Below are 124,869 nucleotides of genomic sequence, written 5' to 3'. Positions count from 1 at the left end.
TTCTGACCCTCCCCCGTTCATGCTCTGTCTCTCTCTGTCTCAAAAATAAATAAACGTTAAAAAACAAAACAAAAAAATAAAAATGGCTAGTGTTATGCCATGTGAATTTCACTTCAGTTACCAAAACTTGTACAGGAATGTTCAAAGCAGTTACTCATCATAGCCCAAAAAGCAGAAACTCCTGGAGCCCATCAACTGATGAATAGATAAATAGAATATGGTGTATCCATGCAACGAAATATTACACGGCAATAAAAAAGGATGGAGTACCGGGTAAATGCTACAACATGGATTAACCTTGAAACGTGTTAAACGAAAATCGGTCACAAAAGACCACATAGTATAGAGTTCCACTTACATGACATGTCCACAATAGGTAAATCCATGGAGACAGAAAATAGATCAGTAGACACCTAGTGTTGAGAAGTTAGAGGGAAATGGGGACCCAGAGAGGGACTGCTAAAGAGTACAGGGAGGGGCAGAGTATGGCTTTTGTGCTGAAGAAAATGTTCTAACACTGATTGGAGCTATGGTCCCATTCTTCAGATATTAAAAAACACTGAATTGTACACTTTAAATAATTGAATTGGATGATATGTGAATTATATCTCGATCAAGTTATTCCTTAAAAAAAGTGCTGTTGTCTTTGTGTGACTGTACCTCCCGTGTGTCATGTGCCAGTCTTAATTGATTCATTTCGCTGAGACATTGATGAAGTGTCCTCACTGACCTAAAGCACAGACTCCATGATATGACAAGGGCACTGAGTGATAACAACCCTCGCCAACTTCCATCCAAAACTCAAAAAAGGCACAGATAATCTTAAATTTGTTTTTTGGGGGCGCCTGGGTGGCTCAGTCAGTTAAGTGTCTGACTTTGGTTGTCATGATCTCACAGTTTGTGAGTTCGAGCCCCGCGTCCAGCTCTGTGCTGACAGCTCGGAGCCCGGAGCCTGCTTCGGATTCTGTGTCTCCCTCTCTCTCTGCCCCTCCCCTGCTCGTGCTCTGTCTCTGTCTCTGTCTCTCAGAAATAAATGTAAAAAAAAAATGAATAAAACAAATTTTGTTTTTTAAGTTTATCTATTTTGAGAGAGACAAGACACTGTGCAGGTGGGGGGTGGGGGTGCACAGAGAGAGAGAGAGAGAGAGAGAGAGAGAGAATCCCAAGCAGGCTCTGTGCTGCCAGGGCAGAGCCTGATGCAGGGCTCGAACTTCTCAAACCATGAGATCATGACCGGAGCAGGAACCAAGAGGTAGACGCTTAACAGACCGAGCCATCTGGGCACCCCAAAAGGCACAGATAACCTTGACAAAAGACAGAGTTCTACATACTCAGAGGAAGAAAGGGGCAAAATACTGTTCAGTATTGCAGGGTGATGAGGTACCTGGTACCCGGCCGAAGCACCACTGCATTGCTTGCGTGCAGTCCCCACAGTCCAGGGCAGAGTCCTCAGCTTTGGGAGCCCTCCCAGTTTACGTGGCCGGTCAAATCACTTCTCGAGGGACACCTTTCCTGAGCTACAAGACTAAGTGGGCTTCTCATGTTATGTGCCCTCACAGCAGACATAGAGCCTGTCACATACTGGTGACATCCATTTATTTGTGTAATTGTTCTACTCATGTCTGGCTTTCTCCACTGGAATATAACCTGTGTAGGGTTGGGAACCTGTCTGGTTCGTTATTGTGTTCCCAGCAACTAGGATCGTGCCTGGCAAATACACGGTACGCTATCGATCCTAATTGACCGTGGACGAAAGGTAGACCGGGCTCTGGCTAATCAGACTCACGATAGATTGACCAAAAAGTGGGAATCTCAGCTTCTCTGTAAATGAACTGAAATGGGGAAGGGCAACAGAACGTCTATTTTGGCTGGTCCAACTCTCCGTTCTTTTCTATAAGGAAATGTAAGTGGAAAGACAAAATCTAGTCAAGGAACCTTGACATCGGACAAGGGAATTAGCTACGTGTCCTCCAACGTTTGGTACCACACAGCTCTAAGAACGGAAGAACACAGTGCATCTGTCCTCATTGCGAAAAGGCCAGTCTGTCTCCCCTTCAAAAAGAATCCTGGAAAGGGAGCCCGGGTGGCTCAGTTAGGCATCCAACTTTGGCTCAGGTCATGATCTCACAGATCGTGGGTTCGAGCCCTGCGTTGGGCTCTGTGCTGACAGCTCAGGGTCTAGAACCTGCTTTGCATCTGTCGGTCTGTCTCTGTCCCTCCTCAGCTCACTGTCTCTCTCAAAATAAATAAATATTTTTAAAAATCCTTTAAAAAAAAAAAGAATCCTGGAATAGTGATGATCTTGGATCAGAACTCCCCTGAAAATCATTGGAGAACCTCTCTGTCTTTTTTTTTTTTTTTTTTTATGATTTACATACCAAGCAACCCCCTTTAGGTCACATAGAAATTTCTTTCTTGAGAACTGATTTGAATGCACTTGATCAGATTCTATCTTAAGATGGCATTTCTTTCCCACCTTCTGTGGTTACACCCACTCACCAAGATTAAAATTCAGATATTCGGGGAGAACTCTCCAGCTACCCATCTATAGATTTTCAATGCCTTTGGATACTGTCCTGGCAATCCATCTGATTCATTATTTTCTCATTTCTTTCTCAGAGGGTAAGAGTTTAGCGTTCTGCTGAGAAAGAAGTTTGCCAAGTAAGTTTGTATCTCTTCTGGTAGACTTTCCAAACCTTCTATTTTGGAATAGTTTTTGCTATGCAGAAGACTCGCAACAGTGCTATGAAAAATACTTTAAGGAATACCAGTGAGGTTTTGTGTGTGTGTGTGTGTGTGTGTGTGTGTGTGTGTGTTTGAAGTTTTTAAATGCTCATTTATTTATTTTTAATGTTTATTATTGAGAGACAGAGGCAGAGGGCGAGTGGGTCTGAGGCAGACAGAGAGAGGGAGACACAGAATCTGAAGCAGGCTCCAGGCTCCGGGCTGTTAGCACAGAGCCCGACACGGGCTCTCAAACTCACAAACTGTGAGATCGTGACCTGAGCCGAAGTCGGACGCTTAACCCACTGAGCCCCCCGGGCACCGCAGCAGCAGTGAGGCTTTGGATGGGAACCAACAGTGCGGTGGAGGCTGCATGTGTAGGTTTGTAAGAAGCAATTGTGCACACCTCCTCCTAACAGCACATTCAATAATGTCTTCCTGAAAGCTTGAAATTGACCACAGTGGAAGTGTTTACATCAAGGAAATTGGCAGATGTTGTTTTCCATCTCCCAGAGCTGGTTGGTAACATTTAGCAGCAGGCACTGATTGGGAAGGAGGTTCTGACATATAGAAAGTAGTGTTAGGTCAAGCTAGTCTAACACTAGGGGCTCCTGGGTGGCTCAGTCGGTTAAGCGTCTGACTTGGGCTCAGGTCGTGATCTCACGGTTTGAGTTCGAGCCCGGTGTCGGGCCTGCTTCGGATTCGGTGCACCCCCCCCCCCCGCCCCTCCCCTGCTGGTGCTCTGTCTCTCAAAGAAAATAAATAAATGTTTAAAAAATAAAGGATTCCAGGATTCTGAGAGTCTTGGGAAGCCATCAGAGCGATGGGGTGTGCAAGCCAGTCGCGAGCAGAGCTGGACTTGGGAAGGTGGGTAGGACTGGGGTTGAGGACAAGGCCGCTGTTTTTAGTAGAACTGACCCTCACAGACAGGAAAGGGGCTCCAGGCATATCAAGAGGAATGGTTTTACGTGATAACAAAGACTCTGTCAAGTTTTCTTTATCATGAAAATACAAGTCTTTGTGGAAACATTTGGGAAAATCAGAAAAGAAAGAAAAACAAAAACATAACCCCCAGGACCCAGAGGCAGCTACTATTAATGTTTTTACCATATTTGCCTACAAACTTTTTTCTATGCCTTTTAAAAGATACATCTGAAACAAAATACTGGGGGAAAAAAAGATACATCTGGGGGGGGGGCCCTCACGACAGGATTTTGTGGTCTGTGAGTTCGAGCCCTGCCATCAGGCTCTGGGCTGACCGCTCGGAGCCTGGAGCCTGCTTTGGATTCTGTTTCCCTCTCTCTCTCGAACCCTCCCCGCCTTGCGCTCTGTCTCCCTCTCTCTCTCTCTCAAAAATAAATAAACATAAAAAAATTTTTTTTTAAATATCTGTGTCTGTTAGGTGCCAGATACTGGAGACACAGGGATGGTGACCTTAGCAGTATGGCCCCTTCCCCACAGCTGGGAGGGAGGAAAACAATCGAGAATCAACAAAATATATAACATGTAACGAGTGTTCAGGCCACCTGTCTACCACCAGTGAGCGATGGGCTTATGAATGGCAGTTAGGAGAGTCAGAGGAGCTCCTGAGAAGAAGATACCACAGGGATCTTTGTGACTTTGACCTCGCCTCTTTGGAAGCTGAGAAGAAGAGAGTGGAGGTGCGGAAGACGCCTGGTTCTGGGCCGGGAGGAGAAGCCCTACTCAAAAGCCCTCCTCATCCCCCGTTCTCAGAGGCCTTGCTGAACCTGGGTGCTAGAGAGAGAAGTTGGAAAATGCCGTAGACGGGGGACCAAATGCGGGGAACGTGAGCGTCAGGACCGGGCCGAACCCAGCCCAGAAGCCGGTCTTTTGGCAACAGAGAAGCCAGAGCTGAGGAACGTGAGGGAAGCCGGCCCTCAGCAGGATGAGGGAGGGTCCACGAGTTCTGGGGACAGCGGATAAAGAAAGCTTAGCTGGGTACCAGTGCTTCTTGGCGTCGATAGACCAGCTTCTTGGCTGGTCTAGACCCAAGAAAAGAATATCTCAAGATGTGAGAGAGGAGGTGAGGGGGCGATGACATCCGTGTTAAGAGAAGGAAGGTCCAAGGGCAGACAGGGGCCTCACCTCCGACAGGGACTTGCGCGCTGATCTCGCGTCCCAGGCCTGTTCACCTGCCCCCAACCCCGATTGTAAGGGTTAAATTGTAGTGTAGAGCTAATGCTTAGCTTGAAAAATAACAGCTTTGTGTTGACACTGAAGGTTAAGAGATAACAGCCTTGCTTTGCTCTGGTAAACTACGCCTCATACCCTTGTAAATTAGGCTTCACCAATTAAGGCAACAAAAGTTCAAAGAAAAGAGCATCAGAGGCAGGGTCAAGGAGATCCACTGGTTGCAACTTAGAGGCAGAAAGTCTAAAGTAAACACCTCATTAGGCAACTGTTTCTAACTCATCTGGAACCTGTTTCTTTGTTCTGTTCCCAGGTGATGATAAAACGATGTGATCGGTTATAAAAACTCTGTCCCCCGGCTGTTCGAGGCCGCACGCTTATCAAGAGTGTTGGTCCCGATCGGTCGGCCTTGCCTCTCATTGTAATAAACTTTGTTGTGACTGTCACTGGTGCCCGTAGCATTCTGTTTCAGGAGTCGTGTGGATGCAACACGATGCCAATCCCATTCCTGGCTACCCTCTCGCCTCCTGGCCAGAGCTGGGATCTGGCTCCGCCTCCTGCCCCCGCCGGGCTGACTTCGACGGCATCTCGCCTGCTTCACCACCCCTGTGCTCACCTCTACCCAGCACCTGTCCCACAGAGCGCGTGGCCGTCTAGCCTGCCGGACTGCGACAGCCGGATCTGGCATGTGGCGGGTTCTGAATCCCTTCTCCTTCCCGGGCTGCCTCCTCTCCTGTTCAGGATGTGCGACCCAGCCTAGAATACCAGATTCTTGGGGCGCCTGGGGGGGCTCAGTCGCTTGACCATCCGACTCTTGATTTCGGCTCAGGGTTCGTGGGTTCGAGCTCCGCATCGGGCCCTACCCAGCCCACCGCTTCCCTACAGGGCTCCCCTGGCCTCCCAGCCCGAGGTGTAATGTCAGAGTTTGCTCTACCTCGGTGCCTTCCGGAGCCTGGAGCCTGGCGGCGAGGCCTACATCCCCATCAGTGGTGTCAGTCCTCTGGGACCGTTCGATTCAACCAAGAGCCCAGTGAAGGGCTTTAGATCACCATTCAGGGGCCGGCTCGGTCGGTGGAGGACAAGTTCCCGCCTGGATTCGGGCCCTACCCAGCCCACCGCTTCCCTACAGGGCGCGTGCAGGCCCCCTGCACCTCCCACAGCCCGCGTCACGCCTTCCCTGCTCCTGGGTCACTCACTGAGGGCGGCTTCCTCAGCTATGACAATAGAGAGGAACCCTCTACCTCCTAAAGAGCTCACGTGACCCTGCCCGTGTGTGTGTGTGTGTGTGTGTGTGTGTGTGTGTGTGGGCAGATTCCCAGGTGGATGCCTCTGGCCGGAATTGTCCCCAGCCTGACTCGACTCTCCTCCAACCACCCAACCCCTGCTCTCCTGGCCGGGGTCTCCAACAAGCCCCAAACCAAGCCCCTGCCTGTCTGCGCCTCCCCGGGACTGCTCAGTGAAATCAGCATCGTCACCCACGGTGGGAGTGGGGGGAAGCGAAAAACCCAGATTTCTTGATTCCTTTCCCCTCACCCCCACATCCAGCCCTTCACCAAGTCCTGCAGACACTGTTGCCAAAACGTATCTCATACCGGCCCCCGTTCCTCCCCGCTCGCTGCCGCCGCTCGAATCCGCACCCCCATCACCTCTGCCTCTGGCCGCTCTATGTCCCACAGGGGAGCCAGACGATGTTTTTGTTTTTTTTTTTTTTTTTTAATTTTTTTTTTCAACGTTTTTTATTTATTTTTTTTGGGACAGAGAGAGACAGAGCATGAACGGGGGAGGGGCAGAGAGAGAGGGAGACACAGAATCGGAAACAGGCTCCAGGCTCCGAGCCATCAGCCCAGAGCCCGACGCGGGGCTCGAACTCACGTACCGCGAGATCGTGACCTGGCTGAAGTCGGACGCTTAACCGACTGCGCCACCCAGGCGCCCCCAGACGATGTTTTAAAAACAGATGGAGCAGGGGCTCCCCCTGGGGGCTCAGTCGGCTAAGTGTCGGACTTCAGCTCAGGTCATGATCTCATGGTTGGTGACTTTGAGCCCCTCATCGGGCTCTGTGCTGACAGCTCACAGCCTGGACCCTGCTTTGGATTCTGTCTCCCTCTCTTTGCCCCTCCCCCGCTCACCTTCTGTGTCTTTCTCTCTCAAAAATAAATAAAAAACAAGCAAACAACAAATAAAATCTTTAGAAAATAAAATTTTTTTATTAAAAAAATTTAACGTTTGTTCATTTTTGAGAGAGAGAGAGATCATAAGCAGGGGAGAGGCACGAAGAGAGGGAGACAGAGACTCCCAAGCAGGCTCCACGCTGTAAGCGCAGAGCCTGACGTGGGGCTCGAACTCACGAACGGGGAGATCATGCCTTAGCCGAAATCAAGAGTCAGATGCTTAACCGACTAAGCCACCCAGGTGCCCCTATTTAAAAAACACATAAATAATTAAAAAAAAAAGTTGAAAAAAAAAAAAAAAAAAAGGGGCGCCTGGGTGGCGCAGTCGGTTAAGCGTCCGACTTCAGCCAGGTCACGATCTCGCGGTCCGTGAGTTCGAGCCCCGCGTCGGGCTCTGGGCTGACGGCTCGGAGCCTGGAGCCTGTTTCCGATTCTGTGTCTCCCTCTCTCTGCCCCTCCCCCGTTCATGCTCTGTCTCTCTCTGTACCAAAAATAAATTAAAAAAAAAAAGTTGAAAAAAGAAAAAAAAAATAAAATAAAAAACACATAAATAAATCAGGCCATATGACTCACTCCCCCTTTTAAAACCCTCAAACGCTTCCTATAACTTCTGGAATAAAATCCAGTTTCCAAAGCTTTGGTTGCTCAGGCCTTGCCTTTCTCACCCTCCTCTTTGTCCACTAAACTTTTTCGTCCAATGGGCTCAAGCTTTTCTGCCTCAGGGCCTTTGCACTAGCGGCTTCAAGCGCCCGGAACCCTCTTTCCCTCATCCTTTCCTTCGGCTCTCTTCTTCCCATCCTTCAGGTCAGCGCATAGACTGTGACACCTCCCCTGGCGGTGGGGGCCTGGTGGCCCGATTCCAGATTCGCCCCCCCACATCTTACTCTCTATCACACCAGTCTGTGCCTTTCCTTCATGGCTTGTTATCATATCTGTAATTATCGTGTGCATCCATTTCCTTATTTCATCGTGGGGCCTTCTAGAACGTGAGCTGTCTGGGGGCAGGGAACGCGCGTGTCTTATCCACTACTGTATCCGCAGCACCTTTTATTTATTTATTTTTATAGCGCCTGGCACACAGTAGGTGCGCCACAAACGTTTGTTTGGAAGACGTAAATGAAGAGGCACGTTTGACCGTAAACCACCTGACGTCTTTAGGAGATTTGCAGAGTGGTCCGCGAGCACTGCAGGGGCCGTTACAGCTGCTAGTGCCCCTGCCTCCCTGGCTATGCGGCCGGAGGAAGGTAGTCCGTAAGTGTCCGTGAAATTAAGGCAGGGATCCCTGGGCTTTGGGGACAGATTTAGCGTCACGGAAGCTGCGATGTACAGAGAAGCACGTGCAGCCGCGTTGCCTGCTGGAACTCTCCGTGACGACAGAAGTGTTCCGCAGCCGTGTTCCGTCCCTGTCCCCGAGCCGAATGTGGATTTCGTATTTCATTTCATTTTAACTGGACTCAAATGGCCACAGGTCGCTAGTGGCTGCTGTATCGGCCCATTCAGACAATGGGAGGACCCGTCAGGAGGGGGTGAGGGGCCGGGGTGAGTCGAGACTCATTGGCAACAGGAAGACAGAGGGCTGGTTGGTGGGTCTTTAGAGCTAAGTTCACCTTGGGTCTTTGAATGTCACCCGTGAGCCTTTAAGGAGAAGTCACGGCAGAATAGAGTATTTCATTCATTCGTTCGTAAGTTTGCTTGGTTATTTTGTTAACCTCTCATCCCCTTCTACCCTGCCTTTCTGTAGGGAATCGTGCCGTTGTATATCTCTTTAAAGTTTATTATAAGAGAGAGAGGGCGCAAGCAGGGGAGAAGCAGAGAGAGAGAGAGAGAGAGAGAGAGAGAGAGAGAGAGAGAGAATCCCAGGCAGGCTCCACGCTGTCAGTGCAGAGCCTGATGTGGGGCTCGGTCCCGCGAACCGGGAGATCATGACCTGAGCCGAAATCGAGAGGCGGACGCTCAACCGACTGAGCCACCGAGGCGCCCCTCCCTTCTGGTTTTTACGTATTCTGACCAGATGTGACTTGTTGTTTGTGGGGCTGTGTTTTTCTTAAGTAAGTGAGACTGCGGTCTTTCTCGTTTGGTTTCCTATTCTTTTTTCTCTAAGGGCCGTGCTGTGAGGGTCCGTCCGTGTTGTCACAGAGCACGGAGCCTGTCCCGGGGTCACTTCTCAGTGCTGCATGACACTCCGGGTGGACACCTACCACGTTTTACCCAGCACGCGCCCGGCGACGGACGCCCGGGGGGCCTCCCCGTTTCCAGGAAAGGAATCTCTTTGTGTCGTGTGCCCCGCGGATGAGGTGCTGGCCATTGACAATGTGCACGTGGAAGGTGCCTGAGCATCGCGAAAACCAAAATGCATTTCAGAAAGATGTTTCGGAGGGCGCTGGGGTGGCTCAGTCAGTTAAGCGTCCGCCTCTCGGCTTCCGCTCAGGTCACGCACGATCTTCCGGTTGGTGGGTTCGAGCCCCGCATCGGGCTCTGTGCCGACAGAGCAGAGCCAGCTTGGGGTTCTCTCTCTCCTCCTCTCTCTGCCCCTTCCCTGCTCGTGCTCTCTCTCTCAAAATAAAATAAACTTAAGGGACGCCTGGGTGGCTCAGTCGGTTAAGCGTCCGACTTCAGCTCAGGTCCCGCTCTTGCGGTCCCTGAGTTCGAGCCCCGCGTCGGGCTCTGGGCTGATGGCTTGGAGCCTGGAGCCTGCTTCCGATTCTGCGTCTCCCTCTCTCTCTGCCCCTCCCCCGTTCATGCTCTGTCTCTCTCTGTCTCAAAAATAAATAAATGTTAAAAAAATTAAAAAAAAAAACTTAAAATAATAATAATAAAAGATGTTTCTGGCTGCCTTCATTTACCCAGTCAAGTAGTTACTGGTCACCTACTACGTGTTGGGTACAGTTTGAGGCACTGAGAATACAGCAGTGGACAAGACAGACAAGATCCCAAGCTTACAAATTACAAACAAGCAAATGTCAGGTACGAATAAATACTACGGTGGAAATCAAGCAGGGCAGCGGGACGGCGGTGGGACAGGCTAAGCTGCTGTGAGGTCCACTGTGCAAAATGGACTGGAGAGGGCAGTTCTGAGGGCGAGGAAACCACGTAGGGGGGAGGCCACTGAGCTGATGTGGGTGAGAGATGCCGACGGTGTGAACCAGGTGGGGGCGGTGGGGTTCACATCTCTGCGCCCCGATATGGTGGAGCCTTTTCCCCAGACAGGGGTCCTGGAGATTTCCCGCTGGCAGCTGGCGATCGTGGGTCTGGGGCTCAGGTGGTCCGGGCCGGAGGCACGGGCTGGGGGGTCACTGGGTTCGGGTTGTCTTTGCCTCCCTAGGGGTGGCATTAACGAAATGCCACAAGCTCGATGCTTAAGATGCTTAGACTCCTAACAGGTCATATTTGAAGCAGGGGGGTGGAGGGGCCTCCACGGGAGGGGTCACAGAGTCAGAAGAAGAGAAGAACTGGGGGGCTCTGACCTTGAGGAAGGGGCGAGGGAGAGGCTGAGGAGTCCCTGGAGAAATCTGAGAGCCAAACGGTCTCCGTGGGCATCTGCCCCGTGGACGGAGGCGGAGGAACGGGGGCAAGCAAGGGTCCGTCGAACGAGGTAGTGCGACCGACGTCAACGCCGGTCCCGAACGCCGGGCCTGGGGAAGAGCAGAGCCTGCGTGATGCAGGCGGCCTCTCGAGACATTTGGTTGGGAAGGAAGAGCCTGACATGTGGAAAGTACTAGAGGGGAGGAGGAAGGTGGAAAAGTGTAGTCCCAGCGCGGTGGCAGGAGGCTGGTGACTCAGAAGAAAGGTCCTGGAGTCAGGCTGCTCTGCGTCTGAACCCCCCGCTTGGCCGGTTCCCGAGCTGTGTGGTCTTGGGCTGCTGGCTTACCTCCACTCTGCCTCAGTCTCCTTATCTGAAGAGCGGGTACAATGATAATAGTACCCACTCCCCAGGGTTGCCGTGAGGAATTAATGACCGAAGTCACCTAGGCTGCTTAGCACAGTGTGTCGCACATAGTTAGGTGCTAAAAAAAAAAAAAAAAATCTCAACTCTTACTGCTCTCGGGTAAAAAAAAAAAAAACAAAACCCAAAACCAAAAAAAACCAACAAGACAAGGAGGAAGTTTCAAGAAGGACGTGTAAATAATATCCGATGCGGCAGATGGGACAAGGAGACAGGCAGAGGGCGGAGAAAAGGTCAAGGATCTGGCAGTCCTAGCAGAGCTTGGAAGGAGGGGAAGAGGGAGGCAAAGGCCGCGGAAGAGTCGACGGGCGAAGAGAAGGCCGCGGGGTCTGGGGCACTTTCGGGAGCGGCCGAGGAGAGAGAGAGAGAGAGAGCGCGAGCGAGCAGGTGTTAGAGGGGAGAGGGCGGAAGCTCTGGTTTGGGCTGCGAGGAGACGTGTGTCGCCATGGGGATTTGGCACCGGCTCTTAAATCTTTCAAACGGCGTCTCCATTCCACACCGCACATCTTCTTCTCTGCAGGAGCCGCAAAGGGCCACAGTGAAGGAGGCGTTGGTTTTCGCGTTTTGTTTGGTCTTACACCCGAGAACGAGACGGGCGAGGCAGTGAACTTCAAGTGGACGGGGGCAAACGGAGAGAGAGCGACAAAGGAGGACCCTTTTTGCCGGGGTGCCCAGAGCCCTGGCTACCTCAAGCCCCTAAACGTCTGTAAATCCCCAGAAAATCACCCGTGCAGACCCTTCAACTCAACAGGGAAATTAACTGCTTCTCTCGGTGGCAGCTAATTCCTGCCCGCGGGGATAGGGAGGATGTTACTGTCGTAGAAGTAAGCGTCGTTTCTTGTCGCCAGGCGCCTGCCCCTCAGCGCCCTCACCCAGGGGTCTCCTGACATCTTTTCTTAAAAACTCTTACCGCAAACAGGGCTCATCTTTCCTGAGCTTCCCCTCCTGTCACCGTTTAACCAGCCCACACCTGCACTCTCTCTGTACCTTCTGCGTGCTTCCTCTGCTGCACTGGGAGGTCTCCTGCTCGCCTTGCTCCAGCCCTGCCCTCTTCTGCGTGCCTCGATCTCGGGGCTGGACACAGGTACACGGGTCCTTAACAGTCCGAGGGAGAGTGGTCATTTCTGCATCCTTCGCGGCCTTGCCTCTTGATTTAATTGTTCTCCCGCTTTTTTCTCTTCTTCTATCCGCGGTGCCGGCTGCGCGGGGACACAGAACTGTCGCCCCGGACAGGGCCGGAGGGGTGGGGCGGGCGGAGTAAGCCGCAGGTGGCAGGACGGCGAGGAAGGCGGCGCCGGCGCCTCCGGGAGCGGCCGGCAGAGGGCGCGCCGGGACCGGGATTGGAGGACGGCCGCCGGAGAGCCGCCGCCGAGCCTGGCGCGGACCCCGGGGCTGGAGAGGCGCGCTTGGGGCCCGCGGCGCGTAGGGGCACGAAGGCTGGTCCACGCGCACCGTCCCGGCTAAAAATACGCGCTGCCCGGGTCCGGCAGCGGGGGCGGGGCCCTCGGGAGGAGCGACTCTGGAGCCGCACTACTCTGGGAGGGAGATCGCAGCTCCGGGCCGAGCACCCGGGCTCCGGGGAAACCCGGGGCAAGCTTCGCGCCGGGGCCTCAGTCTTCCCATCTGTGCAACGGGGACCATCCGATTACTCAAGGAACAAGTGAGCGTCCACGTTGTGCCAGGCAGTGCTGCAGGCGTCAGGCACGCCCACCAGCTCCGTCCAGCGCAGCGGGGGCACAGGGCGAGGTACGCTCATATTTTCAAAAACGCCCCGAGGAAAGGAAAGGATGACGTGATGGTGAGGAGGGATAGGTCAGCCGGTACTTGAAAAGGTTGCCCTGCAAATCACGGAGGTGCGTTCTAGGTGGCGGCAAGCACAGGTGCAGGCAGAGAAGGAAGGCGGGGGAGGCTGCGGGGAGCCGGACATCGCGGCGGCGACGGTCCTTGGGGAGGCTGGGGATGCCTGGAAAGGGCTCGGGGGGAGCTCTCTCCTTTAGGGCGCTGACTGCGCGGACAACGGAGTCGTGCATTCCGCTCTCCGTGCGTCCCACCTCAAAAATAAAAGTGGGAGCGATTGCGAGCTGGGAGAGTCGTTCTTCCGCGGCGCCTGGAGGCTCGCTCGGCGGGCGGGGACCCCGGCCCGGGGCGTGCGGGGCATCCCCCGGGCCGGGAGGAGGCGGTGTGCGGGCACGTGCCGTCTCGAGGGCGGAGATGAGCGGTGCGGCGCGCGGCCAGAGCGGAGGCTGCCGGCCGCGCACCCGGGTCGTCAGGGGCAACCCCGAAGCTGCGCCCCCCCGCCCCGCCCTGCGCGCACAGGCCAGGTGGCGGTTGGGGCGCGACCAGCCCGTTTGATTTCCCGCGGCCGGTGGAAAGGGGCGGAGGGGGGAGGGGAAAGGGGCCGTCGGCCAATGGGCTGGGGCGGGGAGGTCACGTGACGGCCTCGGGGCGGGGCCCAGGTGTACTTACGAGGTGGCGAGCCCGGGTCTCGGCCTCCTTGCGAAGCCCGGGAGGCGTGGCCGGCGTGCGGGCCGGGGCGGGGGGGCTGCTCCGCTGGGATTGGCCCGGGGGCGGCAGGCGGGGCCGGCGCGCGCCGCGGCTGCGGGCTGCGATTGGCCTCGTCCCGGGGCCCGCTGCCGGCGCGCGGGCGAGGCTCGGGGCGCGAGGACTGAGCGGGGCGACGGGTTTGCGAGCCGGGGGGAGGGGCCGGGGCGGTGGCGGCGGCGGGGGCCGGTACTGGACCCGGCGGGATGAGCGAGGCGGAGGCGGCAGCAGTGGCGACCGCGGCGACGGTGCCCGCGACGGCGGCAGGGGTGGTGGCGGTGGTGGTACCGGTGCCCGCGGGGGAGCCACAGAAGGCAGGCGGCGGGGCAGGCGGCGGGGTCGGGGCCGCCTCGGGCCCCGCTGCCGGGACCCCCTCGGCGCAGGGTCCCCGCACCCCGGGCAACCCGGCGACGGCAGCCTCGGGGACCCCCGCGCCCCCGGCCCGGAGTCAGGCGGACAAGCCGGTGCTGGGTGAGGGGGGGCGCGTGCCAGAGCGGCTCTGCGGGTGTCGACGGGCTGGGGGAGGGGTGTCGTGGAGCCCACGGAACCCAGAAAGCCGAAGGCGGGCCTGGCCCCGGAGGCTCAAAGGACTAGCTGGGCTGGGGGCAGCTGACCCAAGCGTGTTCCCCTGGTGGGAAGTCCTGCCGCGCCTCCCTGGCAGCAAGGGCGCGGTGGGTAGGTCCAGCTAGGGTCCGGGGCACGTCCCCGCGGCGGGAGACTTGGCCTGGTTGACTCAGCCCGGGCAGCAGGTGCGCTAGGAACCCCTAGGGCAGGACTCGGTGGGCCTGGTGCGTACCTAGTTCTAGGTGAAGGACCCGGATTTGTAGCTCACGAGGGTTAGGGTTAGGGTTAGAAGGGTCATGAAAGCCTGAGCCCTGCTGTACGGGCGCTTCAACGTGGGGGAACCGGGTCAGGATTGCCTCGAAACCACCGGGCGAAACTGGTGGCTTCAAGTGGAGCTTCATAGGTCATGGCGAGGTGGGTTGGATCTGGAGTGCCTCCAAACTGAGTCCAACTCTCTCTCTTCCCCCCCATCTTCTTGTCCCCACTGCGCTTCTGCCTGGCAGCCATCCAGGTCCTGGGCACCGTCAAATGGTTCAACGTCCGGAACGGTTACGGATTCATCAACAGGTATCTGAGAACCCCAGGTGTGTGTGTGGGGGGGGTGGGGGGACTGGTGTTTTCCAGACTGGCCTGTGGGGCTGGACACCTTCCCAGCCCCATCTCTCCCCCTGCCGAGGCACGTGGTTGCAGTGTCCAGCTGACGCTGCTTGAAAGTCTTTAACCACAGCACAAACGTGGGCGCAATGGAGCCGCCTCGGAATCTTCAAGGGCGGCAGAGAGTTAATGATCTAGGAACTTGGCCAACCTGGCTCCGGGCCTCCCGCTGCTCGTCTGTCTCACCTTGTGCTTTGGTTTGCTTCACCTCTGGGGCCGAATGTACCTGCTGTCTGCGCCTCGGGGCTCGGGGCTGGGGTCCTCACTCGTTTCCCGTGCAGGGCGGCTCCCAGAACGGTCCCCTGACTCACGGCCCTTAGAAAGGGCTGCTGGCTCGTTTGAATCCCCCACCTGACGGGCCGGGCCGGAGGCCGGTGCCGGCTGGGGGCTGGGGCCGAGGCAGGAAGCCAGCCCCCGCAGACAGAGGCGGGTGCTGCTGCTTCTCTTCGGTTGGGCTGCTGGGAGCGACTGTGGTGGCTGATTGTGAGCAGAGCCAGGTCTCCCCCAGCGGGCCCTTCCCCAGCCCGGGCACCCTGCCCAGCCCAGCCCTCCTGGGAGGCCCCAGTTCCCTCTTAGCAGGCTGACCTTTGTACAGATCCCAGTGCTTTAAAGCTAGAACATTTGATCTAGGGAAGGATCCCTCCCTAATTCTGGAAACTGAGGACTCCCGGGAGGTTCTGAAGGAAAACCTTTGCGTTCTCCCCTCCCCGCCGTGGGATGCTAGGCTAAACTGGGGTAACTGGCGAGCAGGCAGAGAGAAGGATCGAGTATGATCTTGTTTCTCACCCTTGGTCCCTGGGTGTGTTGAGTGGGGGCCTGACCCTGGGGTTCCCCTCTGGGCTGAGGGCGAGAATCAAGTCTTGGGGATGTTCAGAGCAGGCTCTTGACAAGTTGTCCCCTTCTCAGACATATTCTCCTCCGCCCGCACCCCACCTTCCTCCTTGACTGTAGGAGGGAAGACACGGGGATTTTCCAGCCGGGATGGGGGTTGGAACAGAGGGGGTGCTGGCCAGGGACAGTTACACCCAGTCCTGCCAGGTCCTACGGTGCCCCTGGGGTGGAGAGTTGCGTCCTCGGCAGGTAAGAGCTGGCCCAGCTGCTTCAAGGTGACTTTGCAACCCCCCCCCCCCCGCCCTTACAAAGCCCATGCTTTTCAGGGAGGTTTTTGGAGCTTCCAGCTCCTGTCCCCCCATGGGTCCTGTGTACCCCCAAGAAGCCAGGGGATGCTGGCCTGCTGCTTTGAGGACTAGGCAGCTCGGGAGACCTCACCAAGGTCACCCCCCCCCTAACAACCCCTCCTGTTCTGTAGGAATGACACCAAGGAGGATGTCTTTGTTCACCAGGTAAGTGCTGGGTCGTCTTTGGGTGGGGGGAGAACCCACCCTCTCCCGGAAGGCCCGTGCCATAATCCTTAGCCGCACACAGCGTTTCTCCTGCCTTCCCCTCGCACAGCGTGCCCCGCAGGAAATGGTCCCCCTCCACCCGCCTCAGGTGCCTGTGTTAACCACCATGGGCCCCACTTGTGTCAGGGTGTCTTTGTGAGAAGCAACTTGTTGCCCTCCGGTCACGGCATGCTCACTACCTACATCGGGACGCGTTGACACAAGAAGGAATCCTAGGCAGTGTTCAGAGGGAAAGGACACAGGCTAGCGATACTGGGGTGCGCTGGTTCTCGAAGCGTGGGCCCCGCGGCAGCAGCATCACCTGGCGGCCAGGTTCTCGGGCCCCACCCCAGACGTGCCGAATCAGTCCGGCTCGGGGAGGAGCCCGCCCACCTGTTGTAACGAGCTCTCCAGGTGATGCTGATGCGGCCCCAGTTTGAGAACCGCTGCCGCGGCGGCCGGAGCTCCCAGGTGAGAGGCGCGGCGCGTTTTACCCACTTTGCAACTTCGGGCGCCTCCGCTGTGTGTTCTGCCTTGAGTTCTAGTCTCTGGCCTCCCTTTCGGAAACCCCTGCGGGGCGAAGGGAGGAGGGAGTGCGCCCTGGGGCGGTGCTGAGGGCACGGGCTGCCGGGAGGCCCTAGTTCGCGGCTTCTCCCCCACTAAGCTGGGCCTGCCTCGGCGCTCACCCTGCGGCCCGGCCACGAGGAAGGAAGGTGCTGAAGACCGAGAAATGGGGTGGCGGACCCGGCGGGGGTGGGGGGAGGGGGGAGGGAGGCCGCGGGCCCGCTGCCCTCACCTTCCCGTGGCCTTTCCCCTCCCAGACGGCCATTAAAAGAAACAACCCCAGGAAGTTCCTGCGCAGCGTGGGCGACGGGGAGACGGTGGAGTTCGATGTCGTGGAGGGAGAGAAGGTTCGGGCGGCGGCGGGGGGCGGGGCCCGTTAGCCCGGGGCCTCCAGACCGCATCCCTGCCCCGCACCCGGTGACCTCCGGGCTTCTCCGTCGTGCACCCAGCACTTGCTGGCGTCTGTCCGGCCCCCACCCCCGAGGGTCCGGGAGCCGCTCTTTCCTTCCGCGGGGGAGGCAGGAGCCGGAGGGAAGCGGGACGCGGGGAAGGAGGTTCGGGACCGCGTGTGGCTGGGTCGGGGTCTCACGGCGCGCTCCCCGCCCCCTCCCCAGGGCGCCGAAGCTGCGAACGTAACTGGGCCGGGGGGCGTGCCAGTCAAGGGCAGCCGCTACGCCCCCAACCGACGCCGGTTCCGCCGCTTCATCCCCCGGCCGCGCCCGGCCGCCCCGCCGCCCATGGTGGCCGAGGCCCCGTCGGGCGGGACGGAGCCAGGCAGCGAAGGGGAGCGCGCCGAGGACTCCGGGCAGAGGCCCAGGCGGCGGCGCCCGCCCCCTTTCTTCTACCGACGGCGCTTTGTGAGAGGCCCTCGGCCCCCCAACCAGCAGCAGCCTATAGAGGTGAGGGGGCCTGGGGACGTGGAACCCGCTACCACCCCGGGAAGGGCGCCCGCGAGAACAGAGACCCCCGGAGGGCTGGGAAGGGCCGCCGACGCCCGGCGCCGGGCGGCCTCGTTCCCCAGGCTCCCCCAGGCCTTCGTGTGTTCCTAGGGCACCGATGGGGTGGAGCCCAAAGAGACAGCCCCATTGGAGGGGGACCAACAGCAGGGAGACGAGCGGGTCCCCCCACCCAGATTCCGGCCTAGGTACCGAAGGTGAGAGTCCCTCTCTGGGGCTGTCTTCCCTCTGGTGTCCGGCCTTGGGAAGGGCCAAGTTCTAGGAGAATCTGGAGCTTGCGGTGAGGGGCTGGCAGCTCCGTGATGGCTGATAAGGGTCCCGGTGGGGGAGAGCGTTGGAAGCCTGGCTCCTGGGGCGGGGGCGCCGGATGGGGAGGCACCACGGTCCCCCTCTGCTGGGGGAGCCCTGGGAGGGAGGGAGGGAGGGAGGTGGGGCACATTGGGTCCCTGCTCCCCCCACGGCCCCCCTGCTCCTCTCCCCAGGCCTTTCCGCCCCAGGCCGCCCCAGCAGCCTACCACAGAAGGTGGGGATGGTGAGACCAAGCCCAGCCAGGGCCCCGCGGACGGGTCCCGGCCCGAGCCCCAGCGCCCACGAAACCGCCCCTACTTCCAGCGACGGCGGCAGCAGCCGCCCGGACCTAGGCAGCCCACAGCCCCGGAGGTGAGCACCTGGGCCGCTTGGGGGGTGGGGGGCAGGTTAGAGAAGAGGCTGGGGCCCACTCGCCCCCTTCCCCTTCCCGCTCACCCAGCCCCGCCCCCCACCTGAACCAGAGAGCCCAGACTGCAAGGCCCCCCATCCTCCAGGCCACGCAGCCCAGGTGCCCCCCCCCCCCCAAGCCCCTGCAGACCCCTCTCTTGCGCTGCTTGAGCCACTGCGGCCGCTCGTGGGTGCGAGCTGGGGAGGAGCGGAAAGAAAAAGGGTGCGAGAAGGCTGGGTTCGGGGGCTGACCGCCCCTGTTCTCTCTAGACCTCAGCCCCCATCAACAGTGGGGAGCCCCCCACCACCATACTGGAGTGACCCCCACTCGAAGGACACGTAGAGCTAACATCTGGTGAGCGGCGGCCCCGGGCGCCGGGCGGTGGGGCGCTGTGCCTGAGGAGTCCCCACTCACCCTTTATCCGTTTCTCTCTCTCAGGTTATCTGCCAGTTTTTCCAACTGCCCTGCCCCCCCCCCCAGCACCCCCTCCCCCCTCCCCCCAATTCCTGACATCAAAACGGCGGCTTTCCCCTTTTCCTTGAGACTCAGGAGGGCAAAACGACCGCCTTTTGCTTTCTCTCCCTCCCACCGTGGGTGGAGGGAAGGGACCCAGCCTTCTTGTTCAGAGGTCCCACCGCCCTCCCCCGAATCCGGCTGAGAAGGAACCAGCCGGCCCTTCCCTCCTCCTGGTTGTTTTCTTTCCCACCCAGTTTATTTTTCGTCTCCCTTCCAGCCCGTCCCTCTGAAGCCATTTTATGAACCGTCGTGTACCACCTGAGCCTCCAGTAAAAACGAAAACAGGCTTTTCTGTGGTCTCGTCTCTGCCTCTTTTCTGTGGAGAATCCCTGCTAAGGCCCCGTGGAAGGGGAGGCAGGGCCAGGCCTTGAGCCCTCCTCCTGGCGTCTCTGGCCCGTGAGAGTCCCTTTCCCATCCGTAACCTGGGGCTGGCGTGTCTCCTGCGGGATGAACGGTCTGGAGGGTCCCGAGAGCAGCTCTGGCGCTTTCGGCTCCAGCTTACTGCTCATTTACCGCCGATGAGAGCGATGACTGGGGGCGCCCCGCAGGCTCGGTGTAGAGCCTGTGACTCTTGATCTCAGGGCCACGGGTTCAGTCCCCGTGTCGCCACGTCGGGTGTGTGTTTTGGGTTTTTTAAAACAATGACTGGAAACAGAAGTGGGGGCGGATGGCTGCCTATGGAGGATTCTTTGGCCTCGAGCTAAGGCAGGGTGAGAGAGACGGGGGGGGGGGGGGGGGGGGGGGGAGCTGTGCTCGCTGCCAGCCGGTCCTCGGGCACCCCCACGACAGGACGCGCATCTTGGATGGCGACTTTATGTCTGCGTCTCCTACATACACGTCGTACAACAGACCTTTGGTTCCTTCTCCCTGCCCCTTTTCCAAACATATACAAAAATATCGAAAGGCTCCTCCCACCCCCTGTTTACAGGCCGCCTTTCAAATTCCTCTTTCCCTTAGTTGGTCAAAAGCTTGTGGGTGCAACACCCTTCGGGACGGGAGAAGAGACCAGAGCGGGGCCCCCTCTCCCCGCGCGTTGGCCCGTGCTCCCCTCTTGCCCCAGAAGGTTGGGCCCAGAGGGCTGAGCCTGCCAGGAGAGGGGAGCGTAGGCCCTGGGAGGGGGCGTCCTCTGGGAGGGGTCGAAACCGGACCCGCCTGGCCCAGAGTCTATGAGGCAAGAGCTCAGAGCCAAGTGCCAGAGGAGGAGGGCGAGTCCGAGGTGGCAGGGGCCACGGCTCCGGTCCTCTCTGCTTCAGTCTGCCCACTGAACGGTCCCCGGGCCTCCCCTCCCTGCAGCCCCCCTTCTCTAGCAAGGGAGCCACGTCTTCTGGAACTGAGGGTGGAGGGTGGGGGGTGGGTGGGGTGGGCCACGGAGGAAGGAGGGGGCGAGACGGGAGAACGGCCCACCCTGACGGCCACAGCCTAATCACACCACATCAATAATCCACGAGTCACACGAGGGGACTGAGGCGTTGCCAAGACCGCCCTTCCCTCCAGCTTCCCGACCCCCCCCCAGGCTGCAGGGGCTCCTCCGCCCTGGAAGTAACAGGGAAGAGAGGGTTAAAGTGCACAGGTGAGGAGGGGCTCTGGGTGGGGGTGGGGGTGGGGGTGGGCGAGAGCACGGCCCTCCCGCCCCTGCCAGGCCCCTCAGTCATTCTCATCGTCCGGCCCCAAGTACTCTAGTTCCGTGCTGGGCTTCACCTCCTGCTCTAAGAGAGAGGGCGTCCGGCGGAAGTCGGCAGAGATCTGGTCAAATGTCCGGCCTCGGGTCTCAGGCACTCTTAGGAAGGTGAAGGTGAAAAAGCAGAGCAGAAGGACGGCGAACAGAAGGAAGACGTATGGACCCATCGCCTCCTGGACAGGCGGAGGAAGAGGTGTTGGCGGAGGGGAGGGGGGGGGCTGGAGGAAGCAAGGGGGCTGGCGGGGACCTGCCCCACCCTGGCCTACCGGGTAGGAGGCGGGACGGGGGCAGGGCACCTACCGCTATGTACTGGAAACCCATGCCGATGATGAAGTTGCACGTCCAGTTGGAGAAACCAGCCACGGCCATGGCCGCCGGGCGGGGGCCCTGGCTGAACAGCTCAGCCACGATGAACCAGGGGATGGGCCCAGGGCCAATCTCAAAGAATGCCACAAAGCCGAAGATGGCCACGATGGAGACGTAGCTCATGGCTGGAACCCGCTCCTGGGGGACGGGCGAGGAGAGGAGGGAATTCAGGTCCCGTCTTTCTGGATCTTCCTTTGCTCTCAGTGCAGAGAGCTGACATCTACCCCTCCCAGCAGCTCACGGAAGAGCCTGCCACCCTAAGCTAGAACAGGTCTTGGAGCATTTCTGACCACTGACATCCAGCCGGCTGCCCAACTGCTACTCCGTTCAGGGCAGAGAGAATGTTCTACGTTCCCAGCTATCAAGGTGGTCGCTTCTCCGGGCGCCTGGGTGGCTCAGTCCGTCAAGCGTCTGACTCTTGATTTCGACCCAGGTCGTGATCTCATGGTTCTGTGGGTTCGAGCCCCGCATTGGGCTCTGCACGGACTGCGTGAAACCTGCCGGGGATTCTCTCTCTCCCTCTCGCTCTGCCCTTCCCCTGCTTGCGCTCTCTCCCCCTCTCTCTCTCAAAAAAAAAAAAGAAAAAAGAAAAAAGAAAAGCTAGTTGGTTCTCTCTTGGTTCTCAAACTGCATCCTTAGGAATTGTTGTTCCTAAAACTAGACAGTGGCTCTCCTCCCTGGCTGCCAGGGTTCTGCCCGAGCTTCCTCCCAGAGCAGGAAGAGGTGCAGGAACATAGGGGAACGCGGACCATGGTCCTGGCCCGAGGCTGGCCCCAGTGCTCCTCGGGGCGGTGCCCTCGGGCTGGGCCGCTGGCTCCCTCCCCCTCCCCAGGCCTCACCAGCAGCAGCAAAGCTACGGTCATCAAGATGGCACATCCACACATCCCCGCCAGGCCCAGGAGGTGGAGGGTCCGACGCCCCGCGCGCTCTACCAAGAACACCTGCGAGGAAGAGTCACGGCTTGGCAGGGGGCCTCCGGGCGCAGGAGCGGGAGGGACTGGGCGGGTGGGGGCTCGTGGGGGACACGAAGGCGATGGTGGGCGCCCACAGTTACCGAGACCAAGGTGAAGACCGTGTTGACCACGCCGGCCCCTATGGTGGCGTAGGCTGGCCGTCCTACCCCTGCTGTCTCGAAGATGCTGGTCGAATAGTAGAACACCTAGGAGCGGGGGAGAAGAGAAGGGGATGGCAGGGGTGTCCCTCCCTCCCCTGGTGGCCACACCAAGCCCGACCGACCCGAGTTTGAACACAGGGAGCCTGCGCCCTTCTTCTCCCCTCCTCTTGGGCCGGGCCCCGACCCCTGCCCTTCCCGGAGGCTGCGACTCGCGTACAGCGTTGATGCCCGAGAGCTGCTGACTCAGCTGCAGCACGACAGCGATGGCCAGGGGCTGCCGGTGGGTGCGGCTGCCCAGGAGCTGGAGCAGGGACAGCGGCCGCTCCCGCTCCAGCTTCCGCTTCTCCTCCTTCAGCTCAGCCAGCGCTCCAGACACGTCAGCCCAGCCCGTGAGGCGCTTCAGGCCTGGGGGCGAGGAGGGTGGGGCCTGAGAGGGAGGGCGGGCGGGGAGGGGGTCTGGGAGGGCAGGGAGGGGACCAGGGAGGGCAGGGAGGGGACCTGGGGGGGGGGGCTGGGAGGGCGGCCGAGCAAGGTGGGGCACAGGCTCACTCTTTCTGGCCGGCCCCTCCAGGTTCCGGCTGATGTAGAGGTAGCGGGGGCTTTCCGGGCACAGGGGCAGTAGGACCAGCTGCAGGAGGGCAGGCAGCACCGTGATGCCCAGCAGTAGTGGCCACAGGGTGGCCGTGCCCAGCACGGACTCCAAGCCCAGCACCTGAGGAACGAGGGTGGGCAACGGGACAGGCCATTCAGCCCGGAGCCCCCCCCAGCCCCCCGCCCCCCCCAGCCACTCATAAGGCCTGGCCCAGTCACCTGGGCGATCAGAATGCCAATGACGATGGCCAGTTGGTTGAGCGTCCCCAAGGCGCCCCGCAAGTGAGTGGGGGCGATCTCCCCCACGTACATGGGCACCAGCCCCGACGTGAGCCCTGGGCAGAGGGAAGAAGAGAGGGCTGAGGGCAGCTGGCCACTCCCCCCTGCAGGTTCAGTGATGGTGAACGGACAAGATAGCCGGGCACTGGGCAGGGCCGTGGCGCCCGTCGGTACCTGAGTAGGCGCCAATGAGGAACCGTCCGAGAATGAGCATCTCGTAGGACGCAGCAGCATTGGCCAGGCCCATGAGGGTGCCCCCCAGCACCGCCAGGATGTTGTTGACCAGCATGGCCCTCTTCCTGACGGGCAAAGAGTGGGGCTGAAAGTTAGGGTGCCATGCTGTGACCCCTGGTCCTGTCCCTCACCCCTGCCCTCCAGGCCCATACCTTCCCAGCCACTGAGAGACGACACCAATGAGGAAAGAGGAGATCATGCCGCCCACAGAAAAGATGGCCACGGACAGAGCCCAGAGGGTGGTGAGGGTGCCTGGCGGGATGGAGCTGGGTCCCTCCGGCCCCTGCCTCCCCAGCCACGTCTCATTGTAGCTCTGTTCAATCACCTGGGGGGACAGTGTAAGAGTGACTGCCTGCAGAGACGTCTCCCTCTGCTGTCCCTTGCTGTCCCCTGCCCTCCTTGTTTAGACAGTCCACACTCTGCCAGCCACAGACCCCTCACCTTCTGCGGGGCATTGATGACCCCAATGTTATAGCCAAACTGGAGGGAGCCAAGCACAGCAGAGAACACGGCGAGGACCAGGGTCCCAGTTACTCGCTGCCGCGGGGGCTCCCCGTCCTGGGTAGGCAGAAGAAGAGACGAGGCATGTCACACAGAATCATGCTTCCTTTCTATCCTCCAGGGGCCCGGGCCCAGCCGGAGCTTTAAGATGCTGGGTTCTATCCAACATGTTGGGTGAGGGAAACTGGGCCATATTAGGAATAGAGCAAAGATCTCAGTGTAAACAGGAGTAGGAAGAACCCAACAGTGATCAGCCATGAAAAAGAAAAAAAAAAAAAACACCACCACCAAAACTGGATCTTTGGGTCCAGCAAGCTGAGAAATGTTTGAGGACCTCGGGCCTCACCATTCCTCTGTGACCTTGGGACAGGCTTGGCCTTAAGACTTGAGTTGGAATTTGGGTGACCTTGGGTGAGTCCCTTCCCCACCCTGAGCCTAGGTTTCCACTGGGTTGGGGGGCGGGGGCGGGTAGGGGTGATGTTGCCTGCTTTGCCTACCTGTCAGTAAAAGTCAGAAAGTCAAAGTCAAATGTTAACAGTATTCCGGACACTGCTGGATTGATAAAGCCAAGTGGGCCTTATCATCCGCCTCTGCCCTCTTTCCTCTCCCCCTCTGGGGGCTCCCTCAGCGGGCTCCCGGAGGCGCCCAACAGGCTCAACAAAAGACAATTCCAAAAAGGACATCGCGGTCATTCCTCCCCGCACATGGCCCTTGGGGTGGCCTTCTCTGTCCCCGCCCCGGCCTCCCTTCCCCCTCCAGGCTCCGACGAAGGGCGGGGGGCCGTGCCCGGCTTCTGTCTGGGGGAGCCAGGCCCAGGGGATGGGGGCGGGAAGGTGGTGTGAGAGGCGGTGGCGGTGGTGGCCGCTCGCTGGCGGTACAGACTGTCTCTCGGCGGAAACCTGAGCTGGGGGAGGGGGGGGCTGACACTCCCCTCAGCCCCTCCACCAACCGTGGGGCTGAGGGAAAGTTCAGCGTCCTGGAGGACGGCCAGGGGTGGGGGTGGGGGCCCACGGAGAGCCTCCGGTCCTCGAAAAACTTCCCGAGAGAGCCGGGACAGACGGACAGCTCCAGGAGGGCACGGCTCGCCTGGATCTGTTTTCTCAAGCTGGATCGAGGGCAGGGTGTCCCCGATCCCGGCGCAGCGCGCCTCGTACTGGAGAAGGGAGCGAACCCTGGACTCGGGAAATCCAGTGGTGGCCCGTGTCCCCGAACTGTCCCCGAGACCCACTCAGCCTCTTGGAAGGACTGGAATCCCACAGTCACGGGTTGCCCCGCAGGGGTATAAATAGCCAGGCCCCCACCCCCACCCCCCCTCCCCCCTGCGCCTGCGCAGGGACCGCCCCCTAGCTGACCCCAAAGGCGACCCCAGCCCGAGTAAAGAGGGCCCTGTGCCCCCGTCCCGCCCCCGCATGCTGAACCCTACTTCGGAGCCGATCTGTTGGAAACCCGACGGCATCTTGTCTCAAGAACCGGAGGCGCGGGAGCAGCAGTTAACGGGGAGGCGACTGGGGGTCGGCGGTCCCGGCCTGGCGGGCCGAGGGCGCGGGGCGACGGGCGTCCCGGAGCGACCGCGCGGAGGGCGAGCCTGGCGGGACCCACTGCCGCGAGCCAAGGATGCAGAGAGCGGCAGGGCTCCCCGGGATCTGGCGCAGCGGGGCTGGGGGGAGAGACCCGAAGAGCCCCCGCAGCCCCCACGGGCCACGCCCTTCGCAGCACCCATTGGCCAGGAGCCCGCACACCCCAGAAGGCCACGCCCCTCCCTAAGCCTCGTGTTTAGAATTTGGCACCGGGGAGCGGGTGGGGCCGGCGAGACCACGCCTCCCCGACGTGCCCGACGGGACACGCCCCGCGGGTTCCCGCCCGCCTCCCGCGGGCAAGTTTGGAGACCCGGTCCCGGGACACAGCGGCCCCGCCCCGCCGCGTGCGGAGACTCCGCCCCGCAGCCGGGGTTGGGGCCGTAGAGGCGACTTGGGTGCCCTTCGCCGAGGGTTGGGACCGCGGGGTCCGGGAGGAGGGGATGCGGCAGGTAGGCTGGCCCGGGAGAGAAGTCTGGCGGCCCGACGCAGCGCGCGCGAGGTGGCGCGCGGGGTGGCTGGGGAGCAATGGCCTGGGGTAACCCCCCCGCGGCTATTTTTAGCTCCCACGTTGGGAGATGCCAAATGTCAGGTCCCGGGTGTCCCGGCCTGTCCCGGGCGGGGGAGGGCAGGGAGATGGAGCCTTAAAGGGTCCGAGACGCGCTAACCACGCGGGGACGGCCCGGGTGGGGGGCGGGGGGAGACAGGAAATTCCGCTCCTAGAGGGTGGCGTGTGTGTGGGCCTGGAGGTCCTCCTTCCGTGCACCCCTGCACCTATCTGGCCCTCCCCCTACACCCGTTCGGCACACTGGCTCCTGGAGGCGGCCTGAGGGACAGCTGGTCACACCAGTCACGCCACCAGCCTGAGGTTCCCGAGCCGCCACCAGTGTGCCGGCCGCGTGGACGACTTGGACACGCTCTCCAGAGGCCGCTCCGGGTCTGAACCCCCCAGCCAGGAGGGCGCGACCTAGTGTTGGCGCGCCGCGCGTTCCGCGGAACGCGCGGCGCAACCCTCGGGTCCCCGAAGCGCGTGGCTGTAGCGCCACCTGCGGGGCGAGCGGGGATCCGCAGCGGATCCGGGCACAGTCGTCTCTGGCCCCCTGTCCCTCCCCGGTCCGCCCCCGAAAGGCTTCGTTACATCCAGCCCAGGCCTCCTTCGGGAGCTCCGGACCCCAGCATTCAGCTACCGCCTGCGCCAGACGGCTCGCATCATCAGCATGCCCACACCCGCTCTTCCTTCTGACCTCTTCATCCCCGTGGATGGTCCCGTTGGCCACCCTGTCACTCCTGGGGGGATCCCGGAGGTCCTGCTTGCTTCCTCCTCCCTTGCCCCTTCCCCTCCTCCCCTTCCCGCCTCCCGCCTTTATCCAGTGCGTTACCAGCTTTGGTGCGCTGACCTCCTAAATTCACATTCATCAGATTTTCTCCACCTGCCTTGCTGCCGCCTTGGTCCAGACCACCATTAACCTCCCGCTCCTTCCTTTCCCTGCCGCGGAGGACGGCGTTCAAGGCAAAAAAGCTCAACCTCATCACTCCTGCCCCCAAACTCTCTGGTTCCTTGTTGCCCCCACGTCAAATTCAAACCCCCTTTCAGAGTGAAAACTCCTGCTTTTCTTATCTCTGCCTCACCTTCCCTTCTTTTCCCTCGTGTTCTAGGCAATACCTAACCCCTTGGTGGTGGTGGTTGTTTTTAAGCTTATTGATTTATTTTGAGAGAGTGAGCACAAGTGGGGCAGGGGCAGAGAAAGAGAGGCAGGAAGAGAATCCCAAGCAGGCTCTGAATTGTCAGTGCAGAGCCCATAGGGGGGCTGGAACTCACAGACCGGGAGATCATGACCTGAGCCGAAATTGGACGCTTAACCCACTGAGCCACCCAGGGGCCCGATACCTGACTCCTTGTACCCAGAACACATGGTGTCATTTCTTTCCTGAGTGCCTTTGCTGTACGAATCTCTCAATCTGGAAAACCAGAAGACTTCTGTTCACCCTTCAAAAAATGCCCACCTCCTCTCTGAAACCTTTCTTGGCCTTCCTCTGGGGGGCGGGGGTAGAGAAAGAAAGCCTCGTGTCCCCAGCGTAGTAGATTGTCATTTGTTTTCTTCCCTCTGTACTTAAGCCTTGAGCATAGAAGTTCACCTTGTTTCCCTCTGTGCTCCCAGCACCCAGCCTTAGTGACGGGCACTCAGTACATGTTGAATGAATGAATGAATGAATGAATGAATGAATGAAGGTCTGACCCTATGGCCAAGAGCACAGGCTGGAGAGCCGGCACAAAAGAGGGAACTATCAGGGGACTGGCTCCACCTATCTGGCCAAGGGGGCGTAGATGAAGAACTAAAGTGTCAACATTGAGGAGTACCAGTCCTTTAGGAGCCGAAAGGAGCGGAAGTCATTGATGGAAGCAGGGAAGGGCCAATGAGGAACCAGGGACTCGGGGATGCTACAAGGGGAGGAGGGGAAAAGCCAAGCAAGGTGCCTAGAACAGAGGGGTTAAAGGGGGGCGCAGACTGGGGGCAGATGGAAAGTCAGTGTAGCAGGTGAGGTTCTGGGCTCTGTTCTACGAGGGCACATTCCTGCTCTCATTCAGATGCTGTGTTTCCGATGCTTCTCAGCGACCCTTCTAGACAAGAGAGAAGTCAGGAGAGCTGGGGAGGGGGGGGAGAAAGAAAGGTGGCCTGGAAGGTGAGCAAGGGGTTGTTGATAGAAGATGGAAGGAGAGGAGAGACACATGACATTGGGGGGGGGTTGGCTTTACATCGGAGCGCACACGCGCGCGTGTGTGCGTGCATGTGTGTGTGTGTGTGTGTGTGTGTGTGTTGCTTCTTGACAGACAGCTGTAGCCCTTCCCAAACTCTGCCACGGGGAGTTCATCCCTGCAGGCTTTTGTTTCCAAAGCTCCTGTGACCACTGCCTTCTGACTGGGTTCAGCCCGTGATGGGTAAGCGATGGAGGTGGGAGGGGGCAGGAGAAAGCCAGGACGCCCCCGCCCCCGCCACACACACACACACACACACACACACACACACACACACACACTCTACCTTCTGTTCCTACTTTACAGGACCATTTGGCTTCCAGTTTCCGGAAGGCAACCTGGATTCCCGAGCTTCAGCAATGCCGTCTCCCCTGTTCGCTCCTTCGCTGCATTTTGTCTATAGATCAGGGTCTGAGGTGCAGAGGTTTGAATTAATGACACAGTTCTTGGTGCATTATCTGTGTTGATTGATGTCTTGTTTTTATTTTATTTTGAAATGTTTATCTTTACTTTTGAGAGAGAGAGAGCGTTCGAGCAGGGGAGGGGCAGAGAGAGAGGGGAACAGAGGATCTGAAGCAGGCTCCAGGCTCCGAGCTGTCAGCACAGAGCCTGACACGGGGCTCGAACTCACGAACTGTGAGATCATGACCTGAGCCCAAGTTGGATGCTCAACCCACTGAGCCACTCAGACGCCCCATACGTCTTGTTTTCATTTTAAAAGCTATTCTCTTTTGGGGCGTCTGGCTGGCTCAGTTGGTACAATATGTGACTCTTGATCTCAGGGTTGTGAGTTCAAGCCCCCCGTTGGGCATAGAGCTTACTTAAAAAAAAAAAAAGGAAAACAAAACTTTTTTTGGATTCACAACCCATTTCCCTTTGTCCTCCCTCAAAAGGCAGCCATTCCAATGCATTTCATGCTCACTTGTGTTTGTGCTCTTGCAAAACATCAGTTGTTTTCTGTGCAAACATTTCTTTATTTTTATTTTTTGACAAATCCTATTTTATTATTTATTTTATTTTATTTTTTATTTTCTTAAACTTACATCCAAAGTAGTTAGCATGTGGTGCGGCAATGATTTCAGGAGTAGATTCCCTCATGCCTCTCCCCCACTTAGCCCATTCCCTCCCCCCACACCCCCTCCAGCAACCCTCAGTTTGTTCTCCATATTTCTGAGTCTCTTCTGTTTTGCCCCTCTCCCTGTTTTTATATTATTTTTGCTTCCCTTCCCTGTGTTCATCTGTCCTGTGTCTTAAAGTCCTCATATGAGTGAAGTCAGATGATTTTTGTCTTTCTCTGACTAATTTCGCTTAGCCTAAGACCCTCCAGTTCCATGCACGTAGTTGCAAATGGCAAGATTTCCTTCTTTTTGATTGCCGAGTAATACTCCATTGCATCTATGTACCGCGTCTTCTTTATCCATTCATCCATCTATGGACATTTGGGCTCTTTCCAGACTTTGGCTATTGTCGATAGTGCTGCTATAAACACGGGGTGCATGTGTCCCTCCGAAACAGCACACCTGTATCCCGTGGATAAATGCCTAGTAGTGCAATTGCTGGGTCGTAGGGTAGTTCTATTTTTAGCTTTTTGAGGAACCTCCATGCTGTTTTCCAGGGTGGCTGCACCAGCTGGCATTCCCGCAAACATTTCTCATTTATGTAAATAGCATCTTGTTATATATTTCATTCTGATCCTACTTACTGACCAGGAGCACTATGTTTTTTTTCTTAGTTTATTTATTGTGAGAGTGTGTGTGTATGTGTGTGTGTGTGTGTGTGTGTGTGTGAGAGAGAGAGAGAGAGAGAGAGAACACGAGTGGGGGAGGGATAGAGAGAGAGAGAGAGAGAGAGAGAGAGAGAGAGAGAATCCCAAGCAGGCTCCCTGCGGTCAGTGCAGAGCCCCACTCGGGACTCGACGACCTGAGCCAAAATGACGAGTCACATGCTTAACCGACTGAGCCCCCCAGGTGCCCTTGTAAGCACCATGGTTTCAATCCTCCTTCGTGCTCTGTGACTACCAAGTCTGTTGCGTGGGGGCTCCACGGTGTCACTCACGCCACGTGTAGTTAGTTGCTCGAGGTCCCGCTGGTGAACACCCATGTCACCTACGGTTCCCAAACGCAACAAAAGAGTGTGTCAATGCACATTGCCTACCCGGCTTGTTACCGCTTCCTGTGAGAACTTCTTTGGGAGAGACATCGCTGCCTATCCGTATGTCTATTATTAATTATATCTGTCTACACAAGTGGAATTTCTGAGTCATAGGGCATACTTATACCTACTTTGACTAAGTACTACCAGCTTGCTCTGAAGACTGACTGTCCCGGGCTCCGCGTCCACCAGCAGTGCGAGAGGCTTCTGTTACCGCTCCAGCCTCTCAGCAAACGGGCTAGATGCAGCGCAGTTAGGAGTATGGACCCTGGGGAGCGCCTGGGGGGCTCAGTTGGTTGAGCGCCTGACCTCGGCTCAGGTCTTGATCTCACGGGTCCGTGAGTTCGAGCCCCGCGTCGGGCTCTGTGCCGACAGCTCAGAGCCTGGAGCCTGCTTCGGATTCTGTGTCCCCCTGTCTCTCTGCCCCTCCCGGGCTCATGCTCTGTCTCTCTCTCAAAAACAAATACACATGGAAAAAAAAAAAAAAAAAAGTATGGACTCTGGGCTCACACTGCCTGAGTTTGAGTGCCCTTACTAACTTGCTGGCTTTGCCCTTGGGAAAGTTACCTAAGCTCTTTGTGTCGTATATACCTCATCTGTAAAACGAGAAGGGAGATAATAATAGCGTCTACCTCTTAGGGTTTTAATGAAGGGGAATAATGTAACACTCATATGGTGCTTAGAGTGGATCGAACCCAGTTATGTTTTTTTTTTTTTTAACGGCTTTATTGAGGTGTAATTCACACACAATAAATTGCACATATTTCAAAGGTACAATTTGCTAAGTTTTGACCGATGTCCACACCCATGAAAGCATCCCCGTCATCAAGATAGCGGACATATCCATCATCCCCCCCGGGGTTTCCTTTACCTCTTTGTAATCCCTCCCTACAGCCCTTTCCACCCACCCCTGTAGGCAGCCAGTGCCAGTCTTTCTAGAACACTTTGCATTTTCTGGAATTTTATGCAAATGGAGACATACAGGATGTATGGGGGGGGGGGTCTGGCTTCTTTCACTGCGTAATTATTTTGAGATTCATCCATGCTGTTGTGTATCTCAAGAGTTCATTCCCTTTTGGGGCGCCTGGGTGGCTCAGTCGGTTAAGTGTCCGACTCTTGGTTTCGGCTCAGGTCATGATTTCCCCGTTTGAGAGTTCGAGCTCTGAATCGGACTCTGTGCTGACAGTGAGGAGCCTGCTTGGGATTCTTGCTATCTTCCTCTCTGTCTGCCCCTCCTCTGTTCACACTCGCGCGCTCTCTAAATAAATATTTTTTTAATTGGATTTTACTGGTAATATATACAATTATTTATTCTGGAGACAACTGATGTCTTTATAATGTGAAGTCACCGCATTTACAAGCCCAGGGGCTGTTTCTCTATTCTTCCAAGTTATCTATGTCCTTTATTTGAATTAAACTTTTTTTTCTCCCACTGAGGTCTTGTCAATACTTGGTTAATTCCTAGGCGCTTTATAATTTTGATACAAATTGAATGTTATTTTACATTGTATTTTCCAGTTGGTTGTTACTGGTGTAGCAAAATGCTAGCAATTTGTTTTGTTTCATTTTGGTTTTTTGTAGCTGGATCTCGCATACAGCAACCTTGCTGAAACTAATTACTAATGTGTCGCTCGATTCTATTCCCTTTTTTTTTTTTTTTTTTTTTTTTAAGGGAGAGAGATAAGGAGCAGGGAGGAGGGGAGGAGAGAGAGGGAGACAGAATCCCAAGCAGACGTGCTGTCAGCGCAGAACCTGATGTGGGGCTCGAACCCACAAACCGTGAGGTCACGACCTGAGCCGAAATCAAGAGTTGCGTGCTCAACCAGCCGAGCCCCCCGGGCGCCCCTCCATTCGCTTTTCTAAGGATACAGTTATAACATCTGCAAATCAGTTTTATTTTGTCCCTTTCAATCATTACACCACTTCCTTCTTTTATTTCTTTGTAGTAGCAATCAAGACCTCCAGAACTCGGTCCAAACAAAAGCGGTAACAGTGAGTTTCTTTATCCTTTTCCCGAAAATAAAAGAGGTGAGCCTGATACTTTTTCACGAGGCATAAGAATGTCCTTTCTAATCTTTGTTTGCTAGAAGTTCTTGTCATCAGTAGGTGTTGAACCTCATTTTTCTCTTCCGGCGGTCCCAGGCCCCTCCCAGCCGACCAGCTCATTTTCCCAGGTATCTCGCTCCCTTCTCTTCGTGGAGAGAGACCTCCACACCATCCACCCCCAGTTTTCCACTAAACGCCACAGTGATGCTGCCTGGCCACGCTTTAAATCGGTGGCTCTTAGCCGGGACCCATTTTGCCCCTCTCGTCACCCCGACATCCGGCAACGTCTGGAGCCATTTTGGATTGTCACCTTGGGGCTCAGCGGAGGGCTCTCCTGGCGTCTAATCAATAGAAGTCAAAGATGTTATGCTAAATATCCTACAATGAACAGGACAGTCACCTGCGACAAAGAGTTATCTGGCCCCAAATGTCAATGGTGCTGAGGTTGAGAGATCCTGCTTTAAAATTAGTACTTATAGGAGCACCTGGGTGGCTCAGTTGGTTAAGTGCCTGATTTGGGCTCAGGTCATGATCTCACGGTTCGTGGGGTCGAGCCCCACGTCGGGCTCTGGGCCGACAGCTCAGAGCCTGCATCCTGTTTCGGATTCTCTGTCTCCCTCTCTCTCTGCCCATCTCCTGCTCACATTCCGTCTCTCCGAAAAATAATTAAACATTAAGGACAATTAAAAAAAAGAAACGAATACTACAAAATCGCAAAGGGGCAATCCACACAGGGTCTCGGCCCTTTCCACTTTCTTCACCCAACGTGGTTTTCCCTTGGCTGGTTCCTTGCTAGTCACTTCCTGGAAAGGTCTCCCTCCAGTGGACCCAACCTCATCACATTGCCCCGTTTTATTGCCTTTAAAACGTGCACCATCTTGTTTATGCCTTTATTGTCTGCTTCCTCCCTCTGGCATCCGAGTGACGGGAGGGCAGTGTCCTCATCTGGGTCGTTACAGCTGTACGTCCAGAGCAACGTCCGGAGCCATTTATACGGGCCCTCGGGAAACATTTGTTGAACAAGTGGATGAAAATATCGTTAATTTGTAGTTTATTTTTTCATCCATTCATCAAATATTTATTGGCGATAAACCCGGAGGCATCGACAGGGGAAGACTGACACTGAGTAAATAGGCACACGAGGAAATAGTTTCTGTGATAAGAAGCCGTGCAGTTAAAGCCCCAAGTAGCGGTGAGTGAGCACATCCACCGAGGGATATGACTCAGTCTGGGGCGGGGTGGTCAGGTCAGGCTTCCCGGGAGAAGCGAGACTCCAGCTGATTGCTGAAGGATGAGTCGGATGCGGCGGTCAGCAGGGTAGAGGAAGGAGGGGAGGGGACAGGGACAAGAGCATCCAGGCGTAGAGAACAGAGTGTGTGAAGGAAAATAGCAAAAGAGATACACGTCGGGAGCAGAGAGAGGGCTCGTATGGCAGAGGCACAGTCCGGCGAGCCACACGGCATTTATTTTGCCAAGCCCAGTGTAGCAACACTGGAGCGAGCAGAGACATTGGAGGCTTTTAAGGATTTTGTTTTATTTTTATTTTTTTAAGTTTATTTATTGAGAGAGAGAGAGAGGGAGAGAGAGCGCGTGCATGCACGTGCACCCGGGACCGAGTAGGGGAGGGGCAGAGAGAGAGAGGATCCCAAGCAGGCTCAGCGCCGTCAGCTCAGAGCCCGACACGGGGCTCGAGCTCGCGAACGGTGAGATCAGGCCCTGAGCCAAAATCAGACAATTAACTGAGCCACCTGGGTGCCCCCTACGTTAAGGATTTTAAACAGAAAGTAACGGGATCCAAGTCTGAAACAAACAAACCAGTTCACTTCCGGAGAATAGATTTCAAAAGGACAAGCGGGGAAACGGGGCGGGGCTGTCGGTTTGGGGGCAGCTGGGGTGGGCAGGCAAGAGGCGGACGTGGCGGGTCGGCCTGAGGTGTAGCAGTGAGCTTGCTCACAAGCTGGATATACTTCCGTAATGAGAAACATAACATTTTGGAGCTGGAAAGTACCTTAAAAAAAAAAAACACAACAACTCGGGGCACCTGGGTGGCTCAGTTGGTTGGGCTTCTGACTCCTGATTTTGGCTTAAGTCACGATCTCACGTTTGTGGGTTCGAGCCACATCGGGCTCTGGGCTGACAGTGTGGAGCCTGCTTGGGATTCTCTCTCTCTCTCTCTCTCTCTCTCTCTCTCAAAATAAATTATAAGAAAAAAAAGATAGGTTAAAAAAAAAAAAAAACACCACCTCACCATGAATCAAAAAAGGAGAGCCTTACAGAGAAATGTCTGAGAGGACAAAGAAAAATGGGAAATGTGGGAGAGTGGAGGGAAAAAATAGACACGGTGAGGGGGCTGGAAACGTGTGGGTCTGGGAGCGAAGAGGTGGGTGGGGAGGACTCCGGGCAAGGAGGCAGCGGAGCGGCGCTGCGGGGCGCGGGGGCAGGGAAGGGGCTGGGAGGTAGACTCCCCAGGGAGGAGGAAGCCCTGCATGACGCCGAGAGGGTGCACAGAGTCAGGTCCAGGCTCAGAAGGAAGGAAAGGGAAACGTGTGTAAGACGGGAGGGAAGGAGAAAGTGGAGCACAGGTTTGGAAAGTCTCCAAGGGAAGGGAGCGACAGGTGTGGCCAAGAATGTCACCTAGGCCTGACCCCGCTCCCCACCCTCTGCTGACTTCTGGCCTCAGTGCTTTCTTCCTTTTGCTAGGAAGGACCCTCGTCGCAGGTGGGGGATAGTGACCCCCTAGAGGTGGGGTGCCAAGGGTCCAGGCAGGTCAGGGATAGGGATTGGAATGGACAGCCAAGAAGACGGGGCTGTGGAGGCCGGGGCCTGGCAGCCAGGTGTCAGCTGGAGGGCGGGATAGGAGGGTGGCGGCCTGGGGGCACGGGGCGTGGGGGTGCTGCTGGGCCGGTGGTTCTGGGAATGCGGACTCCAAGGAGGCTGCCGAAGGGGGGCAGTTCTGAGGGACTGGAGCTACGGTTCCCCAAGGTGGGGACGCTTAGGAGAGCCGACTGAGGAAAAGGAAGAGCAGAGGGGTGGGGACGAAAGTAGGGCAGGACAAAGAGCGCCTAGAGTAGAAACCAAGAGTCCCAGCGGAGGGGAGGGGTGTGGGGGGGGGGCGGAACCGAGGGGCCCAGGGCGTCCCCGGGCTCTGGGGCCGCAGTGTCCCAGGCGCACCTGCCGGGGAGAGGAGAAGGGGCACCCCGCTGCCCAGGGAAGTCCAGTCTGGAGGGGCTGACTCCAAGCTGGGAGCTCCGGAGAAGCCGCCGCCTCCTCCCTACCCGCAATCCAAGCCGGGCAGGAGAAGGGGCGTGACCCTGGGGCTCAGGTTTCTTCCTCTTCACCTGGGCAAGGAGGGGTGGGGGCCAGGACTTCCGGCTCAGGTGAGTGTCCCTTCGGTGACGTCAGGTCACCCTCGGCCGCCCTCCGGTCCCGCCTCCCCCCCGCGCTCCCGGTGCCCGCGGGGGCGCGCCCCTGACGCCCTACATATACTCAGGTGCGCCGCACCTGTCCGCCCGCACCTGCCCGCTCACCGCCGAGCCACCGGGCACTGCAGCCTCAGGCCGACAGCCCAGGGCACTTTGGGGGCTTCCAGTACCCAGGACCGCGCGCACACCGCCCCTCCGCCTTTCGTCTGGGTAGGGTCGCGGAGAACGCCGGACGGGACCGCCTGGCCTTCGCGGGATCGCTTTTTCCACCACCAGTCCCCGGGCGTGGCCTGATCCTTCTGTGAGACCCTTGCCCCGCCTGAAGGATCGATTTGTGTGTGTGGTTTTTTTTGTGTTTTGTTTTTTTTCTCGAGTGACAAAAAGATCTGCAGTCACTTGACCCCAAACTTCTCTTCGGGTGACTCGTCGCTTTCTGTGGGGCTGCCCCCCCCCCCCCCGAGGTGGGTTTGCTTTACCGCAGGGTCGCCCGCCCGGCGTCCCCAGGCTCTTCCGAGGGCGAAGATGGCCAATTCGGGCCTGCAGCTGCTGGGCTTTGCCTTGGCCCTGCTGGGCTGGGTGGGCCTGGTGGCGGCCACCGCCATCCCGCAGTGGCAGATGAGCTCGTACGCGGGCGACAACATCATCACGGCCCAGGCCATGTACAAGGGGCTGTGGATGGACTGCGTCACGCAGAGCACCGGCATGATGAGCTGCAAGATGTACGACTCGGTGCTCGCCCTGCCGGGTAAGGCCGCGGGGCCGACGGGGCGGACGCGCCCGGGAGCGAGGGCGCCGGGCGGGGTGCGGGGCAAGGGCGCGAGGCCCGACGCCCGGGGTTGCCGGGGAGCAGGACGCGGAAGCGGCCGGACCGGACCGGGGCGGGGGGGTGGGGGCTGCACGTCGGCTGCGCCCCCCTCCCCCCCCCCCCCCCCCCCCCCCGCCCGGGCCTCCCCGGGTCTCGGCGCCCGGCGGCCCAGCCCCCTCTAGGCCTCTCCTACCCCCGCCGCCCTGCGCGGCTGGCGGCCTCCGTCTCCCGCCCTTTTCTCTCGGACAAAAGGCGGCGCGGGGCGGAGGGCGCTGGGTTCGCGGAGCCGTGCGCGCCGTCAGACGAGGGCCGCAGCCTGCGGCCTGTAATCTTATCGGCCGATTAGCCGAAGCCACAGAGCCGGTGGCCGCGATAGTGGGGGTCAGGGCTGGGCCGCGGGCCGAGATCTGCGGCCCGTGCGGGGGCTGCGGCCGCCGCCGCCGTCCCTCCTCTCCGCGGGCCCCTTCCTCCCTGCCCCCCCCTCCCCTGCCGGGGCGGTTTCGCCGAAACCCTCGCGCCCCGGGCGGGTCCTAGGGCAGAAGGAGGGCGGGGCGGAGCGGCAAGGCCGCGGAGCCGGGACGGGGCGGGATCCACCCGGCGCTGCGCGGGGCTTGGACGCCCAAGGGGCCCCAAGCCCAGCGACCCGCGTTTCCAGGAATGAGGGCGTCCTTCCCCCTTCCCCGCAGCGGCCATACAGGCCACCCGAGCCCTCATGGTGGTGTCCCTGGTGCTGGGCTTCCTGGCCATGTTCGTGGCCACGATGGGCATGAAGTGTACAAGCTGCGGGGGAGACGACAAAGTGAAGAAGGCCCGGATAGCCATGACCGGAGGCATCATTTTCATCGTGGCAGGTGAGCAGCAGGCCCAAGGAGGGCCCAGCGCCTCTTCTCCAATCGTAGGGTGGAGGCGTGCAAGGTGCCGGCCTGGGGCCTCCTCTAACATGCCAGTCGTTCTCTCCCCCAGGTCTTGCTGCCTTGGTAGCTTGTTCCTGGTATGGCCACCAGATTGTCACAGACTTTTATAACCCGTTGGTCCCCATGAATCTGAAGTAAGTATGGGAGCCCGGCCTCCTAAAGGGGCGACAGTTCCGGATCCCCCTCCAGGAAAGGCCGCGTTTCTGACCCTAACCCCCTCTCTCCATAGGTACGAGTTCGGTCCTGCCATCTTCATTGGCTGGGCGGGGTCGGCTCTGGTCATCCTGGGAGGCGCCCTCCTCTCTTGCTCCTGTCCCGGGAGTGAGAGCAAAGCTGGGTACCGTGCGCCCCGCTCTTACCCCAAGCCCAACTCTGCCAAGGAGTACGTGTGAGCCGGGGGCCCCCTGGCCCGGCCCGGCAGCCTATGGTGTGCCCGGGGACCTGAACCGGCCTGGGGCAGAGCTCGGCCTGTGGGCGGGGTGCCGAGACAGACAAGCCCCGCCACCCCGCTCGCGCACCTTGTACAGTTCCCCCGAGGGGGTTGGGTGAGGGACGCAAAAAGAGGAGGGTGTGCTTTTTGTACAGGAATAAAACCGTATGTTTTGGAAAGGAGGCTTTTTTTTCCTCCCCCTTCAGGGTCTCTGCTTTCTTTCAACCCAGATCCTTACAGGGAACCTGGAACCTTTAAGTGTATCTGCTTCAGTTTAAAACAACACGCACCGAGCGCTATCGGTGTGCAAGGCCCTCCCCGTGGCACCGTTGTCACTTGGGCCCCAACGCTAGTGACTCTCCAAGACTCAGGTGCCTGGCTTCCCTGCCTCTTCCCACGCAGTCCCTCCCACTGCCAACTCCCGCTTACACGGCTAGCAAGGTTTCTTTTTTAGTAAAAAAATAGATTTTATTAGGCTGGGAAGGGAGGCGTCTCTGTTCCCTCACCTTCCCCTCTGCCCCTTCCCATGTTTTGTCCCGCCTGGAAGCTACTCCGACTCGGGGGTCACGAGGCAGGACCTCCGCACACAGGGAGCACAGGTGGGGCAGGGTAAGGCCGCGGCAAACAATGAAAGGATGGTTACGCGTCCAAGGTCTCTCTCCCCCCTCCCCAGTACAGGCTGGTCAAGGCTCCCCGTCAAACATCCAGGTCACCATCTGGGTCTTCTGGGTCCAGGTCATCGAACGCGTCTGGCTCATAGAAGATGCGGCTGGTAGCAGGGCCGGGCCCAGGGCGCAGCAGAGCCTGCTGTCTGGGGAGAGGAGGGGGGAGCGGGTGCTGGCGAGGGTGGGTAACGGGGTCCTGTCTGGACACGCTTCCTGGTGACTGACTCCCTCCTCTTTCTCTTTGGCTTTTGTGTTTTCTTGGTTCAAGTCCCTTTCTCTGACCTCCTCGTTTAGTCAGCATGGGAGCCGCATCCGGTACCGGGATAGACGGATGCCGCTCGCCTAACGATCCCCTAAGTTCTTAGCAGCTCGAGGGCTCGGATCCTGCCACGGTCTGGCTTCGCCCACCCACACACTGAGCACAGAACGACAGGCATACAGAGGCCATTACGAACCTGTCTCTACCACACCCAACCGGCTTCCCGTCCTCCCGGTAACGCTGTTGCCCAGAGAGGGGCAGGGCCACTTCCCCAGGGTCTGGTCTGGCTCAGCCCAGACCCGATTGCTCTGTGACCTAAGGCTCTAACGGCGAGAAAAGAGACCTAGAGGCCCTTTAGCCTCGTTGGGGCAGGAGCGGGTAGAGAACCACTCCCCAGACTTGTCTTTGGAGGTGGACTTCAGCCCCTGTAAAGTCTGAGGTTAATCAATAACCTGCCATCACCCCACCTCTCAGGCCCGGACGCGGGGCTCTACTCAGGAACCCAGGCGCCTGGCCCCCAACCTTACTTTTCGGAGCTGAACTGGAAAGGCAGTGTCAGGCTATCCTTGGCTTCTCGCTCTCTCTTGGACAGGTGGAGGTTAAAGGTCAAGTGGGAGGCGGGGTCCACCTGCAGGCACAAGGGATACTGCCACTGCCTCATGGCTGCACCCCTGACCCCACCCCCACCCCCTGCAGTTTCCAGTCTCTCCTTTCAGCAGACCCACAAGCTCCGGTCCCTCGTTTCCGCCCTGGCCTGCGAGATACCTGCGGTGTGTGAGGATCTGGGTGGGGCTGGGACTCTAGCGGGGGTCCCCCTTGGAGATCCAGGCTCAAGTCAGGCAGGACGGAGAACCACAGAGTCTGGGGGAGAAGAAAGAGTATTAACGGAAAGGTTGTTTCCACCTGACGGAACAAACCAGAGAGAAGAACTTGGACCCCCCCCCCCCCCGCCGGCCCTGCCCACCCCTGCCCGCCCCACCATCAGTGTAACAGCTTCCAGCCCCTGCTCTTCCCCTCGCCCTCCTTCAGAGCTCTCCGAAGGGACTCGCTCCTTCTCCCCCAACAACCGCTCCCAGTCTTTTCTCCTTTGCCGTTTCTTGGAAGTCAAGATCTCCTCTTGGTTAAGCCCACGGGATCCGAGTCAGGCAATCCTGTGTTCCAATCCTGGCTCTACCACTCACTGTCTGTAACTTGAGTAAGGGGACAACCAAACAAGCCACCTCCCAGGGCCGTGGTGAGGATCAGGAGGGAAATGACAAAACAAGGAGACAGGGAAGCGCTCGGCCACACCAGCTTTCTTACTCTTCTTTCCGCCAAGACTCCCCTTCCGTCCGACCCTGACCTTGGTGCTTCCCCGGGGTTCTCCTGACCTCGAGGGTTGGGCGCCGTCGGGGCCTCCGACAGAGGATGTGGGCCGAGGCCTGGCCCGCTGTACCACTCAGGGTCACCTCGGTCTGGGCAAGGCTGCTCAATGCTCCCGTGGGGCCCGGGCCGTGGAGCTCTCGGTGCAGCAGGCCTAGCACGCACAGCTGCTCCGCTGCGGGGCCGCCACCTGGAAGGACAACAAGCGTGGGGCGCAAAGGGCAGTGGGGAACACTCAGAGCGGAGGCCAGGGATGGAACAGTAGAGGAGGAGGGAGGAAGGGGTGCCCCACGTTCCGTTGCGGCTCCGCCAGAATCCTGACTTCCCTTGGTGAGGCTGGGACTGCGGAGCTGCAGCCCTCACCTCCTCAGAGTGAATGTGAGCCAGGCCTACTCTGACTTGGTCCTGGACCCTCCTAGGTCCTCCTAGGTCCTCGGAGCTCCTCCCTCAGGGCCTTCGGGACGGAGTTAACCCCTTCCTCTTCCGGTCTCTGCTTACTTTCCTGCCTCATCTCTTACACGATGAACTACTTGAGGCTTCTGGAACTTGACCCCATCCCAGTCAGTGCCTTTGACTCCCTCCGGTTGTCTCTCCCTTTTGCGGAGCGCGCACACACACGCTTAAAGGGCGTCAGCACTGTGCTAGAAGATGCCTTCGTGTTTTGACGCTTACAGACGTCGGCATGTTTGGGCTGAAGCGTATGACATCGCTATCACTTGACCTAACAGCAATTCTAAACGGTTCCTCCTAGGCGCGCCTGGGGGGCTCAGTGGATTAAGCGTCTGACTTCAGCTCAGGTCACGATCTCACGGCCTGTAAGTTCGAGCCCCGTGTCGGCCTCTGTGCCGACAGCTCAGAGCCTGGAGCCTGCTTCGGATTCTGTGTCTCCCTCTCTGCCTCTACCCCACTTACACACTCTCTCAAAAATAAACATTAAAAAAAATTAAATAGTTCATGCTAATACTGTAATTTCACCCCTTCCCCCCACTCTTACACAGTAAAACTGAAACACTGAGAGACTCAAGCACCTTAATACAAAGTTGGGTAGCTGACTGCACGGTCAGGTCTAGAATCCACGGTATACTTCAGGGCTACGCCCAGGGCCCCTGGTCTGGCCAAATCTGCCTGGCTAACCCCTTCCTCTTCGAGACAGTTCTTTCCTTAGGATGCCCTGTGTATGTTCCTTTATCGTCACGGCTGCTAGCAGACCGTCTTGTAACCGCTAACTTGTCTGTATCCTTTTTGGCACTTTGAGGTCCTGGAAGACAAGAACCTGAGCACACTTAGTCTTTACTCTCCTGGTATCTAGATTTGTGCCTGACACATAGCATGCAATTGGTACTCATTGAGCGAACGAATGAAACAAGTGAGTAAAAATGAACCTGGAAGAGGAACAAAAGCCTGCTTCCGAAGAAGCCCAGAACTAGAATGAACGTTAAAGAGATGGAATAAGGCCCAACTGGCAATCCCTAACCATGTTCTTGCTCAGAATGGAAGAGGGCTTACTCCTCGGCAGGGGAAGGTACGTGACGAGTAGTAATGAAGGGGGTCTCACCACGGCAGGCGTGCTGACGGCTCATGGCACAGAGGGCCTGGCAGAGGGCGGCACAGGGAAGACGCAGCAGCAGCCAGCTCAGTGAATCGAGGGCCACAGTGACAGGACCAGGATCCGTCCTCTTGCACATGGCCTGCAAGGCTCCCAGGGGTCCCCCCGGAAGGGCTTCCCCGGTCTGGGCCCAGTTGAGCGGGTCTCTGAAGAGGTCATAGTAAACCAGCCTGCAAAGGGAAAACAGGAGACAACTGATTAACCCTGCCCCTTCCCCTCAATCTTGAACTTCACCCTGTGATCTCCGTGGCTCTCTGTGACTTAGAGCTAAGACTGAGACACAGACTACCATGTGGGCAGCACGGGCTTTGGTGTCAGAAAGCCCTGAGCTCTAAGCGTGGCTTTACTACTTACCTAAGGTCACCTAACTGATAAACTACTTATCCTAAAACTGTTTCTTCATTTGTAGAACAAATGCACAGATACCAACTGTTTGATCTTTAGAACGATCCTTAACGCGTATTAAACACTTGACAAACGTCAGTTATCATCACCATCAAACATTTCCTGAGCGGAGCCTAACTCATGTCATTCCCTGGAGGAACAGGGAGAGGACAGGATGTGAGACATGGCTCCTGCCTGTAGGACAGTTTAGAGAAGATCAAGAATTAGATCCTGTGTTACTAACTATAGATAAAATAGCACCACAGAGAAAAGGAGTCTGACATGGGTTAGGAATCCTGGGATCGGATTCACGGTGGCCCAACTTGTTCCTGGACACCACCGTCCTATCTGTTGCTTCTCTCGTAAGTGCCACCTTAACATGAAACATCACTCCCATCACATGGTTGAAAAACCAGAGCTGAACACAGACGTAAACTACTGAGCTGTCTAGACCGGGAAGCAATCGTTTTTATCCAGGCACACAGGTGGGTTCAGGAGTCTCCTAAGCTCTATTCCACATCAGTCTATAACTCCTGCAAATTCTACCTGCTAGAGTCCTTTTACTTTCCTCTTGAACTCTCTATGCTTACTTACTGCTACTGTCTTAAGCCAGATGTCACCCCCTATCATCTTTCCCGTCTCCTTCACCGTGCCTACCACGGCACCCGGTTCGTAACTGGTGCTCAGTACACATACAGCCCTGAGTGAACCTGGACTACCACAGCAGCCTTCCCTCCCGGTCTGTCTGAGGTTGCCCTCTTCTAATCCCATTCTCCACACTGGTCACTGGAGTAGTCTAACAGTATGAGATTATCACTCGCCCCTTACACGTTGAAAGGGCCGTCACTGCCTTTGGGATAACAACTGAACTCATTTTCACGCTGAGACCTTTTGCTATCCGTCTGGTCTCAGGAAGCTCTTCCAACTCCCATGAACAGCTATGCCTTCCCATACGTCCCTAATTTTGCACAGTCTGTTACTTTTGCCTCTAGAACAAATCGCTCAGTAGCTGGCAGCTGGTGTTGGTGCAAATCTGGAATCCACGTCTGGACTAACCATCCCCGGATTCTGAATACCTCAAAAGACAGAATATGTTCATTTTTATCCACCAGTACAGCTTCTGGTGCAAAACTACAGCGTCGGCCTCTTATTGCGCTCCATTTCCGTCTGCGCTTCTACGGCCCATGCTCTGGGTTCTCCATTAACTCGCCACTCCTCATTTCTCTTGCGAATCTTGGCCTCCCGAAAGACACATATCCATTCCTTCAATGAATATGCCGCAGAGCAATTTCCTTACAGGGATCCTACACCCAGCAAAGTCTCTCCCAATCTGTGCTTACCGGCTGTTGATACTGGAGTCAAAACCTGCACGGAACTCTTCCTCGCTCACTTCACAGCCCAGGATGTGGACCTGCTCCCCACTAAGGCAGAGATGGAGGAGAGTGTCACAGAGCTGGGCCCAGCCTTCCTTCCCGGGGACTTCGGGGGGAAGGCTGCGAGACACTCACCCCAGCGCAGCTTTCTTGATAAGTGCCTTCAAGAGACTGCGCCCCTCCCACTCCACGGAGTCTGGGGAGAGCGAGGGACGGATAACCAGCGTGAGAACGCTGACGTTTCCGTCCTCACCGACCCCGGGTGACCACCCCTCGCCGGTGACACGCGGCTCTTCCTCTCCGCTGCCGCCCCTCGAGCCCAGCTCGCAACCCCCGGCGCCTCTGGCCCTCACCCCGCAGCAGCACCAGGCCGCGCAGAGCCAGCACCGACTCCATCTCCAACTGGCGGCCCGTCCCTCCTCGGGCGCCCTCTGATGGCGTCACGGCCCGCCGCCCCGCCCCCTCCAGGGAAAAGGGGCGGGGCACCCATGAGCCCTCCCACAACCGAGACCCGGCCCGGTCCGGAATGAGAGGTGATTATGTCCAATATCCCAGGGGGCGCTCACGCGGAGGGGCCCCTCCCGAGCTCCGGCGCACAGACGCAGGACATTTTTACCACGACTGGGGCCGGAAGAGCCGTTGGGGGCAGTTGTCGGCGGGAGGGGTAGGAGGCCGCACGAGCCCGTCCGACGGCCCGACACCCGGGGACGAGAGACGTCACCCGCCCCGCCCACGCCGCTCCAGGCGGGGCCCGCCTCGCCCCCGGGGTCCGCCCCGCTGCCACCTTCCGCGCTTGCGCGATACTGCGGCCTTGTCGGGAGCGCTCTCGGCTTTCCCCTACCCGCCCCCATAGACCGAGGAGGGGGAACATTAGTCCCGGTGAAGCGAATACACGTCACCACCGGAAGCAGTGTCAGAGGGGAAGAGGAGGGGGGAAGAAAGGAGGAGGGAGCCCTTAGGGCGGTAAAATGGCGCCTGTCAGAGTGGGAAATCCAGCTGCAGAGGCTGCAGAGGCTGCAGCCCCGCTCCCCAGCGGCTAAGGCACCCCCGACTTCGGGGAGGGGGAGGCCGCTCCGGTCTAGCCATCCGCGCCCTTCGGCTCCCCCTCCCCCTCCTTCCCCCTTCCTTCGCCCAGCCGGCGCGGCCGCCGCCGCCGCCGCCGCCGCGGCCCTTCGCGCGCCGCGGCCCCCGCCCGCCCTTTCCCGCGGGCAGCCCCCTAACGCGCCTGCGCAGCGGGCCACCCTCCGCTTCCCCCTTCCCCTCCCCCTCCCTTCTCCCTCCCTCCCTTCTCCCTGGCCCCCTCCCCCACTGCCCCCTCCCCCAATTCTCCATCCCCTTCCCTCCCGGTCTCTGAGGACCCCGTCCTAGCCCGACCCGTCTCGGCCCGCAACCTCCGCGAAGCCGTCGGTGCCACTCCCCGCCCATGTGGGCCCCCGCGGGCTGCCCACGCCTGTCCCCCAGCTCCCGGTTCCGCTGGGCTTTCCCCTCGCCGGGGGTGGCTTTCTGAGCCGCCCGCTCCGTGCCCCTCTCTGCAGCCTTTCCTGCCACTCGGGGCCCCCGTTCCCCCTCCCGGAGGCGGGGGGCTGCCCCCGGGGGGCTGGCGGAGCTGGGCCGCGGGGGCCCCGGGGCCGGCGGTGCCGGGGTCATCGGGATGATGCGGACGCAGTGTCTGCTGGGGCTGCGCACGTTCGTGGCCTTCGCCGCCAAGCTCTGGAGCTTCTTCATTTACCTTTTGCGGAGGCAGATCCGCACGGTGAGCCTGGGTGGGCGCTGGTGGTGGTGGGAACCCGTGTCAGCGGTGCTCACGGGTTTTCGGAAAGTGTCGGGCCTCTGTTTGGGCTTCGGAACGGAGTCCTGGCGGCGGCTTTTCCCGTTAGAGGGTTGGGGCACCCTTGGCTGGGCATGGGGTGGCATGGGGAGGGGGGAGACCCCCGTAGGACAACCGAGATCGGGGCGGCGGGGGGGGGGGGCAAGACGGAGACTGGATGTGGCAACTCTTGGGGGCCAGGGTGGTGGGTGGGGCGCCGTTTAGGAAAGCTGGAGTTGTTGTTAGAGACCAAGAGGAGGGGAACACCTGTTTGATGGCACCGGCTCTGTCGGCTGTGGGCTTGTGACAGACCCTTCCGTTACTAGGAGCCTCCCCGTGTGTTAGGGCTCGGAACAAGGGACAGACGGGCTTATGTGGCAAGGGTAGGGGTGTGGGTGGGAGACCATAGGTGACAAACAGGGGAACAGCCTTGGGTGTGAAGGAGAAACCCCTGCCGTTGGCTTTATGGGGACTCGTCCAAAAAGGGCCCCGGAAACTTATTTCCTGCTGTGGGCATCTGGAGTCACCTAGTCCCTGGGACTAAGAAGGATGGTTTTATGTTGGGCTTTAGGGAGAGGAGCACATTGGTGTTGGGGTGTCTCTCTGGGAAGACAGTGCTTGGCAGTTGTAGGCTTGAGCCTGAGGGCGGGCTTGCCTCTCCAGGAGACCCCAGCTTTGAGAGGGGTCCTGTGGGCAGCGATGACTGCACGTACCCGAGTATCTGTGGGTTCCCTCCCCCGGAGAGCTTCTCTCCAAGGTCAGAGCTCCCGTAGGCTAACATCCTTTAGCGAATGTGCTGTGTTCTCACTGCTGGGGAGAATTCAGTAAGCCGACATGCAGAAGTTCCCTGGCCCGTGCTCTTTGGTGTACCTCAGTAATACCTGGAAGGTCCGAGAGTCTCCAGAGAGCCCTGGGTGGTGGTGGTCGTTGGTGACCGACTTGGGGGAGTGGGCCTGCTTCAGATTCAGTGTCTCCTTTACCAGTCTATGCCTTCCGCTTCCTGATTTAGGGTGAGGGTTGTTTCTGGGTGATCACGGTGGTAGGCAAGGCTATTTCCCCGAAACCCATGTTAGGAGCCCGGAAGAATTTGGGGTCAGAGATGCTGAGGTGTGTGTGGGGCTGGCTCCTGGGGTTTTCTCTACATGTCAGCTGCTGTTCTATCTGCCTGGCTCTGCTCCGAGCACGCCCCGTTTGCCCCTGAAATTCCTGTTCTGGAGGCAGGGAGTAGAGCTCCAGCCCCTCTAGAGGCCAGCTTTTGGCAAAACTGCACCTCTCCGGGCAAGCGCTGACCCCATGGCCTTTTGTCTTCCCTTCCTTCCCTTCCAATCTGGTTTCTCCCCCCACCCCCTTGCTGGCAGATGCTTGGAGCATTCCCTACATGCCCAGCATGTGCAACCCGAGATAGCAGGCCAGGACACCCGAGCTGTTGCGGCCTTCATCCTGCTGCAGGGAGAAAAGGGCAGGTGCCTTGGCATTCGGAGGAGAGGGCCCTGTGGCTTGCAAGGGGCGAGACTGGTTCTGGTGAGGCTGGGGCCTAGGGATGGACAGAAGCCTAGAAGAAAAGAGCAGAGGAAGGGACTGCCAGGCTCGCGTGGAAGAGAACTGAGTGCTAGAAACAGGAGCTTCTAGAGAAGACCCGGAGGAGCTGGAAGGTTGACGTCCTTGTCCCCTCTTGACGTCCCTCACAGCCCTTCATTCACTCTGGCCTTCTCGCCACCCTATCAGTCAGCCTGGTGGGTGGGGCTTCCCAGTGTGCCTTGTCCTGGGTACCGGAATAAGGAGGCAGCGCGGAGGGCTGAGGTTCTCTGCCACTTGTGACTTGGCTGGTAGAGACAGAAATGGACAGGTGGCTGGTTAAAATAGGCCTGGCAGCCACCAGCCAGGGGAACTTAGCTGACCTGAGAACCCCTGGATTCCCTCCTTGCCCTTCATTCCCCTTAGGTACCCAAGGACCTCCTGTCCTGACTCCTCTCAGTCCCCCAAGTGACGAGAGTTGTCATGAAGGATCCATGGGGCGGAAATGTGGGGAGCCGTGCGTGTCTCTGTTCCTTGCAGAGCACAGGGAAGAGGGCAGGTTTTGGGTCGGCCTGCCTTAGGGCGGTCCTGGCTCCGCCACTGCATCCGCTCTGATATTAACCACCCACCCTGTGACAGTGTCCTGGGAACGCAGCCGGGACCGGGTGCTCTCGCCAGGTTTTCATTCTAACTGGGGGGACAAATGACCAAATAAGATAATTCCTAGCAGTGTGGTCTTACACAAGGCATCTAACCTGGCTAAGCCTCGGTCTCTCCGTGGTTAAAATTGACACGATGATGTTGCTGTCGTTGTCGTTATTATAGCGTCGTTACCGCGTTCTTGAGGATTAAATGAGGTGATCATCAGTCACTTCCACGATGCCCCGTATATAGTAAACGTTCCTTTGTCAAGGTCTCCCGCTCAAGGGGTCTAATCCTCTCTCTTGCTGTTTTTAGATAATTCAGTACCAAACTGTTCGCTATGATATCCTTCCCTTATCTCCCGTGTCCCGGAATCGGCTAGGTGAGTGTGCTGGCTGGGAAGGCTCCTGTAAGGTGAGGTGGGGCTCCAGGTGTGGGCTGGAGGTTGGTGGGTGTCATTCCTTGCTGTTGTGGTTCAGGCCAGGTGAAGAGGAAGATCCTGGTGCTGGATCTGGATGAGACACTTATCCACTCCCATCACGATGGGGTCCTGAGGCCTACTGTCCGGCCTGGAACGCCTCCCGACTTCATCCTTAAGGTGTGTTGGGGTGGGAAGTGACGGGATGGTCATGCCTGTGATTCTGCTCACAACTAGACTTCCTTTCCCAGTCCCAGAGCATATCGTCCTTGTCCCCATCCTCTGGCACCAGCGGCAGCCAGGAGGGAAGCAGGCAGTGGGGCGGGGGGGGGGGGGGGGTTGTGTGGCAGGGAGGGGTGTGTGTCCTTCAGGCCTGTGCTCAGGACACCCCCCCAGCTCTTCCCTGTTTCTCTACAGGTGGTAATAGACAAACATCCCGTCCGGTTTTTTGTACATAAGAGGCCCCATGTGGATTTCTTCTTAGAAGTGGTGAGTTTGGGGGCACCTGGGGGGCTCAGTCGGTTGAGCATCTGACTTCGGCTCAGGTCATGATGATCTCGTGGTTCGTGGGTCCGAGCCCCACGTCGGGCTCTGTGCTCACAGCTCAGAGCCTGGAGCCTGCTTTGGATTCTGTGTCTCCGTCTCTCTCTCTGCCCCTCCCCGGCTCACACACTCACTCTCTCTCAAAAAAAAAAGGAAAAAAAAGGAAAAAAAATACATTAGAAAAAAAATGGTGAATTTGTAGAAGCTGGGGGGAGCCCTGTGATGAAGGAATGGCGTTAAGGCTCTGGGAATTCAGAGCGGTTGGAGGAAGTACAGGGTGAGGAGAAAATAGGTATGGGCAGTTTTGGAGAAGGGCAGTTGTGGGCCGGTCACAGGGCGGCTGTCAGTAGCTTGGGTTCGTTTGTTGTGCTGATGCAATTCTGTTCTTCCACAGGCTTCCTGATCGTTTGCTCTCGCACCTCTGAATCTTTAAGGGTGTACGGGGCCTAAGACTCTGGAGTTTGGGGGCCTTCAGAATTTTGTGTTCTCAGAGACATCTGATGCTCTTGAAAGGCCTGAAGGACCGGGCTGGAGTCTAGTGAAGGCGAGTTGTGAGTTCAGAGGAAGGATCGCTTCTTCTGACCCCACCCTCCCCCTGATCAATTTCAGGTGAGCCAGTGGTACGAGCTGGTGGTGTTCACAGCAAGCATGGAGATTTACGGCTCTGCTGTGGCAGATAAACTGGACAATAGCAGAAGCATTCTCAAGAGGAGATACTACAGACAGGTAAGAGGAGGCTCGGGAGGCAGGCTGGCAGGGAGGGCTCTGGGTTTGAGCAGTTTCCCCAGAAAGGGACCTTCTGGGGGGTGAGCGGAGGCGTACTGCATGACCCCCTCTGTGGGAGGCGGCTGCCCGCGGGCATTGTTGGGACTGGGCAGCCGTCACAGGGGCCGAGTCTCCTTTTGATGCCCAGCGTGGCCCTACCCTCCAGCACTGCACTTTGGAACTGGGCAGCTACATCAAGGACCTCTCCGTGGTCCACAGCGACCTCTCCAGCATCGTGATCCTGGATAACTCCCCAGGGGCCTACCGGAGCCACCCAGGTATGGGGGGGGGGGGTGAGTCTGGCAGGACCAGGAAGTGGTTCGGAGAAGGTTATTTTGAATGCCTGGAGCTGGGATTCCTGGCTTACTGTAGGTCAGGATGCCAGGTATTTCTGTTTTCTGGGAGACACTCTCCCTTCCCCACTTGTCCACTTCATAGGTCACGTTGCTCGTATCAGTTTGCTTCAGGTGAGACACAGTAGCAATAAATTTGATTAGAAGCCTCACGTTAATGTGAGACACGGTGATTGTAGGTTAATTTTATCTTGGGGGAGGGGCCTGGGTGGCTCAGTCATTTGAGCATCTGACTGTGATGTAGGCTCAGGTCACGATCCCAGGGTCATGGGATCGAGCCCCGTGTCGGGCTTTGCACTGAGCGTGGAGCCTGCTTGGGAGTCTCTCCCTCTGCTCCTTTCTCCCACTCACGCATCCACCCCCATCTCTCAAATAGACATGAATATGAATGCCTCTTTTAAAAAGTTTGTTTTGGCGAATAAAATAGGAAGGTTTACCTAGGTGGTTAGGTTTGGGTGGGTCAGGGAGAGGGTACGGATTTTAAAGTAATGATCCCCATTTTCCCAAAGGAAAGAAAAACCGGCCTGAGTCTTGAATTGTGTGTTTTTTTTTCACGTGCGCTTCTTTTCACCCACCCTAGACAACGCCATCCCCATCAAATCGTGGTTCAGTGACCCCAGCGACACCGCCCTCCTCAACCTGCTTCCCATGCTGGACGCCCTCAGGTAACGGAAGCCAGACACATTGCGGAGGAAAGGAGGTGGGGGATCCCGAGAGGGACTAAAAACACGTCCTGTTTGACTTATGTCTTTTCCCTTAAGAACTTAGCCTTTGAACCCAGGTGTTCGTACAGTAAAGCTCATCACTTGTAGCCAGTGGGTTTGGGGCAAACTGGACCTCAGTGTCACGTGAGCATGGTGATTCTTTCCTCCCCCCCTTCCCCCCCCATCTCCAACGAGGCTTCGTCTTGTCATCCCAGGTTCACCGCCGACGTTCGTTCTGTGCTGAGCCGAAACCTTCACCAACACAGGCTGTGGTGACGGCTGCTCCCCCTCCACCTGCGCTGGGGTGGGGGGGAGAGGGAGGGTGAGCTCTCGGGATGCCGTCTGATGCCCTGTCCGATGGTGAGGACTGCCTGGGCAGGACCTGCCCCTCCCGCCCCTCTCTGCCCAGGGAGCCCTGCGCTCCGTGTGGAGTCTGGACGGACACACGGGCCACACTCGCAAGCAGCCTCACTCTGACTTCGAGTTCGCGCTCCCTGGAAACCCCGGACGGGGACAGAAGCGGAGGCCTGGGAGAGCCCGAACTGTCTGGTGGAGAGACCAGACCGGCCAGAATGAGAGACAGACATTCGGTAATCCGGGAGGCTCAAAGAAAAGCCAAGCCAGCTTTGTTGTGATTTCATTTTTTAAAAACTCTTGTACAAAACTGATCTAATTCTTCACTCCAAGGGCTGGGCTGTGGGTGGGAAACTGGGATTTTGGGCCACTGGATTTTCCCCAAACTTGTCCTGCCCTCCCCCCTTTCTTTTCCTTCTATTTTCCCTTCTTCCTAGACTCCCTCAGACCTGTAACCAGCTTTTTTTTTTTTTTTTTTTTTTTTTTTTTTTCTCCTTCCTTTCTCTCTTTTAAACCATGCATTATAACTTTGAAACCAAAGCTGCCCCAGGTCCTTCTCTGGGGGTTGGGAGATGAAGGGAGGCGTCTTTGTTCACGTCCCCCCTGTCGGGGCGAGGTGCTGTTGGCTTTGGGGGAGGAGTGGGGAGCCTCGACATCAGGTGCTCTGGCGGGAAGGGTCTTGGAGACGGGATGGGCGCCCCGGCGGGGACCGGGAGGGCGGCCGTGTGTCCTGAAGGAGCCTGGCCTGTGGGCTAGGACGACGCGGCAGTGTGGCGGCAGGAGATGCTGGACCAGAAGCCAGACGGGCGGGACCTCGCCGGGGGCCGACGCGGACACGCCCGACCGCGGGGGGCCTAGCGCCAGGCCCGGCCCCGCCCCGGCCGCCCCGGCCCCGCCCCCCGGCGCCCCTCCCCCCCCACCTCCCCGCGGCCGGCTCTACTTCCCGCGGCCGCCACGTGACGCTCCGCCCTTCTCTGAGATCACATGATTTTTCTCTCGCGACCGCCGAGTGTGTTCCTCCGCGATGACGTAGTCCCTACCTTTCGGACCTCCTCTCAGGTCCCTATTGGTCCACTCTTCCCTGGAACCTAAGCGTCCGGTGCGTTTCCCCGAACGTGTGTTTCGTTTCTGTCCCCCTTCATTTCCGGAGACCAGCTCCCCGACTTGGGTACTACTTTGTTTTGGTGTCAGCTGCCGCCGTCGGCGTACCGACGCGTTTCGTGAATAGCTATCCTTGTAATTATCTCTGCCTTTTTTTTTTTTTCCCTCTTTACGTTATTCCCGAAAAGAACTTTCGGAGAACCGAGTCTCAAATTACAGTTACCGACTCGCAGCCCTTTTCATCCCCAGCCTCGTGGGGGAAGGTCAGAATGTGGGTTTTCGGTTATTTTCGACCATTGCACAAGCCAACCACCTTTGCTACGTCGTCTGCGTAGCCCACAAGTTGATTCCAAAGCGATTACGCAGACGGCGTGAGGGGGGGGCGGTCAGGGGGTGGCGCTACGCTGGCGGCGTTATGGCCGCTGCGCTGGTGGCGTAACGTAGCAGGCGGGGCGGCCCCGGACCGTCGTGGGTGGGGTTGGTGAATAGGGAAGTGGCGCAAGCCCCGGGATCGCTCCGCTGAATCCGCCCGCGCGTCGCCGCCGTCGCCGCCGCCCCCCGTCCCGGCCCCCCCCGGGTTCCCTCAGCCCAGCCCGGTCCAGCCCGGTTCCCGGGAGGATGAAGTTCGTGTATAAAGAGGAGCATCCGTTCGAGAAGCGCCGCTCTGAGGGCGAGAAGATCCGAAAGAAATACCCGGACCGGGTTCCGGTGAGGACAGTAGTCAGGGCCGAGGGCGCGGGGCGCTGGCTCTGACGCCACAGCCTGGGCTTGGGTCCGGCCAGGCGGCGCGGGCACTGGGCTGCCGGCTGTGGCGGGCGCGACACTGCTGTCCCCGGGCTCGGAGGTTGAAAGCGGGGTGGCGGGAGAGCTGGGGGTGGGGGGACACAGATGGGAGAGGGAGACCTGGGGATTGGTGTGCGAGGCTGCAGGGAGTTTGACAGCCTGAGCTGCTCACGGTCTTTACCCCGAGCTAGCCAGGTTTTTGAGCCTGAAGCTCTAGGCGGCCCACTCGAGTCGTCCGTGCCCTATTAGGATAGTTGTTTATTATGACGCCCTACTGAGGGATCCTGAATGTTTGGGTGAGTTCAGCACAGTGGGGTCAGAATCTCTGCTCAAGGCTGCGCCGCGTGTTCAGAGACAAAGAAAACCGAGTCGGACAGATTTGGGTGCTAGGAATTGTGTCACTCGAGTTCTTGACAGGGGTAACTCTGGGACCATACACCTAATATTTCCTAATTTTCATCTACCCTTCATCAGGTGATTGTAGAAAAGGCTCCCAAAGCTCGGATAGGAGACCTGGACAAAAAGAAATACCTGGTGCCTTCTGATCTCACAGGTGGGGACCTGACCCAGGCCCCGGGTTAGCTTCCTATGGGTGGCCGGGCATCTTTGTGGGAAAAGGTTCCACATTGTAACCGCTCTCGCTTGGGGGTGGGGGGTGGGGTGGGGGGGGGCCCTTGTGATCTCTGGCTTCATCCTACCTTGTCTCTTCCGCAGTTGGTCAGTTCTACTTCTTGATTCGGAAGCGAATTCATCTCCGAGCTGAGGATGCCTTGTTTTTCTTTGTCAACAATGTCATTCCACCCACCAGTGCCACAATGGGTCAGCTCTACCAGGTATGTGCACGGGGAAGCCGGGAGGCTTCGGGGAGGTGCGGGAAGAGCTTGAGGGGAAGAAAGTGCTAAGTCAGCAGTTCCTGGACCAGCTGCCTTGCTCGCTCTCCACTTTATCTTTGGCCTCAAAATTTCAGCATAGTCCTGGGTTGGAGATTCGGACGAGGCCATGGGAATGGCCAGAAGGGAGAGAAGGGTGAGGTGGACCACAGTCCCGATCCTTCACCTGCCCCAGCGTCCTCCCCGTTCCAAGGCAGAGAACAGTCAGAGGGAGAGCTTTTTGCCCAGGACTGCTGCTAGGGGTGATGCTGCTTGGCTGCTACGGTCTGAAGTGAGGGAGTGAGTCAGGACGCTAGTTTTCGGGGGGTCTGCCTCAAGAACGGGGCTTTGGAGAAGGAGGGGGGGCAGTGGGTGGTTCAAGTGACTGTAGCCCGGGTGCCTGAGTACCGGTGTTCTCTGCTTCCGCCCCAGGAACATCACGAAGAAGACTTCTTTCTATACATCGCCTACAGTGATGAGAGCGTCTACGGTCTGTGAAGCTGCTGCCCCTGAGGTGGGGGGTCCCAGCCTACAAAGAGAGAGGTGGCCCCCCTTCCTTGACCTAGTCCTCCTTCAGGCTCGACCACCACCTCCCTCCTTCAGGACCTGCACTTCCTAACGTTCGAGGCCCTCCTCCAGCCCCTCTTAGCAGGAGGGCTCATGGGGGAGGTGGCTTCTAGGACCTCTCCTTTGTCCCCTTTCTCTTTCCACCTTCCCCACTGTGCTTTAGACTTCTCGATTGTCAATCTCTGTCACATCTAGTGATCGTTTTGGTTCCTGTTCCCTTTCTAACTGCCCAAGGGGCTCAGAACCCCGACATTCCCTTCCTTTCACTACCTTCTTTTTGGGGGGTAGAGGGGAGGGACTGAAGTTGTGGGGGGAAGGTAGGAGGCACATCAATAAAGAGGAAACCACCAAGCCGAACTGGATCTTGCTTTGTGTTGCTTCCCTCCTTCTTTTTCTTTTTAGTTGTCCCGAGGCGGGGATAGTTATCCGGAGGTGGGCAAAGTGGCGGTTGGAGGGACAGTAATATATTTTGGTTTACTCTGTTCATGTTGGTTTTTTTTCCTTGGCGGGGGAAGGGAGGGGCAGTGTTTTTGCTGTGATGAAAGGAATACGGAGTATCGTTTCATGAAACTTCTGTTTCATATACCCGTCTTTTGGGTCTTGATTTAAAGAATTGTTTTTGTTTTTTACACCGTGGGTTCCGGTGGACAAAGTTGGAAAGTACCTGCTTTAAATAAATACCTCCCGAGTTTGTTACGGCCTTTGGGTTAGGGAAGAGCTGGTCGCGTGTGGGAGCTGGTGAAGGGACTCCGTCCTCGCTTGGCATGTCGCTTGGCCAGACTAATGCCGGTGTGTGGAATTCAAGGGAGGCAGAAGACGGGGAGGAGGGAGCCATTATCATCAGGAGGACTTCATCCCCCAGCAGCCCTTTCTCCCTCTGGCCGGAAGTGGGGCGGTCCCACGGGGGAGAAAGAAGCCGCAGAAAGAGGCAGTATGGTGGCCGAGAGTTCTAATCCCTTCTTTTCCTTCTTTCTTAGTCCCGCCCAGCCTACATTTCCCAGGATCCTGCGCGCGCTCTTCCGCCCTACCCTCTGCTCCCAATCTCCCCGCCACTCCCCGGGGGAGGGGAGCGGACTAACGCGCCTGCGCCCATCCTTGGCTTGCTGGGAACTGAAGTTCCAGAGGCCTATGGGGTCCCCTTTCCGCTGCCCCCAGACGGACTACACGCCCCTTGATGCATTGCGCGTCGGCGCCCGCGGAGGGAGGAGGGAGAGAGGAGGAGGGAGGGAGGAGGGAGGAGAGAGGAGGAGGAGGGAGCAGGCGGCCGGCGGCGCGGGGGGAGGGGGCCCGGTCCGGGAGTGCGGGAGGCAGGGGTAGAGGGAGGTGGCGGCAGCGGCTAGCGGACTCGAGTCATTACCAGGCCGAGGCAGACACCTCTGTGGAGCGAGGCAGTAGGAGCACCGAGCACCGGAGGCGGCACCGGGATCCCCGGCTCAGGGGAGGGGGGCGCCGGACCGGGAGGAGGGGAGGGGGCGATGCTGGAAGCCATGGCGGAGCCCAGTCCCGAAGGTGAGCTCTCGACCGGCACGGAGCGCTGAGCCGGTGGGGGGCGGGCGAGGAATCAATTGGCAAACTTGGAGGTCGAGCCCGGAGCCCGGCGGGGGGAGCGCGGGGAGGGGGTCGGGGGCCTGCCCCTGGAGGTAGGAGAGCGGCGAGTTGGGAGACCTTGGTGAAAGAGGAGTGGGAGCTCGGGCTGGGGGTAGCTGGAGATCAGACACCGTGAATGTGTGTGTGTAGGGGTGGGGGGTGGGGAGCGGGAGCTTGAACCCCGGAGCTCCGGGGGTTAGGGGCCGAGAGGGCCTCCAGCACGTTGGGGCCCTGAGGCCGGGAGGCTGGGGGAATCTGGGGGCCGGAGAGTTGTTGAGGAGGGAGGATGTGGAAGAGGACTGAGTGAGGAGCCCGGTAGTTGGCCGAGGTGGGGGAGTTTGTGGCGGTGGTGCCGGAGCTCCGGGTAGTTGCCGCCGGAGAGAGCCCGGGGATCGTTGGAGGGGTGGGCAGATAGTTGTGGGGAGAAGAGGGGGTCTGGGTATTGTCTGCGGCAGAGGGACCTGTACAGGGCGGGTAGTTGTGGGGAGAGAGCGCCGGGAAGCGAGGAGAGCCGGGTAGTTGTAGGGGCGGTGGGGCGGGGTGTGTGGGGGGGGTTGAGACCGGCGAGTTGCGGGGGGGGTGCTGTTGGTCGGCGAGGGCTAGAGCCCGGGAGTTGCGGAGGGCGAGGGGGGCAGCGGCGGCAGCAGCGGGGGTCGCTGTAGAGGGAGAGTCGCTGGCGGGGGGGGGGGGGGGTGGGCTAGAGTTTAGGGGTCCGCAGCCTAGTCACTTGGCGGTGAGTACGGGGGCGGAGGGGGGGCGGCGGCCGGAGGGCTCGGAACTGGGCCCGGGGGCCCGGCGGGGAGCCCGAGGAGCTCGAGACGGGGAGGGGCCAAAGCCCCGGATGGGGGCGGAGGGACGGCGAAATTGTGGGGAGCGCGGTATGGGGGGGCAGGTGGGGCCGCGTCCGGGTTAGTGCTCGCTCGTCTGTCCCGGCCGCGAAGTGGCGTTGGATGTGTGAGCCTGTGTGTGTTTAGGGTGGGGGTGAGGGGCGCGCCGGGCCTCGTGCTCGAGTAGAAGGGGCCCGGAGGGCGGGGAGCGGTTCGGCGTGGTCATCCTGGACCCTGGGGGCGGGCGGGTTGCGTGTGCGGTCGCGGAGGGCCCCGGGCGGCAGATCGCGCCCGGGTAGGAACTCGGGGCTCTGGGCGCGTGTGAAGGACAGGGGCAGGCGGCCGCCCGGGCTCGGTCCGGGGAGCGGTATGGCGGGGTGGGGCGCCGAGTGATCGAGTAGACTGTGGAGTCTAGAGAAACCGTGAGTTGGGGGGGCGGGGCGCCAGGCCTCCGGTGGGGGGAAGGGGAGCGCTATAGCGAGGCCTGAGAGGGCGCCGCGCCCTGGCTCCGCCCCTCGCGGGGCGGAAGGGGGAGCAGGGGCGGGTCCAGCACAGCTGGGGACCTGCCGGCCTGGCCGGGGGGACCGGAGAGAAGAGGGGGTCTGCCTGGATCCTCCGAGATTTAGAGGTGGGGTTTCATGCGGACTCTCCGCTAGTGCCTTGACTCAGCTTTTATTGCTTCCACAGATCCACCTCCGACCCTTAAGCCAGAAACTCAGGTGAGGTTTCTCTTCCTTTTGCTGCCGGGGGCCCTCCCCCTCCTCTCTCTCTCTCTCTCTCTCTCTCTCTCTCTCTCTCTCTCTCCTCCCCCCCCCCTTCTCCCTCTCCCCCTTCCTCCTGCCTCTTCTAGACCCCTTGCTCCAGGGTTTCTGCCTTTGGGAATGCCCCTCTTAAATTCCTTGTGATACGTGTTTCCTTTCAGCCACCAGAGAAACGTCGGAGAACCATTGAGGACTTCAACAAATTCTGCAGTTTCGTGTTGGCCTATGCCGGTTACATTCCCTCTAGCAAAGAGGTAGGGACTGGAGGGCCAGTAGCCTGAGGGTGGGTGTCCTAGGACTGGAGAGGGCAGTCTGTGTCACCGTGTAAGGGAAGCCTCTACCCGATGGGACACAGAAGACCAGGGAAATGGGAAACGTGGGAAAACCAGTGCCTGGGGGCAGCTGGGTGACTCAGAGACTCGGCGGGGCCGAGCAGCAGTGAATGGTCGGTCTTGGGTTATTAATGGGAGGCGCCGCTGGATAAGTATTAGGAAGCTGAAAATGGCAACAGACGGGGCTATACGGAAACAGGTAAGGAAATCGCGCTCTGGTCTGCGGGTGACAATGCTGCGAGGCTGTGGGGACTGGGGAGAATGTCCAGAAAGTGAGGGCAGAGGTGACGTGCAGGTGTTCAAGGGGAGATGCTGAGGGGAATTGGGGAGGGGACAAAGTTTCTGAGTACAGTGATTCTCTTTTTTGTTTTAGTGGTTTGGGCCAGGGTATCTCGGGGTAGATCTTGTCCCTGGTTTTTAGGCTGGGTTTGTTCAGGGGCTGAGGTGCCCCTGGGCCCCTGCTGACCCTGGTCTCTTCCCCCCATTTAAGGAAAGCGATTGGCCAGCCTCAGGCTCCAGCTCTCCTTTGCGAGGCGAGAGCGCGGCAGACAGTGATGGCTGGGACTCGGCCCCCTCAGATCTCCGAACCATCCAGACCTTTGTTAAGAAAGCAAAGTCATCCAAGAGAAGGGCGGCTCAAGCAGGCCCCACTCAACCAGGACCCCCAAGGTCCACTTTCTCTCGTCTGCAGGCCCCTGACAGCGCGACCCTGCTTGAGAAAATGAAGCTCAAGGACTCGCTCTTTGATCTAGATGGGCCCAAAATGGCGTCTCCGCTGTCCCCCACATCCCTGACACATGCCTCCCGGCCCCCTGCTGCTCTCACCCCGGTGCCCCTTTCCCAGGGGGACCTCTCCCAACCTCCTCGAAAGAAGGACCGAAAGAACCGAAAGTTGGGGCCGGGAGGGGGGGCTGGCTTTGGGGTGCTCCGGAGGCCTCGGCCGGCTCCCGGGGACGGGGAAAAGAGGTCTCGAATTAAGAAGAGCAAGAAACGGAAGTTGAAAAAGGCAGAGCGGGGGGATAGACTCCCACCTCCTGGGCCTCCCCGGGCACCCCCCAGTGACACAGACTCTGAAGAGGAGGAGGAAGAAGAGGAGGAGGAGGAGGAGGAGGAGATGGCAGCAATGGGGGGGGGTGAAGCCCCCGCCCCCGTGCTGCCGACACCCCCAGAGGCTCCTAGGCCTCCTGCCACGGTGCACCCCGAAGGAGCCCCTCCCACTGACAGCGAAAGCAAGGACGTGGGGAGCACGGAAACCAGCCAAGACGGAGACGCCAGCTCCAGCGAAGGCGAGATGCGCGTCATGGACGAGGACATCATGGTGGAATCAGGTGCGAGGTTTGGGGCTGCCCCGGGTTAGCTAGGGGGACGGGCTCGGGGCTGCTGGGGACCCAAGAGCTCGGCCAGAGCACCAAACAAACCTTCTTACCCCAGGTGATGACTCATGGGACCTGATCACGTGTTACTGCCGAAAGCCCTTTGCAGGGCGGCCCATGATCGAGTGCAGCCTGTGTGGGACATGGATCCACCTGTCCTGTGCGAAGATTAAGAAGACCAATGTCCCCGACTTCTTTTACTGCCAGAAATGCAAGGAACTGCGGCCAGAGGCCCGGCGGTTAGGGGGGCCTCCCAAATCAGGAGAGCCGTGACCTCGCCATCTCTAGGCTGGGACTTCCAGATGACAACAGGACTTGGGAACTGAGCCTCGGGGTCCTCAGTATGTCCCCTGGAGCTTGGATATTGTCCCACTTCACAGGCAGGAATACCCGAGGGAGGCTGGTTTGGAAATGAAGTGTCTTGGTTCCAGCCTCACCTTTCCTTCCCACCTTGTGGACTTGAACGTGGACCCATTACGGTTGGGGGTGGGAGGCCGTCTGGGTCCCTCGACACTTCATTTCTGCCCCTTAGACCTGCCACCCCTCACCTTGCGGGCCAGCGTTGGAATTGGGCTGGAATGGGACAGTTGTCTGTAAAACTCGAGTGTAAATACAGCGCCCCCCTCCCCTTCCTCGTCTTTTCTCTCACTCCCCCTTTATTCTACACCGGTTGTAGTTTTAATTTCGGCCTTCCCCTTTCGGGCAGGGCAGCTCGGAGGTGGAGGGCCAAGCAGAGCCTGGCCGAGGGGAGGAAGGAAAACAGAAAGGTGGCGGGACTCACTCACCTCTTTTGTTTTTAATACCGTCGGCCAGCTGTTTGTACAGACAGCCTGCGTGTTGTAAATAAAGCGGAGTGGGCTCTTTTGTGTTTATAGCCCTCACTGACTGTCCTGCTTGGGAGGGAGGCTTGGGAAAAGCTGACCGAAGACTGGCTGGGAGTGGGGCCGAAACCCACCTCCACGACCTGGCGGCGCGCCTTCCCCCCTCCCCCCAGTCCGGGACCCCCACACCCCCCATCCGCTCCCCCGACACGCACGCTCCAGGGGATCAGACTTGCTCGGAGCACCCCGCCTGAGCAGAGCAGAGCACGGTGGGTGCCGGGGGGGGGGTGGGGGGGGCGGGGCGGGGCGGGGGGGGGCAGAGGCCGGGGGGACGCGGGTGGGGACACATTCGGGGGCGGGGCCGTTGAGGGCTGGGAGACCGTTGCTGAAAGCAACGATCACGTGTCAGGGGCCGTGGGAGGAGCCGGGAGGTCACGTGACCGGGAGGGGTCACGTGGCGGAGGGCGGGCCGGCGCGGACCACGTGACATGGGGAGAGGTGGGCGGGGTGCTGAAGGGCGCCCGCGACGTCGGCGGCGGTGGCGCGCGGCGGCTGCGGCGGCGGAGGAGGAGGCGGCGGCGGCGTCTACGGCCTCGGGTCGAGCCCTACGGCCCGTTCCCCCTTCCCTCGGCCGCCACCCCGCTGCCCCCCGCCCTCCGCCCCGCTGCCCCTCTCCGGCGCCGGGCCGGTCCTGGTCGCCTCGCGCGTCGGGTGGCGGGTGTGCGCAGGCGCGGCGGGGGCGCTTCGCCCCTTTGGGTGGGCGGCGGAGCCCGGGAGCGCGCGGGCGAGACCATGGCGGGCAGCGGCGCGGGGGGCGGCGGTGTCGGGGAGACGAAGGTGATTTACCACCTGGATGAAGAAGAGACCCCGTACCTGGTGAAGATTCCCGTCCCCGCGGAGCGCATCACCCTGGGCGATTTCAAGAGCGTCCTGCAGCGGCCCGCGGGCGCTAAGTACTTTTTCAAGTCAATGGATCAGGATTTCGGGTGAGCGCGAGGCCTAGATTGCAGCCGATGGGGGGGCCGTGCTGGCGTGGATTGGGCAATATCGAGGGGCACAGGTCTGCTCTGGGCCATACTGGGTTTTCTGGGTTCTAGTGGAGCAGATTGTGTTATGCTGGGGTTAGATTGCCTATCCCAGGACGGGCAAGGTTATGCTTGGACAGATTGGGGCGCTCGGCGCTGTAGGACGACAGACTGGGCTGTGCTAAACCAGATTAGGGGAGATTAGGCTATCCTGGAATAGAGTGGGACACAGTGCTTTATTTGGGGAGGTGCCGAATTCACCCGTCCTGTATTCGGAGCAGTCCTGTAGCACACAGGCTATGACGGATGTCGTGGAATCTTCGGGTATAGATTGATTTGTGTTGGGGCAATTTGGGACATCCTGGACTGTATTAGAGCAGACAGGATTGTTTGGGGACGTTCTGGTACGTACTAACGCAAAGAATGCCGTATTGGGACGTTCTAGGCTGCCATGGGGTAGATGAGGCTGTCTGGGAAAAACTTGGGCCACCCTGGTCTCTACTGGGTTGTATTGGTTGATGTTAGTTTTTGCTGGGGTTTGGTTTTTATTGAGCCTCAGTACAGGGGCAGACAAGCAGGGCTTTGGGGGGGTGTCTATGCCAGTACGGACAACTGTATAGGGATAATCCGCTCTATATTGGTACAGACAGCTGCATGTGAGGACATTCTCGGCTGTTTCTAAAATATATTGGGCTATTCTGGAGTAATTTGGGTCATTCTGGACTCGACTAGGATTTTTAATACACAGTGAGTCCTTTTGGGTTTATAGCTCTTGAGACGGAGCCCTCCACCTTCAGCTCTTGAAGGCAGGCTGGATTCGACTGGGGCAGTCTGGCTTCTATGGATAGCTGAACAGACTGGCTTCTACCGAGAAAGACTGTTTGTTGGATGTTGGGAAGGCGGTATTATCTTGGGAGTTACCTGGGGTTGACTGATTGATTGGCTGATTTTGAGAGAGAGAGAGACGGAAAGAGCAAGAGGGGGAGGGGGAAAGAGATGGGGAGCAGAGGATCTGAAGCAGGCTCTGCGCTGACAGCAGCGAGCCCGATGTGGAGCTCGAACTCACGAACTGTGAGATCATGACCTGAGCCGAAGTTGGATGCTCAACCAACCGAGCCACCCAGGCGCCCCCTGGGACTTGGCTGGGATTTAAATCAAGGTTCTACTGTTTGTTAGCAGTATGTTGACGTAGTTAGTATCGAAAATCTCACATAGGTGCGTGGCGCACAGTAGCTTTTCAGTAAGTTGGTACCGTCGTTAATAATGTCGGGTCTGACCCGTCCATAAGCGAGGTTATGGTGTGACATAAGACGGAGTGATTTGCCAGACTAGGTTACGCAGAGACTGAATTATGTTGCAAAACATCCTGTGTTGTATCGAGATTGATTGGCCGTGACTGGGCTGAGTTGTCCCATAGGTAACAAATGGGATTAAGTTGTCACGTATCCAGGCTTCTAGAACCACGTAAGCCAGAGGGTTAATGAGACAGGCTGTTCGAATTTGGAGGTGAGAATGTGTGCGTGTGAGAGAGAGAACCCGTTGAGGGCAGAGATTCTCGTAGTTCGTGTATTTATTCAGCCAGCGTTTGTTGACGCTTAACAAGTGTCCGGTCTGTCGCTGTGTGGCCAGGACAAGGTGCCGAACAGAACAGGCGGCCGTGATTTCACGTGGTGGGTGAGAAGAAGGAGCGAGTCGTGTCCATCCTGACGCTGGGCTTTGGGGTCTGTCAGGCAAGACAGGTTGCTTGGTGCAGAGACCTGTGGGAGGCACAGGGGGGTCACAGCTGGGGTTCGTCTGTCCCTGGGAGGGCCCCGCCTAGTGAGGAGGTACCATTTTCGGTCTAGCGGGTGTTTTCACGTGGGGAAAAGTAGCCCATTTGGAGAGCTCTCTGGGAGGGAGGGAGAGAGAGAAAAGCAAGGAAAACGTGAGACTAGAGGCTTCGGGACCAAAGGGTTTGGGGACAGGGTGTGAGGAGTGGGGTGGGGGTTGGGGGAGGTGCCGGCAAGGCTCCTAAGGTGAGACAGACCTACCTGTAGGGTCACCCAAGGGGACAGGATGGTCTCTGAGATCCGAGTGAGAAGTTGGAAGCGGACCCCAGGAAATCTTTGGAGCAGCATTGAGCCCGGAGGATGAGTTGGGGAGAGAAGGAAGGAAAGGGAGCGAATGGGGAGACCCCGTAGGTGTGCAAGCGAAGGGTTTCAGCGTCAGGGAAGAGGACTGGGTCAGGGCTGGAGAAAGTCGGCGCCCCCGAGCTCCATGGATGCGGGTCAGGAGGTTTGAATTGGGGGTGCGCTGGGGGGGTGGTGAGGCCAGTCTCACCGGCCTTTGTGCCCTCTCTCGGCAGGGTGGTGAAGGAGGAGATTTCAGATGACAGCGCCCGCCTCCCCTGCTTCAACGGAAGGGTGGTGTCCTGGGTGAGCGGCCGTCCCTCTCAGGCCACCAGGCGCTCTGAGCCTCAGTGTCCCCGGCCCACTCGTTGGAGGCCCTGGCTCTTTGCTTCCTCGGCGGCTTGGAGAGCCAGCCGCGGCCCATCAGCCTTCTCTGGGGCCTGTACTGCCAGCTCCTGCTCTCTCTGTGCTCATCCCAAGCACCGTCCCCGCTCAGACCCACCCCCTGCCCCTCTCCGCGTCCTGGGACGCCTCACTTCCCGGTCGAGCCGCTTTCTGTCTTTGCACTTTTCAGCTGGTGTCATCGGATAACCCCCAACCCGAGGTGGCTCCCCCAGCCCACGAGCCTCGGACCGAGCTGGCGCCACCGCCGCCACCGTTACCCCCTTTGCCGCCGGAGAGGACCAGCGGCATTGGCGACTCCAGACCTCCATCCTTCCAGTGAGATTGGGGATCCTTGAGTCCGGGGGAGGGAATCGAGGACGTGGAGCCCCAGCCCACTGATGCGGGCCGCGAACCGTCTCTGCCCATCCAGCCCTAACGTGTCCAGCAGCCGGGAAAACCTGGAGCCCGAGACAGAAACGGAGTCGGTGGTGTCTCTGCGGCGGGAACGGCCTCGCAGGAGAGACAGCAGTGAGCATGGCGGTGAGGGGGGGCGGGCCCGAGGCCGGGTCCTCCGGGAGCCCGGGGAGGGCGGTGGTGGGAGTAAGGAAGGGGGACAGCTTCCTGAGGTGCCTGTTCATGCTCAGCGGGGGGCCACAGGCCTGGCGGCCCCTCGAGGCTGGAGCGCCACCTGGCCGGGTACGAGAGCTCCTCGACGCTCATGACCAGTGAGCTGGAGAGCACCAGCCTGGGCGACTCTGACGACGACGACACCATGAGCAGGTAGGGCATCGCCCATCCTCCTGTCCTCCTCCTCCTCCTCCTCCTCCTCCTCCTCCTCCTCCTCCCCCTCCTCCCCCTCCTCCCCCTCCTCCCCCTCCTCTGCCCATCCTCCCTTCCTCCCCGCCCCCCCCTCCCGTGACCGCCTCCGCCTCCTGACAGGTTCAGCAGCTCCACGGAGCAGAGCAGCGCCTCCCGCCTCCTGAAGCGCCACCGGCGGCGGAGGAAGCAGCGGCCGCCCCGCCTGGAGAGGGTGAGGGGGCTCTCACGGGACAGCTGGACCTTGGAGAAGTCGGGGGCCTTGGTTCAGGGGGTGCGAGGGCACAGGAAGCGAGCACCCCAGGGCCCGTCCCCGGGTCGTCGGAGGCAGTGCGGCTCCTTCCCCGTTTCCCCGACAGGCCTCGTCCTTCAGCAGCGTCACCGACTCCACCATGTCCCTCAACATCATCACGGTCACGCTCAACATGGGTACGGGGGAGCCCGGGCGGGGGCCGGGCCTGCGGGGGCCCGGGGGGCGCGCGGCGGGCTGCCCCCGGTCACCCGCGCCCCTTCCGCAGAGAAGTACAACTTTCTGGGCATCTCCATCGTGGGCCAGAGCAACGAGCGGGGCGACGGCGGCATCTACATCGGCTCCATCATGAAGGGGGGCGCTGTGGCGGCCGACGGGCGCATCGAGCCGGGCGACATGTTGCTGCAGGTGCGCTGGTCCTGGGCCCCGGGGCGGGGGGTAGGGTTGGGGGCCCCGGCGGCCTCTGACCCGCTGGCCCGGCTTCCAGGTGAACGACGTGAACTTCGAGAACATGAGCAATGACGACGCGGTGCGGGTGCTGCGGGACATCGTGCACAAGCCGGGGTGAGCCGCTGGCCCGGCCTGGGTCTGCTCTCCTAGTGGTGGCGGCGTCTCGGTTAGAGGGGGCGTGACATCACGCGTGTCCCGAGAGCACGAGGCGGGACCGTGTGACGTGACAAGTAACCGTGGCGTGGGGGTGCCTGTGTGAGCCCGGCTCAGGTCGTGACCTAGAAGGTGGCCGGCGCCTCCGACGCCCCTTCCTCGGTCTCCCCGGAGGGCATTGTTCTCCTGCCTTGCTGTCACTGCTCCATTCGGTCCCCCCACCTCGTGTGTGTGCACACGCGTGTATGCGGGTTCGTGAATCGCATCGGTTAGCTCTCTGGTTCCCGGACTTACACTCAGCGGCATTTCTAGACTGGTCTGCGTTGGTGGGTCCCTCTGTCTCTGGTGTCTTCTCCGTCCTGTTCCTCAGCCCGTCAGTCCCAGGCCCGCACACTCCCGAGCCCTTGCCGGCCACCCCCGCCTGACCGCTTCTCCCCTCCCACAGCCCCATCGTGCTGACGGTGGCCAAGTGCTGGGATCCCTCTCCCCAGGCCTACTTCACCCTTCCTCGGAGTGAGTGGTGCCGGGGAGGGTCTGTGGCTGCCTGGGCAAGAGAGCAGGGCTCGGGGTTGGGCCTCCACGTGGCGGGAGGCGGTGGGGGAGGGTCCGGAGGGAGGCGGGGTGGGAGTCTGAGTCGGGGAGGGCCGGGGAAGCATCCGTCTCGGGGGGCCTCCTCTGTCCCAGATGAGCCCATCCAGCCCATTGACCCCGCTGCCTGGGTGTCCCACTCCGCCGCGCTGACGGGCACCTTCCCAGCCTATCCGGGCTCCTCGTCCATGAGCACCATGACATCGGGGTCCTCTCTGCCTGACGGTGAGCCCCCAGCCCCGCCTCTCTCCCCTCCCCGGGAGGCCTCTCGGTGGTGCTGGGGCCCTACCCTGCCGCCTCCTTTCTCTGACAGGTTGTGAGGGGCGGGGTCTCTCCATCCACACAGACATGGCGTCTGTGACCAAGGCCATGGCAGCTCCCGAATCTGGACTGGAAGTTCGGGACCGCATGTGGCTCAAGATCACCATCCCTAACGCCTTCCTGGGTAGTTCTGGTCTCTGGGCAGGTGGTGCTGGGGAGGGGGTGGGGGAGGGGCAGGGCAGGAGGCCCCGGGCTGGGAAGGGCCCAGGCAGGGGTGAGGCAGCAGTCGGGGAGGAAAACCTGAGCGCTTTTTCTGCTCCGTGTGCCCCCAGGCTCGGACGTAGTTGACTGGCTTTACCATCACGTGGAAGGCTTTCCTGAGCGCCGCGAGGCCCGCAAATACGCCAGCGGGCTGCTCAAGGCTGGCCTCATCCGACACACGGTGAACAAAATCACCTTCTCTGAGCAGTGCTATTACGTGTTCGGGGACCTCAGTGGCGGCTGTGAGAGCTGTAAGTGCCCCCATCCCCGCCCCTTCCTGTCTCCGGCCCACAGCCAGCCAGGGTGCCCGTGGTCACTTGAGCAGTGTGTGTCCTGCGTCAGGCCCCGCCCCGACCAACGTCCACTTGCGTCCTGCCTCTCAAGCCGTGCGCCACGCGCAGGGCTGTGTGCTGGGGGGGGAGTGGAGTCTCCTGAGTCTCAGGAGAGCATGGGCCCTGGGTGAGCTCTGCCCTGACCGCGGCAGAGGGGTGGGTGTTTCCTGTCAGAGGCCCTCGTCTCCGCCCCCCGTCGTGGATGGTTCTGGGGAAGCAGTGCCCGGTTTCCCTCCGTTCACTATCTTTGCGTCCTGGCCACTGGAAGCAGTGACTCCCGGTCTCCCTCTCGCTCTGCAGACCTGGTCAACCTGTCCCTGAACGATGACGGTTCCAGCGGGGCTTCGGACCAGGACACCTTGGCCCCTCTGCCTGGGGCGACCCCGTGGCCCCTGCTGCCCACCTTCTCCTACCAGTACCCAGCCCCACACCCATACAGCCCCCAGCCGCCACCCTACCATGAGCTCTCGTCCTACACCTATGGCGGGGGCAGTGCCAGCAGCCAGCACAGCGAGGGTAAGTCGCGGCTAGATGCCAGCGGCGGGGTGGGGGGGATGCAGGCAGGAAAGGCTGGTGCAGGGGCGGAGGCGGGGGTGACCCGGGGCCGCTGGGCTAGGGCTCAGTTTGCCTCCTCTCCTCCACCCCACAGGGAGCCGGAGCAGTGGGTCAACACGGAGCGACGGGGGGGCGGGGCGTACGGGGAGGCCTGAGGAGCGGGCCCCCGAGTCCAAGTCCGGCAGCGGCAGTGAGTCCGAGCCCTCCACCCGGGGGGGCAGCCTTCGGCGGGGCGGGGACCCTGGTGGGGCTGGTGATGGGGGCCCGCCCCCTTCCAGAGGCTCTTCGGGGGGCACGCCCAATCTCCGAGCCCACCCCGGGCTCCATCCCTACGGACCACCCCCTGGCATGGCCCTCCCCTACAATCCCATGATGGTGGTCATGGTGCCCCCGCCCCCACCCCCCGTGCCTCCAGCAGTGCAGCCCCCGGGGGCCCCTCCGGTCAGAGACCTGGGCTCTGTGCCCCCGGAGCTGACCGCCAGCCGCCAGAGTTTCCACATGGCCATGGGCAACCCCAGTGAGTTCTTTGTGGATGTTATGTAGAGCACGTGGCGGGCCTGTCCAGTCAGCGCTTGGTGCTTCTGTCCTGTGCCGGGGGTCTCGTCCGTCACGTGCCTGGCACTCCTCTGGCCCAGCTCAGCCCAGCCTGCAGGCTGCTGGGAGGCGGCCGCCCCTGGGACTCTCACCAGCAGTGCCTGGTTCCTCCCCTTTCCCTCCGGGGGTGCGCAAGGGACCTTGGGTTATTTTTAGCTTTACTGTTTTTGTACGCCTTTTGTGGGGGGGGTTGAAGTAGACTTTCGTACGTTTTTCGGACTATTTTTTTAGTAGATGTTTCTCTTTTTATACGAAGAACCTTTATCTCCTGGGCCCTTCCCAACCCCGAAATGTGACCTCCTCCTCTGTCCGTCCAACTCTGTCCTGTGCAGGGTAGCGGTGGTCAGCGGTACCCTGGGAGGAGGAAGGGCTGGGCACCCTAGACAGCAAAGGAAGGTGGGGTGTTCGGTCTCGGGGGCCCGTGTAGCTGCTTTTGTTACTCTATTTATTTAGTCACCTGTATAAGACACCAAATAAAGCAATAGAGGCCAACTGCGCACGCCTCTGGCTCCTTTCTTTGGGAGGGAGGCAGGCAGTGAGGGAGAGAACTGAGGCAGCAGCGAGGCACGGCTGGTGAGAACCTTTACTTGTGAGGCAGGCAGTGGGCCTCCGAGAGCAGCCGCCGCCCGGGGGCCAGGCCCTCCTTAAGGCAGAACGAGGGGGCTGGGCTTTGGCTTGGGAGAAGGCACAGGGGGGGCGGGCGGGCGGGCAGGTGGCGGGGAGTCCTCAGAAGCCGAGGGGGTTGCTGGTGACCACACCGCCTCGCTCCACCAAGGCCGTGGAGATGCTTTTGAAGTTCCGGAAGAGCTCCTGTTGCTGCGGGTCAGACTGCAGAGCGGTCATGGTCTCCCGGACCCGCGCGGCCGCCTGGGGAGAGGGCAGGAGAGGTCCAGGCCTGCGCCTCCGGCCCCCCGCGCGCCCTTGGTAACCCCGAGCCTCACCTCGATACACCAGCTGTCGCAGAGCATCTTCTCGTGCTGGGCTGTAGGGTGGCCCTCGCTCAGGGATCTCGAGGCCCTGGTGCAGGGCAAGAAGAGACCGCACAGCTGCGCTGGGAGCCCCGGCCCGGGACCCCTGCGGCTCAGGCCTCCCACGCCACCCCCTCACCTGGACAGCACTACCACCATGGTGTAGAGGTCAATGGCACTGTCTGCCAGACGCTGCAGCACGAACTGTTCATCTGTCGGGTATGTGGGACGGCGGGGGGAGGTGTCAGCCGGAGGGAGAGGGAGCGGGGGGAGTGAGGGCGGGGGGGACGGGGTAGATCTCACTCACTGACAATCCCCTTCTTGTGTTTTATCAGCTTGGCCTCCACCACGGCGGCGAACTGCTCCAAGGCCTGCACCACCTGCCCCGAGAGGAGAGGGGCTGGGGGAGGGAGCCCGGCCGCACGGGCCCTCCGCCGCCTCCGTCGGGCCCGCCCGACTACTCACCAGCTCCCCGCTGCGGCTCAGCTCCCGGTGGATGACGCCGCTGAGACTCAGGCCGCTGCCCAGCCCTGCCCGCCTGAGAGGACGGGGAGAGTGACGGGTTAGTGGCCGCCCCGTGCCCCTACCGGCCCCGCCCCGGCTCTGAGCTGACCTCCTCAGCTGTTTGCCCGCCTCGCCTAAGAGAAGGCCGGCGTTCCCAAAAGGATTCTTCAGAGCATTGCCGAGTCCGGAGAGTTCCTTTCCTTTGTCCTGTGTGGGGAGAGGGCCTAGCGCTCAGGACGTGCTCTTCTCCCTACTCCGCCCCTCCCCCCCCAACCCCGTTCCCTCTTACCACGCAGCCCTGCAGAGCCACAAACAGTCGGAGGATGTCGTTCGTCCCTTCGAAGATCCGGAAGATGCGAAGATCTCGGAGAACGCGCTCCACCCCAGGCTCCTGCCCCGGGAGGCCAGAACGCACACCCCTGCCGAGGCGCGCCCACCCACCCCGCCCCCCGTCCCAGCCGCGGCCCCCCCCGGGGCCCAGAGCCAGCCTGTACCTTCATGAAGCCCATGCCGCCCATGATCTGGATGCACTCGTCGGTCACCTTCCAGGCGGCCTCCTGGGAACAGAGAGCCCTGTAAGACCGGTCTTGGAGCCAAGCTCCCACGCTGGGCTCTCCCCCACCCTGTGGGCCTGGGACCTCACCGAGCCAAAGATCTTACTGATGGCGGCTTCTATCTGGAAGTCCGTGGATCCCTGGTCCATGTTGGCACTCACCATGTAAGCCATGGACTGAGGTTGCGGGGTGGGAACACGGAGAGGAAACGCAGCGCGTCGGACTCGACCCGGCCACCTGCGTGTGCCCTAGCTCCTCGCGGCCCTGGCCTTCACCTTCTAGCTCCACCCCTCACGCACGGTGAAACACTGGGTCCCCCGAGTCAGTTCAGTGGGGGCTTCTGGGCATCTGACTTCTTTGAAGGGGGTGAAGAGGTAAGGGCGGGGGAAACACTGGGTCCCCCGAGTCAGTTCAGTGGGGGCTTCTGGGCATCTGACTCCTTTGAAGGGGGTGAAGAGGTAAGGGCGGGGGTGCAGGCGGAATAAACTTCAGCTACTTCTGGAAGCATCTCCGAACAGCACGGCTCTCCCCCTCGTGCAGCGACTGAGCTGACTACGCCTCCCCGCATCCCCTAGGGCATTGGTGTGAAGCTGGAGACCCACTGCCCCAGGTGCTGCTGGGGGTCGTGGTCCAAACCGACTATGGGGAAGAAGGCCCCGTGGCTCTGGGGAGCGTGGCTCGGGAAGACCCTCACCTCAGTCACGTAGTGCAGTATAGCCATCCGGGCCAGCTTCTCCTGGATCAGCCCAAAGTTGTGAATTTTATCCCCAAACTGGGTACGATTCGTAGCATGATCCACCTGGAAGAAGGCACAAGGGTCCCACTGTGGTTAACCCAGTGCCCCCCGCCCCCCGCCAGGCAGAGGGGCTGGGCTGGACACAGACCTGAGCGATCAGGCCTGGGAGCTGCCAGCATGGGAGGGGTTTCTGGGGGGATGGAATACCCTCAAGGGGACAGGGCCACATGGGAAGGGGGACCGTGTGACTTCTGGCCAGGCATGGTACTCACCGCCTTAGCGATGATGCCCTTCATGGTGCCTGCAAGGGCCGCGGCCATGCCGAACCTTCCGTTGTTGAGAATGTGCATGGCGACCTTGAAGCCACCCCCTACCTCGCCCAGCACGTTTTCTGCCGGCACCCGTACTCCGTCAAAGTACACCTCTGCCGTGTTCGAGGCCTTGATGCCCATCTTCTTCTCCGGGGGCCCGCTGTGACAGGGTGGGGTAGAGAAGCAGAAGTGTGCTCAACAGGTCGCGGGGGCGGAGGGGGGGGGGCATTTGTTACAAGCCAAGGAGGAATTAACATCAACCAGGAAAGGGCGTGGGAGGGTGCGGGCAACTGTCCCTGCCTGCCCGGAGGGGAAGGAGGCCTGGCTATTAGCCCACTGGATGCTGGGCTCGCTGGTTGCGGGAGCCGGACCTTTATGTTGGTTCTGTGCGGATTGGTCCCAAAGAGAACATGCCGTCTAGCTCTTTGGGTTTTGCACACGTCCCCGGGGTGACCTGTGACGCCGTCTGCTCTGTGCTGCCCCCAAACCTGGCCTGACCTTTTCCTTCCTCCCCAAACCCACTCACTGGGTAACACCTCCAAAGCTCCTTTCCACCACAAAAGCTGTGATCTTCTCTTTCACGGCCCCCGTGGCTGCATCTGTAACTGGTGTCTTGGCAAAGACCGTGAAGATATCTGCCAGGCCCCCGTTACTGTGGACAAAGGAGGGCCAGTCAGGGTGCGGAGGACAGGACAGAACAGTGGGGGCCGGGAGTTGGGTGGAGGCGGACAGAAGGAAAGAAACGGGAAGATTGCCTGATCCAAATCTTGCTTCCATTGAGGGTGTAATATTTTCCACAGGGGCTGGGCACAGCTGAACTTCGGATGGAGGCTGCATCCGACCCACTGGAGGGCTCGGTTAGACAGAAAGCAGCTATGGTCTCCCCTGGAGGTAGACAGTGCCTTTAAACGGGGTCCTGATGGGCATCAGAGGCCCCTCACTGCACCTTTCCCTCCCCAACACACACACACACACACACACACACACACACACACACACACACACACACACAGAGGCAACTCCTCAACATCTCTGGCATCCCGTTCACCTTCACATTTCCCGACCAGCACACCGATCCCTTCCCAGAATCTTGCCCAACCGACCCACCCAGCTGTGTGGTGACCTTAGTACCACTGGCCCAGGATGCCCCCAGTCCCGGGGTCTCTCGGGGCTGCCTCACCAGATGCCAGTTTGGGGAGGTACTTTTCTTTCTGAGCCTTTGTGCCAAAGAGCAGGATGCCTTTGAATCCGATGCTCTGATGGGCCCCCAGGGTGATGCCCACGCCAAGGTCATGAGTGCCCACGATCTCCACTAAGCGGGCGTACTGCAGGGAAAAGCAGGCATCCGGGGCTCTTACTGGCTGCATGGGGCCGTAGCAGGGAAGTGTGGGCCACAGGCAGGGCCTGACCTGGGCAGCCCACACTGTGACTAGAGAGCCAAAATGTCACCGTGATAGAGAGGGACACGGATGTCTCCCCAGCTCTTGGGAGAGAGGCTTCCTAACCTATTGTCAGTCTCTGCCATTAGGACTGGTGAGCCTGGGAGAAGTCCACAACCCTAAGGGACTGTGTCCAGTTTGGTGATGTGTTTGGGACAGGTATGTGCATCCTGGGAGGGTCAACACGGGCAGGTATTTGGTGGACCTGAGCCTTGGGTCAGGTGAGCAAGGAACTTAATCACGGCAAAGCTGGGGTAGACTGGGATGCTGGGAGTGACCGAGGGGACCCCCCTCACCTGGGTGTTACAGAGGCCCACGCCGCCCAGTTCGCTGGGCACTTGCAGACCAAAGGCCCCCAGCTCCTTGAGACCCTGTAGAGTGGTCTCCTCCACCTTCTCCATCATGTCGTTCTTGGCAGGATCGTTGACCTCCTGGGGAGGGCGGGCAGAGGATGCATCCACGCTCCTTTTTTTTTTTTCTTTTCCAAAATTTTCTTAAGTTTATTTATGTTGAGAGAGAGCAAGTGGGGGGAGGGACAGAGACCGGGAAAGAGAATCCCAAGCAGGGTCTACCCGGTCAGCTCAGAGCCTGAGGCAGGGCCAGGACCCACGAACTGAGACATCACGACCAGAGCTGAGACCAAGAGCTGGAGGCCCAATTGACTGAGTCACCAGACGCCACCAAGCTCCTTTTAAACCGCTGAGCACCTCTCCCACCCCATCAGGAACCAAGCTATCAATTCTCCCGCCCCAGTCACTCCTCACCTCAAAGAAACGGGACACAGGCCCCACCAGCTCTTTGAGAAACTGTGTCTGCTCCTCGTTGAGCACTGTGGGGGCAGGGAAGGACAGGCTGGTCAGGCGGCCCAGGCGGTCAAGGGAAGCTGCCTTGCCCCACCCAGCTGTGACTACCCCTTACCAGAGGGGTAAGGGAACACCTGGTCGGTGGTGAGCTGGCCCCGGAACATCCCGGCTGCAAAGGACTTCGATTCCTGCGCAGGGAGAAGGGGGTTTCAGGGAGCTGTCCGCGGTGGGTGAGCCCCTGGCTTAGCTCCTCCCGGCCTGGGGGCCACCTACCGCCTTGGCCTGCTTCTCCTGGGTCGAAGCCTCAGGGGAAAGGGGATCTGACTTCTCCAGAACAGCCTGGGGAGACGTTCAGTTAGCGAGGCCGGGAAGGGGCTTCCGAGATGCCAAGGAGAGTCCAGGGGGACAGCTGGGGGGCGGCGTCGGGCGGGGGCGGCGACCTTTCCCCCAATTCCATCACCAGGGCACCCTGGCCTGACCTTTCCCCTACTTTCAGCGGCAGGTGACCGGGGTGGAGAGGGAGACCCCTGCCGGCGGCGGGGAAGGGGACGCCGGGGCGGACCCTCACTCCCACACGCCGCGCCCCAGGCCGCCGTCACTCACCTGAGTCGCCCCACTGGCATAGGGTCGCCGGGCCAGGCCGAGCGGGGGCTGCCCCAGGAGCGCACGGGGCCACGAGCTGTGGGGGAGCGGGGGTTTCAGTCCCGGCCCGGTCCCCAGGTCCGAGGCCACCCCCGCTCCGTCCCTTCTGTCGAACACACACCTTCCGAACCCCAACCTCCGCAGCTGCCGCCCCACGATCGGGGCCGTCCGTACCGCCTGCATCTTCGAACCGCTCGAGCCGCCGCCGCCTCGAGCGCGGGACCAGCGCCGCGGTCCCGTCTGCCCGAGTCTGGGCGCCCCCACCTAGTCTTGACTTTGCTCCACAATGCACCGCGAGGTGGGCGGGCGGGGCTTCCGGCCTCGGGGCATGCCGGGAGCTGTAGTTCCGGCGCGCCCTCGGCCTCTGTATTCTGGTTGACCTAGGGCGGTCTCCGAACGTCCCCGCCTCCCCCGCCTCCCCCAAACGCCTGGTCCCGCCTGTCCCACCTAGAGTGTGGGAGGGGTGATGGGACTGGCTGGGCCGGACGAGGGAGAGGCTTAGGCGACCGCAGCCAGAGGGATGGAGGGTAGACGGAAAGGAGGACTTCCCAGGTGGAGTTGGAAGGGAGAGGTGGGAAGGAAGAAGCTTACGATAGATGCCAGAGGCAGAGGCAGAGGCAGAGGCACGGAAAGACGACCCATTGGGGTCCCTTGTGAAATCCGTCTCCACCCACACGAAAGGCAGGGACATGGTGGGGTGGGGGGCTCCAGCTGCAGGGCGAGTGTCCCAAGCACATTTCTCCTGAGACCTAGGAGGTGTCACTAACTTTGGAAACACCTGAATTTTCAGCGTAGGATCGTCCCCTCCCCTCTGCCAATTCGCTGCCTCCCCTTGAGGGCCTCTGAGACCTTCCTGAACGCCTGTCTGTGTCTGCCCTTGTTCCCGAGACCATGTGCCCAGGCTAGACGGCTGGCATTCTGGTTGCTTCCCAGCCTGTGAGGAACTGCAGGGGTGCTCACGTCCCCCAGTCCCCACTTCTCTAGCCCTGGGCCAAGGAGTCCTCGGTAACTCATACCCCCTCTCTGCCATCCTCACTGGGAACACCCCCCCAAGGAAAGATCTGGGCTCAGCTTCCTCTCCTTTGGGGTGGCTGGAACCTCCTTGGGGGGGGGGGTACCCTTCCCTCCTCCCTTCGGAAAGTGTAGCAAACTCCCGTCCATGGGTCCGTGGCTCTGGGGAGAGTGGCCAGGGTATGAAGTTCCAGGAGGAGATAAGACTGCCTCCTTAGGCTAACAGCTGGAACTGGGTGGGGAGAAGGCAGCTCAGCTCCAACCCTGCGGATTAGGGAGATTAAAGTGACAGAAGAGAGAGATGTCCGAGGAACCCAGAGGTGAAAAACGAAAGGCCTGGGGGCTGGAGCTGGTGGGGGCAGGGACTGGGATTTGGGGACCCTTCTCCTGAACCTTCCCATAGAATCTGGGGTGAAAAGGCACAGGCTGGGGAAGGCAAATGTCTTGGTCCCTCTGTGTCTTCCCTGTCCCAACCCCACCCCCATTATTCTCCAGCTCCCCGGTCAGCCCTCTGGCTCCTGGCCCCCCCACTACTGCGGTGGGCACCCCCTCTCCTCACCGTGCTGCACAGTGACCTCTTCCAGGCCTTGCTGGGTGAGTAGCCCCAATCATCTGAGGGGCAGTGTTTGGAAAGGGCTGGCCTGGGCCTGTGAGGGCAATGCCCAAACTTGGGGGCTGGTTGGGGGCGTGGAGGTCCCCTTGGTCCAAGCAGGGGTCGGTCGTCCTGACTGTCCCCCATCAAAGTCCAGCAGCCCTGGCTGGAGGAGCTCCTCCCTCACCGGACAGAAGGAGGCCAGAGATGGTGGCAGGGGTGGCCCGGGAGGCAGGGGTGGGGGAGGGTAACTCAGCTCTGTTCTGGTGACAGACATTCTGGACTATTATGAGGCTTGTATCTCAGAGAGCCAGGTAAGGGGGTGAGGTGGGGCCTCTGCCTCAGGGGAGCGGGCAGGGCTGGAGCGAAGACGGCCGATGTTGAAGACTTGGGGGCCCTGGGGACAAAATCCCGAGTCAGGGGTGCAGAGAATGTTCTCTCTCCTACCCTGTGGCCCTTCCTCCTCCCGCTCCCCCCCCTTTTCTTTGCCCCAGTTTCAGGCACCAAAGAGTCCAGGACAAAATTACTTTTCAGGCTTCCTCCTGTGAATCCTGAGGGGGAAGTAGCCCCCCAGGGATTCCCTCCTGCCAGCCCCTCCCTCACACCCTGCCCCCGGCCAGGGCCTGGCTCCAGTATTTAAACCAGCATGGGTGCTCCCTCCTCATCATCTCTGCTGTCGGCGCTGGTGCCCGGCCAGGCCTCCATCTTTGCCACAGGGCCTCTCTGCATCTGCTGTTATCTCCTTTCCCATTATCCGGGTTCCTGCCAGCACCGAAGCAGTTAACTCTGCCAAGGCACCCCCCCATTCTCGCTCCTCGCTCCCTCCCTCCCTCCCCCTGCTTCCTCTCTCCTCCTCTCTCCCCTTCCCTCCTCGGCTCCACGGCTCCCTCGGCCGCTGCCGCCTCCGACCCCCCCCACCCCACTCCCCCGCCACGGCCCCTAGCCCCTGGCCGTTAGGCAAGACCCCCCCCTACCCCGGGGCTCCCCGAAATCCAGTTCCCCTCCCCCACCCCAGCTCATGCCCCAGCCCCCGAACTCCGGGGCTGCCAGCCCCCGGTGCCCCCGCCCCTCCTGAGAATCGGGGTGTGCTCCCCAAGCCCCCTCCCCTCCATTGGGGACCCCCTTTTAGGGCCCCCTTCCCCTCCCTCCCACGCTCCCTCCCCTTCCCTTCTCCAACCCCCTCTTTCCCCTCTCACCCCTCCCCCCATCCTGGCCCCCCCTGCAAAAGTGGGGTGCGGAGGGGGGAGGGGTGAGAACCCACGGAGGGGAGGAACGAAACTCCGATGAAGTCAGAGCCCCTTACCCGCCGCCGCGGCCAGCCCCCCCAACATGGACTGTCTCTGTATAGTGACAACCAAGGTAAGCATGATGGGGGGGGGGGGGCTATAAGCTGGGGGGGGGAGGGTATGAGTTTGTGGGGAGGGGTTAGGCAGGCCTAACCTGGGGCTGGGGGCCCAGGAGTGACAGCATCAGAAGATGTATTTGGGGGTCATGATTTAGTTTTGGGGTTCACATCTGAGATAATGCTGGGTTTGGCCACAGGTGCCCCCTGGGGTGATCCCTTTGTACCTGTAGAGAAATGGAAAATTTGGGCTGTCTTGTGGTTTGGGGGGGGCTAGTGGGTTTTGGGGTTCGCCAACGAGGCTTGAGGGAGACTTATTTAAGGAGAAGCCTGGCTCACATGGAAGTCCTGCTCTTGTACATTGGAAGGTGGACTGCATGGGGGGGGGGTCCTCTTCCCTCCTGGGGGACAGGCTGGCTTGTAGGTGTCTTGTGCAATTTCAGGGGGCTCTTGGCATGGGGGTAGAAGGTTATTGGTTGTGAGTGCCTGACTGGTCTGGGGGTGTCAGCTGGCGGAGAAGGGGTGGGCCTTCAGGCTATGGAACGAGCATCTTGTGGTGGATGCATTCGGGGGTACTCTCGATTTGAGGGAACCGTCGATGTAGGGTTGGATCGTATGGAATACGGGGAGAGCTGGGAGCTGTCAGAGGGCTAGGGCCTGCCACAGGGCCACCTGAGGGAATGGACCAGGTGAGGTGAGGGTTTGGGGTGCTCCCCTGGGAGGGAGAAGAGGTTGCCAGACCCTGAGGAGGACGACAAGAGCTTTGGGGAGACGGGATTTGAGGAGGGGGACCAGGTGGGTGGTGCAGAATTTGGGGGTGGCCCCGGGCAGGTGCTCAATATCCCTGCCTCCTCCCACACCGTATCCTCCCCGCGTTGGGAGAGAGGGAGAAGAGCAGATTAAGGGGAATGTTCCTCTTACCCCTGACACTTGGGATCGAGGTGGGGGAGGACACCCGGATTTCAGGTTCCCCGGGTGAAAAGGAGTTGGAGCAGGGCAGGCCTGGCAGCCGTGAGGATCGGACGAGGGCGTCCCTGTGGTCCGAGCCTGGAAGGGGCAGATCTTGGATGGGGAGCGTGGGGCAAGCTCCTGGTGGGTGCTGCAATCTACCTAGGTCTTGGCTGGCAGACTCTGGGACTGGCAAGCTGGGTGCCTGGTGTGTGGAGGGAGGCTTGGGCGGGTGGCAGGCAGCTGGGGGTTGGGGGGTGGGACAGGAAGTGGGGGCCGGGGAGGCGGGGTCCGGGTGAGTCACAGGCTGGGGAGGGGGTTATATTTAGTGGGAACTGCAGCTTCTCAGGGGAGGGAGCTGAGGACACACATGTTCCCTGCCACAAACTCACACATGTGTGTACACATGCCGTGTGCACGTGTGAGCATGGACGGAAGAGACTGGAGGCTGAGGACCTTTAGGTCCGGAGCCCCCACCCCCTCTCCAGAGCTACTTGCTTGTCTGCCTCCCTCCGCCGCCCCTCCTGTGGGCTCCAGGCTTTCTCCCGTGCTGCCGCTTCCCCCGTTCCCTGTGGTTTCGGTGGATTTTTGTGCCTCACTTTCTCTGGCCTGGCCTCCTTTAATGTCTGTCTGATCCTTAGCTTCTCCTGTCTCCTGCCTTCGGCCTGCCCCTCAGCCTTAGGCTCCCTGGCTGTGGTCCTCCGGGTGACCGGTGTACCCAGAAAGCCAGTTGGAATGTGCGGGCCCTGCTTCCAACATGTGAACACACACACACATGTGCGAGCGAGGGTGAGGGGCTTGCCTGCACTGGCAGCTATTCTGGGAGGGGGAGTTGATTCATCTCCCTTCCAGACTCCTACTTCTTCGATGGAGCCCAGAGTGAGCATCCCTGGAGGAAGGAGCCTTGCGCAGAGAGGATCAATCATGCATTTGGGGTTTTACAGAGGCGTGGAGGAGACCCAGAGCTTGCCACATTCCTTGGCCGGAAAACTTGTCAGTCTCGGGATGATGAGGACTCCAACTCCCATAAGGCCTTGAGGCACAGGAGCCCTCCTGTTAGAGGGCTGCTGTCCGTGGGGCTGTTGGGAGTTGTGGTACATCTCTATCCAGGGCAGCGGAGGGGTAGCCCAGAGGAGCCAGCAGGGGGCACAAGGCGCTTGTTTCCCACCCACCCCCCAGCCCCACCCCCATCGTCCCCCGCTCCCAACATGCTGGGTGGGGTAGGGGGTGCCCAGGCTTTGCGGTGGTTGAGCTTCCCAGCTCCGTTTGAGAGCCCTCCATCTTTCATTGCCTATATTTAGATTCCTGCCGCAGTAGTTGAAGGAACACTTATTTACCATGCGCCAGGCCCTGTGCTTTGTGCTCACTCCGCCTTTAGAGCTATCGCTTAGTCTTACTCCGCGCCGGGGTCTCTGCCGGTGTCTGCCTCTGAGAATCTCTTTCTCCCACTCCGCCCCCGTCCCTCCCCCTTCTCCCCGCGCTGCTGCCGCCGTTGCCATGGCAACCGGCGACGACTGAAGTTGCGTGGCCGACTCGAGGGCCGGGCGAGGGTGTCGGAGGGCGGAGCAGAACAAGTGGGGGAGGGGGGAGAGTGGGAAAAGACCGGGGGTATCGGGCCGGACCCCGGAGGCGAAGCGGTTAAACCCTCCGGGTGGTCCTTATTGGGCAAAGCTGAGATGCCGGGGGCGGGGCACTGTGGCCAAAGGCCTCATTCATTGGCGGACAGGGGCGTGGCGGAGGGACAGTGTGGGCGAGGCCGGGGGAGCGAATGGGCGGGAAGTGGACGGGGGCGTGGTCTCTTGGAGGCAGGTGGGTGGGGTCTGGCTTACTCTATCGAGGGAGGCGGTGGCAGCCCTCGGAATGGGGCGGGGCCTGAGGGCTGGGTAACCTGACCGAAATGAGGGCGGGGCTGACCCGGCAGGGGCGTGGCGTGGTCCCATGCGCCGGAGGGAGACGGGGTTTTGAGGGGCCTGTTGTCTGAGGAACTGCGGGGTGCGGGGGTCTTTGGAAAGGAGAATCCGAAGGCTGGGCGGTTGACGTCTCAGTTTTCCTAAGATGGAGGCCTGTTCAGATTTCATCAGAGCACAACCTCCTACCTCAGCTCTCCGTTCCAGGGAGACGGTTGCTAGGCGACAGCAAAGTCCTTGATTGCTGCGTTGCCAGGCAACAGGGAAACGGAAAATGGAGGGAAAAAGGAAATGGGGGATGGGGGAGGGTCTTAAGGGGCCACAGCGCCCACTGGTGGAGAAGTAGGACCTGTGCGTTTTCTATTCTAGAAGGAATTTCGAGCTCAGCTCTTCCGTAAGGGCTCCCTCTGAGGATCCAAGCATTCTACCCAGATGCGAAACTAGGGCATTGGGGGTCATCTTGGGGGCGCATCTAACAGATTCCGATAACGGGGAGGGAGGGACATGGGCGAGATTCTAGGGCAGTCTGTCCTCTCTGCCCTGTGTGGGCATTATAGAGAAGCCAGAGAAGCCGATTTGAGGCCACTGCTCAGTGGGCTTTAAGAGTTGGGAAGGTGGGCGTTCAATGGGATAATATTTGTAAAGAGAGGCTTTCAGGTTCAGTTGTTTGGGAGAAAATGGAAACCTCTGAGGCAGTCGTTTTGGGGTGTTGTGGAAGATTTGTGGGTCACTGCAAATTGCAGGCCAGATCTTACTTTGGTGAATATTTTTTGAGGCTTGGGTGTGGGGGGTAGATCTATTTGGGAGCACTCCTGTAGCAATGTTGGAATTCAGAATCATGGAGGTGACGTGAAGACATAGGAAGGGCAGCCAGAGAGAGGAGTGATGTGTGAACTTGAGGGGTGAAGGAAAGGGATAGGGAAAGATCTATTAATTTAAAGGTTTGGGAATAAATTGAAGAGATTACAATGGAATTTGGAGGGCCAGCTTTAAGATACATTAAATACTCCCAGAAATTGGAGTCGGGTGTTTGGTTTTTGTTTTTTGTTTTTTTTTAAGTGTTTCTTTTTTAAAGTTTATTTATTAAGTGATCTCCACACTTGAAGGGGAGATCACTTGAACTCAAGACTCTGAGATCAAGAGTTGTGTGCTCTTCCCATGGAGCCAGCAGGGCACCCCACTGGTGGTACTGGGGCTGTGCATATTGGAAAATCATGAGTATCTCATTAGATGCAGGGATTTGGACAGGGGACCCCAAAGGAATTTGAGGACTGCTTATTTGGATGTTGACGTCATAGAAAGGGTAATATTTGCACTAATGTCAAGGTCTCCGTTGGTGGGTTGGGGGATATGATTTTAAAAGGGAGGATTTAAACGGTGGTTTAATTTGAGGAGACAGCCGGTGTGGTGTCTGTGGTCCTTAAGCTCCTGAAAAGCATTGTCTGGCTATCAAGTTATGGGGCTGGACTGCTGGTTAGAATAGGAGATATCTTGGCATCTGAGGGGATGCGGTCCCTATTAATAATCCTTGGGGAGGGAGGGGGGTGGGGCTTGTGGGAGGCATTTTAGATCCTGGGGGGTGTGTGGGGGGGTCCCTCTAAGGTGAGAGTGGAGTGCTTCCTCCTTCCTGCACCTTAGGAGTCCAGTAGAGATGAATGGTCCATGGAGCTTTGGGAGTTTTTAAGGACCTGGTGAATTTAGGGGCAGGAAATTAGATGAGAATTACAGCTATAAGCCGGTAAATTTCAGGAGTGTTTCTGTTGGGGTTCCGAATAGGAGTATACTGTGGAAGGTGAAGTCCACAGAGAAACAGCTGGAACCTGGGAAGTTGATGGCTAAGAGGGTCTCCCCTCACCCCCTCTCTCCCATCGTGACGCTCTCCCGCACTGCGCAGGCGCCTTCCCCCCCCCCCCCCCCTCCGGCCGCAGCCTCCAGTCGCCGCGTCCGCCGCAGCCCCCGCCCCTCTGCCCCTCCCCCTCCCCCGACCCTGGGACCCTTGCTCTCCCACCCGTCCCCTCCCCTCAGTCCCCCTCCCCTTCTCCATGTCGGCTCGGAACAGATTCGCCTCCATGTGTCTCTGCGTGGTACGTGCCGCGGTACGGGCTCCGGCCCCGCTCCCCTCTTCCCGGACCCCCCAAATCTCAGGGTGCAAGCTTCAAGTGCTGTCGCTCTTACTTCTGCTTGGCGCGGGGTCTCTGGGTTGCAGTGTCTCGCGGACAGGCGCAGTGGGTCGCCCCTCTTATCAACATCCCCCTTTCACTCACACCCCTCTATTTTGGGGGTGCAAGCCTCGGTTCCAGGTCATTCTATGCAACTGGGGCTCCAGTGACGCGAGGGCCAAGGGGAAAGGAACAACAGCGACCCCCAGGCCTTTTCCTTGCCTCTGCCCTAATGTATTGGGGGTTCAGACCTGGTTCCAATACCATCGGAACTGTCGCGGTTGGGGCCCAGAGTTCCAGTGGGGTAAAACAGGGGATCCTCCTTTCCTTCCTGTCCTGCTTTAGTTGTCCTGTAATCTGGGCTTGAGGGGTGCTGCCCCCGACCCCCACCTGCCAGTCTGCAGTTTTGGAATTACTCTCCCCCCCCCCCTCCACACCCCTCCAGACGTTTTTTGTTTTCTTCCCCCCAACCCCTTACTACATGTACAGTACTCTGAAATTTTCCAGGGACCAAACATAGGCCCTAACCTCCTTCAGCCACATTCTGGGGACTTTCGTACCCTTCCCTTGTGCCCTGGGTCCCTCACATTGTCTCCTAATGCAGGGGAGTCTTTCCCTCAGTCCTAGACAGCCCCCACCCCCTGGGGGTAGGGCAGGGAGACGTGTCTGCAGTCTCACTGTGATAAAAACTTCTCTTTGTCTCCTCTCTAGAATAAATGACGAGTTTCTGTGATTCCATTTTCTTTCTGTGCACCCTGACAGTTCTTCACCAGATTCAGGGATCCCCTCTGCGAGGTGGGCTGAAGATGGAGAGGCAGTGGACTCAGACCCTCCCCTGGCTCAGGGAGACTAGAAGCTGCACCCCTGGGCCCTGCCTCATGACCACGCAGGGGATGGGACTCTGGGGAAGTGGACAGGGGAGCTGTTTCCGCCCGTCCCCCCGGACCCCCAGTTCTGGGGCACTGTCCAGGCTGCAGACCACCTTTTCAGGGTGTGGAATGGACAGCCTCTTCCAGGTCGTGGAATTCTGTTATCCAGGATGGCCTAGCCTTTGAGGGGGGCTACGCAGCTTATACCCACCCCCCTCCTTACTTCTCCTTCTCTACACTTTGTGCCCATGGTCTTGAACCCTGGGGGCCAGGATTCTCTCTCCAGGTCTGCGGGCCAGAAAACCGGGTGTATCTTGATGAGCCCCTATTTTCCTTCTCAGAGGTGCTTCATCTCTGGCCTGGGTGGGAGAGGCTTGGTGTTGCCAGCACCGTTTTCCTTCTCCTAGTCTCTTGCTGCGCCCTTAGCCACGGCCAAACTTGGGTTACATCCCCAGGGTTTTCAGAATCCTACTAACAGGCATTGACTTTGATAAGCTGCCTCCAGTTGGATCGTGCCACCGTTGCCCTCCAAATGTTGGGGTACTCAGCTTCTCAGATGCTTTTTTTGAGAGGGGAGTTCTGCCTTCTCTTTTCACCTAGGTGTACTTGGGGGCGGGGTCTTCTGTCTTGTCCCCAGGGAACCCTGCTCTTTCCCCAAGCTTGGGGCTTGGGGGGGGGGGGCTCTGCCTCTCTGGGGGACTGGCTCCTGAGGAGTGCGGAGGCAGAGGTGGGTGGACCCAGGCGGGGTCGCTGCCCTTCAGCGCTGTCTCCAGCTGCCCCTTTCCTCTCTCTCTGGCCCCCAGTTAATCTCATTTACTGATGTCCTTGTTAAGCTAGCAGAGGAGGCCAGTGAGATGGCTGGTGGTTGGTTGGGAAGGGACTCGGGGTCATGTTGAGTCTTTCACTCCTAAAGGCCAGAGGGAGACCAGGAATCGACTCTGAGACCCAGCTCCCCGCCTCCTTACCCCGGTCAGCCAGCCTGGAAGACACCCATTCCTGTCCCCCTCCTGAGCACTACTGCGTCTGTTCCTCCCCCTTCTGCTCCCAGTATATCCGATTAACTGGCTGGGCTACGGGCGTTTGTAGGGATGGGGCCAGACTCGTGGGGGCCCCTGTGCAGACTACTTGGGGAACCAGCTGGGCCAGTGGAGGGGGAGCTGGACTGGGAGCTGGACCAGTTCAGCTTTGTCCTGCCTGGGGGACTGATGCCAAGTACCTGCTAGTTGAAGGGCCTGACTGCGGTCCCTGCCTCTGTCTGGCATGCCAGTGCTGGACAGCCAGTAGCTCTTGGGGTAGAGGCTGCGGTGGGGAGACTGAGGCAGTGAGGGTGGGGTGGGAGTGAGGTGGGACGCCGGGGGCGCGGCAGCTGGAAGATGGACCAGGGAGCTCACAAACCGGGGGAGTGGGGTGAAGACGATGAGGGAGGCAGAGAAGTTGGGGATGGACGTCGAGAATGGGGGTTCGGCGTGTCAGAGGGCTGGCGCAGTGACAGGGACTAGTATCTGAAGGCCTGGGCCAGGCGGGAGAAACGGCGGCCGGAGGAGGGGGTGTGCCGGGTGGAAGGCTCCGGGGACGGGGGGAGGTAGGATTTGGGGTGGGGGGGAGCAGGGGGAGGGGCTGGGATTTGGGCCGAGCCGAGAGGTGGCGGTCCGGGGCGGGAGAGGGGCTGTGGGAGGGTGGAGAGAGGGCAGCCAATGGGCTGGAGGACCGGGAGGGGGAGGAACTGGTCAGGCCCCAGGGCCTTCCGCACCGCACTGGCGTGGGGGTGGGGGGGGGGGCGGGAGAGGAGGCGGCCGGGCGGGCGGCCTGGAGCCCGAGGCGCTGGGCCGGCCCCGGTGACGCCTCGGTCCCCATCCCCAGAAATACCGCTACCAAGATGAAGACACGCCCCCTCTGGAGCACAGCCCGGCCCACCTCCCCAACCAGGTAAACGCCCCCGAGCTGGTGCACGTGGCGGAGAGGAACTTGTCCCACCTCGAGGCCGGCCACGGGGTCGTGGGCCACGCCCACCTCTCCCCCCTCAAGGTAGGAGACTCGGGCGGCCCCCTCCCCAGTGCGGCGCTCGGAGCCTCGGAGCCACAAGCACCCCCAAGGGCCGGTAGGGCGAGAGCCGTAGGCGGGAGGAGGCTGGGGCGGGGCGGCTGGGGCCCGGAGAGGGGGCGCTTGGGGGGGGCCCCGGAAACACCTTGTCCCCACCGAGGAGAAACAGAGGCCGGACGAGGGGGGGGGGGTGGGCGTAGAGCTTAAGGCCGGCGAGTGCGTGTGTGCGCGTGCCTGCGCGCACGTGTGTTGAGAGGCGTGCGCCCCCAGGACGCCCCCCACCCCGGGCCCTCTTCATTCCTTCACACCCCCACCTCCGTTTCCGTTTTCTGTGTCCTGAGCTCCGTGCGGAGCTCCAGCTGCCCGCATTTGCTCCTGTCCCTTCTCCGCCTCCTCCCCCCACTTCCGGCCTCTGGGCCTGGTTCTGCCCGCGCCCGAGTCTCCAGCCCTTTCCATGTGCCTGGTCGGAGACTCCCAGTCGCGGGGCCTTTCTGCCTCGGTCCCCTGCCCCGGCCTCTGCTCCCCTCCAGGGCTCCCTCCCCTCCTCCCCGCCTCTCCCTCCCGCTGGCTGGCTGGCTGCTTCTCCAGGATGCTGTCTCTCTCTTCCTCCCACGCACTCTCCTGCTCCCTCCCTGATCCCCAGCTCAGGCCCTCCGCGGGCTCCGTGCTCCTCCTCGGCGGGCCCCGCTCTCCCTCTGGCAGTGACCGTCCCCTAGTCGTCCCTTCTCCCCTTTCCGGCCACCACCCTTTTCTTCTTCGAGCCCCTCCCGTCCCCCCATTATATTATCCACGCCCTGTCTTCCTTTCTCCAGTCCCGGGGAGGCCTTGTCTCTGGGACCTCCCCTCCTCCAGGCCAACTATATATCTTCTTCCCCTTCACACCTCTTTTCTGGGGGCACAGGATGGGGAGGGCCGGAGGCCCCAGGCAACCTGTGACATTGAGGGGAACACCGTGGGGGCAGGGGTGGCCTTCCAGAATCTTGCAGGATGCCCTGGGGAGGGCGAGGCTGGAGACATTTCACCACGAAGTCAGGGAGGAGTTTTCTGAACCTGGAGATGGGGAGGCAGGGAGGGGGCCGCGGTAGGTTCTGGGGTGAGGAAGAGGAGGAAAAGAAAGAGGGTTCTCTGGCCTGTAGTAAAATGGAGAGACCCCAAAAGGGGGAGAGGCCCTGGGGCTGACCGGGTGAGGCTGTGAAATCAGGGCCAAGGTTGAGTCGATGGAGAGGAACAGAAGTCTGGCCCTGGAGGTGAGGAGACAGCACAGAGTATTCCTGTGAAGCGCTGACAGCTGCAAGGAGTGGAGGAAGGCAGACTCGAGTCGCTCTTTGTGGGGTGGGGCCAGGAAGCTCCCTGGGGAGGGGATATGGGGGAGAGGGAGGCGTGCAGGGTGGTAGTGGGCTCAGGTTGTCGAGTGTGGGGATCAGGGTGCAGGAAGACAGGGAAGCAGAGGAGAGAGCGCTGGTGGCCCTGAGCCAGCCAGCAGGGGGTGGGGTGGGGGGATCTGGGGACCAGGCCCGAGCCAGGGGGACAGGAAAAGTCTCAATTTGCAGAGATCGAGATCGGGGATGGACTGAGAACGATGGACTGTGGTTTGGACAGAATGTCCAGGGTTTGAAGCTTGGATAAGGGAGAGTGGATATCTCTGGGGTGTCAGAAGTTAGGGTGCAGGATGAGGGCCGGACACTGAGCAGGAGGGCTGGTGGGGGTTGGGGGTGGGGGTGGGGGGAGCGGTGGCGCTGGATAAGGACTGAAAGCCCGTGGAGGGCCAAGGCTGGGTCGGGAGATGGAAACGGAAGGTGGGGCAGGGATATGGGTGCAGGGTGTGGGCTGCTGTAGAGGGAGGGGTGGGAAGCAGAGGCAGGTGGCCAAGGAGGAGGGATGGGGCCTGGGGAAGGAGGTTTTAGGACAAGGATGGGGTGGGGACGGAGGACAGCCTTGTGGAGGGGATTTTGGCCGTGGCTATTGGTTGGATAACAGCATTTGCTGGGATTTGAAGGGTCGGAGGTTGGCGGTGTTAATGGATTTGCGGGTATGAAATCTATTGCAGAGCTTGCGAAGAAGCCTGTAGTGTTGAGAAATAGCAGGAGAGAGCAGGGGCCCTTTGCGGGGGGATCGAGGAGTTTGGGGAATCCGTGATGACTGCCTCGCGCTTCGTAGGTTCCAAATAAATATTTGTTTAAGGAGGAGATAGGTTGGGGACCCCGGAAGGAAGCTCTTGGCCTCCTCTCCCATTGCCATGGAGACGGGGTTTCGGTTGCCCTGGCAATTGGGGAAGCCCCTAGGACCGGCCTAAAGCTGGCCCCGCCCCAGAGTCTAGAGACCCTGCCGCGTCGAGGCGACTGACGTCAGGACCTGGGTACGCCCACTTTAACCCTTTCCGGAATGGAGGTTGGGGTGGGGGGAGTAGATGAGAAGATAGGACCCGGATGTCTTTCACCACTCCCCCTTCCTGACGTCTTATGCACTGCGTAGGGTGAGGGGCGTACAAGAGGGAGAACGGGGCCCTTCAGGACGCGCTGCACCCACAAACCTCTTCAGCCTGGACTTCTCTGCCCTGGCTGCCGGGGGGCGGGGCCCCGGGTAGGAGAGGCGGGGCTAGCGGATCCCCTCTGCCTTTGGGAGTCTGATCGCTCCTAGGCCACGCCCATCTCCCGCCCCCCACTCCACCCCCACCCCCGTTGTCCTGGCGACAGGGCCTTCTGGAGGTGGGTCTCCCCAGGCCTTGGCTGGGCTTAGATACCATCGCTAGGCAACAGAGTCCTTAGAGGAAGGGGTGGATTGGATGGCGGGGGGGGGGGGGGGGGGGGTGAGGAGGGAGGGGCTTGCAGCTGGGGGAACCCCGGATTCCCGGGACCCGGGGTTTAGGGCAAATGTGTGGGAAGGTGAGGGGCAGATCTGAGGGAGGGTTCTCAAGGCTCCTGGGTGCATATGGGCCGACAAGGGACAGGGATGGGGGGCAGGCCCCCGGGGGACGCGTAAGCACTGGGGTGTATGTGTAGCGCATAAGGCAGTAGCTTCCCGTGGTGTTACATCCGGTGAGAAGCTCCCCCTTTCGCCTGCCCCCCCCACTCTTTACCACCTGCTGCTCCCCCATCTGGTTGTCTCTCCCTCCCTTCCCGCTTCTCAGACACCTCCTTCCACATTCAGGGGGGCCCGGGCCCAGGCAGCGTTAGGGCCGTGCACGTGTGCGTGTGTGTGTGCGCGCGTGTGCGCGCGATACGGGTTGAGCTAGGGCCTCGAGGGGTTCAAGAGCAGGCTTGGTTCAAGAGGGGACCCCGAACCGGTAGCCAGGCAGGTGGGACCCTCGATGACGGGCTTCCTCTTGAGCCAAGGCTCAGGCAGCTTTTCATCTCCTTTTCCCCTCACAGGCCAATTCTCCTCCTGTGATTGTCAACACAGACACCCTAGAAGCCCCGGGATATGTGAGTTGTTTAGATTTTGGGGCCACTGCAGAAGGATGGAGGGAGAGCGGGAGGGCCTGGGCCCCAGCAGCAGGGGAGGGGTCGGTGCTCAGGTCGGAATGTCCGGCTCACTGGTGTTGTGTTTCTGGTCCGTGCTGGAGTTGCAGGTGAACGGGACGGAGGGGGAAATGGAATACGAGGAGATCACATTGGAAAGGGTGAGCAGGCTCCCCCGCCCCCCGCCCTGGGGTCCCCCCAGCTCCCTGTCACGCTTCTCTCTGTGCCTGTGTGTACTAGGTGGCCAGTCCCTTAGTCTTGTCCCTTCCTGCTCCCGTCACGGCGCCTTGGCCCATGCCCCCGCCCGAGTCCGAGCCACCTTGCCCGAGCCACCTTGCCCGGAGCGGGCCGCCGGGAGGGCTGACGCTCCTCCCCTCCTTCTGCCCAGGGCAACTCAGGTCTGGGCTTCAGCATCGCAGGCGGCACCGACAACCCACACATCGGTGACGACCCGTCCATCTTCATCACCAAGATCATTCCTGGCGGGGCCGCGGCCCAGGACGGCCGCCTCAGGTGGGGAGGGGACACGGGGCTTAGGGTGCCGGTTCCCTCGAGAGGGAGGGCTAGGGCAGCAGGAAGCTCCTGGCTCAGGCCAACCTCGCTGCCTCCAGGGTCAACGATAGCATCTTGTTTGTGAATGAGGTGGACGTGCGGGAGGTGACCCACTCAGCCGCGGTGGAGGCCCTCAAGGAGGCGGGCTCCATTGTCCGCCTCTACGTCATGCGGCGGAAGCCTCCAGCTGAGAAGCTTATGGAGATCAAACTCATCAAGGGGCCTAAAGGTAGTGACCCGTTGTGTCTCCACCCCCATCCCGACCGTCCCCCGCCCCAACGCCGGCTCCCCAGCCAACCTGGACGTTCACCTCTGTCCTCCCCTCCATCCAGGTCTTGGCTTCAGCATCGCGGGGGGCGTAGGGAACCAACACATCCCCGGAGATAACAGCATCTATGTGACAAAGATCATCGAAGGGGGTGCCGCCCACAAGGACGGGAGGCTGCAGATCGGGGACAAGATTCTAGCGGTGAGGACCCCTGTCACTCTTCCAGGCCACACTTGGGTCTCGCCTCCTGGCCCCCCGGGAAGGCCCCGTCCTCCTTGGCACCTCTCCCACGGTGTTGTCTGTCTTGGGGCTGTTTCTGGCTCTGTCTGAGCTCTCCTTCCTTGGCCCCAGGTCAACAGTGTGGGGCTGGAGGACGTCATGCATGAGGACGCCGTGGCAGCCCTGAAGAACACATATGACGTTGTCTACCTGAAGGTGGCCAAGCCCAGCAATGCCTACCTGAGTGACAGCTACGCTCCCCCAGACATCACAACCTGTGAGAACCCTCCAAACCTCAAAGCCTCCCGTGACCCATCCCAGTTACCCCCACGACCCATCCCAGTTACCCCCATGACATCCCAGTGAGTGTTCCTCTTCAGATGCTCCCCACGAAATAGAAACAATGTCTCTTCTTCTGCGGTCCGAGAGTAGGTGAAAAAAATCAGTTACCGTACAAGACCTAGAAAAGCTTGTCGACAGTCTCTCCCCCAGAAGGCACAAGGCCCAGATGGTTTTGTAGCTAATTTCTCTCAAATCTTCAAGGAATAGATCATTTTTCTGCTCCTTCTGAGCATGAGGACAGATAAAAAGGTTCACGTTTCATTTTATGAGGGCGTTTCAAAGGGTCCCAAAGATAACATAAAAGAGGGAAACTCAACGCCAATTTTGCTTCCGAATAGAGAGGGAAAACTTTGTAGGAACATAGTCGCAGACCAAATACAGCAGCCAATGAAGAGAATAACATCGTCACAAAGCAGGGTTTTTTTTTTTTTTTCAAGAAACTAAAAGCACTTCTGTATTGGGAGACCTCTTAATACGATTCATTGTATTAAACAACGGACAGAAATTGTTAAGGTCATTTGAAATTGATGCGGGAAAAGACGTTGATGAAATTCAACATCCGTTTTCACACGAAAACTTAGTAAACTAAGGACACAGGAGTTTTCTTTCACGTGATGAAGAGTAGTTCTCCTCCCAAGAGGAACCTTGGCTCCTTGGAGAAAGGGCCTGTTCCAGATCCTGTGCCGGAAATGCACAAAAGGAGTTTGTAACATCTTACAGGCTAGAAAAACAGTAAAGCTACCCAGGACTCTAGGGCGTGTTATCGACGCAGAAGGGGCTCCCACTGGTTATTCAATCAAAACTCCTCAAATAGGTGGAGGTCCATGAGATCATAATGATGCTTAAGAATAATTGGGCACCTTTGGAGGATGCTAGGGGCCCATTCGTAATGAAAACCGGCAAATGCGGGGACAGGGTCAGGTCCTGTACAAACTGTACCTCAGAATCACCAAACGGTTGATATGGCAGAGTTCTTTTTTATTTTTTTATTTTTATTATTTTTTTAAATTTTATTTAAATGTTTATTTTTGTTTTTGAGAGAGAGACAGAGAGAGCATGAGCAGGGGAGGGGCAGAGAGAGAGGGAGACACAGAATCTGAGGCAGGCCCCAGGCTCCGAGCTGTCAGCACAGAGCCCGACGTGGGGCTCGAGCCCACAAACTGTCAGAAAGTTCTTTTTTATCAAATCATTCCCACCGATAAGTGCTTCTTCTTCCAAAAAAAAGAGTAGAATATTCTATTTTGCAATCCCCAGTGAAATATCACTGGGTTCTGAGCTATCAGAAGGAGGCAGCGGTCCTCAGTGGCCACTAAAGCTCTTAGGTGAGAGCATAGAAATGGGTGGGTCAGCCCACGACAGCTGAACCTGCCAGTCAGTCTTACCTAAGGCGACCAGACATTCTTGCATCCCGTTGTGGTCTGGTAGAAAGTACGTAGTGTCACCTATGCACAAAATTGAACTTGAGTCTGACAAAGCCTCTAGATCGAATTATAGGAGGAATGGGGCAGAAGCACACAGTAACAGCCCAAAGATGGAAGTGATGATTTCCCCCTTAGAATTTCCCCAGTAGGGGGTGCGCCCGGGTGGCTCCGTCGGTTAAACGTCCGACTGTCTGTCCGACTTCGGCTCAGGTCATGATCTCACGGTTCGTGGGTTCCAGCCCCACGTCGGGCTCTGTGCTGACGGCTCGGAGCCTGGGGCGCGTTTCGGATTCCGTGTCTCCCTCTCCCTCTCTGCCCCGGCCCTGCGCACGCTCTCTGTCTTTCTCTCTCAAAAATAAATAAAAATACAACACTTAAAAAAAATTTAAAAAACTGAAAAAGAATTTTTCCCGTAGAAAGTGGGAAATTCTATCAGACAAATGACCTAGTTTTCCCGACCAATGGGTAGCCAAGAGCAGGCAAAAGCGGAGAGGGGCAGGGGGGGACTTTTATAGACTGAGAGATCTGAGGAAACCCAGCACCCACAAGGAAGCCCCCAAAAGCCTGGTGCTAATATTCCCCTCCACTCGGCTACCCCTGGCGTACAGAGGACATATAACCTTCAACTCGATGACCCCCCCCACCGTCCCTCGGGAGAACCAGCCCTTCATGTGGCCTGTGCACTCCCGCCCCCCAACACTGCTGGGATCTGACGCCCCCCTCACACCGCCCTACTATCTGGCGGAGAAATGCCTCCGTCACCCGAGTCTGGCTCTCCTGGTTCTCTGGGGAGGAGGTGGGGCGGCCGTGGGTCCTGCCCGCAGCGCCCTCACCCCTTCTCCCACATCTTTCAGCTTATTCCCAGCACCTGGACAACGAGATTAGTCACAGCAGCTACCTGGGTACCGACTACCCCACAGCCATGACCCCCACCTCCCCTCGGCGTTACTCCCCGGTGGCCAAGGACCTGCTGGGGGAGGAAGACGTTCCCCGGGAACCGAGGCGCATAGTGATCCACCGGGGCTCCACGGGCCTGGGCTTCAACATTGTGGGTGGCGAGGACGGTGAGGGCATCTTTATCTCCTTCATCCTGGCCGGTGGCCCTGCGGACCTCAGCGGGGAGCTGCGGAAGGGGGACCAGATCCTCTCGGTGAGGGAAGGCCGGGCCCTGCCCACACCCCTCCTCTACTCCGGGGCTGGGGCCTGGTCCCCGTCCCCGGCGACTCACCCTCCGCGCTGTCTCTAGGTGAACGGTGTTGACCTCCGCAGTGCCAGCCACGAGCAGGCTGCCATTGCCTTGAAGAACGCGGGCCAGACGGTCACCATCATCGCTCAGTATAAACCAGAAGGTACCCGGCCCGAAGCTCCCCGCGTCGTGAGCTGAGAGGGTCCTCAGAGCCCTGTCTCCTCAGCTGGTGGCTCCAGTGGGGGCAACGGAGGGCGGCGGAAGCGCTCCGGTGGGGCCAGAGCTCAGGAACCTTCTCGTCCTTTTCTCAGAGTACAGCCGATTCGAGGCCAAGATCCACGACCTTCGGGAACAGCTCATGAACAGCAGCCTGGGCTCAGGGACCGCCTCCCTGCGGAGCAACCCCAAAAGGGGTTTCTACATCAGGTCGGATGCGCCTCTCTGTTCTGGGTCTCCCCCCCGCCCGCCCCAGCTCTTGGCCCTGAACCCTGCCTGGCTCCCCCCCAACCCCTTCCCGGGCCTGACGCCCAGCCGCCGTTCATGGGCCCCGCTGCTCAGGTCAGCACTGGGAAATAGTATCAACTGGAAAATAGCGTCTGCCTCAAGTGTCCCTACTGCCCGGCAGGGTGGGGAGGGGGATGCCTCTCGGCTGTTTGGAATGTTGCCCCCGCCTGCAGGGGAGGGGGTCACAGCTCTCCTGCTCCTGGGGCATCAGCTCTGTGGCCCCTGCCTCTCTCTCCCCACTCTCTCTCTCCCTCGGGGCTCCCGTCCGCTCTGGCCCCACCTCTTCCTGGAGGTCCAGATCTGCGTTTCTGGCCATCTGCTTTCTGGACGCGTCCACTGGGGTGTCCCACAGGCATCTCGCACTCGACACGTCCCTCACTGAGCTCATTGCTTTCCCTCGTGTCCTTGAGCCCTTTATCTTGCTGAACCAGTGTTTCCTCCCTCACTAACCTGCACCGCCACCCGCTCAGACTTTGCTCGGCCCTTCCCTCCCCGCTGGGGTCCAGTGGGCTCCTGGGGGCGGTCTGCTGTGGCTCCCAGGTGCCTCCAGGTGGTCCCAGAGCCTCTTCCATTTGGTCCCCTTCAGTCCCGTTCTCGTGCTCTGTCTTTGCTGCCTCCATGGTCCGGCCCTCCCTTGGCTGGACCCCGGGGTCATGACGTAACTGACGGGAATTTGGTACTGATGGGGATAGGCAGGGTTAGCAAAGAGTAGCCTTGTCCCTTCTTCTGAATTTGAGTACATTCCAGGTTACCTCCCTGACTGTCCCGTGCATGCGTCCTGCAGACTGCGTTCTTGGGAGGGCGGCGTTCTAGATCTTGCTATAGAAGTTGCACGGGATCCAGAGCCTGTCTGATCTCTGGCACAGTGCAGACCGAGTGGCGTTTAGTGGTTGTGATTGTGCGTCAGAGTAGAGCATTTGCTCCCCACACGGTGGGCGGGGGGGGCTCCTCGGGGTCCGTGGCCCCTGCGGGAGGGCCGTGAATGGCCACATTTTGCCAGAAGGCCTGGCTGGGTGTCGGGGCGCCAGAGAGCTCAGGCGGTGTCTGACCGACGGCCACCCGCCCTGCAGGGCCCTGTTTGATTACGACAAGACCAAGGACTGTGGCTTCCTGAGCCAGGCCCTGAGCTTCCGTTTTGGGGACGTGCTGCACGTGCTCGACGCCAGTGACGAGGAGTGGTGGCAGGCACGGCGGGTCCACCCCGACAGCGAGGCCGATGACATCGGCTTCATCCCCAGCAAACGGCGGTGAGGCTCCCGGGGCCTGCAGCCTTCCTGCCACAGGGGCTCCAGTCCCAGGCGTCCCCGGGCGGACAGCAGAGGCCACGGGCTGCCCTCTGACCCCTCGGAGGCCTGTCTGCTGGGCAGCCTCCTTCCCGTGAGCCTGTGGAGCAGACGTGTCATTGAGGAGTACTGGGGCCCAGGGGCCGCCGGGAGGTGGTGTTATCAGCTGGGCCGGGGGAGGGGAGGGCTCTAGGGCCCCTCAGTGGCCATTCCCCTACCCTCCCATCCCCCCATGTCCCCCACAGGGTCGAACGACGGGAGTGGTCAAGGTTAAAGGCCAAGGTAGGTGGGGGAGCGAGCTCGGGTGGAGGAGCGGGGGACTCGGGGCTGAAGCCCACCAAGCACGTGGCCCACTCCTTCTGTTCTTCCTCTGTAGGATTGGGGCTCCAGCTCTGGATCACAGGGTAGGTAGGGTCAGCTTGCGAAGCGGGGGTGAGGGAGCCCTGAGCTTCTCTTGACATCTCAGGAAGGCCACATGGGGCCCCAAGATCCCTGTCTCCCAGCCCCTCGCAGACGTCCTGCCTCCCACTAGGTCGAGAAGACTCCGTTCTGAGCTATGAGACGGTGACGCAGATGGAAGGTGAGTCCTGGCCCGACCCCGGCCCCCAGGCCCAGCTGCTCCCCAGCTGCTCCCCAGCCCGGCTGCTCCCAGCCTGGCTGCTCCCCAGCTGCTCCCCAGCCCGGCTGCTCCCCGGCCCAGCTGCTCCCAGCCCGGCTGCTCCCCAGCTGCTCCCCAGCCCAGCTGTTCCCCGGCCCAGCTGCTCCCTTGCCCAGCTGCTCCCTGGCCCAGCTGCTCCCTGGCCCAGTTGCTCCCCAGCCCGGCTGCTCCCCAGCTGCTCCCCAGCCCAGCTGCTCCCAGCCTGGCTGCTCCCCAGCTGCTCCCCAGCCCGGCTGTTCCCTGGCCCCGCTGCTCCCCAGCTGCTCCCTGGCCCAGCTGCTCCCTGGCCCAGCTGCTCCCCAGCTGCTCCCTGGCCCAGCTGCTCCCCGGCCCAGCTGCTCCCCAGCTGCTCCCTGGCCTAGCTGCTTCCCAGCCAGGCTGCTCCCCAGCTGCTTCCCAGCTGCTCCCCAGCCCGGCTGTTCCCCGGCCCAGCTGCTCCCCAGCCCGGCTGCTCCCCAGCTGCTCCCCAGCTGCAACCCTGCCTGGCTGCTTCCTGGCCCAGTTGCTCCCCAGCTGCTCCCTGGCCCAGCTGCTCCCCAGCCCGGCTGCTCCCCAGCTGCTCCCCAGTTGCAACCCTGCCTGGCTGCTCCCCAGCCCAGCTGCTCCCCAGCTGCTCCCTGGCCCAGCTGTTTCCCAGCCCAGCTGCTCCCCAGCTGCTCCCCAGCTGCAACCCCGCCTGGCTGCTTCCTGGCCCAGTTGCTCCCCAGCTGCTCCCTGCCTCTGCCCCCCAGCCCCGGCCCCCAGCCCCGGCTGCTCCCCACTCTGCCCCCGGCCTGAGCTGGCTCTCTGTCCTCAGTGCACTATGCTCGCCCCATCATCATCCTTGGGCCCACCAAGGACCGAGCCAATGATGACCTTCTGTCCGAGTTCCCCGACAAGTTCGGATCCTGTGTTCCCCGTGAGCACTGGGGCCCTGGGGTGGGGAAGGGAGATGGGGCGGGGCCCACGGCATTGGGGTGCAGGAGGACACAGGGATTCTCAGAGAAGGGGTGCTTCTCATCCGCTCTGCTGCCCCATTTGGAGACCTGGGGGCCCTGGAAGGGGTGTGGGGGAGGTGGCCCAGCCCCTCCGAGTCTTGGTCTCACCAGCAGCCCCCTTGCACGGTTTGATGTAGGCAGGCTTTAAGCTAGAGGGACGGTGGTTAGATCTTTGGGGGGCGGGGTGACTTCCTGGCAGATACGACGCGGCCCAAGCGGGAGTATGAGATAGATGGCCGGGATTACCACTTCGTGTCCTCCCGGGAAAAAATGGAGAAGGACATTCAGGCGCACAAGTTCATCGAGGCCGGCCAGTACAACAGCCACCTATATGGAACGAGCGTCCAGTCCGTGCGGGAGGTGGCCGAGCAGGTAGGACCTGCGGGCACCCAGCCTCTTCCTCCTCCCCCACCCACCCCATGGCCTCCCCCCAGCTCTCTCTAACTCTCTCTCTCTCTCTCTGTCTCTTTCCCTGCTGGGTCTCCACTCCCTCCTCCGCCTCCTTCTCCTCTCGGGCAACTCTGTCTGACTGCCTGCTCCCCCTGCCTCCCTCCCTCTCTGCCTGACCCCAAACTCTTCTCCGCCATCTGTCCCCTCTCCCCGCTTCCCTCGTCCCTGCCCCACTTCTCCTCTCTTCCTGTGGCCTTGCCCTTGGTGGCTTGGCCTTCCCACCTTGGTGCCCTCCCTCTGTCTGGCTCCCCTGTGGCCCTCTGGCCTTGCCTGTTCCTGGGGTCTCCACCCCCCTCTCCCACTCCCCTGCCACCTCCTTTTCCCTACTGCCCCCCACTCTGCCCTCTCTCCCTCCACGGCTCCTTTCTCCATCTGCCTCTTCTCCCTCCCACCTGTCTCTCCTTGTTTCTTCCATCTGTCTGCCCCCCCATCCTACTTCCCTTCTCCCCCTTCCTCTCTCCTGCTCCTGCCCTCAACCCCTCCACCCTGTTCACTGTTGCCCCTCTGGCCTTGCTCTGCCCCGTCTTTTGGGTCCCCTTCCTGCCCGTGCCTCACCCCTCCCTCATGACCTCCAATCCTCTCCTCCTGTGCTGGCTTCTTCCCTTGCTCTCCATCTGCCCCTTCCTCTTTCTCTCTGTCTTTAACTCTGTTCTCACCTCCTTCCCACCTTGACTCTCTGGCCACGTGTCTTTTGACATCCACGTCACCTCCTTTTGGCCAATCTCCCATCCCCCACCTTTCCACTTACCGCGTCCTGTCCTGGCACCTCTGTCCGTCCTTTCCTGCCACCTGCTGGTCCCCCTCCGCCCCCCCTGCCTGCCCCCAGGGGAAGCACTGCATCCTCGATGTCTCGGCCAATGCCGTGCGGCGGCTGCAGGCGGCCCACCTGCACCCCATCGCCATCTTCATTCGCCCCCGCTCCCTGGAGAATGTGCTGTGAGTATGGTCTTGGGGGGGGGAGGGGCCTCCCCTCAGCGCCCCCCACATCTGTGGCCCTGGGCCAGTGTCAGACTCTCCCCTCAGAACCTTGGACAGCAGCCCCAGCCGCCCTCCAAGGGGACCAGGCCTGTCCCTTCCTCTCCAGCCTCGGGCTCGGCCAGGCTGCAACTCCCGGCAGCCCCTGGGGCATGCACCTGCTGGCCGAGCAGGGCCCCTGGGGCTGTCGGGAGTTAGAGTCTGAGCCCCTTCACTGGGGCTGAAGGGCCGGAAGGATGAGGCTCTGGAGAGGTTCCCGGAGTGGCCGCACCCAGCCGGGGTGGGTCGCGCAGTGGGGTGGGGGTTCGTTGGTGGCCCCGGAGACGACACGGGGAGTTGTGTCTTTCGCTGCCTGCTCCAAATCAGAAAACACTGGTTGCGACTGAACTTGCCGGGACGGAGGAGGTACGAGGTGGGGCGGGACCCGTGCTCAGATCTGCGTCTCCCTCGCTCTCCACAGAGAGATTAATAAGCGGATCACAGAGGAACAAGCTCGCAAAGCCTTCGACAGAGCCACCAAGCTGGAGCAGGAATTCACAGAGTGCTTCTCAGGTGAGGCTGTGGCCCTTGCTCAGATCCCAGGCCGGTGCCGTGCCCGGCGGACGGTTGAGAAAGGCGGCCTCCCTGGGTGGGGGGCAGCCTCACCGCTCGGGGTTTGGAGAGTTAGAGAAAGGGACCCCTCCCTCGCTCTGGCCTCATTCCCCGTCCCCCCCCCCCCCCGTCCCCCCAGCCATCGTGGAGGGCGACAGCTTTGAGGAGATCTACCACAAGGTGAAGCGTGTCATCGAGGACCTCTCAGGCCCCTACATCTGGGTCCCAGCCCGAGAGAGACTCTGACTCCCGCCCTGGTGTGGCCTGAACTCGCCCTGTCTCCGGCCCCCGGGCCCTTGGTCTGGACTGAATTGCCCAAGCCCTGCGCACCCCCTGGCCTCCCTCCCGTCCCTTCTTATTTATTTCCTTTCTAACCGGATCCAGCCCTGGAGGGGGGACACTCCCCTGCATGTAACCCCACACCCCAGAACTGGGCTCCTGAACCCCAGGAACCTGGGGTCTGGGGAGGAGCCGGGCTCCTGGTCCCGAGCCCGTGCTCCGTAGGACCCTAGCCCCTGCCCGCCCCCGACGCACACACACACCCACCGGGGGCCGCCTGCCCTCCCCCATCTTCTCCCACACACATTCCAGAAGTCAGGGCCCCCTCAAGGAGCACCCCGCTGCAGGGATGCAGGGCCACAGGCCTCCTCTCTCTCCTGAGGCCAGGTCTGGGGTCACCCCTGCCCCCATCATAACTCCCCATGTCCCTCGGTTTCGCATTTAGTTTTTCCCATTTTTTTTTCTTCTCAAAGGTGGTTTTTTGGGGGGATAAGTGGGGGGACTCTACTGTGGGCCCCCTGCCTTCCACATGCCCCCCACCTTTTTTTCTTTGCCGGTTTGCATGAGTGGAAGGTCTAACTGTGGCTTTTTTTTTTTTTTCCTGGATTTTTTTTTTTTTTCTGGGGGGGAAAGGGGAGGGATGGGTTTAGGGAGTGGGAATGTGGGGGGTGGGGCCGGGGTTGGGGGTCGGGAGCCAGGGGAAGACTGGAAATGCTGCCGCCTTCTGCAATTTATTTATTTTTTTCTTTTGAGAGAGTGAACGGAAGAGACAGATACTTGAAACCTGGTGTGTGGCCTGCTTATTTGGGAACCGGGTGAGGAGGGAGACAGGGTGGGAGCGTATGGAAGGGTCTGGTAGTCAGAGCTATCTTCGTGTCAACCCAGAGAGGGGACAGTGGCCTGGAGGGGGCCTTGGAGGGAAGCTGAAATCAGGGACGGTGGGTCAGCAGTGAAGTAGGGGCCTGGGGGGGGCTGGAGGCATGGTGCAGTCACCGAAAGACCCAGAACGAGGAAGCCAGACCGGCGTAGGTCCCTGCCGACTTAGCCCAGCCCTGATCACTCTCCTGGTCCTGCTGGACAGCAAAACACTCCCTAAAGGAAAACACGGAGGCAAGTTTCTTGGTTTGTGTTCAGAGCGTTCTGGACAGAGCTGGGCTCTGGCCATGATGTTTACAGAGGTTTGCTAGTAAGAAATACTGTGTAAATATTCATTTATTGGATTTCTTTATGCCCCACCTCTAGGAAAATGGGACCTTGATACCAAAGATTTAATTAAAAAAAAAAAAATGAAAAACAGGTGCAGTAGCTATGTAGCTATGAGAGTAAATATGACCTCTGAGCTTCCTGGTAGCCAGGGCAAAAAGGGAAATGGTCCATTACCGAGTTCTTTATTCTAAAGGAGAAAAAAATTGTGGTTCTTTTAGGGAGTCAGATTTTCCCGACCGTGTCTTGCTGCAGCTTCTCAGATGCTGCTGTGCACAGTGTCACATCTCAGCTTTTCTTCTGCCCACCGTTCATGGGCCTGACAGGTTCCCACCACGAGGGCCTCCGCTGCAGCATAGATGAGGCGTCGCTGGCACCAGCTGTGATCCTGCCCCTTTCCCCCTCTGATTCAGGGGCCCCACGGGAGAAGGCTGAGGTGGAGGGTGCTAAGAGTTGAGATGGTTAAGCCCTAAACGGTGCAGAGGGCAGTTCTGGTCGCCCCTGGTGACAGAAGTTAAGCGTTGGATGCAAAAGATCCCCCGAGGCCCAGCAGCTCTGGGGAGGATGGGATTGCCCCCGCCCGAGCTGATCCAAGGAGCAAGGTAGAGATCTCTAGTAGTGTGTCCCTGAAACCAGTGGTCCTCTCAGTGGCTTGCCCTGCACAAGACTTAAAACCCAACCCATCGATCCTGGGGGTGGGGCCCCAGGGCTGTGCGGTTTCAGGAAAACCTCCCAGGTGACTCTGACGCTTCCCACCTCCCCGGGTGGAGCCTCACAGCTTCCAAGGACGTTTTTCAAATAATCCTTCTTTTAGCTTGGTTCTGCGTAGGAGCAGATGGTTTGAAGCTGTGCTGATGTTCTCTACCATTGGCGGAGGGGAGGAATCTGTGAGCTGAGGAACGTGTGTGCAGGTGATTCGTCTGGATCTAAGGGGTTAAGGAGAGTTCACCGAGAAGGGGGGGAGAATCACCTAATCCTGCGTGCATCACTTTCTAGATTATGAAAGTAATACATGGGCCTTAGGAAAATTCAAATAAATATAGAAATACATACGGTTCAAAAACAAAAAACAAAAGCTCCCTCCCCATCTCCTTCCACATACTCCTCAGAGGGAGGCGCTTTGGCAGTTTGTGGTATATTCTCCCAAATCTATAAAGAGCTCATCCTTGGCCGTTTAAGGAGACCGTATGCTTGAGTGGATAGACGCACTGGATTCCCAAACAGACTGCGGTTCAGATCTTGAGTCCTCTCCACCCCCCTCTAGTTCCTTCAACAAATAACGTAGTTGGCTCTTGCTTGGTTTCAAGCTGTTTGAAATGCTGGGGTTGCGACCCCCGGGCCCTCAGGGACCTTGGGGTCCTTGCAGTGGGGACCTCCGACCGGAGCGGGTGAAGGGGTGCAGAGCATCAAAATGACGATCAAAGTGACGACGAGGTGCGCGTCTTCGCTAGTTCAGACGGGGTGGTCAGGGAGGCGTCTCCTCCGAGCTGCGCTGGAGTCGAGGCCTGGACGCTGATGGAGCCTGGGGCGGGGAGTGTGCAGGGGGACCGAGGGAGGGCGAGGTGGGAACGAGGTGGGAACGCTGGAGGACAGGAGGTCAGTGGGGTGGAGCGGGAGGGAGACAAAGAGGAGGGGGTCTGAGAAACTAGCGATTCTGGGCTTGAAAAGTGTCCTACGAAGCGCTCGGGCGCGGCGGGAGGGGGCGCGCGGCAGGTGGGCGTGGCGGAAGGCGAGGTGGTGGCGGGGGCGTGGCGGCGGGGGGGCGTGGCGGCAGGAGGCGTGGCGGAAGGCGAGGTGGCGGGGAGTGGGCGTGGCGGCAGGTGGGCGCCCGGCCGGTCGGTCGGGGGCGGGGCGGGGCGGGGGGGGGGGTGGGAAAAGGGAGAAAGCGCGGCAGGGGGCGCTGGAGAACCAGCCCTGCGGAGGCGGTGAGGTGAGGACGGGAGGTGGCCAGGCGCTGTGGCTGGGCTGAGAGCGAACCTTCCGTGAGCCTCAGCTTCCCTAGCTCACAAATGGGGACGATAACTCCCGACCTCGCCGGATGGCCTTGAGGAATGTGCAGCAGGACCCTCGGCCCGCAGCCCTGCACCTCCTAGAGAGCGGTTACCGGTCATTGCTATTGGTCTGTTCTGTTACTGGTAAACGTAAGTTAAATAAAACCTGGAAACGTGGAGTTTTATCTTTTTCCTCATTCCTTTCTTTTTTAATGTAGATTAATTTTGAGGGCAAGAGAGAGAGAGAAAGCACAAGTGGGGGAAGAGGGGCAGAGAGAGGGAGAGAGAGAGAGTCCCAAGCAGGCTCCCGCACACTCAGCCCCACGCGGGGCTCGATCCCGCGAACCTCGAGATCATGACCTGAGCCGACACCAGGAGCGGGAGGTCTGACTGAGCCACCCAGGTGTGGTGAGTTTTACCTTTTTCTAAACGTTCACCTGTCAGTCAAAGTGGGGGAAAGAGGTGTTGACCGGTCCCGGGGCACAGGATCCTGCCTGTCCCAACGCCGAGGAGTTGGAGCGTGTCTGGGTGCAGAGAACCAGGGTGCAGAAAGTTCTCGCCCTGCTGCAGGGCATATGGAGGCCCTTGAGTGGGTTCTGTCGGTTCTCACTCACAACTGTGAGTGAGCAACCTCCTCCTTGCGGCCTCGCGAGACCCCCTTCCCTTGTGGCTGCTTCTAGCACTGAGCTCCCAGCCCGGGTGCCTCGCCTTACCTCTCCTGCTTCCTCTCCACTCAGGCCCTGCTCAGCCTCTCCTGGATTCCGGGAGCCGTCGGTCACCCTCTTTGGAAAGTCAGCCTTGAGCCTTCGGTTACCTACCCGCTCTGCCCATTTGTTCAGTCAACCTCCTGGCAAGGCCTTCCGGGTGCCTGACCTTGCAGCCGGAGGGCCTGAGTGGGAATCCTGACCCTGGGGGCCGGGGAGAGAGCCAGGCAGGCACATCCCAGACCTGAACTTGAGAGCGCTCTGCGAGGGGGTGGGCGAGGACCGAGGGGGCTCGGTGCCCAGGTCTCATCCACAGAAGATGAGGGGCTGTCTTAACTCCACCGACACGCCAGGCCCCCAGTTCCCCCAGTTCCTTCCCAGGTAAGTCGCTAACCACCCTCTGGGAGACAGAGAGAGATGTGCCCTGCTGACCTGACCCCAGCCTCCCCCGCTCCCCACATTCAGAAGCCCTGTGGGGCTGGCTGAACTCGAACTAGTGATAATAATCCGAATGCGGACGGCTAGCCTGTGCTGGGCACTTAGTACGAGCCAGGCCCTGTGCAAGGCGATGCCAGGTCTCTGACATGAGCATTCAACCCACTCTCCAGACGAGGGCAAGGTGAACTCATGTCTGTCTGATAGCCGCCCTTGTCCTGCTGTTCGTCTTCCCCGCCCTAACATGCTGAGAACCCCCAGCCTCCCGTGTCCTTCTTGCTCTGCGTCCACACGCCCTCCGTACCAGATTCTTCTCTGTTCCACTGCTCGGCTCCCCCCTTGCCCCAAAACACTTCCTTCTCTTGACTCATCCAGTGGGAGGCTCACTGTCCTCTCTCCTTGGCAGTCTTGACCGGGTGTTTGGGGTGCCCAGAGCTGGCCCTAAGGGTCAACCCCACTCCTGCACTTGTATGGTTGGCAGTCCTGGGGATCTTTCTTCCCCTTCCTTCGTGGGGGCGGGGACTCTGTTCCGGCCGCTTCCTTCCCAATGGGCCCCTCACTGGGCGGGTGTCATGGACGAATGTATGGCCTTGGGCAACATTCAAGACTCTACATCCATGTCTCCAGCCCAGAACCCTCGCGGACTCCAGACCTGCCTCTAGCAACCTTCTGGACCCTGGTTAGGCGCGCCAATTCCCTCCCTCACTGCGCTGCCCACCTCTGACCCATCACCTGCCTCCAGGCCACGCCATTGCTTAATGACAGTCCTGCCTTTTGCCTGCACATCTTCATGAACCTTGTGGTCTGTAGTCACGGTCTGTAACTTTGCTGGTCAGGTGCCCCATCTGTGAAAGGTTTCTGAGCGTGTGTCCCCCAGTATGTCGTCACTCATTCGTTAGTTCTAAACCATGGCCAGCCTTCAAGATGGCCCCCAGGAAGTCTCACCTCCCAATATTCACACCCTGAAGCGTCCGACTTCAGCTCAGGTCACGATCTCACGGTCCGTGAGTTCGAGCCCCACGTCGGGCTCTGGGCTGACGGCTCGGAGCCTGGAGCCTGCTGCGGATTCCGTGTGTCCCTCTCTCTCTCTGTCCCGCCCATGCTCGTGCTCTGTCTCTCTCTTTCAAAAAATAAACACACATTAAAAAAATATATATTAAAAATATATAAATAAATAAACCTTACAAATATTTTATAAATATATATAAATATTATGCAAATATTTTCCTGCCACACTCCAGTGGATGACCTTGTGACTTCCCTGGGGTGCATGTTCCCCATTTAAAAAAAAAATTTTTTTAATGTTTATTTATTTTTGAGACAATGCGAGAGACAGAGTACAAGCAGCAGAGGGGCAGACGGAGGGAGACACAGAATCCCAAGCAGGCTCCAGGCTCTGAGCCGTCAGCCCAGAGCCCGACGCGGGGCTCGAACTCACGAACTGCGAGATCGTGACCTGAGCTGAAGTCGGACGCTCCACCGACTGAGCCACTCGGGCGCCCCGCATTCCCCATTTTGGAGACTACCATGCTTCTGAGTGACCTTCAAAAATCCTCACCCTGACGGTCAAGGCTCCCAGAGTGGTCCACACTACCTCTCAGTCCATTTCCCTTGTGCTGCTGTTTCCTCTCTGCAGGGTCATTTGCTCGTTAATTACCAATGATAAAATCCTACCTGTTTTTATTGGCCAACATTAGAGATCTCCTTTCAGGAGCTTGCCTGCCTTCTTTCCTTCCTTCCTTCCTTCCTTCCTTCCTTCCTTCCTTCCTTCCTTCCTTTTTAATGTTTTTAAGTTTATTTATTTTGAGAGAGAGAGTGAGCCAGGGAGGGGCAGAAAGAGAGGGAGAGAGCGAATCCCAGGCCGACTCTGCACTGTCAGTGTAGACCCCGACTGGGGGCTCGAACCGTGAGATCACCACCGGAGCCCAAATCGAGTCTGACGCTTAACCACTTAACCGACTGAGCCCCTCACCAGGTGCCCCCCAGGAGAAGCCTTTCGCGACCGTCCCGGAGGTGAGAGTGCCAGGTTCCGAGCCCAGCCTCCTGCGTTGCTCTGGTCGTGAGTTCCTCAACCGGCAGGCAAGTGGACCCAGAGGGGACAGGGTCGCTTTGTGTTGAGGCAGAGCTCTAACGGTGGCCCCCAAGATTCCATGCCGTCATCCCTGGAACCTGAGTATGTTAAGATACATCACTCTCGTGATTATGTTATGTTATGTTTGGTTGACCTTATATAGTGTCGTGTATACACAACTGACCACGAACTGTGAGACCATGACCTGAGCCCAAGTCGGGCGCTTAACCCCCTGAGCCCCCCAGGCGCCCCTGTTGCGGACTCTGGGGGTGGAGGGCTCCCGTGACAAGGAACGCGGTGGTCTGCAGGAGAGGGTGGCCCCCGGGTAACAGCCAGCAAGGAAAGGGGGACCTGAGTCCCGCAGCTGCGAGGAACCGGATGCCGTTGACCCCCTGAACGTGCTCGCAAGCTCGTTCTTTTTCTCCTTCGCCTCCAGAAATGAGACGAGGTCCTCCAGCACCTGGATCTCAGCTCTGTGAGACCCTGAGCAGACAGCCCAGTTGGACGTCTGCCCTACAGAACTGTGAGCTGACAAATAGGTGTTGTTTTAAGCCACTAAGTTGGGGGTACCTAGTTACTCAGCAAGAGAGAATTAACACAAGAGGCCCTATGTCCCCGAAGGCCTCGCATAATTTAAGATCTCTCTCTCTCTCCATATATATATATATATATATATGTGTATATATATATATATATATATATATATATATATATATAATTTTTTTCTTTTAAGTAGGCTCCATGCCCAACATGGGGCTTGAACTCACAACCCCAAGATCAAGAGTCGCACGCTAGACCGACTGAGCCAGCCAGGTGCCCTTAAGATATATATTCATTTTTTAAAATTTTATTTTAGGTTTATTTATTTATGTTGAGGGCGAGGGAGAGGGAGAGCATGAACAGAGGAGGGGCAGAGAGAGGGAGAGGGAATCCCAAGCAGGCTCCGAAGTATCAGCCAAAATCCCGACGTGGGGCTCGCAAACTCACAAACCGTGAGATCACAACCTGAGCCGAGATCAAGAGTCAGATGCTTAACCGACTGAGACACCCAGGAGCCCCGAAGATACATATTAAAGGAATAAATGCACAGGGTGGATGGGCTCTCGGCCTAAAGCGTCACCATTGTGGCCCGGTGTTCTTTCTAGCTACTTTTTAGTTTCTTAGGACCATCTCTGGTATTTTGCAGGAGGCTCGCCCGTAAATTAGCGGCCCCAGCACATGCATCATGTTGTTTGTCTGGCTTTCTTCACAGTGTTTTTTCTGAAACCGGATTTCAGGAACACCTTACTCCAGTAGAACGTCCAGTACAAATCATAAGTGGGCAGCTTTTCTGCAGTTTTATGAAGGGGACATAGCCATGCAACCCATGTCCAGGTCAAGAAGCTGAACATTTCCATGGGGCGCCTGGGTGGCTCAGTCGGTTAAGCGTCCGACTTCGGCTCAGGTCACGATCTCACGGTTCTTGAGTTCAAGGCCCTCGTCGGGCTCTGTGCTGACAGCTCAGAGCCTGGAGCCTGTTTCAGATTCTGTGTCTCCCTCTCTCTCTCTCTCTCTCTCCGCCCCTCCCCCGCTCATGCTCTGTCTCTCTCTCTCTCTCTCTGTCAAAAATAAATAAACATTAAAAAAAAAAAAGAGCGTAACATTTCCATTACCCAGAAGCCCCTATGTGCTTCCTACCGGTCACAGCTTCCGCAGTGAAGTGCTTTCGGTCACTGTTCTGACCAAAGCAGCATAGGTATGTTTGCCCGAATAAACCGGATTGTGAGCGATGATATCAGAGAATGTGAACAGCCCAATAGTCCCCGAATTACTGGCCTGGCCGCAGCCCCAGCGCATGCAAACAGCAGGGGGCTTTTCAGGACACAGGAATGAGGGTGTACCCAAGGGTTTCTTTTTTTGTGTGTTTGTTTATTTTTTTTTAATATTTATTTTTGAGAGAGAGAGACAGAGAGTGCAAGCAGAGGAGGGGCAAAGAGAAGGGAGACACAAAATCCAAAGCAGGCTCCAGGCTCTGAGCTGTCAGCCCAGAGCCTGACACGGGGCTCGAACCCACGAACCGAGAGATCATGACCTGAGCCGAAGTCAGACTCTCAACCGACTGAGCCACCCAGGTGCCCCTGGGGCTTTCATTTTGAATGTGAGGACTGTGTTCCTGAGAGCTCATATAATGTAAAACTCTTGTAATAAAGTCTAGTTCTGTCCTTGAAACATAGTGTTTGCACACTTTCCCATTTGGGGCCTAAAGTGAGACCCATGAACATCTTTAATATTGCCTAATTTCTTATCTTTAAATTTTTATTATTATTTATTTTAGAGAGAGAGCGCGTGTAAGTGCGAGCAGGGGAGGGGCAGAGAGAGAAGGAGACACAGAATCTGAAACAGGCTCCAGGCTCTGAGCTGTCAGCACAGAGCCCGACGCGGGGCTCGAACTCACGGACCGTGAGGTCATGACCTGAGCCGAAGTGGATGCTTAACCGGCTGAGCCCCCGAGGTGTCCCAGTATTGTTCAGTTTCTAAGTTTGCATGATCTGAATTCATACATGCCTCCCTGAATCCCCTGTGGGGCTGGGAGGGTCTGTGCTTTAAGGGTCTGAGAACCCAGGGCCCAGCCTCGGGGATGGTTCAGGATCCAGGGTCTGGGTAGGCTTCCCGGGGACAAAACACGGGTCCTGGAATCAGGCGGCTTACATTCCAGGCCTGCCTCTGCTGCTTCCTTGCAGTGTAACCCTGGGTAAGCTCTTACCTGTCGGGGCCTCAGTCTTCTCATCTGCAAATCGGGCTGGGCTCTGGGCTTTAAGAGAGGAGTTAAGGGGTGAAAAGCCTGGGTGCCCAGTAGGAGCCAATGGGAGCCTGTTAGCACCAGTCCCAGGTGGGGTGGGGAAAGCCTGCTCTCTCTCCCGCCTGTCTCCCCACCACCCCCAGGCTGCTGGGGGGGAAGGGGGGACTTTGCTCCCAGGGAGAGTAAAGCAGCAGGCCCCAAGGCTGCAGGGCCTGGCCTCTGAGCTTCACAGGAGGGCCGGGGCCCCTGGCTCAGATGCCAGGGTCAGAGCCCGGATTGGGCAAGAGCGGAGCTCGGGGGCCCCTGGTCCCGGTCAGGGATATTTGGAAACACCCACGATTCTGAGAAATTTAGCGGCAGGAAGTGAAAGGAGGGGCAGAAGGAACCAGCAATGAGCACCTCTGGCCCCTACTGACCTGGCTCCCCATCCCCAACCGAGCAGTGATTAGTGGGGTGTTGGCTGGGGCCGGCGTTGGGGGGGTGCAGAGCAGGAGATTCCCCCTCCCCGGGGAGGAAAGCGGAGGCCTCCCATCCCCCACTCCCACCCCACACATGCCCTGAGTTCCAAATCCTTTCCCACCTCTGTTTACTGTCCAAAGTCCCAGGCGCTGGGGATGCCAGCTTCAGTGTTGGGACACACAGACCCAGAGACACACGGACCTAGACTCGCAGGGCTCAGGGCCCTCGGAGGGACCCTGTTCCCTCCTCTCCCATCGTCCGGGGCTGTCCGCGCATCCCAAGTCTCTGGGCTCCAGCCCCCTTCTCAGCCTGGGATCTGCACAGCGTTGGGGGATCCAGGAATCCACTTCAAGACTGCCAGCAAGTAAAAGGGGAAGAAAGGCCGGGGCCCCGACCCGGGTGGGGAGGGGGCTGGGCGGGAAAACCTCAGAGGGGTGAAGTTTGCATGGCAGGCCTGGGAAAGAACTGGAGAAAGAAGAGAGGTTTTCACGTAACCGCCGATGACTTAGAAACGGACTGGACCCCGCACCGTCCGGCTCCATTCGGCCCCAGCCTCAGCCCTAACCCCAGCCTTGACCTAGGCCCAGGTCCAGCCAGCCCTATCATGACAAATGACTATCAAGACCTTCAGCATCTGGACAACGAGGACAATGGCCATCAGCTTAGACAAGGTAAGGGGACGTCTCCTTGCGTTTCGGACAGGTGACAGTGAGGTGGCTCTTGTCACCTTGACTCAGCTCCTGCTTCCTCCTGTGAGCCCTGACCTGGCCTCTGGGTCGGCCCCACTCACAAGAACACGGTCCGCTCCACCTCCGCTAGCCTCCTGACCCTTGCCACGTCACCCCCTGGCCAGGACCTCGGAGGGTGTGGACCCAGGGGACCAGGGGACCAGGAGTACCTGGGAGCAGTTAGGGCCGCCTTCCTTGCCTCTAACACCTGGTGAGCCTCGGCCAGGTGTGAGAGTGTGTGTGCCTGGGGTGTCCGGGACCAGGGGACAGGGACAAGGGGCCAGACTTCCATGGGGAGGCTGAGGCCCTCGTCAGACAACAGCCACCCCCCCCCCCTTTGTTTCTCCAGCGAGCAGGGATGCTGTTTGGGCTGAGCAGGAGGGTTCTTGGGGATGGGGGTGGGGGGAAGGGGCTGCAGGGGAGCCCCCCCCCCAGGTGGGAGCAGCTTGGGGGGCTGTGGCTCCTCTGTCTTCTCTCCTGGAGCCCAGCCAGAGGAGAAACCTCCTCCTCTTTCCCGGCCTTTGGTGGGGGGGGGGGGACAGAACCCTCCCCCCAAAACTAATGTAGTTCATCAGCTTCAGTGACACAGTCCGGCCACTAGGTGTCAGCAAAGGCTGAGGGCCCCGGCCGGCTGGGGCAGGTCGGCGCTCTGCACCCGCTCCCAGCCCTCCTCCCGGCCTCTGGTCGCTCAGGGTCGCCTACCACCCGGATTTCTTTCTTTCTTTCTTTTATTTTTTACTCTTAATTTATCTTTGAGAGAGTGAGATAGAGACAGAGCATGAGCAGGGGAGGAACAGAGAGAGAGGGAGACACAGAATCCGAAGCAGGCTCCAGGCTCCGAGCTGTCAGCGCAGAGCCCGACGCGGGGCTCGAACCCACGAATCGTGAGATCGTGCCCTGAGGCCGAAGTCGGACGCTTAACCGACTGAGCCACCCGGGCGCCCCAATAACGGATTTCTTCATCTGTAGGGCTCCCTGGAGAAGGAGCCTTCGCCCGCTCTCCTCCCGGGACCCCGTCCCTGACACCCGGACGCCCTGTCTTGCAGCGCCACCTCCGCCCCAGCGGCTCTTCCGGAGACTCTGCTCCGGACCCTGCTTCCTCCTGCTCTCCCTGGGCCTCGGCCTCCTGCTGCTGGTGGTTGTCTGTGTGATCGGATCCCAGAGTGGGTGCCCTGGGGGTGGGCGGGGGGGGGGGCAAGTGGTGAGAGAGCGCTGGCGTCTGCGACGGGGGTCACGGCCCCCTCATGTTGCCCCGTGCACCCCCCCCCCCCCAGACTCCAAGCTGCGTGACGAGCTGCAGGCCCTGAGGGTCACGTTCAGCAACTTCACGGCGAGCACGGAGGTCGAGGTCAAGGCCCTGAGCAGCCAGGGTGAGGGCGCCCTGGGGCTGCGGCTGGGGGGGAGGGGGGCCCGTGGACCGCTGGGGATGTCGGGACGCTGAGCCAGCCTCTCCCCCAGGGGGAAGCGTGGGCAGGAAGGTGAAGTCGCTGGAGTCCCAGCTGCAGAAACAGCAGCAGCAGCTCAGCGAAGGTCAGAGCGGGGAGCGTGCGCGCACGGGCGCGTCGGACCCGGGGGTCCCTCCGGCCGAGCCCCGGCGGCCTGTGACTCCTCGGGCCCCAGCGCGCCGAGGCCGGGCCCTTCCCAGCCCCCAGTGTCCACACTGACCCGCCCCGCCCCCTGCCCGCCCTCGCCCCCCACCCCCCACCCCTCCCCCCAGATCACTCCAGCTTGCTGCTGCACGTGAAGCAGTTCGTGTCGGACCTGCGGAGCCTGAGCTGTCAGATCGGCGTCCTGCACGGCAACGGTGAGGGGGCGGGGCGCCCGCCGGCTCGCCCGCCCCCCGCCCTCCCCCTCCCCGGGCCCCGCCTCAGCGCCCCCACCCTCCCCTGCGCCGCAGGCTCCGCGGCCTCCTGCTGCCCGGTCAACTGGCTGGAGTTCGAGGGCAGCTGCTACTGGTTCTCCCGCTCCGGGAAGTCCTGGCCGGAGGCCGACAAGTACTGCCGGCTGGAGAACGCGCACCTGGTGGTGGTGGGCTCCTGGGAGGAGCAGGTGAGCTCCCGGGGCTGGGGTGGGGGTGGGGGGCTCCCGGGAGGAGCGGGTGGGCCCCTGGGGGGGGGGCGGGCTCCGGGGAGCGCTCACCACCCCCGCCCGTCTCCCCAGAAGTTCATCCAGCACCACATGGGGCCTGTGAACACCTGGATGGGCCTCACCGACCAGAGCGGGCCCTGGAAGTGGGTGGACGGGACGGGCTACGAGAAGGGCTTCAAGTGAGTGCGCGCGCCCCGGCCCCGCGGGTCCCCGGGGGTGGCGGAGGGGGGCGGGGCCCGGCTCACATCCGCGCGTCCCCGCAGGAACTGGAGGCCGGAGCAGCCGGACGACTGGTACGGGCACGGGCTGGGCGGGGGCGAGGACTGCGCGCACTTCACGGACGACGGCCGCTGGAACGACGACGTGTGCCAGAGACCCTACCGCTGGGTGTGCGAGACAGAGCGGGACGCGGCCGGCTAGGAGCACCCCCGCCCCCTAATTTATTTCCTTGGCGCCCCCACCTGCCGGACGATGCTGCTGTCCCGGGTGGGGGGCGGGGATGGGGGCCCGTCCACCTTCTCGGGGGTGTTTGATCTGGGATTTTAAGGGGAGTTTCGGGGACGGTGTCTGAGGAATCACGCTTGGAGGGGCGGGGAGACGGCAACCCGCTTTCCGCGCTTTACAGGTGGTTGTCAACGTGTTTCAGAGGCAACAATGAACGGAATATTCTAAACGTGCCTCGAGTTGTCTGCTTCTTGGGCGTTACGAATCGGAGCGGGCTGGTTGGCAGGAAGCCAGGGGGACCCGGTGGGCTTTGTTAATCACAGGCGTGCGAGTTGGGGCTGTTCTGAGGCTCCCCGAGAAGGTGTGCTGTTTCTGGGGACCACAGCGCCTGCAGCCAACGCCCTGGGACCGGAATCACCCGCATGGGTCCAGGGCGGCAGAAGCTTCCAGTGAAACTCCCTGATGTCTGTCGCGTGCATTACAGCGGACGGAGCAGTGTCCACGGGCCACAGACGCAGCAAAGCTGAAGATAAGTCTGCTCTGGAGAATCACCAAACGTGCAAAGACAACCAGTGGAACAGAAGCCCCCAAATAAATAGAATCCACAGCCCAGGATGGGGGTTCACAGGAACACTTTTTTTTTTTTTTTTTTTTGAGACAAAATCCCATGAGAGGCAGAAAAAGAAAGAGGGGCAGAGACAGAGAGACAAGCAGGGCTCACCCCGGGCTGGGCTCGTGCTTACCCGGAGCAGGACTTGAAAAGGAATAAAATAAACCCTTCAAAATAGAAGGCCGGGATGGATTTATCTATCTATCTATGTATTTATGTATTTATTTATTTATTCATTGAAAGTTTATTTTTGACGGGTGCCTGGGTGGCTCAGTCAGTTGAGCATCTGACTTCGGCTCAGGTCACAATCTCACAGTTTGTGGGTTCGAGCCCAGCGTCGGGCTCTGTGCTGACAGCTCGGAGCCTGGGGCCTGCTTCGGATTCTGTGTCTCCCTCTCTCTCTGCCCCTCCCCTGCTCACGCTCTGTCTCTCTCTGTCAACAATAAATAAAAGTGAAAAAAAGTTAAAAACTTAAAAATTTTACATTTAAACGTCTAAATTTTTAAATGTTAAAAAATTTTTAACGTTTATTTATTTTTGAGAGAAAGAGCACACATGAGAGGGGGAGGGGGAGAGAGAGAGAGAATCCCAAGTAGGCTCCACACTGACAGTGTAGAGCCCCACGTGGGGCTCAAACCCACAAACCGTGAGATCATGACCTGAGCTGAAACCAAGAGTCAGACGTTTAACAGACTGAACCACCCAGGTGTCCCAGAAGGCAGGGATTTATTAAAAAAATCATCAACCACAGCATATACATCCTATTCAAGTATGCGAGGACATTTAAAAAAAAAATCTGAGCAAATATGGGTCCATAAAGCAAGTTTTAACAAATTTCAAATAATGAATGGTCACTATAATGAGCAGAAATATAAAATTCCCATATAAATCATTAGCAAACCCAATCAAATGATGCATTACAAAGATAACATGTGGGGCACCTGAGTGGCTCAGTTGGTTAGGTGTCCGACTTTGGCTCAGGTCATGATCTCGCGGTTTGTGAGTTCGAGCCCCGCGTCGGGCTCTGTGCTGACAGCTCGGAGCCTGGAGCCTGCTTCGGATTCTGTGTCTCCTTCTCTCTCTGCCCCTCTCCTGCTCATGCCCTGTCTCTTTCGAAAAATAAATAAACGTTAAAAAAAATTAAAAAAAAAATAATAAAAGGCTTAGGGAGTACAGAGACTAGATTAATGGAGTACAAAAGAAAAAAATTACATAATGCAGAAAAAGGACTTGGCAAACTCCTTTAGGACCTTAGCTGCTGCTTTTTTTTTTAAACATATATATTTTTTAATGTTTATTCATTTTTGAGGGAGAGAGAGAGAGAGAGAGAGAGGGCATGAGTGGGGGAGGGGCAGAAAGAGAGGGAGACACAAAATCCAAAGCAGGCTCCAGGCTCCGAGCTGTCAGCACAGAGCCCGACGCGGGGCTCGAACCCACGAACCGTGAGATCATGACCTGAGCCGAAGTTGGACGCTGAAACGACAGAGCCACCCAGGCGCCCCAGGACCTCAGCTTCTTCTATTTGTGGATGTCCAACCTCAATATATAAATTCCATCAACATTCCAAGATGTCTGCCTCGCTGCAGCCATGACCCATATCTGGCACGAGAAAGAAAAAAAGAGGCAGAGAAAACTTCTAGAAGCCGTGTGCAGTTCAGGTACATCTCTTTGATCAGAACCAGTCCCAGGGCAGCAGCCCCAAATGCAGCTGAGAAGTGGACTCTGTATTTTGGGGGCGGGGGCAAATTTCAGCGAAAAGCCAGGGGGACTGAATTCATGTGGAACAGGGGTCAGAAAACCGCGGCCCTCACCCGTTTGTGTAAATAAAGTTTCATTGGAACACGCCAGGCTCATTCGTTTCTATATTGCTGGTGATTGCTTTCATGCTGTAAGCAGAATTGAGCGGCTGGGAGAAAGCCAGGAAAGCCAAAAATATTTGCTGTCTGTTTACAGAAAATGCTTGCCGACTCCTGGTGTACAGTAAGGGGAAGAAGGGATATTGGGGTCAGCTAGAAGTTTCTGCCATGCTACTGTTGGTGCTGCTGGCTTATTTCATGCGAGGCAGCCTGGTCAGACTGCAGAAAACAGGAAAAGGCATCCGAGTTGTAAGAATCGGGAAGGAAGAGACCATCTCCAAGGAAAGTCAATACCAATAACAAACCAGGAGACCTCCCTTGGGCTCAGGTCATGATCCCACGGCTCGTGGGTTCGAGGCCCGTGTGGGGCTCTGTGCTGACAGCTCAGAGCCTGGAGCCTGCTTTGGATTCTGTGTCTCTCTCTCTCTCTCTTTCCGCCCCTCTCCCACTCATGCTCTGTCTCTCTCTGTCTCAAAAAGAAACATTAAACATTTTTTTTGGGAAAGATTCTATTGTATTTTTTTTTTTCAAAAATTTTAAAGCTTATTTATTTGAGAGAGACAGAGACAGTGTGAGTGGGGGAGGGGCAGAGAGAGGGGGAGAGAGAACCCCAAGCAGGCCCCATCCACACTGTCAGCGCAGAGCCCGACGTGGGGCTCAAACCCACGAACTGTGAGATCATGACCTGAGCCGAGACCAAGAGTCGGACGCTCGACTGACGGAGCCGGCCAGGCGCCCCTGGAGGATGTTTTAATAAAGGAATGATTTATGAAGGTCTGAGCAGGATTCGGGAAGCCACGTGAAATAGGACAGGGCCCCAAGCGTCCCAGCAGTGGGGAGCTGTGAGCACCTCCAGGAACCCAAGAAGAGGGAAAGCTGCGTGGAGAGCCCCCCTCCCCCAACAGGAGCTGTGACTGTCAGTCTGTTGTGACTTTCGGTTGCAGGAGGCAGCTAGCTCCCAGCTCGCAGGCAGGGAGGGAGCTGGAGGAGTCAATGTCCTCACCTCCCTCCTCGTCCTCCCTCTGATTTCCTGCCGCGGCTGGAAGCCAGATGGCAAGGGAACACTTGGATGCAGGTACACAGCTCAGCCTCCGAGGCCAAAGAACGACGACGCGGAGAAGGGTAGACGGTGGATGTGGAGGGACACATGGAAGGCGCGCGCACACACACACACACACACACACACACACACACACAAAGGAAACCGATTTTAGAAGGAGCAAAGGATATAAAGAGGCGAGCCGCAGAGAAGGAACTTCTGAGTCTCATCTCATGTAATGTAGCTTCAAACCTCGACGAGCCATGTCAGGTGCTGGCAAGGATGTGGGGAAACAGGGAACCTGATGCCCTCCCGCTGGAGACCAAGTAGGGTGCCATTCTGCAAGGCATTTAGCGGAATCAGGAACGCATGGACGCCGTGATCCCCGCAACTCTACTTCCGGACAAACATCCCAGAGAGCCTCCCTCTCGCTGGCCCGTGACAGGACACCACGAGGATGTTTCCAGCAGTGCTCTTGGGTACCAGGAGCCGGAGGCGACCTGTGTGCCTGGCATTTGTCAACAGCGCCTATGGTGAGGCCGCTTGGGAAACAGCATGGGGGGTCCCCAAACGTGAAAGGGGCAACCCACTGCTGGGTACGTATCCAGAGGCAACGAAATCAGTATCTCGAAGAGGTATGTGCACCACCATGTTAATTACAGCGTTATTCACAACAGCCAAGATATGAAAACAACCTAAGCGTCTGTCGAGAGATGCGCTCATAAAGGGACTGCGGAATCTAATACCACAGAAACTATTAGCCGTGAAAAAGGACATCCTGCCATTTGCACCAACGTGGATGAAAGGGGAGAACGTTTCTGTTAAGTGAAATAAGCCGGACAGAGAAAGGCGGACACTGCATGGTCTCAGTTAAATGTTCAATTCTTTTTCTTTTTTTTTATTTTTTTATTTTATTTTTTTAAGGTTTATTTATTTTTGAGACAGAGACAGAGCATGAACGGGGGAGGGGCAGAGAGAGGGGGAGACACAGAATCGGAAGCAGGCTCCAGGCTCTGAGCCGTCAGCCCAGAGCCTGACGCGGGGCTCGAACTCACGGACCGTGAGATCGTGACCTGAGCCGAAGTCGGACGCTCAACCGACTGAGCCACCCAGGTGCCCCAATTTTATTTCTTTAAAAATGTTTATTTTTGAGAGACAGAGAGAGAGCACGTGAGTGCAGGAGGTGCAGAGAGAGAGGGAGACAGAGGATTCGAAGCAGGCTCTGCGATGACAGCAGTGAGCCTGATGTGGGGCTTGAACCCACGAACCGTGAATCCTGATCTGAGCCCAAGTCGGGCACTCAACCGACTGAGCCACCCAGGAACCCCTTGAACTCAACTCATAGAACCAGAGGGTTAGAATCGTGGTGGCCAGGGGCGGGGGGAGGGGTGGGGAGTAGGAGACGTCGGTCGAAGGGCACAGAGTTTTGGTTATAGGTGAGTACGTTCTGGGTCTCTGATGTAAGGCATGGTGATTATAGTTAATAACACTGTGCTGTAGATTTGAAATTTGCTGAGAGAGTAGATCTCAAGTGTTCTCGGCACACACACAAAAACGGTAACTACATGAGGTGATGAAATGTGCTAATTAACTTGATTGTGGGGACCCTTTCTCAATTCGCATGTGTATGGAAACATCACATCCTACGCTTAACAGCCACAGCGTGCGACCAAAATGTAGATAATTCTCACGCGTCACTCATACCTCAGTAAAGCTGGAAAGACAGTGCTTCCCACAGAAAACAGACATGTACACACAGCACTGTGGAGACACCTAGAATCAGCCCTGGACGAAAAAATTAAAACACGGAACGCGGTCTAGGACACAACGACAGTGACAGAAAGCAACGGTCCACGCCCGCAGCAGCACCACGTGATTTCCCAGGATCCACCCGTCTTCAAGGCCGCATCAAACCCCTTCAAGCGTTTGCTTAAGGAAGGGAGGAGAAGACGAGGCCCAAACAGGACTCGGGGAGACATCCACAAGGTGGACAGACTCGCACAGAGCGCGGCGGAGGGCTGGGAGGCTCGGATCTCACCGCTGGTCCAGAAGGAAAAGTGTCCGGGTGAAGCCCCTCCCCCACACCGCCAGGATCCTTCATGGGGACAGGCGAGAACCGGTGGCTAGAGACAGGGCCCAGGCCATCGGGAGTACTTCCGGAGGTGGATCCAGAGCGAGTACCAAGAATAAAAATATTAGAAAGGAGAAGGTCAAGCTTTTAAAAACATTTGCAGACACGAGGCCTCTCTTAATGTGAGGCAGCGGGAGCCACACAGCATCACCTGTGAAACGTTCTTCTCAGAGGACCTTGGCCCCGAATGCGGTTAAACTTCTGGCACCAGCTACCCGGTTAGAGGAAATTCAGTGGGTTGGGGAACACGCACACAGGCGTGCATTCCCTCAAATCCGGAAGGTGGAAAGTCTTATGAAGCCGATGCCTGGTTTATCCAACAAATAAGTGAGGAGAAGGAGAAGGAAAAAAAAAAAAGAGCGGGGGAGTTTTCCTAGATGAAAAGAGCCTTAAGAGACATGCCCGGTTCATGCCATGCGGGGGGACTTTGGACTGTGATTTGAACACACCAACTGTAAAAAGACGTCAGGTTAACTGGAACACTAACTGGGTAAGGCAACCTTGTCCATGACTTTGGTATAATAGTATGCGGGTAAGAACATGAGCCTCTGTTTTAGAAATGGGCGCTGAAACACCTCCAGGTGAAATGGGGTGTCTGAGATTTGCTCTGAACGAGGTGAGCAGGGCCCGGTGGGGGTGGGGGGCTAACGCAGAGGCTACAGAAGTGGCCACACGCTGGTAATTGTTGAAGCGAGTGACAGATACCTGGGTGTCCGTCCGATGGGTCTCTCAACTTCGGTACACATTTTGTTCACCGAGCGCAAGCAGAGAACGGGCAGGGCCTAAAGATACGGCTTAGCCCAAACACAGGACACGATAGATTTGTTACAAGCGCGCTCGGGGGAAATCAGATTTTGCTTCTGCAGAAAAGAGGGACAGATTTGACTCCGCTAAAGTTAGAAACAAGCGGCAGACTTGGATGCAATATTTGCAACATTTATAACAAGTAATAAATGTCCAGAGTATAAAGAACTCCTACAAAATGGGGGGGGGGGGAGAAAGCAGAGGATAGTGTAGTAAATATTTGTCATCTCCGTTTCCGGGAAGACGTCATTGTGTGCAAAGTGGGGGCCCAAGTAGCGGAAAGGGGCCACATGGGTCCTCTCACCTCCCCGGTGTAGCTGGGGGCCTGCCGGCACCTGCTTGTGCCCCCGGCTCCTCTCTCCCAGAACGTTGTCTTGAGTGGACGCTTGGAGACGGGTGCTAACAGTTCCAGTGCAGAGGGAAGGGTCCTCCTTAAGGTCTTAAAGAAATTCGGTTGAAAGCATTCAGTCTGCAACATAATATGTACAATGTATTCTCATCTATGGAGCTTCCCCGCCCCCCAAACGCCCACGATTGCTAAATATTTCCATATATATATGAAATTGTGATTATGACTTTTCTCCTGGGTATTCATCCTCTCCTCTCCGCCTCCATGGAGCCCTTCCATGTTCAAAGACTTTCCCATGGGGGTGGGGGGTGGGGAACAAATCCCGGCTTAACCCCCTGGCCCCTCTCCAGCCACTGTTCAAGGCTCCTCTACTGCCTCCAGCGAGCCGTGTTTTCGGGAATAAGGGCGGGGCTGTGCCTGGATCCCGCGGGTGGCAGGCCGGGGAGGGCTGCGGTTTTGCGGGGGAGTCACAAGCTTGTCGCAGCACTTCCGCGCGCGGCAGGGCGCCCCAGGCTGGAGGGCCGCGGGGCGTTCGGGTTACAGGCGGAGACGCGCGCGCGCGCACCCGCACACACGCGCGCGCACGGGCGCGCTCGCTTGCACGTACGCGCGCGCGCACCCACACAGGCGCACACATGCGTGCGCGCGCGCACCCGCACGCGCGCGCACCCGCTCCACGGTCGCCGGGAGTTTTGATTCGCCGGCGAGGCTCTCGGGCCCGCGGTATCCAGCCCTGCCGCCGCGCGGTCCCGGGAAGGGCTCCCCCGGGGTGTCCGCAGGGACTCCCCGCGGTGACCCGCGCAGTGTGCGGACCGCACGCCCGGCTGGGCCCCGCCCCCGGGTCCTCCCCGGGTGGAGGTGGAGGCGAGGGAGGCCTGTGGGCAGCAGGGAGGCCAACAGACCGGCTCCAGCGATGCTCCCCCAAGACTCGAGTGTCTCGCAATGAGTCAGAATCCCACGGGAGGGCCCGTCTTGGCTTGAGTGTCCCCAAAGCAGAGCCTGGGGGAAAGGCTCGAGGGAGGGAGTTTTCCTGGCAGCGGATTCCAGAAAGCAGCGAAGGAGCCCGGGGCGCTAGACGGGAGGGGAAGACGGGGCTGGCCCGGTCTCCGAGCGCACGGAGCGGTGGAGGGCAGCAGGGAGCAGTCCTCCCCCAGCCCGGGTCCCGCTGCGTGTTAACTCCGGGGCAGCTCTGGGCTCGGTCTGTGCCGGTCCCGGGCTCCTGGTGGCGCTCGACAGGCTCGACCGGGCAGAAGGTCAGGCGGCGCCTGGGGTGGGTCGCTGCCGCGAGAGGAGCGGCCTGAGCTGGCAGGGAGGGACGCGACGTGGGGTTCCGGAGGAGAGTCCCCGGGGCCCCGCACCCGAGCTCCCGAAAGAAGGTTGAGGACACCCAGCAGCAGGAACAGTAATGGTGGGAAAGGACTTAGGAGACACTCAATGTGTGTATGAAAATAGCTGTAAAACTCACGAAAAGCCACAAAGAGCCTTGGATACACACAGACAACTTCTTCCTGGCCAGCGAGGCCCCAGAGTGCAGCGAGGTCCCTGCTTCCTAAGCTAATCTAGAAATTCAGGGTTATCTGAATCCAAATTCCTCTGCGGTTTTTTTTTGGGGGGGGGCGGGGGGAGGGAATTTGACAACATGATTCTAAGTGTCTCTGGAAGGATACAAAACGTGCGCAAACAGCCTGCAGGAAATTTTAAAAAGAACGATAATCAGGGGGCTTGTCCCATCATGTATTAAAATGTAAAGTAAGTCATTAGAGTCTCCTTGCGGGGGGCACAGGAACGAACAGATGGGGTCACACAGAAGAGACCCCAGAAGTGGATCCAGAGCATGAACTGGGGCTGTTTTGTTGGTGACAGAAATCCAGTGGGAACCAGCTGAAGCAGAGAGGGGAGTTTCTCCGGCTGGTGGAGTAGCTCACGGGATGGGGGGGGGGGGGGGGGGGGGGGGGGCGTCGTGCAGCTGAGCCTCAGGAATCAAAACGGAGGCTGATCCGGGAAGTTCTCTGGATCAGTTCTTTCAGGGCTTCAAGCCTCCTTATTTTTGCTTATCGCAGACCTGCTTGTCCGTCCCTCCCTCTCCCTCTGTCTCCAAACACCCACAGACACTCATGGCGGCGGCTGCAGTGACCACGTGGAAAGGAGGGGAAGAGACCGCAGAAATCCGGTGGGGGGGGGGGAGACGAGGTTGGAGGTGGGGGTGGGCAAACCAAAGAATAGGCATCTATTTGCGTCAAAACATATACAAGAATTTAGTAGCTACTTGGGACATGGTAAGAAATCTATGTTTGCTCTCTGTCCCCAGTTCCTGACACGGAGCTCCTAAACCCTTTGCAATTTCCGGGGTAAGAGGAACGTCTTTGGTTCCAATGAGGTGACCTTGGTGGTGTCCTGGAGAGCTTCAGGTTGGGGGCTGGTCACCATAAAAACCAAGCCATATTTAGAAGCTGGGGACGTGGGGTGCCTGAGTGGCTCAGTCGGTTAAGCATCTGTCTGACTTGGGCTCAGGTCATGATCTCACGGCTCGTGAGTTCAAGCCCCACATCAGGCTCTCCGCTCTCAGCCCGGAGCTGGCTTTGAATCCTCTGTCTTCCTCTCTTTCTGCCCCTGCCCCGCGTGTATGCAGGGGCGCGCTCTCTCTTTCTCTCAAAAATAAATTAAAAAGAAAGAAAAGAAGCTTGTGACTTTCAGCTCACCCCATCCTCCTTGGAAGAGAGAGGCACTGGAGATTGAATTATAACAAAGTATCCGTTCTGAGCAGGGGGAGAGGGGCACACCCGACTTATCAGGTTGGTCAGAAGTGCAGGTGACAGTCTGGGCCCGCAGATGGCATCTGAGGTGGAAGGGAAGCAGCCTTGTGGGACTGAGCCCTCAACCTTGGGGGGGGTGCGGGGAGGGCGGTCTACACTCATTCTGGGTAGTTAGGGTCAGAACTGAATTAGAGGACACTCGGTTGGTGTCCCACTCACTGACCCCATCAAATTAAAACAATATTTGATAGGGCGCCTGGGTGGCTCAGTCGGTTAAGCGGCCGACTTCGGCTCAGGTCATGCTCTCGCGGTCCGTGGGTTCGAGCCCCGCGTCGGGCTCTGTGCTGACAGCTCGGAGCCTGGAGCCTGTTTCGGATTCTGTGTCTCCCTCTCTCTCTGACCCTCCCCCGTTCATGCTCTGTCTCTCTCTGTCTCAAAAATAAATAAACGTTAAAAAAAAAATTAAAAAAACCCCACAATATTTGATGATGCAAATAATTCACTTCTTACGTGCTAGCTCTTTCTCGACGCTGAACGGCGGGAATGATACTTCTCAAAAAGTCTGGTGCAAATGGTAACATTTCATATTAAAGGGATAAGAAATGGTAGCATTAGTCCAGAGGTGCCCTGGTACTCCTCATGTTGTTTGTTTTTACGTTTACTTATTTTTGAGAGCGAGAGAGACAGAGCACAAATGGAGGGGGAGGGGGTAGAGAGAGAGACAGAATCCGAAGCAGGCTCCAGGCTCTGAGCTGTCAGCACAGAGCCCGACGTGGGGCTCGAACTCATGGACCGTGAGATCATGACCTGAGCCAAAGTCGGGCGCTTAACCCACGGAGCCACCCAGGTGCCCCTACCCCTAATGTTTTAATAAGAGGTGAAGAACGCTGCAAATTTCTTTTTTTTTTTTGTTTTTTTAAAGATTAGGTTTTTAAAAATGTTTATTTTCAAGAGAGAGACAGCGCAAGCCTGGGAGGGGCAGAGAAAGAGAGAAGGGAGAGACAGAGGATCCGAAGCAGGCTCCGTGATGACAGCAGAGACCCCGAGGCAGGGCTCGAACTCACGAACCGTGAGACCGTGACCTGAGCCGAAGTCAGACCCAACCAATTGAGGCACCCGGGCGCCCCAGGACACAGCAAATTTCAAAGCTGAAAACCTTTTCTGGGAAATAAAAGCCAGAAAGCTGCTTCTCACCCCTGAAGTCACGTGTTTTGCCATAAATAAACTCTTTCAAAATAGCCGCGACAGGCACTGCACCTGTGTGGTGGAAACTATCCGTGGATTGTATCTTCGTGCCTCTACGTGATGCAGTAAGTCTGATTGTTCAGGAAAGTGTTGCTGCCAGTTGGCTTTCCCTAACGACCTGCCCCCAGACGCCGTGGATGCAGCACAGCGCATACCTGTAGCGAACTTTATTCTATATTCAGATTTTTCTATTGTGGAGCTTCTGTTGCCATTTTCAGCAGGATAATAATAACAGGTACACATAGCTCCTTCCGTAATCTCAAACCCACTGAAAGAGACACTGGAATATGTCTTACTTAAAGGCAAATGCATTCAGTTCATTTCCACGCGGCACGTGATAACGACGCGCCTACGCACTTGTTCCTTCCTTTCCAGATCAGCAGTTTGGGACAGCGTCTGAGGGTCGATCAGCCTCCCTGGGGAGACGGCCCGCAACCGTTCCGGTGACTGTCTCACGTCGGGGAGAAGACATGAGCCAGGTGAGGGCTGTGCTGGCAGAGGCACAGAAGGTCTATGGCGTGTCTGTTGTCTCCTCTGTCACTTTCAAGTGCACGTTGGGGCCACATCAGCTAACCGGTGCCAAAAACGCCTGCAGGAAGCCATTCCACCGGCCACGGCAGGGGGGAGGGCAGGGGCAGAGAGGGAGAGGCTCCGTGTCTCGTGATGCAGCGGGCTGCTGCTCCGGAGGGAGAAGTGACCCGTCCCGACAAAGGATGGAAGGGAGAAACCTACCCGGCCGAAAGCCTCTGAAAAATCCCCTGGTCACTGGGACTTTTGTCTTCACACGTGATGCCCCTTTCTCAGTTTTGCTTTTGATTTCATTAACTAACTGGTGGCTTTTAGGGATTTTCGATACGTCCTTCTCAACTCACTGCCGGTGACCTTGGCCGTATCCAGTATGAACCACAAACTGAAGAGAAAAAAAATCTCCCCCCCGCAGCTCTTGTAGCCAACTCTCCACCCTTCAAAAATTAAACCCGCGTGCATCCAGGGACACGCCCAAACAACTCGAGGTGGTCACACTTAGGCAGAAGGCCCGGATGCCTGCCCCGTGTGGCTGCTTCTTCGCAAATCCTGCCAGGCGCAGCCGGTCAATACTTCCCCCAGAGTTTCCTTGACCCGTCATGGCCACGTGGGGGAGCTCTTCTCTCGAGGACATCAAAGGGGCCCACAGGACCGTCGCACTGTCCTTCCCTTGTCACAGTCACTGCCCTCTCAGTGAGGTTGAAGCATGACAAGCCCTTCCGACTGCATTCCCGTGCTCTCCCTAACGTCTGTCTGTCTGGCCAGACCCTGGGGAAATGCTTCAGCCCGCTTTCTCTCTTCCTGCGCTGAGCGGCTGCCGGATGCAACCCCCAAACAGCAACAGACAGGCTGACCTTACGGTGGCGACCAATTTCCAGGGAGTTTCAGCCCCCCCCCCCCCCCACCGCCCCGGCTCTGCCCGGGGTTCTGTGCCTCAGCCGGCTCTCCAACTCTTCACCCCTGCTTCGCTCCCTCTCCCTTTCACCCTCCGTCACTTTCACCTGGCCACCTGGCTCCCTGCCTCCTTCTCCCCCCACGCTCCATGGCGCCCCCGCCTGGATGTGCACCCATCCTGGGTCCTCCGAGGACGCGTGGGGGGTCTGATGGCCGGGTGGCCTCGCAGGCGATTAGGGAATCTGCCTGTGCTAGTTCTGAAGCCGCGTGCTCCCGCCCTGGCCTGTCCCCACCGCCCCCGGGCGGTCTCCGGGGAGACCCTCTCGGGGAGCAGGGCCGTAAGGTCCCTGAGTCACTCCAGCAAGGAAGCTTGTCACCCCTGGATGGGACGTCATGGAGAAACACTCCCTGTGAGGTTAGACGGCCGAGGTGCGTGGTGGCAGCATAGCCGGACCCACTCACCTTCCCATGTTCAAGTGCACGGTCTGCGGAGCTGCGCGTGTGTCCATGCCTGCCTGCGCTCGGGGCGTCCTCGCTGCCCCTCGGCCGCCCACCTGCCCGCCCCGGGGCTGCTCTCCTCTGCACACCCGGCGTGTCCTCTCCCTCCGGAGTCACCCCTACGTCAGACACCCGCCCTGCTGACCACAATTACCGCGGGGGCCCCTTTCCAATGTCATGACTCGACCTTGCTATGCCTGCAAGACGCCCCCTCGGCCACAACCGGCAGGAAACTTGGAGAAAATAAAGGTTTATTCCTTACAGGAGACCTGGAAATGACACAGCCACTCAGTGAGGTGTGCGGGGGCTTTTTACTGGGCTCCAGGGGGGCCTAGGGCTTCTCGGGCTCCCCCTATTGGCGAATTTAAAACATCAGCGTGGGAATTTAAAGCCCAGGGAAAGACAAAAGACAAATGGCCTTAATGGTCACTTACTGAAATCAACCAAGGGCTCCAGAACAAGAGCCTCAGTGCAGGGGGGTGGCTCTTCATCTAGTGTGTTTGTTGGGGAAAGCCTGCTTTGGAGTGGATGCTGCTTTTTTGTATGAACAAATTAATCAATCAATTAATTGATTGATTAATTTGTTTTCGAGAAGGAGAAACACAGAGGGCGAGTGGGAGAAGGGCAGAGAGGGAGAGGGAGACACAGAGTCCGAAGCAGGCTCCAGGCTCCGAGCTGTCGGCACAGAGCCCGTCGCGGGACTCGAACTCACGAACCGTGAGATCATGACCCGAGCCGCAGTCGGGCACTGAACCGCGGGAGCCCCAGGCGCCCCGAGGAGTGGCTGCTTCTGTGAAGGGGGTTACTTGCAGGCAAGCCCTGAGTCAGGACTCACCACACCCTTCCAGCCCTAAAATGCCTTATCCGCTGGTCCAGCACCACTGGCCAATGAGTCACTCTGGAAGTGGTGTCGCAGGTGGGAAGGGGTGCGGGGCAGAGAGGACATGGCGGGGAGGATGGGAACACGGCGGGCAGGAGGGACAGGACAAGCCGGACAAGGTGACAGGACGTGAGGATCCAGGGTTGGCCACTCCTGGCCACCTGCCCATATGATGGCAGGGGGCCTCTTTTCTGCTCCTGTTCCGGGACAAGAGCCACTTGGTGTTAGGTGTCGGGCTGGGGCAGTGGGACCTGGAGAAACCAGGCACACAAGGACAGGTCACCAGGGAGTGTGGTTACCTCCTGCATTAGTCAGAGCTCGCTGCGGAGGGACTGACAGAAGCAGCAGGAATTTATTGACTCATAAAACCAGGCCCCGGCAGGGCAGGGGTGGAGCTGATCTTTGACACTCCTGGAGGGAATCCCAGGCTGCCTGGACAGCCGCCCACCCCACCCCTGCCGGCTGCATGTGTGCATCACCCCTCCCCTGCACCTGCAGCCACAGCACTGGCGATTCTGTGGGAACGTGTTCACATCTCCGATGAGAACGTGTCTCCATAAGTCGGCTTTAAACTCTTTGCCTGAAAATCATATAAAAGCAGTAAAAAGAATGAAAAAAAAAAAGAAAAAGAAAATTCCGTCTTCAGTGCCACTGGAAACTAGACACGCAGCGTGCCAAGTCAGACAAGGCAGAGCCTGGGATTGGGAGGGAGGGAAGAGGGGACCTGGCAGGAGGGGGAAGGGTCTGCGGCCTTCGGGGCGCCTGCAACACCTTCTGGCATCTCCCTGGGGGACAGCAAGAAGCAGGAACTTCAGGGAGCAAGGCTGGTGGCCTCACCGAGCCCCCCCACAGTTGTCTTATCCAGAGGAAGCACCCCGGGAGAGCACCTCGGGGCTGTGACGCTGGGGAGGCCGCTGTGCGATTGCCCGGGACAATATAACCCGTTTCATGACAGTTTAAGCAGGTCGCCGGCACGGCCCAGAGACACGTATGCGGAAAACGGCAGTAAAATTCACGACTAGAGGAGGAATGCCCACCAGGAGAAATGTTGCCATGGAGCAGTTGAAGACGGTGACTAAACATGTTGTTCTGAATCCGGAACATTCGCTAAGCAGGCAGCATAC

At 58.9% G+C, this 124,869-nt stretch overlaps 11 protein-coding genes and 2 long non-coding RNA genes across 32 annotated transcripts; 8 read left to right on the top strand and 5 right to left on the bottom strand.

Annotated features, from left to right (window-relative positions):
* Positions 1–13,682: 13,682 nt before the first annotated feature.
* Positions 13,683–19,159, top strand: YBX2 (Y-box binding protein 2). Of its 2 annotated transcripts, none has more exons than XM_042966270.1 (9): positions 13,683–14,001; positions 14,598–14,661; positions 16,058–16,091; positions 16,952–17,041; positions 17,309–17,593; positions 17,744–17,847; positions 18,133–18,310; positions 18,617–18,701; positions 19,081–19,159. In XM_042966270.1, exons 1-8 carry the CDS (start codon positions 13,737–13,739, stop codon positions 18,665–18,667), a joined length of 1,071 nt encoding a protein of 356 aa, XP_042822204.1. In that variant the 5' UTR covers positions 13,683–13,736; the 3' UTR covers positions 18,668–18,701; positions 19,081–19,159. The 2 variants fall into 2 exon arrangements, with proteins under 2 accessions (XP_042822204.1, XP_042822203.1); XM_042966269.1 differs by having other exon boundaries at positions 13,684–14,001; positions 18,786–19,159.
* A 1,295-nt stretch (positions 19,160–20,454) lies between these two features.
* On the bottom strand, positions 20,455–25,268 carry SLC2A4 (solute carrier family 2 member 4). Its single transcript, XM_042966138.1, has 11 exons — positions 25,050–25,268; positions 23,567–23,683; positions 23,278–23,450; positions 23,066–23,190; positions 22,832–22,947; positions 22,571–22,733; positions 22,239–22,426; positions 21,962–22,066; positions 21,747–21,848; positions 20,842–21,045; positions 20,455–20,714 (listed from the first exon to the last, which is right to left on the bottom strand). Exons 1-11 carry the CDS (start codon positions 25,080–25,082, stop codon positions 20,508–20,510), a joined length of 1,533 nt encoding a protein of 510 aa, XP_042822072.1. The 5' UTR covers positions 25,083–25,268; the 3' UTR covers positions 20,455–20,507.
* Positions 25,269–35,630: 10,362 nt separating this feature from the next.
* Positions 35,631–37,902, top strand: CLDN7 (claudin 7). Its single transcript, XM_042966564.1, has 4 exons — positions 35,631–36,319; positions 37,066–37,230; positions 37,343–37,427; positions 37,523–37,902. Exons 1-4 carry the CDS (start codon positions 36,097–36,099, stop codon positions 37,683–37,685), a joined length of 636 nt encoding a protein of 211 aa, XP_042822498.1. The 5' UTR covers positions 35,631–36,096; the 3' UTR covers positions 37,686–37,902.
* A 282-nt stretch (positions 37,903–38,184) lies between these two features.
* Positions 38,185–43,895, bottom strand: ELP5 (elongator acetyltransferase complex subunit 5). The gene is made up of 8 exons (XM_042966563.1): positions 43,726–43,895; positions 43,508–43,568; positions 43,340–43,420; positions 41,565–41,785; positions 40,018–40,199; positions 39,413–39,508; positions 39,175–39,275; positions 38,185–38,534 (listed from the first exon to the last, which is right to left on the bottom strand). Exons 1-8 carry the CDS (start codon positions 43,766–43,768, stop codon positions 38,420–38,422), a joined length of 900 nt encoding a protein of 299 aa, XP_042822497.1. The 5' UTR covers positions 43,769–43,895; the 3' UTR covers positions 38,185–38,419.
* Positions 43,896–44,670: 775 nt separating this feature from the next.
* Positions 44,671–50,783, top strand: CTDNEP1 (CTD nuclear envelope phosphatase 1). Of its 2 annotated transcripts, none has more exons than XM_042966560.1 (8): positions 44,671–45,125; positions 47,652–47,718; positions 47,816–47,934; positions 48,172–48,243; positions 48,907–49,023; positions 49,211–49,340; positions 49,996–50,080; positions 50,335–50,783. In XM_042966560.1, the coding sequence occupies exons 1-8, from the start codon at positions 45,024–45,026 to the stop codon at positions 50,393–50,395; spliced, it is 753 nt and encodes a 250-aa protein (XP_042822494.1). In that variant the 5' UTR covers positions 44,671–45,023; the 3' UTR covers positions 50,396–50,783. The 2 variants fall into 2 exon arrangements, with proteins under 2 accessions (XP_042822494.1, XP_042822495.1); XM_042966561.1 differs by having other exon boundaries at positions 44,674–45,125; positions 49,229–49,340.
* Positions 50,784–52,083: 1,300 nt separating this feature from the next.
* On the top strand, positions 52,084–54,150 carry LOC102967161 (GABA type A receptor-associated protein). Its single transcript, XM_042967314.1, has 4 exons — positions 52,084–52,282; positions 52,832–52,910; positions 53,072–53,190; positions 53,659–54,150. Exons 1-4 carry the CDS (start codon positions 52,193–52,195, stop codon positions 53,722–53,724), a joined length of 354 nt encoding a protein of 117 aa, XP_042823248.1. The 5' UTR covers positions 52,084–52,192; the 3' UTR covers positions 53,725–54,150.
* A 916-nt stretch (positions 54,151–55,066) lies between these two features.
* PHF23 (PHD finger protein 23) lies at positions 55,067–59,543 on the top strand. 2 transcript variants are annotated; one of them, XM_042967214.1, is made up of 5 exons: positions 55,067–55,302; positions 56,895–56,926; positions 57,130–57,222; positions 57,791–58,628; positions 58,732–59,543. In XM_042967214.1, the coding sequence occupies exons 1-5, from the start codon at positions 55,269–55,271 to the stop codon at positions 58,944–58,946; spliced, it is 1,212 nt and encodes a 403-aa protein (XP_042823148.1). In that variant the 5' UTR covers positions 55,067–55,268; the 3' UTR covers positions 58,947–59,543. The 2 variants fall into 2 exon arrangements, with proteins under 2 accessions (XP_042823148.1, XP_042823149.1); XM_042967215.1 differs by lacking the exon at positions 55,067–55,302 and adding an exon at positions 56,307–56,334.
* LOC122233681 lies at positions 57,163–58,841 on the bottom strand. Its single transcript, XR_006211348.1, has 2 exons — positions 58,719–58,841; positions 57,163–57,897 (listed from the first exon to the last, which is right to left on the bottom strand). It is a non-coding gene; the product is annotated as an uncharacterized LOC122233681 (long non-coding RNA).
* Positions 59,544–60,105: 562 nt separating the features above from the next.
* DVL2 (dishevelled segment polarity protein 2) lies at positions 60,106–67,764 on the top strand. 2 transcript variants are annotated; one of them, XM_042965840.1, is made up of 15 exons: positions 60,106–60,480; positions 62,864–62,933; positions 63,202–63,347; positions 63,442–63,551; positions 63,656–63,791; positions 63,951–64,041; positions 64,187–64,256; positions 64,346–64,485; positions 64,565–64,641; positions 65,126–65,193; positions 65,365–65,493; positions 65,582–65,713; positions 65,862–66,041; positions 66,423–66,638; positions 66,772–67,764. In XM_042965840.1, the coding sequence occupies exons 1-15, from the start codon at positions 60,287–60,289 to the stop codon at positions 67,218–67,220; spliced, it is 2,208 nt and encodes a 735-aa protein (XP_042821774.1). In that variant the 5' UTR covers positions 60,106–60,286; the 3' UTR covers positions 67,221–67,764. The 2 variants fall into 2 exon arrangements, with proteins under 2 accessions (XP_042821774.1, XP_042821775.1); XM_042965841.1 differs by having other exon boundaries at positions 60,107–60,480; positions 63,442–63,539.
* Positions 67,700–73,529, bottom strand: ACADVL (acyl-CoA dehydrogenase very long chain). Of its 2 annotated transcripts, XM_042965842.1 has the most exons (20): positions 73,350–73,529; positions 73,190–73,265; positions 72,860–72,925; positions 72,702–72,774; positions 72,548–72,612; positions 72,080–72,214; positions 71,525–71,669; positions 71,100–71,229; positions 70,871–70,996; positions 70,306–70,504; positions 69,992–70,096; positions 69,387–69,473; positions 69,238–69,300; positions 69,033–69,134; positions 68,853–68,950; positions 68,705–68,777; positions 68,547–68,619; positions 68,379–68,451; positions 68,213–68,288; positions 67,700–68,138 (listed from the first exon to the last, which is right to left on the bottom strand). In XM_042965842.1, the coding sequence occupies exons 1-20, from the start codon at positions 73,409–73,411 to the stop codon at positions 67,998–68,000; spliced, it is 1,968 nt and encodes a 655-aa protein (XP_042821776.1). In that variant the 5' UTR covers positions 73,412–73,529; the 3' UTR covers positions 67,700–67,997. The 2 variants fall into 2 exon arrangements, with proteins under 2 accessions (XP_042821776.1, XP_042821777.1); XM_042965843.1 differs by lacking the exon at positions 72,860–72,925.
* A 173-nt stretch (positions 73,530–73,702) lies between these two features.
* On the top strand, positions 73,703–97,869 carry DLG4 (discs large MAGUK scaffold protein 4). 13 transcript variants are annotated; one of them, XM_042965839.1, is made up of 22 exons: positions 73,703–73,780; positions 74,735–74,833; positions 75,105–75,145; positions 83,917–83,982; positions 87,465–87,518; positions 87,665–87,715; positions 87,943–88,067; positions 88,166–88,335; positions 88,439–88,575; positions 88,726–88,870; positions 91,211–91,506; positions 91,603–91,705; positions 91,854–91,968; positions 93,117–93,293; positions 93,575–93,611; positions 93,706–93,733; positions 93,862–93,909; positions 94,784–94,885; positions 95,164–95,336; positions 96,241–96,350; positions 96,850–96,941; positions 97,120–97,869. In XM_042965839.1, the coding sequence occupies exons 6-22, from the start codon at positions 87,686–87,688 to the stop codon at positions 97,224–97,226; spliced, it is 1,995 nt and encodes a 664-aa protein (XP_042821773.1). In that variant the 5' UTR covers positions 73,703–73,780; positions 74,735–74,833; positions 75,105–75,145; positions 83,917–83,982; positions 87,465–87,518; positions 87,665–87,685; the 3' UTR covers positions 97,227–97,869. The 13 variants fall into 13 exon arrangements, with proteins under 13 accessions (XP_042821773.1, XP_042821772.1, XP_042821764.1 ...); XM_042965838.1 differs by having other exon boundaries at positions 87,656–87,715; XM_042965830.1 differs by lacking the exons at positions 73,703–73,780; positions 74,735–74,833; positions 75,105–75,145 and adding an exon at positions 76,062–76,190.
* LOC122233483 lies at positions 91,308–92,476 on the bottom strand. The gene is made up of 3 exons (XR_006211023.1): positions 92,327–92,476; positions 91,585–91,933; positions 91,308–91,479 (listed from the first exon to the last, which is right to left on the bottom strand). It is a non-coding gene; the product is annotated as an uncharacterized LOC122233483 (long non-coding RNA).
* Positions 97,870–107,079: 9,210 nt separating the features above from the next.
* ASGR1 (asialoglycoprotein receptor 1) lies at positions 107,080–110,818 on the top strand. Of its 3 annotated transcripts, none has more exons than XM_042966150.1 (8): positions 107,080–107,265; positions 107,483–107,572; positions 108,676–108,792; positions 108,904–108,999; positions 109,088–109,159; positions 109,347–109,433; positions 109,527–109,678; positions 109,981–110,818. In XM_042966150.1, exons 2-8 carry the CDS (start codon positions 107,506–107,508, stop codon positions 110,248–110,250), a joined length of 861 nt encoding a protein of 286 aa, XP_042822084.1. In that variant the 5' UTR covers positions 107,080–107,265; positions 107,483–107,505; the 3' UTR covers positions 110,251–110,818. The 3 variants fall into 3 exon arrangements, with proteins under 3 accessions (XP_042822084.1, XP_042822083.1, XP_042822081.1); XM_042966149.1 differs by lacking the exon at positions 107,080–107,265 and adding an exon at positions 109,790–109,896 and having other exon boundaries at positions 107,288–107,572; positions 109,981–110,233; XM_042966147.1 differs by lacking the exon at positions 107,080–107,265 and having other exon boundaries at positions 107,288–107,572.
* The last annotated feature ends 14,051 nt before the right edge of the window (positions 110,819–124,869 follow it).

This window comes from Panthera tigris, chromosome E1 (assembly GCF_018350195.1).
Source record: "Panthera tigris isolate Pti1 chromosome E1, P.tigris_Pti1_mat1.1, whole genome shotgun sequence".
NCBI lineage: Eukaryota > Metazoa > Chordata > Mammalia > Carnivora > Felidae > Panthera > Panthera tigris.
Note: the sequence above shows the minus strand (reverse complement) of the source record. Positions and strands in the feature narration are given on the sequence as shown.

Coding starts and splice junctions, on each gene's coding strand:
- LOC102967161 (XM_042967314.1), top strand. CDS start 52,193: ATGAAGTTCGTGTATAAAGAGGAGCATCCGTTCGAGAAGCGCCGCTCT. Junction 52,283..52,831: donor AATACCCGGACCGGGTTCCG/GTGAGGACAGTA, acceptor ACCCTTCATCAG/GTGATTGTAGAAAAGGCTCC. Junction 52,911..53,071: donor GGTGCCTTCTGATCTCACAG/GTGGGGACCTGA, acceptor TCTCTTCCGCAG/TTGGTCAGTTCTACTTCTTG.
- ACADVL (XM_042965842.1), bottom strand. CDS start 73,411: ATGCAGGCGGTACGGACGGCCCCGATCGTGGGGCGGCAGCTGCGGAGG. Junction 72,775..72,859: donor AGGAGAAGCAGGCCAAGGCG/GTAGGTGGCCCC, acceptor CTCCCTGCGCAG/GAATCGAAGTCCTTTGCAGC. Junction 69,135..69,237: donor GCGGCATGGGCTTCATGAAG/GTACAGGCTGGC, acceptor CTCCCGGGGCAG/GAGCCTGGGGTGGAGCGCGT.
- PHF23 (XM_042967214.1), top strand. CDS start 55,269: ATGCTGGAAGCCATGGCGGAGCCCAGTCCCGAAG. Junction 55,303..56,894: donor GGCGGAGCCCAGTCCCGAAG/GTGAGCTCTCGA, acceptor TTGCTTCCACAG/ATCCACCTCCGACCCTTAAG. Junction 58,629..58,731: donor GGACATCATGGTGGAATCAG/GTGCGAGGTTTG, acceptor TTCTTACCCCAG/GTGATGACTCATGGGACCTG.
- ELP5 (XM_042966563.1), bottom strand. CDS start 43,768: ATGGAGTCGGTGCTGGCTCTGCGCGGCCTGGTGCTGCTGCGGG. Junction 43,421..43,507: donor ATCAAGAAAGCTGCGCTGGG/GTGAGTGTCTCG, acceptor TCTCTGCCTTAG/TGGGGAGCAGGTCCACATCC. Junction 39,509..40,017: donor GACGGCGCCCAACCCTCGAG/GTCAGGAGAACC, acceptor CTTCTCCCCCAG/ACTCTGTGGTTCTCCGTCCT.
- ASGR1 (XM_042966147.1), top strand. CDS start 107,347: ATGGCAGGCCTGGGAAAGAACTGGAGAAAGAAGAGAGGTTTTCACGTA. Junction 107,573..108,675: donor TGGCCATCAGCTTAGACAAG/GTAAGGGGACGT, acceptor CCTGTCTTGCAG/CGCCACCTCCGCCCCAGCGG. Junction 109,000..109,087: donor CAAGGCCCTGAGCAGCCAGG/GTGAGGGCGCCC, acceptor CCTCTCCCCCAG/GGGGAAGCGTGGGCAGGAAG.
- CLDN7 (XM_042966564.1), top strand. CDS start 36,097: ATGGCCAATTCGGGCCTGCAGCTGCTGGGCTTTGCCTTGGCCCTGCTG. Junction 36,320..37,065: donor CTCGGTGCTCGCCCTGCCGG/GTAAGGCCGCGG, acceptor CCTTCCCCGCAG/CGGCCATACAGGCCACCCGA. Junction 37,231..37,342: donor CATCATTTTCATCGTGGCAG/GTGAGCAGCAGG, acceptor TCTCTCCCCCAG/GTCTTGCTGCCTTGGTAGCT.
- CTDNEP1 (XM_042966560.1), top strand. CDS start 45,024: ATGATGCGGACGCAGTGTCTGCTGGGGCTGCGCACGTTCGTGGCCTTC. Junction 47,719..47,815: donor CGTGTCCCGGAATCGGCTAG/GTGAGTGTGCTG, acceptor GTTGTGGTTCAG/GCCAGGTGAAGAGGAAGATC. Junction 49,341..49,995: donor GGCCTACCGGAGCCACCCAG/GTATGGGGGGGG, acceptor CACCCACCCTAG/ACAACGCCATCCCCATCAAA.
- DVL2 (XM_042965840.1), top strand. CDS start 60,287: ATGGCGGGCAGCGGCGCGGGGGGCGGCGGTGTCGGGGAGACGAAGGTG. Junction 64,486..64,564: donor CGGGCGACATGTTGCTGCAG/GTGCGCTGGTCC, acceptor CCCGGCTTCCAG/GTGAACGACGTGAACTTCGA. Junction 65,714..65,861: donor CATCCCTAACGCCTTCCTGG/GTAGTTCTGGTC, acceptor GTGTGCCCCCAG/GCTCGGACGTAGTTGACTGG.
- SLC2A4 (XM_042966138.1), bottom strand. CDS start 25,082: ATGCCGTCGGGTTTCCAACAGATCGGCTCCGAA. Junction 22,067..22,238: donor AGCTCTCGGGCATCAACGCT/GTACGCGAGTCG, acceptor CCCCGCTCCTAG/GTGTTCTACTATTCGACCAG. Junction 20,715..20,841: donor TGGGTTTCCAGTACATAGCG/GTAGGTGCCCTG, acceptor CCGCCTGTCCAG/GAGGCGATGGGTCCATACGT.
- DLG4 (XM_042965826.1), top strand. CDS start 76,161: ATGGACTGTCTCTGTATAGTGACAACCAAG. Junction 88,871..91,210: donor TCCCCCAGACATCACAACCT/GTGAGAACCCTC, acceptor CACATCTTTCAG/CTTATTCCCAGCACCTGGAC. Junction 96,351..96,849: donor CGCTCCCTGGAGAATGTGCT/GTGAGTATGGTC, acceptor CGCTCTCCACAG/AGAGATTAATAAGCGGATCA.
- YBX2 (XM_042966270.1), top strand. CDS start 13,737: ATGAGCGAGGCGGAGGCGGCAGCAGTGGCGACCGCGGCGACGGTGCCC. Junction 14,662..16,057: donor GGTTACGGATTCATCAACAG/GTATCTGAGAAC, acceptor CCTGTTCTGTAG/GAATGACACCAAGGAGGATG. Junction 18,311..18,616: donor GGCAGCCCACAGCCCCGGAG/GTGAGCACCTGG, acceptor TGTTCTCTCTAG/ACCTCAGCCCCCATCAACAG.